The sequence below is a fragment of the Camelus ferus genome, chromosome 4 (genome assembly GCF_009834535.1).
Source record: "Camelus ferus isolate YT-003-E chromosome 4, BCGSAC_Cfer_1.0, whole genome shotgun sequence".
NCBI lineage: Eukaryota > Metazoa > Chordata > Mammalia > Artiodactyla > Camelidae > Camelus > Camelus ferus.
This window is the reverse complement of record NC_045699.1, coordinates 68,642,505-68,762,705: the sequence shown is the minus strand read 5'-3', so window position 1 is coordinate 68,762,705 and position 120,201 is coordinate 68,642,505. Positions and strand designations below refer to the sequence as shown.

At 48.1% G+C, this 120,201-nt stretch overlaps 5 protein-coding genes, 1 long non-coding RNA gene and 2 pseudogenes across 16 annotated transcripts; 2 read left to right on the top strand and 6 right to left on the bottom strand.

The window, feature by feature from the left end:
* Positions 1 to 3,513: 3,513 nt before the first annotated feature.
* GLE1 (GLE1 RNA export mediator) lies at positions 3,514 to 30,748 on the bottom strand. Of its 2 annotated transcripts, XM_006181898.2 has the most exons (16): positions 30,553 to 30,747; positions 26,673 to 26,894; positions 23,081 to 23,191; positions 20,980 to 21,128; positions 20,661 to 20,721; positions 20,169 to 20,423; positions 13,671 to 13,902; positions 12,858 to 12,970; positions 12,629 to 12,698; positions 9,246 to 9,388; positions 8,960 to 9,150; positions 8,331 to 8,460; positions 7,455 to 7,559; positions 6,229 to 6,311; positions 5,466 to 5,529; positions 3,514 to 4,741 (listed from the first exon to the last, which is right to left on the bottom strand). In XM_006181898.2, the coding sequence occupies exons 1-16, from the start codon at positions 30,649 to 30,651 to the stop codon at positions 4,673 to 4,675; spliced, it is 2,097 nt and encodes a 698-aa protein (XP_006181960.1). In that variant the 5' UTR covers positions 30,652 to 30,747; the 3' UTR covers positions 3,514 to 4,672. The 2 variants fall into 2 exon arrangements, with proteins under 2 accessions (XP_006181960.1, XP_032334460.1); XM_032478569.1 differs by lacking the exons at positions 12,629 to 12,698; positions 12,858 to 12,970 and having other exon boundaries at positions 30,553 to 30,748.
* LOC116663281 (cytochrome c-like) lies at positions 16,447 to 16,990 on the top strand. Its single transcript, XM_032478572.1, has one exon. The coding sequence runs from the start codon at positions 16,495 to 16,497 to the stop codon at positions 16,810 to 16,812; it is 318 nt and encodes a 105-aa protein (XP_032334463.1). The 5' UTR covers positions 16,447 to 16,494; the 3' UTR covers positions 16,813 to 16,990.
* A 1,789-nt stretch (positions 30,749 to 32,537) lies between the features above and the next one.
* On the bottom strand, positions 32,538 to 65,005 carry ODF2 (outer dense fiber of sperm tails 2). 9 transcript variants are annotated; one of them, XM_032478563.1, is made up of 22 exons: positions 64,679 to 64,794; positions 63,371 to 63,605; positions 61,943 to 62,033; positions 60,999 to 61,115; positions 60,595 to 60,720; positions 55,762 to 55,932; positions 54,653 to 54,813; positions 53,798 to 53,927; positions 53,107 to 53,238; positions 46,095 to 46,166; positions 44,866 to 44,937; positions 44,630 to 44,746; positions 43,822 to 44,007; positions 43,215 to 43,324; positions 41,423 to 41,558; positions 39,105 to 39,215; positions 38,842 to 38,946; positions 37,635 to 37,793; positions 36,197 to 36,297; positions 34,530 to 34,692; positions 33,979 to 34,104; positions 32,538 to 33,544 (listed from the first exon to the last, which is right to left on the bottom strand). In XM_032478563.1, exons 2-22 carry the CDS (start codon positions 63,400 to 63,402, stop codon positions 33,356 to 33,358), a joined length of 2,607 nt encoding a protein of 868 aa, XP_032334454.1. In that variant the 5' UTR covers positions 63,403 to 63,605; positions 64,679 to 64,794; the 3' UTR covers positions 32,538 to 33,355. The 9 variants fall into 9 exon arrangements, with proteins under 9 accessions (XP_032334454.1, XP_032334458.1, XP_032334452.1 ...); XM_032478567.1 differs by having other exon boundaries at positions 60,652 to 60,720; XM_032478561.1 differs by lacking the exon at positions 63,371 to 63,605 and having other exon boundaries at positions 60,652 to 60,720; positions 64,679 to 64,946.
* A 5,638-nt stretch (positions 65,006 to 70,643) lies between these two features.
* LOC102512284 lies at positions 70,644 to 71,327 on the bottom strand (annotated as a pseudogene).
* A 1,542-nt stretch (positions 71,328 to 72,869) lies between these two features.
* Positions 72,870 to 82,769, bottom strand: CERCAM (cerebral endothelial cell adhesion molecule). The gene is made up of 13 exons (XM_006181897.3): positions 82,567 to 82,769; positions 81,065 to 81,175; positions 80,769 to 80,886; positions 80,088 to 80,222; positions 79,723 to 79,927; positions 77,730 to 77,849; positions 77,332 to 77,408; positions 77,140 to 77,246; positions 76,146 to 76,278; positions 74,765 to 74,892; positions 74,385 to 74,588; positions 73,739 to 73,991; positions 72,870 to 73,371 (listed from the first exon to the last, which is right to left on the bottom strand). The coding sequence occupies exons 1-12, from the start codon at positions 82,761 to 82,763 to the stop codon at positions 73,739 to 73,741; spliced, it is 1,788 nt and encodes a 595-aa protein (XP_006181959.2). The 5' UTR covers positions 82,764 to 82,769; the 3' UTR covers positions 72,870 to 73,371.
* A 7,870-nt stretch (positions 82,770 to 90,639) lies between these two features.
* Positions 90,640 to 90,830, bottom strand: LOC116663413 (annotated as a pseudogene).
* Positions 90,831 to 98,923: 8,093 nt separating this feature from the next.
* LOC116663278 lies at positions 98,924 to 100,317 on the top strand. Its single transcript, XR_004319512.1, has 2 exons — positions 98,924 to 99,174; positions 99,392 to 100,317. It is a non-coding gene; the product is annotated as an uncharacterized LOC116663278 (long non-coding RNA).
* An 844-nt stretch (positions 100,318 to 101,161) lies between these two features.
* Positions 101,162 to 117,485, bottom strand: URM1 (ubiquitin related modifier 1). Of its 2 annotated transcripts, XM_006181889.3 has the most exons (5): positions 117,391 to 117,478; positions 113,254 to 113,324; positions 105,017 to 105,098; positions 102,981 to 103,029; positions 101,162 to 102,620 (listed from the first exon to the last, which is right to left on the bottom strand). In XM_006181889.3, the coding sequence occupies exons 1-5, from the start codon at positions 117,456 to 117,458 to the stop codon at positions 102,552 to 102,554; spliced, it is 339 nt and encodes a 112-aa protein (XP_006181951.2). In that variant the 5' UTR covers positions 117,459 to 117,478; the 3' UTR covers positions 101,162 to 102,551. The 2 variants fall into 2 exon arrangements, with proteins under 2 accessions (XP_006181951.2, XP_032334438.1); XM_032478547.1 differs by lacking the exons at positions 101,162 to 102,620; positions 102,981 to 103,029 and adding an exon at positions 103,037 to 103,189 and having other exon boundaries at positions 117,391 to 117,485.
* Between the last annotated feature and the right edge of the window lie 2,716 nt (positions 117,486 to 120,201).

Genomic DNA, 120,201 nt, shown 5'->3' with positions numbered 1-120,201 from the left:
GAATAGGATGCATTAGTTGTATTTTATAAATGAGAAATTAAGTTTCTTCCCACAATTAATTGATCTTTTCTTATGTACTAGGCACTATGCTAAGCATTTCATGTGTTACTTAAAAAAATCTTTACAATAATTTTATGATTTAGGTATTATTTCTGCACTTTACGAAAGAGCTCCCTGATGTGGAAGCTTGCCCAAGGTCAGGCAGCTAGCAAGGGGAAAAGCTAGGATTCGAATCCTGGCAGTCAGAACCTTCTTTTAAACAGTGTGCTATACTGCCATGCCATAGGAAAGGGAAGCATTGCGATGGTGGATGCTGAGGTGCCAAGAAAGGAAAAATAAGAGGATTTCTGGAATTTCTGTTCCTTACAGTCTTATCAGTTAGGAAACCCTTTTTACCCCCACTCCAGTGACAGTTGGGCTACAGCCATCGAAAGTAACACCCAAATCTTTCCTGTGCAGTCAGGCAGACCAGGAGTTCTGCAGTTTAGGAAGGCCTCAGCCTCCTGGTTACCAAGGACTCTTCCTTTTAAATAAATATAAAGGCCCTGGGCAATGCACCAGAGCTCGGGCCCCGGCCCAGCCCGGAGCCCTGGTCCTCAGGAGTTTTGCTTCTTCCCTGTGCCTGGGATCTGCTGTCTAGTTTCTAAGCTTCCCTGGCTGGAGCCATGATAATGAGGAAAAACTTCCCTTTTCCCTCACTCCATCTGAGAGCAAAGAAAAGAAAAGGAGTGGCCACACCCCAGAAGCAGCTTTACAGAATCTGGAGGAAAAATGTAGGAGCTAAGAGGCATTTCCTGCCATCTTCCATGTAGAGAAAACAGGGCCCGGTAACTCCTCCCTGGGGTGTGCATTTCTGGGAACAGCTAATGGCGTCCACAGCTTCTTCTCCAGCAGGTAGCAGCAAAATGTTTAATCAGATGTTCAGCTCTGGGTACAAGATGGCTAACACAATCATAGCTCTCCAAAATTTCTAAGACCTTCTGCTCTAGCAAAGAAAGAGTCTTAAGGCCGTGGGCAGGAACTGAAAAAAAGGGAGGATTTTTCTTTTAAATCACTCTGGCCTCCTTGTGAAATGGAGGTTTGGCTCCCTTCACCAGATGCAAAACAGATTTTGAGACCTTAGAGAGAGCTTCTGTACTGGCGTAGAAACGAAAATCTTATTTGTTGATCCTTTGTCTGATCTGAGACATGGCCAAAAAATAGTATCTCCAGCCCTCTGCACCACCCACTCATTCACCCACCCCATCTGCTTTTGGCACTGGAAATGAGACATTTAAAAGCCGTTTTCCCCGTGTTCTATTGTCTGCCTACCTCACCTCCCACCAGTTTCACCATATGCCTGACATTCTGCAAGGTGTGGGGAGGGAGGTGATAAAGGAAACACTGGCCGTCCTTGTTTTCTGAGAAACACTCATTTAGAATAAAAACAAAAACAAAACAGGGCAGGACTGTGTAGCAACTCTAACCAGTCCAGTTCAGCTTCTCAGTCCCATCCGTCCTGGCCTCTTGAAAAGCAGGGGTGGGACTGAATTCTAAGCTCCTTTTTCTATTCTAGTGGTTCTCTGAAGGTTTGAGATGTGCCTGCTTATAAGCTTCAGCATTTAGGTAGCCCCAGTACCTTTTCAAGTTGCTCAAGAGGTCAACCACACTAACTGTAATGATGTTCTCACATACTCTGGCCACGGAAAGTTACTTGTCCAAGCTCCCTGGGAGCATGTCTTTCTGATACACATACACAGAGGAAAGTTAACAGGTAAGCGCCAAACACTTTCACTATTTTTCCTCCGAAGAAGGGAGCTGACTGGGAAGTCACGCTGTACTTCTTCCCAGGTGAGATTCTGCAGCGTCAGAGCTGGCAAGGAATAGCAGATACATCAGAACAGTGACTGCAAGAAACTTGAAGACATTATGCTAAGTGGAATCAATCAGGACAAATATTATCTGATTCCACTTACAGAAGGACCCTAGAATAGTCAAATTCAGAGACAGAAAGTAGAACAGGGGTCACCAAGGCCTTCAGGGAGGGGACAGTGGGGAGCGAGTATTTAATGGGTACAGAGTTCCAGTTCTGCAAGTTCTACGAGAGAAAGTTCTGGAGATGGATGGTGGTGATGGCTAATGCAACGTGAGTGGACTTAATGCCATAGAACTGTACACTTAAAAATGGTTAAAATGGTAAATTTTGTGTTGTGTCTATTTTGTTATGATGTAGGACAATGATACGACAAAAAATGTGGGCACTCAGCCTAAGAAATGAGGTCAAGCTTGAAAGGCGGCAAGCAGGCAAGTGAGTACTTGCATTTAATAACAGAATGCAGCCCTTGGTATTAAGCTCTAAGGAATCTGATGCTCCTACCCACAGGAGTTGCATCTACTGGCCAGCAGTCACTATGTCTGAAGGCAACGCTATCAGTGAGTACTGAAAACCTGGCCTCCCTGACGTTCTGCTTTCTTGGTTTACCATCAAGAACCCAGCAGGAATACCAGGCATCAAATGACATGTGCAAGATTGTTAAATGTGCCTAGAGAAAGAACATGCAAATACGGTAAGAAATTTTCTAAGGAGTGGTACAAATTCAAAGTGGAAGAGACCTTAGAGAGAATCTTGTCCAGTGATTTTTCATATTTCATTTTTAGCAGAGGAACTTTCCCACATATAATCTTACATAGAACCCCAATATATACAGCGCATACAGCAAAAAAGGTGTGGCACAGAGAATCCCAGAGTTCCATGAGGGCCCATTAGTTCCATGAAAGGCTGTGCAAAATGTGAGTTTTATAACTCTAGTGGGAGGCACCACTCACCTCCTGGTATCACAGATTTTCAGTTATTAATAGGACAATTTTCCAGCAGATGGCAGTAGTATCTTGAAGGAAAGGATGCCTTCTAAAACTTGGCACAAAGTCTCTATATGCTGACTATACAGCCGAGTCCCATCCACTCAACACCCCGGAGTCAGTGCTTCCCAAGTTATTCTGTCTTTATACATAGGAAATGAAGCCATTTGTAAAGCACAGGCAGAGAGGAAATGCAAATGGCCACTGGTCCCATGGGCCTAAAGAGATCCGTGTGCCACGACACAGCAGCTGGGATGCCCTAAGGCAAGGCTACAGAGCACAACTTGCAAACTACTGATCTCGTGACTGGTACAGTTCTTGTGTTTTGCAGGTGGAGATACTGGGGTTCAGAGAGGATGAATGACCTACTCAAGGCCACAAATCTAAAAGTGAATTGAGCCCAAGTCTCCTGACTCCTTCCCTAGTGTTCATTCCATTGTGTCCACATCAAAAGACCTTCCCAGATGCTAGATGAAACAGGGTCTGTTATTGGTGCATAATTCCAAAAAAGAAATGATAGAAAAAAAGCAGTTTTCCCAAGGTGAAGGTCAAGAAGACAAAAAAGGGAAAAACATACCACTCTACACCTAGAGTCGTGTAGTACCATGCCCCTAATGATTGACACAGCTCCAGGGACAGGAAATTGATCATAATGAACCAACTGGATATTAGCAATGGTTTTTAAAACTCAAGCTTTATTACTTATTTTTTTGGCACCATTGTCAATAATTCATAGAATGGGTCACTTGAAGCCACTCTAGATTACCAGGGAATACCCTCCCTGCACAAACACATCCCCACATACAACACTGAGTACAGAGGAATAGATCCATGGCCGCTGCCTCCACAGTGTAAGAGATGAGTCTTGTCATAAGCAAATCTCAACTCTTTATTTGAATAGCCCAACTGTGGATTTTTGTAGTGGCTTTAGTCAGGCAAATCTATCAACATTTATTACTCAGAACATGTAAAAACATTGTAAGGCAGCTCCCAGTTCTTCTCCAACATTTTTATTAAACCCCCGATTCACTGCTTATGGATGCTCAGTTCATGTGTAATGTTGCAGGCCCCATCTCAGCTCATCTTAATTCAAACTTAAAAACAGAAAGTTTGGTTCATGTACCCCTAGTCTTCCAGGAGCCAAATTCCAAATTAAGAGGACAAACAGTGCTTTCTGGTTCAACAGAACATGCGTGAACAGTCCTAAGCCCAGACGCTCAGCTGTCTCTGACGCAGTCTGGGACTTAGTCCATGTCTACCTCAGGCATTTTCTTCTGAACTTATAAATACTTCACAAGCTAAGGCAAAACCAACACAACCCAGTTTTGCATGTAAAGATTTGGGTCCCAACCATTAAATGATACTTTAAAGGGGAACTGATGAGTCTTTGTTCTTTCTGGGAATTTTTCTGAACAGGGGCAGCATGCGGGGAGGGGTCGAGGTGTGGGGGTGGGGTGAGAGTGGGGGGTCACTTCAGCTCAGAGGAAAACGGTCAAGGTATTGACCTACTTTCTGAAAGATACTGGAGACAAAGGAAATAAAGGATGAGATCAAGTGCCTAAATTCTTCTCAAATTATTATCATTTTTTTGCAAATTTTTTGCTAAAATGAGAAAGGCCAATTCCGTTTACTCTGGTGTGGACCCCTTTAAGGAGTCATTCAATCTATGAAGGGACCTCCTAGATTTGTGGCCCATGAAAATCCCCTCTCCTGGTCACAATGTACAAATATTTAAAAATACATGACATGACTTCTCCCAAATACGGCTGTCTTCAGTTGCTTTATTACTGCCCCTTTGCAGCAGAATGGTGAAGGTGGGCGAGACAGAGTGACATCAGGAACGCCAGAAGGAGGAAGTCAGAAAGCCCTTGGGGACAGGAATCTCCTTGTGCCGCAAACACTTCTGATCAGGGAAAGACAAAGAAAACAAAATGATTTTCTGATAACACTGCTTCCAACACCTGACAGTTGGCAGAAACTTTGAAGGACAGCAAGTTTAAGTCAGTCCTACGAACAGTGGTCAAAAAAAAGGTTGTGACTTCACCTCCTGCATGAATGGCAGCAGAGGAGAAGTGCCACGTTATTACTATGTCTGTCCCTCTCTCATCCCCTGCACCTGGCTTCACCTTTCACTACTGCTATTTCCTCCACTGGGCTCCTGGAAATTGGAAGTCAGTGGGCTTTCTCGGCAGACCTACCACAGAGTTCTAAATTATTGGTCAAAATTAACCTCTTCAAAGTTTTTTGGCACTTGGAAGAAGGAGAGGACCTTAGCTGAAAGTGTGGTCTGTTCTTGCGGAGAAAAGTGACCACGCTTACCAGCTCCGCAGACCTGAGACTGAGAAAAAAACCTTGGCCAACATGCAAAAAATGTATCAGTGAGATAAGATTCATAAATATATTTTATTCATCTCTTATGATAGCTTCCCCATAGGCAACATGGACAACAGCATGTAGGAAGATGATGACATGGTGGCCCTTAAGGTGAAAAGAGAACAATGGACAAAAAAGCAGAGTTTTTTTTGGAGGAAGAGACTGCAGTCAGTCTGGAGGTCCAAGACTTGTCAGACACAGGTGCCCTGGAGGCCGACAACAGTTTGGAACATGTTGGTCTAAGGGCATCTTACCTCCAAGAACTGCTTGAGGCGTATGAAGGAACCCATCTGTCCTGAGCTTGTGATGGCTTCAATCCTACAGGCAGAGAGAAAAGACACCTGAGTCACACCTATGATTCACTCCTATCTTTTGGAGAGGAGTCAGGTACCAGCTGATCTGAAGGAAAGGGTAGATCAAAGGACTCACAGAGGTCTTCTAGAATAAGGATGCTGTCACTCTACTAAATGGTCTCAACATTCAAACAAGGGGATAAAAGAGAAGAAAACACTGTTCTTTTCCAAGGTCTCTGATCAGGTGGGATGGGTGTTGTCAAAGCCTTTGCCTGACTTGAAATGCCATGAGTTGAGAGGAGTGAGAAGGGTACTTGCAGGTGAATGCCACCTCAGAGTCAAGCAAACTGGCTGACAAATCTGTTGCACCAACTGATTTACTGAGTGAGGGGGTTTGACTCCTTGGTTTCATTCATGACTGCATGTAATCATCATCCCAGATTATCTGGGGGATTTTGGAAAAAAAGTTTAAAAAAAGTCAAGTATCTGAATCCAAGATCTTCCTAATTTGTTTTTTTTATTTAGCCCAAAATATTTAAGAGAGATTCTTATTAGAGCTCAAAAGCATTTACTCAAATAACAAAGGATGGGAGCAGAAGATATTTCACTTAACACAGGTGCTTTTAGCTGAGTCAGAAACAGCAGGTAACAGCAGCCAGGGGGATCTGACGTCATGAGTTTTTACCTACCAAATCCCCCGGTGTCTACTCAACACGTCTAATACCTGGGGAAGTAGTCCTCTTTGATGAGAAGTATCATCTTCCAGAACTGGACCTGGTACCGCTTCATGAGAGCATTCCCACACACCTAGAGGGGAAGACAGGCACCGTCAGAGCAGAGAAGGAAATTCACACTCATACGAGAGACCCATGAAGCATAATTAGCCCTTTGCCTTTCATTCCTATCAAGAATTTCAGCCGCAATGCCACTTAGCTAGGTACACAAGGGAACTAACAGAAAAATCCAACTTTCTTCTGAAGCATTTCTCATATATGGCAGTACTTCCATTTAATCAGACTGCCAGGTAGCCAGGTGTTTCAGAAAACGTAAATCAAACTTAACTTACTATTCTTTGATTCTAAAGGTATGGCATACTTTCCAACCATAGTAAGCAGAGGATACACGGTACCACCTGCGTTCTCAATGATTCAGGATCAATGTTCATGTATTGTAACTTCAGGAGCTTAAAGGTGACTAGAAATTAGTGGCATTGGGTCCTTGGATTTGTTATGGTACGTACCCCAAGCCATTATTCTTTAAGAATGGTCTTCTTCCCACAGAAACCCTTACCCTATAGTGGGGCCCTTTAGGCAGACAGGACTATACAGAGCTTTCTAGATGAGAAAGATACCTGACCCAAGCTGGTTAATCATATTTTCTCTCCTGGAAATTAGCAATCACAATGGTGGGACATTAGTCCCACTACACTGGGTGAGCACACTGAGGCTGAGGAATATAGCCCAGGAAGGCCATCCTCTCCACTGTGCACAGAGAACCAGAGAACACTGGCCTGCAGAGCAAGAATGAGGCAACCTGCAGGAAGAGCACATATGAAAGACCATGCCATCCCAGAGGGAGGCTGTCCTGGTACCTGGTGACATTCCAGTTCCTGGCTTCAGGCCTTGATGAGATTCAACTGTACATCCTACCCTTGATTCTGGGAGTCAGTCACTTCTATATCCCTAAAACAAATTCCCCTTTTCACTTGTCCTGGGATGTATAGTTCTCTGTTCCTTACAATGAGAAGACACCCACACAGAGAAGGAAAGTACAGTAGGAAGAAAATCAAAAGCTATGTTTGCCTTAGGGCTTGGGGAAAAATTTATGACACTGGACCCTAATGCTGTTCACCATTACTCTCTAATTCTGTATTACTTCCCGAATCATGTCACACAATGGCCCAAGGCTGCTACAACCACTGCTCTGTCGTGTGATAACTGTATCACATACCTCTAAGAAGTCAAAGAGGAGAGTGGCCGTCACATCTGACAGGGGCTCCATGTTTAAGATCTGTGCCAACCAGCGCCAGCCATGATTTAAGCCATGAGGGTGAACCTAGGAGGAGAGAGGCTTGGTCACAATTTGATCTCATTTTATTCAGAGATCCAAATCCCCAATGTCATCATCCACCATTACCAAGGGGACATGAACCCCCAGATCACCTCACCTAAGCACATGCCACAGGGCAGAAACAACACAAGCCAAACAAATTCTGTTTTAAAATATTCCAGCACATTGGTACCCACATACTCTTCCCAAGCTCCCTTCAACACACAGCTGTCAGCTTCAGTTTCAGTTTCAGGGATTCCACAGTTACTCTTATAGATATTTTATTTATTGTCCTTGGGACCTTTATAACACGGAACCTGGGACATAACAGGTACACATTAAAAACATCTTGGACTCAATCAACTTATATTCCTTTCTCTTTAGGTCTCCAAGTCCATTAATTTATTCATCCCTCTAATCTCTATTCCTTGAAAAAAGAACCAGGCTGGCAGCCCTGAAGCCCTGGCCCCCAGCCGTGGCTCTATTATTGACAAGCGTGTAACACTACAGCTTACTAAGCCTCCACCTGTCCACCTGTGAAGGTGTGTGACCTAGATGGCCTCTGAGGCAGCAGTCAGTCACTGAGCAAATGACCCTGATGACCCAAAAGTTTCCTACTAATCAATATCAACCTCTCTAAAGAATACCTATGAAGCAGTGATATTCTTTAATTTATCATGTAACGAGATCGCCTCTCTGAAAGGTCAATATTGCCTGCAGATGAGATACACTAGTAGGGACTGTGGTCTGACCTCTCATTAGTGATAGTAACACTACCTCTTGTCGGTTCCCATACGGCCACCGGAGCTGGATGATGGCAGCATAGAGACGGATCATCCCAGACATGCGTTTTAGAAAGTTGTCCTGCTGTTCCACTTTGGAATCCTTCACTTGGTAGCCAAGCATCCTGTGTGGCAAGAAAAAAATCCAATGCCTGTATATTATTATACATTATACCTTATATACATATTACAACATTGGTAGAACGTAATTTTGTTTACAAAACACTCACATCCATTACCAAATCTGTGCATCATACAAACCCTGTAACGTAAATTACCAGGAGCTAATGGATGTCACTAACCCCATTTACAAATAATGAAAATGATGTGTAAGGAGGTAACATGATGTCCCCATTTTTGCAAAGCTATTAAAAGACAAAGCAAGGATACAATTCTAAGACCCCCAGATTCTAAGAATCAGTGGATTCTTTCCACTATGCTACGCTGATTACTGATCCTAAATCCACAAATTTCACAAGTCATCCAGTTTGCATGAAAGACACTGTATTCTCTGATAGGACATCGAGGTACGTAAGAGGAGCTGAGAGGAGGGAAAACGAACCCCATCCTGTTTCTATTTCATCAGCCCCCAGGGACAGTGTGTGAGGAGAAAAACAACTTCACCTCTGATAATCCTCCAAAGCCATTCCCTCCTTGAAAGCTGGATAGAAAGGGACAGAGTAAGGACACTTCTTGTGCAGATGAGCGAGAATGAGGTCCCCCACTCTGGGGTGGAGCTCCCAGATCCCGGACGCCACCACCGCAATGGGGAACGCCGCTTCATGATGAGAGGCCACTTCCTCCTCTCCTTGTTTCTGGGAGCACAGAGAGGGGGTGGCTTTACGTTAATACCCGAGAATGCTGTGCACAGGCCTCTTCTTCCCATACCTCTGGCAACTAGGTTTCTCACCACAAATTTCTCTGCCAGCTTGTACTGGACGAAGTCCAGGCCCTGTGGGTTAAGTGTGACAGACACAGAGTGCCCACCAGATTGAACGGGCTTTCCAGAGAGTAAGCTGTGGATCTTGTCAAAGATCTCCTTCAGCTTTGAGCCTGGGTATGACAGAGAGAAAGTTAGTTAAAAGATACAGCTACAGTCAGTCTATTTTTCATCACTGTAATAACAAAGCCTCTATATAAACCCAGCTGCGCAGCCCTACAGAAATTCAGAGCCTAAAGCCAAAATACTGATACAGGAAAATATATGACAATCAAATATATGTTGTGGTGGATGCAAAAGCACATAAGGCAGGGTACTATTTCAAAGGAATTTCTTATTTGTGGAATGCGCTAGTTCTGAAACTGACACATCAAACAGAGAAATGAACAGTATAGAAACAGGTGAACTGTTACAGATGCCACGGGTGTGGCTGATGGCCCTAAAAGAGTCATCTGCATCTCTACAGAAAACCTACCAAAGGATCTTTCCAGCTCACAAAGATTACGCCCCCTTCTCTCAGACCTGCCTTCCTCCATCCTCAGAGACAGAGAAGCTACATTTCTATCACAGATCCTGTGAGCTCCATCCTCCATACTGGCTTAGTTAGATTAGGACTAGTCAAGCTGAGCCAATCAGCCAGCTGAGAGTCCACTCCCTATAGTGGCTGGTCCTGTGACACATGCGAGCAGTGGGGCTTTGCCCCTGTCGTGTGGACCAAAGAAGAGCGGTCTACAAAATTAGAACACAGGAGAAGAGGGAAGCCAAAAGGAGAGAGAAAACGGTTCTAAAATTTCTGGCTCCTGAGATCCAACCCCATCCCTACCATTAGTTTCTGTGAAACGGCTTTATCTTTAGGTGCAAGTTCCCCCTGCACACACCTTTTTCTTTTTTCTTTTTTTGCTTAACCAGATCTGAATTAATTTCCATTACTTAAAATCAAAGTTTGAATGAATACAGCATCTCTAGTTTAGAAATACCCTGCCAAGTTTCTAATCACTTTTAAGAAATGTTAAAAAATCTCAGAAATATTCTCCCCAAACCATGGATTCAGTTCCATTAAAAGGGGGGAGGGCAGCCACATTTCTTAGGAAGGAAGAGAAGCAGGAAGAAACCAAGAATTAAATGAGATATCATAGAAACCTCAAGGCATTAGCCCAGAAAAACAGAAACAGCAACTCAAATCTTACTGAAATATTAAAATATATCCGTTTCCATACAAATTTACTCAGTTCACAGTCCTGCTAAGTCACACTCTATTACTACTTTACTGGAGGTTTCAAAGGGTGCCACTTGGCTGAGTTCCCATCCAGCCCATCTCCACGCCTCTCCAGGAAAGTCAGCCCCCAACCCTATGTCTGACATGGCCCCCTTCCCACTTCCCACATGCCACACCAGCACCATATCTTTATTTAAACTCTGCTCCGATCTAATTACTCATGGACATCCCCCGTTAAAGAGGCAGGATTTTAGGTCATCTCTTTCTTAGTCAGTCAACATTTACTGAGTATTAACTCTAGACAATATCTGGGCCTGGCTAGACTGAAAGCTCTTAAAGGGTATGGTAATGATGGCGACAAAGGGACATAGTTACAAAATACATAGAAAAACAAAGAACGGCAAAACTAGAGCCTGATCAGTTACAGAGAATGAAATGCAGGAAGCAGTCGTGGGGATGACCCCCAGGTTTCCAGCTAAGGTGACTGAGTAGATAAGGTGCCCTGGATTACCTAGAGCAAACAGACAAGAGGTGAGCATGAGGAAGATGACGAGTTCATGTCCAAACACACTGAACATGAGGAATCTGAGAGACATTCAGGCAGTGCTGTCCCATGGGACAGCTGGAGCGAGGGAACCTGAAACTTAGAGGAGAAGAATGACCCAGAGACAGAGCTGGGTATCATCTGCACAGCTGGGGGACTGTGTAGATGAACAGAATGAAAGGCAAGAGTGCATCCTTAGGACACACCTACAACTGAGGACCATACAAAGGAGAAAGAGATGGAGGAGGGGAACCTGGTAATTAACGTTGCCATGGAAGCCCAAGGAGTAGAGTTGACAGAGAAGGGACTGATCCACAGTGCCAAAAGGAAACATGAAGATTAGAAAATACTGAGAAGACACAGAATCAAAAGACACATATTTTAGAATGTGAATGACAAGCACATTTAAAGGGAAACAAGCCTGCAAAAGGGAGTAATTTTGCAGAAAACAGGAGAGATCTCTCTTGAAGGAGATGGGAGGGGATGAGAACAAGGTTCCTGAGGCTGTTCAAGGTCGAGGCAGAAGGGTGAGCCTGGGCCAGAAGGATACCCCATCCTTTGAAACAGGAGACTAAGAGGTAAATACAGCTGTGTATCAGTGGGAGGGCAGGCCTCTGAGGATCTCACACCTGACGTCTCAGTTTTCCTGATGAAGGAGGCGGCAAGGCTGTCTGTGGTCAACTGAGGTTTTATTTATTTATTTATTTATTTATTATTTATAAACATTTTTTTTTAATTGAGTTATAGTCATTTTACAATGTTGTGGTGGCTTTTTAAAGCCTGAGGACAAGCCTGAGAAGAGCAGTGATGGTGTGGAACGGCTGTCTGGTCAACCGCTCCCCTGCTGCCACTGCCATCAAGGAAAAGGCACTTTCAATTCCAGAAAGTGATACGTGTTTATTTATGTAGACCTTGCCCTGTTTCAGAAGGAATTCCAGGCAGCAAAGTGATATGTAAGTTCTGTAGGAACTGCAACCTTCTATGCTTTTGGGTAACAAGTTAACCAAGGGAAGCAGGACCACGGCTAAGGCAGTGCAGCCTGCCAGCCGTATGTGCTCCCCAGCCACTTGGAGGCACAGCCTGTACTCTGGAGGCTTCCACATCTAGAGCTCTGTGAAAATGAACCTCTGCTTCTAAGAAGAGGAAGAAGGGCCCCTCCCCTGCCTGATTCTCCCTCTCTAAATCTCCGCCCCTGGAGAGAAAAGGATCTCAACTACTAACAAGCAGGCTTCAACTTTGGAAAAGCTAATGTTATAGGACAAAAGAAAAGAATGCAAGTCACACGCTAGGTTCCTTTAGGGCTGCTTTCAGCAGTCTCTTCCAACTTCAAGTTAGAGTCATCCTAAGGAATTTACTATCAATATACAGCTTATTCCCTAAAAAATGAGTCAACAAACACATAATGATTATCTTCAATGCATTGAGAGGAAACAAAGCAGTAAAAAGGATGCATATAACTTATATACTTGATCCGGCTGTCAACATTTGTTTGAACTAATTCTATTTATAGGAACCTTACAGATAAGCATGTTTGGAGTCTCAACAAATATCACAATGAAGTGAAGGGCCATGTTCTTAACTCCTCTGACCAACCTGCAATGGTGGAGATTTGGCTCACAGGGATGGTGGCAGCCTTCTGGAGGTCCATCTTTATCTTTTTGGCCTGCCAGAAGAAAGCAGTGAAAAGGCAGATTGTGTTTGGAAGAGCCGAGGGGATGCCATCAGGATTAGGGACTGTGACACACTAGCCACATTCCTTTGGACACGGGGCTGTAGGGGACACTGTCAGGCCCTGAGAATTTCCAACTCACAGCCCTCCTACCTGACTGTCTTTGCTGTTGGTCAGTCCCTCAAAGGCCAACACACACTGACTGGAAGCATCCTGCAGCTGCTGGTACCACTGCATTGTACTGTCCTGTACCTTCACCTGGAGGTCTGAGCAATGAAAGAGAGGCTTTCATAATAGCAGAATTTACTGAACACTTAGTATCAGCCAGGTACTCTTCTAATCACCTAATATATGTATTAACTGCTTTCACTGTCACAATAATCCTATGAGGTAGACACTATTACTATCTTCGTTTTATAGATAAGGTAACAGGTACAGGAAGGTTAGTAATTTGCCTAAGTCACATTGCTTGGAAGTAGAAAAATCAGACTCTCACTGATCTAGCTCCAAGCCAGTGTTCTCAAACCATTATGCTACAATGATTCTCTTATGTATTCAACAAACATATATATATGTATGTATGCAATATAAATGGAGGCAATGGGGATTGAATCCAGGACCTCGTGCATCTAAGCATGCACTCTACCACTGAGCTATGCCCCACTTTAACAAAACATACATTTTTTACATATTTATTTAAAATACTCAGTAGCAACAACACTTAGAATACATCTACTAGAATTACACAGAATTTCAAGTCCTCATGGCAAGAGTCGGAATCTGATGTCAGGCTCCCCATCAACTAAATCTGAATGTCATTTCATTAAAAGTACTGAATTTTACATTATGTAGAAGTTCTGGTAAACTGTCCTGTAGCTTAATACAATATGCAAAACACATTCTTATTTCTTTTCACAGTCTGAAACTTACGTCAAGTTAAAGGACCGTTTCCACACGCAGACCCACCTTTATTCTGTTTCACTCCCGGGCCCTGGCTGGGAGCTGGGGACTCTTTGTGGACCTCTGGCCCCTGCTGCATCTGTGACTCTTGCCGCTTCATCTGGGCCTCCTCTTCATCCTGCCGCCTTTTGTCCTCACAGGCCCTGGTGATCTCCTGCTGCAAGTTCACAAGGAGGTCCCGCATTTCCTGCAGCGCTCTCTCAGCCACAGCCTGGTCCTCTGCCGTGGGAAAGACGCTCTGTCACAGTGACAGAGGCAGAGCCTAGTGGTTATTTCCTAGGTAGCTGTGGTGCTGAAACACACCTCACGCAAGTCCATAAACTTCTAGAACTGGCATTGTTGTGCCAGTGGAGCACCCACATTCAACACGCTCACACCTGCTGCTTTCCTGCTCTTAAAGGGAAGACCGCTTTACCATCACATCCACAGTATTGAAGCAGAGTTTTTTCAGGCTCTCACCAACACTGGCTGGAATAACTTTTTAAAAGCTTGTGACAACAGTCTAGACGGAAATAATACTGTTTTAATTGGCATTTCATATATTAATGATGATTTTGAACTTATTTTCAAATTTACCAGACAATTGTATTTCTGCTTTTATAAGCTGCCTGTCCTGTCCTTTGCTCATTTTCCCTTTACTGAGATGGAGGTATTTAGGGAGCGATTTATTCATCTTTTTTCCATAAATTGCAAGAGTTCTCTTTTTGTATCAAGGACACTGAATTTTGGTCTGCTGTATAAGTTATAAATATATTTCCTAACTTGTGATGCACCTTTGACTTTTAGGCACTCATCATTGGTCTTTTCCATTATTACTTTTGCTTTTACTGCTATGCTTATACAAGGCATCATTACCTTAATATAATGCAAATATTCACCTAGATTTTTTTCCCACTGAACATGATGTCTTCCTTTTTGTCTATCTCTTTGTTTTAAAATCTAAACATCCAAGAAATATGGAATTAATAAGATAAAACAATGGTACAAATTTAATCTTTGGTTTTATGGTTCTAAATAATCCATCTTTTCCCACTGACTTGAAATGACATCTTTATAATATTTTAATTATCTACAAAAACTTTCCTTCCAGGGTTGCTACCCTGTTCCTCTAATTTTGCTGTCTGTACCTACGCAAGAAGAAACTGCTTTGATAGCAATGTTAGAAAATATTTTTATATTTGATTAGGAAATCCCCCTTTACTAGGTTTCTTTTTGAAATAGTTCAAAATGTTTTATTAGAATCTCACTAAATTTATTGATTTGGGCAAATCTGATTGCTTAATGAGGCTTCAGAAACATGGTAAATTCTTCCATTTACTCAAGCCTTGTTTTGTAAATTCAATAAAAGTTTTTGCCTTTTTATGTAAATCACATCCATTTCATGCTAGATGTTTGTAGGTATTTTATATTCCATCATATTTTTAATGCTTTTTTGCCAGGATATTTTACATTCTGGCTACTAGTAAAGTCTTATTAAAAAAGTCTAATAGTTCCCAGATTTTTACTCTGGGCTTTTTAGCCAGACACTTATAGTCATCAAATTACATTACTTGATTTAAATATTTATACTTTGTTTTTAATTGCCTTGTATTGGCTAAAACTTCTATAAAAACATCAAACAATAACAATGGTATATTTTTATTTCTTTCCTAAGTTTAATGACCTCTCTGAAATGTAGCCTTTGATGAATACATCCTCTTCATCATGTTAATGAGGATCACACTTTTATTCTTAGCAGGCACTTTTACAGTATCTGATGAAATTAATGATACTGTTTCCTTAGCCTATTAGTGAAACGAATTCTAAATAGATTATATAACAACTAAACCAGCTTTACATTATTCTTAGAATGATAATTCTTTGGTTATACTGAATTATTCCTTTGAGGCACTGACAAATTTGAGTTATCTTTTATTTAGAACATCTGCTTATAAATCAGATCACGTTAAGCCAGACTGATGTGGACACGTCCTTTAGAGTGCTCTTCTGTCAGAATTTGACTATTAGGATTTTAAAATGAATTGAGAAGCTCTGCATCATTTTCTCTGTTCTGTCCTATAAACATGTTTCATAGTTTTGCCTGTTAAATCAATAAGGCCTCTATTGTATTATATACCTGAAAGGTACTAAGAGAGTAAATCTTGAAAGTTCTTGTCACAAGAAGAATAAAATTTTTTGCGACTCTGTATGGTGACAGATGGTAACTAGATTTACTGTGATCATTTTGCAGTGCAAATATTGAATCACTATGTTGTACACCTGAAACTGTTATTGGTGGATTACACCTTATGAAGAAAAGCAACAGAAATAATGAAATGCTAAGATATTTGCAATACACTTAAAACACCAAGATGTCTTATTTTACTTTTTATTTAAAAAAATTTTACTGAAGTATAATTAACATAATATTATATTAATTTCAGGTGTATAAAATAGTGATTCAACATTTATATATATTATGAATTGAAGTCCTCTTATTTTAAACCAACTTGCCTCACATAGAAAACAGCAGCAACAAAAAAATTTTACAGGAAATTCATGGTAAGTTTTGGCTTTTAGGTATTAAAATGTATTATAAAGCTATATCAATTAAAATAGGGTGATCCTGGTATAAGAATAAAAACACATGGTCAAGGAAACAGAAAAGAAATACTGAGAAAGAGCTCTTAGGACAGTATTCGGTGTGATAAGAGACATTTACCAATCAGGACAGAAAGTTGTTATAAAATAGTATGAATATTCTACAACATAAAAATCTTTAGAGAAAGCGGGACGTCCGGCTTGCGGGCGGAAATTCCTCAGTTCCGCGCGGTGAAAGAACGATTTAAAAATGGGTGATGTTGAGAAGGGCAAGAAGATTTTTGTTCAGAAGTGTGCCCAGTGCCATACGGTGGAAAAGGGAGGCAAGCACAAGACTGGGCCAAATCTCCATGGTCTGTTTGGGCGAAAGACAGGTCAGGCCGTTGGATTCTCTTACACAGATGCCAACAAGAACAAAGGCATCACCTGGGGAGAGGAGACACTGATGGAGTACTTGGAGAATCCCAAGAAGTACATCCCTGGAACAAAAATGATCTTCGCTGGCATTAAGAAGAAGGGAGAAAGGGCAGACTTGACAGCTTATCTCAAAAAAGCTACTAATGAGTAATAGTTGGCCACTGCCTTATTTATTACAAAACAGAAATGTCTCATGACTTTTTTATGTGTACCATATTTAAATCAGTCTTATACACTAGAATTCAGATCATGAATGGCTGATGGAATATTTCTGTTGGACAGACCTGATTTAAATAAGATTGGCTTGTGAGTAAATGAATATGGTCAGCTTTTTGAGTTTTGATAGTAATGTCAGTTAAGCAAGTGTTATCACTTCTTTCCCCTTCTAAAGAGATGCTTGAACTTGGTTAGGGATGTTTTCAGGGAGAAGGTAAATGCCTTCTCAGAACCTATAGGAGATTGGTTTTATATTTAGATTTCTATAACTGGTTATATTAATATATTTAAATATGGATAAGATCCTTTCACTGTGTCATAGAACAGAGCAAGAGTCACCTGTGGTTCAAGTTGTCTTCATTACCCTGTTAAGGCAAATGCTGAAGATAAACTGACAATGTCCACTTTATCTTTTTGGTCTTAATTATGCCAATTTAATTAAAATTCTCTATCTAAAATATTGCCTTTTACTTAATGGAAAGCATTTTACTGTGGTTTATGTATAACATCAAATAAAGAATATTTAGCACTTGTCACATCTTATAGATCACCTTTAAAATCAGATGCTTTTAAAATTCAGTGTGACAAGATATGTTAGCCAACTTTGTGAATTCTTTACAAAGTCAGACTAAGTTATGATTCAGGATTGTTTTTTAAACAGGTATTCAGAAACACAACTGTAGAACTACTGAGTATGTGTGATTGGTAATGGTGCTTTAGCTAACTCATTAGAAGGGTTAAAGTGGAGAAGATACACCATCAGCACAAATTTGTAAACTATCTAATCATAAGGCTTAAGAATTAAAATCACAGATCATGGAAAAAAAAAAATCTTTATCTTCACCAATCATCAAATACATTTCAGGTGGTTAAGTAAGGGGAAAAGCCCAAAACATCCTTATATCAAAAATGTCATAAACTATGGCTGCACTCAATACCAACACAGCAGAGTTCTATGCAGTTATACAAAGACATGAAGAAAACTCCACATGCTGCAAAGCAGTGATCACCACAATAAATTGAGTGCAAAAAAGCAAGGTCCAGAATGGTGAATATAGAAGTTATCTTTTATCTGGGAAGGGGCAGAGATATATATACATATATTTATTTACAAATACATATTTGTGTACATATATATGTACATGTATGTGTATATATGTACATGTATTTGCTCTTGTTTTTAAAGAATGGACACAAGATCCAAAAGCTAACAGAAACGGTCACGAGCAGAGGGGACAAGAACAGGGTGGAAGCAAAAAAGAAGGAAGTAAGGCTTCTTCAAATACAGCTTGCTTTGTAGTTCTGATTTGGGAACCATGTAAATGTTTTAAATAAGTATAAAATTAAATCCAGTTAAAAAAAATTCTTAAAAAGCAAAAGCAAAAATGAATCCAAGTGTTTACCAAGTTGGTGGCTTAACAATAAGGAAAATTATTTCAAGTGCAATTAAATAGTAATTTAACTGTACATCCCTTAGTGGTCTACAGCTGTAGGCAAAATGGCAAAAGAAATCTTAAGCTGTTATCAGCAATCATATTGTTAGTATTGGTATTATTATTTTGAAATTATGTGCTATGAAATTACATATATATTACATATATACACACCTACATTTTATCACACATAGTAGGATAAGGTAAGTAAGTAATGTTCTTTTTGTTCTTTTTTTTGGGGGGGAAGGGAAGGTAATTAGTTTAGTTATTTACCTTTTGGAGGAAGTACTGGGGATTGAAACCAGGACCTTGTGCATGCTAAGCATGCACTCTACCACTTGAGCTATATCTTCCCAAGTAGGTAATGTTCTTAATTTACAAACTGAGATTTTCAACATGGGGTAAAAATGATATACACATAAAAAGTAAAATAGCTAAATAAATGCTGTAACCCTATACTCAAATGGAAAAGTTCAGCATGAATTAGTGATGCATTTTCACCTAAAAAAATACATATTTTCCTACTTCTATCCATTGAAAAGACCTAAAAAAAAAAAAAAAAAAGACAAATCCTAGTAACAAGACTGTGTTTTCTAATCCCCCTTTTCCACTAACAGGTAATAAGGCTTCTTGAAGAAACACCTGATTCTAGGTCTGGAGAAGAAACCGTTCAAGGTGAGGCAGAAACAGCTTGCTTGCTTTCTGCTGCAACAAACACTACTGGGGCCACGTCCAAAGGACAAAGGAGCCAACATGGAGGTTTGAACAACAACAACAAAACTATACTAGATTAAAATATATTACACATGAAGTATATAAAATTCATGTGTTCTTCACAACATTGTAAACTGACTATAACTCAATAAAAAAAATTCACGTGTTCTTAATAATAGTTTAAAAAAAAAGGAAAAAACCTCTCAAGTCACTGTAGGAGAATGCTAGAAAGGCAACTCACTTCTGTGTAGGTATGACACTTTACAAAGAGAAAGGTAAAACAAAAGCCATAAAGAGAATTGAAAGGTAACAATAAACTACCAGCTTTGCCTTAAATGTGATAAATGCTTCAAGTTCTTAACTTTTAGAACTCATTTAAGTTGATTTTTTAAAAGACAAACTCTAGTGGAGATACGAACTAGGGACAAAGAATATACAATTCATAAAAGTGAGAATTGGTACAACTTTTGGATGTGAATTAAGAACCTTAAAATTCTTTGACCAAGTAATTTCATTTCTAGGAATTTACCTCAAAGAAATAATCAGAAATACAGATAAGACATACATAAAATGATCACTGCAGTGTTAGTCATGACAGTGAAAATCCAGAAACTTAAATGTTCAACAACAGACATGTTTTTTCAATCAATTGGTTACACGCTGGAAGTATCCGATTTCATCTGTTCATCAAATATTTATTGAATACCTATTATACGTCAAAGCAATACTTGCAGTTTTTAACACTGCCTTAAAAACACCAAAATATTTGTAATGATTAGAGTAATTATGTGTTTAAAACAAAATGTTACCTGAAAAAAAGCAATATACATTTCTGTAAGGTTTTAATTTTTACCATAACCACAGCAGGCGTTCAGTATATATTTATGAATGAACTAAAGTATTCTGCAATTAGAAGAAACAAATAATTTTTAACATAATATAAGAAACTTTGTATCTCTATTAGCCCAATTTAGAGTGGGGATAACACACATACACACAATATAAAATGCTAACGTGGTTATCTCTGGGTAAGGTGATGGTAAGTGATAATAAGGAGGCATTATTTTTAAATCAGAAAACAGTTTTGCTTTTAAGGGTCTTCACTTCAAAGACAGAAGACAAGAGTCTGCCTGAGCCCCCTTACCTCAGAAGTGGCCCGGATGATCCCTGAGATGAGGCCGCACAGCTGGTTGCCTCGGGTCTGGAAGGCAGACAGGTCAGCCTTCAGCAGGTCTCGGTGCTGGTCAGCGGAGTCCAGCTGCTGGCTGAGGTGCAGCACCTCCTCCTGCAGGGCATAGAGGCTCCGCAGGCGAACCAGGCCTTCTTCCTTCCTGAGTCGCTCCTGCTCCGCTTGCCTCAGGCGCTGTTGCTCTGCCTCCCGCAGCTTCAGGTTGAGAATCTACAGAAAAAGGTGTCAAATTAAGGGGCTCCTGGGCCTTCTCTTTCTACATCCCTCAAGTCCTACATGGGCTACATATTTTCACAGCTGGGCCCAGAGCAGAAAAAGGACTGCTCAAAGGCAGTCACACCGGGGCAGGATACAGGCCAGGGCCCCTGTAACTGCTAGAACCTGACTCTCCAGGCAGGTCACATACAGGCAGGCACTGAAACACCCACAGATTCTCCAAGCTCTGACCTTTGCTCTGTGACGATGCTCAGCTTTTAGCTTCTCCTGCTGCCCCAGGGCTTCTCTGGAGCTGAAACGAAAATGGCAGGAATAGTCAGGAATGCTTCCTAAAACTGTATCACCTCTCCTAAAAGCCTCGCTTTCTTTTTGTCACAGCGGTTACCTTTCCAAGGTTGGTCACTTTTCTAGGTTATAAGCTCCTCTGGCTATTTTATTTTGATATTTAAGGACTCACAAGTTGTTCAACTCCTTCCCCTTGGGTTTTATATAGGGGAAGAGTTGCAGTTGATCGCGCTGACATTCCTAATTGTAATCCAGGGAGACTCACCTCTTCTCCATCACTTCCCGTAAGTCCTGGAATTCTTTATGAAGCTTCAGTTCCTTCCGTTCATCAAACCGCTTTAGTTGTTCAGATGCCATCTCAGAGAGGGCTCGCACCTTCCTCTCCTGCTCCTCTTGCCACTGCCTCAAGCCTTCCTGAAAAGGATCAGCATGTGCTCTCTGGAGCTCCATTACACCCTGCTCATTCACTTCCTGGGGGATGCCCTCCCATCAGTCCTTAACTGCATCAAAGATACTCCAGGGCATGAAATCACCTGCCTACTTCTCAAAGCCTTAGCTTGAGTCACCTCTCTCCTGCGGGTTGATCCTTAAACTTGGCTGTTTTGGAAAGCTTTTTCAATTTGCTCTATATGGTTTATGTCACTCCAGTGTAAGCTAAGAATAGATGGGTATTTACCGACATAGTATCAAATAGCCCTGTACTTAAGCTTCCATCTGTGTATTCTCATGAGGGTTTCAAAGTAACCTAAAGAAATCCTTATTCTAATCCCATAAACATGCTATGCACATTCCTGTCTCACTCCTTTCCTCATGTTATCTCTGCCTAGATTCTTCTCCCATACCTTCCCTTAGGAAGTCCCTTCCCTTTATACTCAAGGGTGTCAGGTAGTACACTCATTATTCACGAGAGTACTCTAACTTGGTTCTTAAGGGCAATCTGACACCTTAACTATCAAAATTTGAAGTGTATATTTCCTTCAACACTAATTCCATTTTAGGAATTTGTCCTGAGGAAATACTTGCGCATGTGTGTGCAAAGATACATGTACAAGGATGCTCACTGCAGCCCTGCTGATAATGGCAATGTGGGGGAGGGTAGAGCTCAGTGGCAGAGTGCGTGCTTAGCATGCATGAGGTTCAATCCCCAGTACCTTCATTTAAAAAAATAATTAAAGAAATAAACCTAATTACCCCCCCCAAAGCAAACAAACAAACAAAAAGATAATGGCAATAAACTTGAAACAATTTAAATAAGCAGATGAATAATTAAATATACTACAGCTGGTCATACCAGAGGATACTCTGCAGCCTTTAAAGAGGATGACATGCTATACATAGTGTCATGGAGATACATCAGTACATATAAAGATATTATGCTATTCTATTTTTAAAGTTATTTAAAAATGTCCAGTGCAAGAAGGCAAATTGAATACAAGCTTATTTATCCTTTCCTGTGAGACTATTTAAATAAAAGTGGGGAAGAAAAAAGACTCAACAACAGAGAGCACACGAGGGAGATCATCGGCAGGGAAAAACCTTCCATTTATGTCTGGAAGACAAACCCCAGGAGGAATGATGAGTGGCAGGGCAGAGCTGAGAAAACACAAGGACAGGGACACAGCACACACACCTCTGTCTCTCTCACCATTTCTCACCATCTCCATTGCTACCCTCCCCCGAGTCTAAGCAACAATCATCTTTTTTTATCCAGTGTCACAGCGAATGCTTCAATGAATGTTGCTATCTCTCATTCAGATTATATTAGTCTTCTAACTATATTTTACTTATTTCTCTTGGATACTTCTGTCTCCTCCCCCAGCATATAGGTTCTACGAGGACTTGGATGTGTGTCTATTTTGTTTACTGTTTTATGTAGACCTAGAACAGAATCTAGCACATAAATCCTCAATAAATATTTGACTCCATGAATAAATGAACAAGGGCAGATGCCAGAAGACTTTCACTTGATAAACTCATATACTCTTTAAAATAAAAGTCAAATAAATTAATTAAAATAGTGCTATTCTTTTTTTAAGAGGCTGTTATGGTCCATCTTCTCAGTACCTTATCTGACAACCCCAGATCATCTTCAAATTTTGGAGCAGTAAATGGATGCCAGGAAAGCCCAAGCAATTTTCCCAAAGTCACAAGTAAAATAGAAGAGCTAGGATTTGAAACCAGACTTGACTTCACAGAGCTCACTCTTGACTGCTGCATTATACTATCTCCCCAGCCGAATCGGAGCTACTAGCAGGTGGGGCTCCATGATTAGCATACGGTGAAGGGGAATGTTCATAATCCCTGAGGAACTGCATTTAAATGTGGCTCCCTAGGCTCAAGCCTGCCTTACTTCACGGGTTACTTACTGCTCCTTTCATCCTGTGCACCAGCTCATACATTCGGATGCAGCCTTCCACTTTGATCCCCCGGGAGGACTGAAGCACCATAGGTCCTGTATGCTGAGACTCATGTTTGCTCTGTGTAGACAGAAGATGGAAAAATTACCCTTTTAAGATGGTAAAGTTGGTGTTATTCCGTCTAAACAAAAAACACATTCCTATTTATGAACAACAACCAATGAAAATGACAAAACAATTTAGTTTAGAATCAGTGTGCTTTTCATGATATTGACTTTGTTCTGTTTCCCTTTATAAATTAATGGATGTTTTTGCTTTGGACAGTTGTTTGTGTTATTTTAATTTATTTTCTTACATACTGCTTGTATTGATGTGCCCTACAAATTTCCTCCCTTTCTTCTAATAAGTATCCACTTTTGCTAGGGTGGTTTGGATGGAGCAACCTTAACCCAGATCGCCAATTCTTCCACTGCCCCTCCCCCCACAGCTTCAGGGGTCATTAAGCAGGTGACCAGCCTGGCAGTCAATGTCCTCTATCACCCTGGGCCCAGTATCTGCTTCAGGAATGAGGCTTATGACCTAAACTAAGCCAGAGTCAATCTCTGCACTTCTCTGATGTAGCTGCTTGGGAGAGCTTTCTCTTCTTCTTGGGATGCTAACCTAAGAAGATATGTGTCTAGGCCACCAACAGACGTCTTACCACATACAGTCTATTTGAAAGATGAAGCCAAGAAGAGTTAGACAAAATTGTGAGATGGAGAAGCAAAGCCTTGTCTTTGAGTCACTGGATCAAGCCAGAAATAATATCAAGCAGAGACAAGCAGCAAACAGATCCTCTAGATCTAACTGATTCTAAATGTACTCCTAGACTTCCTGGCTATATGAGCTAATGAATTCCTTCCCCAATCCCCTTGTTTTGCTTAAGCAAATTTAAACCAGGTTTCTGTTACTTAAACACCAAAAATTCCTAAATGATACTTACTTAAACCTTAAGAACTATGGAATTTTATACCTGGAGAGGACCTCAGCAATTTAGCCCAGTACCAGACTTACAGATGCAGAAACTGAGGCCTAAAGACAGAAAAATGCCTGCCTGAGGGCTTGCCACAATATAGGCAGGATCAGAATTGGAACCTGCTGCCTCTGAGAAGCTGCTCACAGAAACTTCAATTTTAAAAAATACTTTTGAAATAATTATAATTCACAGTAAGTTGTAAAAATATGTACAAGGAGTTTCATGTACTCTTCACCCAGTTTCCCCAATATGAGACAGATTTCACATCCACTAGGATGGCTGTTATTTAAAAACAACACCATCACCAAAAGAAACAGTAAATAACAAATGTTAGCAAAGATGCAGAGAAACTGAAATGCTTCTGCATTGCCAGTAGAAACGTAAAATGGTACAGTTGCTGTGGAAAACAGTATGATGGCTCCTCAAAAATTTAAACAGAATTACCATATGATCCATCAATGCAACTTCTGGGTATATACCTGAAGGAACTGAAAATAGGTATTCAAGCTAATACATGCACATGCATGTTCATAGCAGCACTAGTCACCAGTAGCCAAAACATGGAAGCAATCCAAGTGTCCAGTGACAGATGAATGGATAAACAAAATGTGGTATACACATACTGTGGAATATTATTCAGCCTTAAAAAGAAGGAAATTCTGACACATGCTACAATATGGCTGAACTGTGGAGACATTATGGTAAGTGAAATAAGCCAGTCACAAAAGGACAAATATATGATTCCACTTATATGCAGTACCTAGAATGGTCAAATTTATAGAAACAGAAAGTAGAATGGTAGTTGCCATGGACTGGGAATAGGGGAAAATAAAGAGTTACTGATTAATGAGTGTAGTAGGGTTTTTAGTTTGGGATGATGAAAAAGTTCTGGAGATGGAGCATGGTGATGGTTACACAATACTATGAACGGTCTTAATGTCACTGGATTGTACTCTTAAAAAAATGGTTAAATGGTAAATTTTACGTCATGAATATTTTACAATTTAAAAAATGTTTGCATCCTTTTATCTTTGACATCAGTCATCTGGGCATTTAAGATATTAGCTACAAGATTATTTTAAGATTAAAAAGGGAAAAAATCTCTCTCCAGAAACTTTCTCAGTGTAACATTTTTAAAAGTAATGGACTGGAAAAATCTAAATGCCTAATAATAAAGAAACAGTTTAATAAAATACAGGATATTACATATCCTCTAAGTATGATATTTACAAAGGTAGAAATAGCATGAACAAATAATTCAAACAGTTCATGAACAAACTAAATTTAGAAGGAAAAATGCACATACAATTTAATTATGCCAAGATACAGTATGCAGGCATATGAGACTGGAAAGGAGTAAACTGTTGACTGAAATGATGAAATCATAGGGAGATTTCATTTTTTTCTTTTGATGCAATGATCATATATTTTCAGTAAACAAAAATTTGCAGTAAGTATGAACAAAAAGAACAAAGAGCTTTGTCTTTTGGAAGCTAAACATGAAAATGTTATCTCCACTTTTCTAAAAAGTTGCCTAGTCTTATTTTGCTGGCACAAAAATCTAAAATTTGAAAAAGCATAGAATGCTTAGAAGTTTAGAAGGCTTTTGTTCCATTAACTCTTAACATTCTAGGCCAAATACTACTTTTTATATTTTACTTTGATCCAGAAAGGGTTTAATGCAGCTTACAAAGGAAGATAAAATATAACACAAATTAAAAGTCAGAAAATGTATTAAAAAGAATGAGGCAGAAAACAGAGATAGATACAGAGACAGAAAAGGAAAGATCTCCAAAATAAATTGGCAAGTGAAAAAAACAAAAACAAATGAAAACAAAGATACTCAACAGTATACTATCAAATTTGTTTAAAAAGGAAGAAAAAGGGGAGTGGGTATAGCTCAGGGGTAGAGCATATGCTTAGCATGCACAAGGTCCTGGGTTCAATCCCCAGTACCTCCATTAAAATGAATAAATAAATAAACCTAATTACCACCCCCAAAGAAATTAACACAACATTGTAAACCAACTATACTTCAATTAAAAAAAGGAGAACACTCATTTTAAAAGAAGGAAGAAAAAGAAGTGCATATGTTCCTACCTCTTTGTTTTTACACAAACTACCCCTGGAAATACAAAAAGAGGATACCACCACTAACAATCTAATTGTTTTCACATGAGAGAAACAAAGGCAGGAGCAAAATAGAGCTAAAAAGAGGATAAAAACTCGTACAGAACCACTGATAAAGTATGTAAACTTTAAGAGCAAGTATAAAATTTACTTTAAGCCTCCAGCAGCCAACACAAAAAGGGAGACCTTGTGAGTTAACACATGCAATGTTCATAAGAAAAATGAATCCAATTGCTCATGAAATTAATTACTATTCTTAGTACTAAGAATAGAGATGAATTTCTCTTTCTGGGTCTTCATAAAAGAACACTGGGTGATGTGGTAAACGCTGTCCCTACAAACAGCCACAAGAAGTAGCAACCATTATTTTCCCCAGGGTAAGGTCACTGTCGTATGACAATGTTAAACACTAGAACTTTGCACTGTCTTTTGTTTTAAGCTGATTAAAAGCCTTACCTTGGTTCCATCTGGTGTTGCTGAGGAGGCTGGAGAGAAGGCAGGGTTTCCAACGGGAGATTCGGGAACAAATGAAGCTTGATCGAGGGCTGAAGTAGATGTAGGGGATGTTGAAGTCTCAGGGGGAGGTGGGTTCTCTTGCATATGGGGTAGGACATGATCTAACACCCATCCAGAGTAAGAAGACAGCTTAGGAAGAGACATACATTCTTCTAAAACATCCTAGAGGGAAGAAGAGGGTTAAGCCCAACTTGCGTATCAACTGATCTAAGCAATCAAAAATAATTTTGTCCTTATAATTCACTACATGCTCTACTGAAAATCTAACAAAGCCTAATAAATGTATACATACCAAAGACCCAAAGTAACTGTATTAACAATCAGAGATGAATAGAAAGTACAGTAGTTTCTTGATAATGACCTCGACTACTATCCTTTCAGAGCATCAGACTAAATAACCCTAACAACAGAAAAAAGGAACAATGCATAAAGACTGTCATTAAAGCAGATTTGAAAGCAATCTAAAACATTGGAACAGAAAAGAACACAAGAGAAATTTTGAAGTAAACTGTGGTATACACACTCAGTGGAATATTAATCATTTAAAAAGACCAACTGTGAACCCTAGGTAAGATTCAATTATTTCAGTTTCATTGAAAAATAATTGACATACTTCACTGTAAAAGTTTAAGGTGTATAGCATGATAGCTTGATGTATATACTGAGAAATGATTACAACAGGTTCAGCTAACAACATCCATCTCTCATATAAGGAAAAGGAAAAAAAAAGGAAAAAAAATTCTTGAGATGAGAACTCTTAGCATTTACCCTAACTTTCTTATAGACGGTACAGCTGTGTTAGCTATAGTCCTCATGTTGTTTATTACATCCCTTGTACTTACTTACAACTGTAAGTTTGTATCTTTTGACTATCTTCCAGTTCCTCTTCCCCCAAGATTCAATTTTAAGTGAAAAAAATAGGAATATAAATAAATATGTCTACAATGATATAAATACAAATAAATACCCTAACAAACTTGAAAGAAATATACCAGAAGTTATGCTTGGGTGATGAGTGACATCTTTCTCTTGGTTCTAATTTTCTGTATTTAATTTTTAAAGGAACACGTTATTTTTTTTTTAATTGAAGTATAGTCGATTTACAATGTGTTAGTTTCTAGTGTACAGTATAGTGATTTGATTATACACATACGTATTCTTTTTCATTACAGATTACAAGCTATTGGATCTAGTTCCCTGTGCTATGATTAGGATCTTATTTTTCACCTATTCTGTATATAGTAGTTTCTATCTGTTAATCTCAAACTCCCAATTTATCCCTCCCCTCCTTCCCCTTTGTTAACCGTAAGTTTGTGTTCTATGTCTGTGACATGTTATACTTTTTTAAATGAAAATAAGGCATATAATAAATAGGCACAGAAGAGTGTCTACTGATGTAAAAGCCGTTGGCTTAAATAAAACGGGATTTACAATACAAAGACCATAAAAAGTCCCAGACATTTTCCAATATGTGTGTGAACAACTATTATCTCTATATGTTTGGTATGCAGTGCTTTAAACCAAAGAAATGTATTACTTCTAAAATGGAATAAGAGGACTCATCTCAAAAGGTTTGGGGAGGATGAAATGAGTAACAGGTATAAAAGATTCAGAACAGTACCTGGCACACAATCAGTACCTCCAAATGGCAAGCTGTTACATTATCTAGACCAGTGGTTCTCCAGCAGGGATGCTGCTAAACATCCTACAATGCACAGGACAGCCACAGCAGCCCCTACAACCAAGGATTATCTGGCCCAAAATGTCAGTAAGGCTGTTAAGAAATACTGATCTAGCTAAATTAAAAAAAAAAGGAAAATACTGAGCTAGACCACAGGTACACTTCCTACGTACAATAAACAGATATTCAACCCATGGGAAACCTGGACATAGAAGCAAACAGGCTGTATGCACACTTTACACAGTGACAATTAAAGATATACTAGAAATAATGTTGAGACAACTCTTTACTCATTTTTTACACCCAAATAAATTCCAGGAGCAAAGTTTCAAATGTAAAAAAATAAAACTATACATACAAAAAAGGCCATAGAGAAAAAAATTTCAACTGACAAAGTGAAAAAAAAAAATGCAGTATCTATCACTGATAAAGGAACAGTATTATCCTTAATACATATAGAACTTGTAAAATTCGAAGGGAAAATGAAAAAACCCCAACAGAAAAATGAGTAAAAGAGATAAACTAGCAAATAGAAATATAAAATTGGATCTTGAATATACAGAAAATGTTCAATCTCAATCAAAACAGAAATATACTATAAAACTACACCAACATCTCATTCTTACCTACTAGGTAAGCAAAAACTGAAAGTATAATAAAACAGTCTGTTGATAGGGCTGTGGACAAACAGGCATGATCATGTACTGCTGATTGGAAGGCAAATCAACACATCCACTATGGAGAGAATTTGGCAACATACAACAAAACTACATTTATGTTTATCTTTTAACCCAGCAATCTCACTTCTGGAAGTTTATCCTGAAGATACACTTCTCACAGAATGAAAACACACACACACAAGGTTACAAGTAATGGAATACAACTCACTAAATAAAACAGGAATCCATGAGGATACTGATATAAATAATTAAACAGGGGAGAAAAGAAAGCTCTTCCTTAACAGTAAAATGCCAGCTAACAAATGTAGGAATGGTAGATATAAAGAAACACCATTTGGCTACATCACAGAGGTGACTGATTAAGGAAGAAATCATCCATAAATGCCAAGGGTGGAGGTGATGAGAAGAAAAAATATTGGTGTAACCTTGGAATGCTTCCCCACAAAATATTTATCAATTACAAGGGGGAAAATTATGCATTTTAAGTGGAAATATCTGATAGAGACCAATGTGATCAGGTGATCAAGGTTAACATCACCGGTATTGGGATAGGTTGAAGCATCTGTACTTACTGATGACTTACTGTATTTACTGAGAACACAGATCATTTCTGTGGTATTCCTGCCAAGAATGTACACTCAGAGTCTACACCAGACTCATACTGGGATTCATCCTACAGAATGTAAGATATGTATTCTTTAAAACTGTCAAAGACATAAAGACAGGGAAATGCTTTAGAAGTATTTCACAGTTAAGCCTGAAGAGACAGGATTGGGGTGGATACAGCTCAGTGGTAGAGTGCGCGCTTAGCATTCAGGAGGTCTGGGTTCAATCTCCAGTACCTCCGTTAAAATAATAAATCTAATTACCTACCCCCCCCAATAAACCCCAAAATTAAAAAAAAGAAAGAGAGAGACAGGACAACATCGTATCTGTAGCTAAATTACCAGCAACCTGGAAATATCCCCCACCTCCGCGGTCTAGTACAGGGCTTTGCAAAACCTGGATGCAGTGACCAGGGCCCCATCAAACTTTCCAGGTCCGCCTCATGTCATCTAAAAACCTAGTCTTTTCACTGGCAGCAACAGGTCAGGTCATGCTAACGGTTCACCGCTAAATCTGAATCTCCCAACACATGGGACACGCAGTAAATTAATTGAACCTGAGAAGCGGGTTGCTTTGACAACATAGGCAGAGGCGCCTAACTCTGGCTGCTAGTAGCAGTGAAGCCTTCTGAGAAGAGCACCTCTGAAGGGGAGCTCCCCGAAAGACGAGAATAGGCAGGAGAGGGCAGAAACCCTAGGACAGGAGGATGCACACACAGGAGTCAAGAAGCAGACGCCACATTACAAAGAACGCACGGGTTCCCTGGCGCAGATAGTGCCAAGGGCTAGGGAAGAGCAGGGTCCCGTGACGAGGGGCCGGAGGGACCACCGCCCTCTCTGGGGCCACCGCTCACCTCGCCCCGCAGCAACCAGTCGCGGTGGTAGCAGAGGCGACCTTTGTCGGAACTGCGCAGCGCCTGCAGGGTCTCCCAGCAGCGACCCTCGGACGGCATGGCCCCTCCTGCCACAGCTCTTCTAAGGCGCGGCCTGCGACAAAACAAGTCCTCGAATCGGCCGCCCGGAAACGGGGGCTCGCTTCCGCTTCCGGGGCGCGCACGCAGTAACCCAACGCAATCCCGTCCCTAACGGCTTCCTGGCCCCCGCCTCCGGCGCCAAGCCAGCCACCAGCACGCCTGCGCATAGAATTTGGCTCCTGAGGCTCGATCCCCTTCAGGAAACTCAAAGCTGGGGTCTTCTGAAGACTGGACCAGCCCGGTTGCAGGAAACTGAATAGGTATTGATGAGAATGTCGAGATATTGGAACCCTCATACACTGCTGGTGGAAGTCTAAAATGGGGCAACTCCGGTGGAAGACAGTCTGGCAGTTGGTCAAAACATTACATTTGCCATTGACCCAGCAATTCTAGGTGTCTGCGCAAGAGGAAACAAATGTGTCCGCAAAAAAACTTGTAGAATATTGGTAGCGGCATTTCTCATAATAGCCAAAAATGTAAACCCAAGTGCCTATCAACTGATGAGTCAATAAAATATGGTGTATCCACACAACAGAATATTACTGGGCCATAATAATGAAGTAGAAATAGATGCTACGACATGCACCTTGCAAGTATTAAGGAAGCGTCACAATGTTATATGATTTCATTTATGTGAAATGTCCAGTGACAAAGCTGGAGATAGAGACTTTATTAGTGGTTGCAGGGGCTGGTGGGAGGGGGATGGGGAGTGGCTACTAATGGATATGTTTCATTTGGGGGTGATGAAAATGTTCAAGAATGAGATAATGGTGGCTGGTGCACAACTTTGACTATACTGAAAAAAACACTGAATTACACAGTTTAAAAGGGTGAATTTTATGGTATGTGAATTATACCTCAATAAATCGAAGATTCACCATTGCCTGGGATCAGCTTTAACTAGGACCCTTTAACTTTCTACCCTTTTTTGCCTATTTCATGAGATCTCAGTTTGAAGCCAAAGGAAAACTCTGGAGTTTGAATCAGTATAAACATTTTTCATTTTTCACAAACTCTCTGGACTTTTTGTAATACAATATTTTACAAAGAAAAATAGAATGTTGTTGGAAGAATCCAAGCAATGGACCCGGAGAGGTGTTTCCTATACCAGCATTATAAATAGCAGTGCTCTGCACTGAGGAGGTATTTGTTAGTTTGACAGAAGTGAGAGTAATGAGTTATACAGCAAAGTATGCACATTGGTGTAAGTTTGCCAACTGTCTTTCTTAGGAAGATCTTTCATACACTGTATGAAAGTTCAAGTTCATTTACGTTAAGGGTGTGAAAACAGGCTTGGTTTTGTGGCAATGGTAGCTGGTAGTAGTTGTTATTTCAGTGACCTTCCCTGGCCAAATTGAAAGCTGGAAACTACAAGTGTCTCCACAATTGGGGCAGGGGGAGGGCGGTTCTGGTAGTGAAATCCAGGTGCCTGGGTGGGGACCCACTGCTTTTGAGGACTCAGGAGAATTCTCTAGAGTTCTGAACTTGGGTTAGAGTGGCCGAGGGAAGACTGGATTGGATGGCCACCCAGAAGGCCAATACCAGCTAGAATGAAAAGGTTGGGGTTCAGCACAGTACCAAATTTGTTCTCTTCTCTCTGAAGAATTTGTTGTTCTTTCTTTTAAATACAGGAAAATGTGAAGAGAACAAAAATAGCTCATAATCTTATCATTTAGAAACCAATTAACGTTTAAAAAATAGTAATACATACACATCCCATCTTCCTCCTAACAGCTAAAGTAGTTGGCCCTCAAACACTGAGCAGTGCCTTACAGTGTCTCCTCCAGGCCTTTCATGGGATTATAAGTGAAAGCACACAAGGGAGAAAGAGCCAACTGGGCCAAAATAAAATGAAAAGTCTTATGTTCCATTCACCAAGTCCTTTAAAAATGTTTACTGGCTCTCCTGCAGCACTTTACTGAATCATTCTTAGAAGAGGGGTGGTGGTGGGTAAAGAAGTCATCCAATGGAGCCTTAAATAAGATTATAAAAACTTTTTGTAAAACAACACACATTTTCCAAGAATAAATGCATTCCATAGATAGAAACCTGGCAAAGAGAAACAAAAATAAATGAGATTGGGAATCGACTTTTACGAGGGCAAGTGGACATAAGCCCTCAAGTGTCTACTGTGAGCCCAAGTGGCCTCATGGACACTTGGCCATGAGAGGTTTCCACTGGGCTTGGGAGGGGAGCACCTTGGGGAAGACACCGTACCTGTGAAATAAGGGAAACAGCAAGTGAATGTGCTCAGGAGGTGCGGTGACTGTCTCTGGCTAACAGCTCCTGCTCATTCAGGTCAGAGAAAACTCAAGAGAGGGTCCTCAAAAGAGGGGCGCTGTAAGGGGACTGGAGGGAAAGTCCAATCCGAACATTCTCTCGGGAGGAATGAGCAAAGTCATGGTGAGTTAAATTCTGATCCTAATGGTAGTAGATTTAAGGCCTGTCAGGGTAATTAAAAAACTTCCATCAGGCAACTCTGTCAGAGAGGAGAGAATTAAGTATGTCCTGCTTCATTCCCCGCTACTTTCGGCACTTTTCTGGAGCTAGTAGCTAAGACAAGATCCCGAACATACTTCATCACTGGAAGAGAGAGGAAAACCAACAGGCTTTCCAGGTATGGCTTAGCCACGCCCTAGTTCCCACGGCATCCATCTGAGCTCCTAGCCCAAGAGTGGTGGCCTTAGGCAGGAGGAGATCGGGAGCGGATGGGAGAGCTGGTCAGGTAGGTAGTGTAGGCACCGTCCCCAAACACATTGGCGTAGGATGACTTGAGGAACTGGACATAGTTCTGCATGCTGCGATTGGTGCTCTCCGACTGCTCCAGGCGGTCTTTCAGGTCTTGCAGCCGGCTCTGGTAGCGGCGGTCAGCCTAGGGGGAGGAACAGAGCCAGGGCCGAGAGTGTGTAATGTCCAGTACAGACAAACGCATAGCAACAGAGACTTTACGAGTGGTTGCCAGGGGTTCAGGGCAGGGCAATGGGAGTGACTGCTAACGGGTAATTTTCTTCCTGAAAATATTCTAAACCTAGATTGTCATGATAACTGCACAACTCTGAATATATTAAAAACCACTGTTATTGTACAATTTAAGTGAGTGAATTTTATGGTACATGCTGTCTTAAAAGCTGTGAATAAACAAGGGGGATCGGCCTGGGATAGTCTGAAGGGGCGGGAAAGTGATGAGAGAAAAATAAAACTATGTCATATTCATAAAAACAAAACACTTTGCCCTGCAGGCCCCAGGAAGCTAAAATCTCCACCCACTCCCTTCTTGTCTGCTCCCCTATCTCCAGCCTGACTCACATCATCCCGGCTCCGCCGAAGCTGGCTGAGTTCAGTTTTGGTCCTGCTCAGCTGGGTCTCAAGGTCCAGGATTTTGTTCTGGGCTGCTCGCTCCTTGGAGGCTGCATGCTCCTTGGTTTGTTCCACCTGCCCAAAAGGGACAGAGGTGGGGCTGGCTCACCCGACAAGGGGAACGCCTGGTAAAGAGCAGGCTGGGCTGCTCCCACTAACTGGTCTTGCAGATGACACTTGCATGTCGCCGTGGAAAGTTCTCTGGAGCCTCAGGGTGGGAGCTAACCATGGGGACAACTTGTACAATGCAGCTTTATCTGCCCTTTGCCAATGCTCCATGAGTCATCACCTAGGATGTGGTAAACCTGTCTGAGGCCCACGCAGGCAGTAATTAAAAGAACAATTGTAATTCTTTATAATAATTGCTTATTTAATCCTTATGATTCATGAGGCAGGTACTACTATGATGTACCCATTTTTCAGATGGGGAGATAGGCTCAGAGAGGCTGGGCAACTTGCCCAAAGACATAAAGCTAGTTAGTAATAAATTCAAAACTGACCTGCCGCCTGGCATCTTCAATGGCGCTCTCCAACTGCCTTGCCAGGGACCCACATTCCCGTGTTTTCTCCTCCAGTCGCAGCTGGGACTGGTGGATTGCCTCCTCCCTCTTGGCAATCACCTGTAGGAACTCGATATTCTGGGCACTGGTCGCCTCCAGTTTCCTAGGTGAAAGCATTCAATTAGATCCTGCTCATCCCCCTACCTGTCCTGTTCCACACGGTCAGGGAGCTGCCAGCCACACTGGACAGGGGTTCTCATCACACCAAGGAACTCTCCAAGGAAAAACAGGAATAAACCAAAGGAATCTGCTGATCAGCAAGGCAGCAAGGAAATGTCAGCAGGAGCAGGTGGTCAGAGAACTGTATGAAGAGTGGGAGAAGCGAGCACAGACTGACTGTGCACTGTGCTAAATGTGCATGTCATCACATGTAATACGGCAACCTGCAGCTCAGGAAGGTGGGCTCCATCATTCTCCCCACTTCACAGGTGAAGAAACCGAGCCACAGAGATGTGAAGCCATTGGCTCAAGGTCAGCACAGCCGGCAGGTCTGTCACCACAACTCATGCCCACACAGCTTCTTCTGTCCACTGCTGCCTCCCTCAGCAAAGAGACTTCAGCTGGACCACTCAACATCACCATGGGGCAGCAGCGACCATCCTGTGTGCACACGTGGTCCCCCGCTGCAATTCCAGAACACCTTCCAATTAAAGGAACTCTGCAAGTCCTGCTGAATCCAGCTGCATCTTCAAGGCCAGCAGAGCAGAGGTGGAGCCCAGGGGAGACCACCTGCTTCAAGCCCCTGCCAGCAGGCTGCATGAGCCACCTGGGCCAGTTGCAGCCTCCCATCTCTGAAACTAAGGCTCCAGCCTTCAATATACAGATGCTAAAAGCTCTGGAGGAAAAAAGTCTAAATCACAGCTTTGCCAAGTACCAGCTGTGTGACCTTGGGCAAGTCACTTAACCTCCCCCCAAGTTCAGTTTCCTCATATCTAAAATTGGGATAACACCAACTCATATATACTAACATATAATGCACATTTTTGTACTGCCAGGCAATGTGCTTAAACCCTTTGAGGATTATCTCACTGAAGACTCACAATAACCCCGTGAGCTGGATTGTTACCCCTACCTTGATCCCTTTCTTAAGATGAGGAAACAGGTTTGAAAGAGTGAAATGATTTGCTCAAGGTCACAATGTAGGTTACATGGCCAAGTTGGGACCCAAGGCCAGGGCTTTGGATTCCAAAAGGTGTACTCTTCATCTGACTGACTCCAACAGTCTCCGTAAGTAACAGATAAGAGATCAGAAAGGTCTTGGGATGATCGGGAACAAAGAGCAGAATTGGGGGAACGCCCCCCCATTGCAGCATCCTAGCTCTGCTGGTTTGCTTGGATGAAGCATGCCTTTCTGATAGGTGGTGCCCATGAGTGGTCTGACCTCTATCACACTGTTACAGAGCATCCAATCCTGGCCAGAGACCACCTTCCTCTCTCCCACAATGCTTACCACTGCAATGGAAGCAGCTTTTCCTCTGAGGTCTGCCTAGTACCTTCCAGGGCCTTGAGTCCCTCAAACACTTCAGCACACTAAGCCCAAAGCAGCTAAGTGGCTGAAAGGCTCAGGTCCTAGGAAGAGGACAGAGATGCTACCAAGTGCCTCTAACCTCTCCAGTTCATCCACCTTCAGACTCAGCTGTTTATTTTCCTTCTGGGAGGCCTGATGTTTCTCTCTCGCCATCTCCAGCTTGTCCCCCTGATGTTCGATCTAAAATGACAGGAACACAGACTGGTTTATGAAGAACTTCCCAGTACAGCCCTCCCTTCACCCTAGGACCTGTCATCCACACCCAGGAGAGAGGCACGCTGCCCTCAGCAGGCATCCAAGTCTCAACGCACAACCTGGAGGAGAGAGGAGAGCAGGGACAGGTTAGGCCCAGCCCCCAGGACTGATTCCCCACAACGAGAGAGGCCAGCTTCGATCCTGAAGAGCCACAGTGACTCTCTTGAACAGGAGAGGTCACTCAGTGGGATCTGGGCAGACATGAGAAGGCAGAAGCAGACGGCAGGCCTAGCTGGCCCATGTGACACACCACGGAGCTTTACCAAGGATGTTGGTGGGACTGCCGATTTCATTCATCTTAACTGGGGACGAATGCAGGCAAGGCCACAGGAAATCTATTGAGTCTTTCAGGCTGGCAAGTTTGAGAAGTTATCCAGGTTGCTTTCTGCAGAAGCCTCAGATATCTGGGCCTGAAAGGCCCTGAGAATGCTCAGGTTCAAGAGAGGGCATATGATTTCAGAGTACTGAGAACATGGGCTCAGGAACCAGACAGAGCTGACTGGGTTCCAAGCCCTGTTTACAAATATTAGCTCTGTGACCTCAGGAAATTACTCCCCCCCTCTCTGCCCTGGGCTGCTTTCTTTAAATGGGGAGAATGAGACCCCTCACAAAGTTCCTGGGAGAACTGAGAGAATGCTAGAGCACAGAACATGTGATCAAAAAAGGTAACTACTTGTATTGTTACTACAGGGAAGCAGGTCAAGAGAGGGGAAGGGTCTTGCCCAAGGGCACAGTGCAAATGAGAGGCATGTAATTTCTTAGACACCGTAGGCTTGGTGCCAGTAACCCAGAGGCAGATGGCTTCTGGGAGAAAGGAAGCCCTTTTTCAGGACGGAAGCTCAGGCAACGGATCAGTTAAGACTAGGGAAAGGCAGCTAAAACAAGAAAAAGATGGAAAAAGAAAGCCTATGGCTTGGTGTCTGCTGGCGTCTCCCGTCTGTGGCTGCAGGGAGGAGGACAGCAGCGGAGCGTGAAGGGCAGAGGCCGGCGGAGACGTGGAGCTCTCGGGGAGGGGCGAGGGCAGGAGGGCCCGGGAGCTACAAGCGAGTGGCGGCTCCTATTGACTACAATCACTTTGTGCAAACACAAGGCATTTGGCACACCAGACTTTTATTTCACAGCACTGATGATAGCTCACTCCTTTCAGAAAGCGGCAGCCAAGGAAAAGGAAGTGGTCCTCCCTTGGGGGGGCGTGCAGCTCATCTTGGTAAGCGGGCCCCTGCTCGGGCCAGTTCGTGGGACCCTTTCTGCCAGTCCCTTACCCGGCTGCGCAGGTCTGATATGATGGCTGTGAGGTCGATGTTCTTCCTCTCGTAGCCCTGCAGCTGGTCTTGGCACTCTGCCAGCTTAGCCTCCGTGATCTTGAGGATGTCAGGCAGCTGCTGCAGGTCAGCCAGCTGGGACTGGAACTGCCTCCGTGCCTGGGGTGGGAGAGAAGAGTCCACAGCTGGGACAGGCCTGGCTGCTGGAGGGCCAGGCAGAGTCCTTTGGAGTTAGGGCAGGGCTATGCTGGGTCCCCAGAAGACGATCCTACAAGATCCTTGGGCAGAAGTGTGGCCTCCCTGCAGGCCACTGAGGGTGTCTAGCTGTTCTCTTGGGGATGCACTTGGCCCTGACTTGCCACTTGAGCCTGCTGCTCCTTTAGTCATTGAATAACAATGGCAACCACGTAGCAAACAGCAGGACCCAAGCATTGTGCTATGGGCTCTCTGAATAACTCACTGAATTCATGTAACAACCTATAAAATAGGTGCTGTTGTCCCCATATAAGGACACTAAGGATCAAAGGATCATGGGCCCAAGGTCCCTCAGCTAGAAACTGCTAGAGCCAGGATTCAAGTCTAGTCTAACTCCAAAGCCCATTGGAAGGCCATCACAATGCTCGAGGTCAGAGGAAAAGCAATCAGCTATCTGGTCTTAGTCCTTCCTCATATTAACATGGAGCCTGAGGACTAGCGTGGGGCAGTGAGTTGCCCAAGGCTGTGCAACAGGTTAATGGCTGAGCCTGGACTCAGTCCATCTCCAAGGTCACTATTAAGAGGATCCCTTTGCTTCTAGTGAGCCAAGCCATCTCTAGAAGAATAAGGCTCTTGGGGAAGGGGACAGGAGGCATATTTTTTGGCTGGCACAAAATAAAGACACCACATAGAATGAAATAGGCACACCTCAGATCTGACAGATCTGTGGATCTGAATCCATTTGGATGCTCCAAGCAGGGGAGAGGGTTTTTTTTTTAAAAAAGGAAAATGAAGAAGGGAGGAAACCAGGAGAAAGAGAAAGAGGAAGCACGAGAGAAGAGATGCAATAAGGAAGGAGAGGGTGCGTATACAGTAGAGTGGACGGGCCCAGCGGTAAGAAAATTCATGAATCTTTGTTGTCCACATCATAGAGGGTCCATGACAAACAAGAGGGACAGACTGACAGACACGGAACTGGGCAGGGAAAGGAGGCGAGGCAGGGGGGCAGTACCGCTTCAATCTCTTTGTTCATCTCATCTTTAAGGATCTTGTTCTCTTTGTCACAGCGCTCTAGCTGGGCAGCCACTTCATCAGCCTCCAATCTGGTCTTCATCACCTAGGGACCAACAAAGCATCAGGCCATCTTGGGCAGAGCCAAGTTTTGGCGAAAAACATCTTCCTCACCCAACCCTTCCCGGGGGGAGGACTGTGGTTAATCTCCCAGCCCACAGGGAGGCGCTTCCCTGGCAGGGCCATGGCACCTGAGAGGCCTACCTGACTCTTATAGTTGTCAATCATCCCCTCATAGTTCTTAACCGATGCCTTCAGCTGCTGAACTTCGATGTGCGCCTGGTTGAGTTTGTCCTCCATGGGGGCGAAGCTGGCCTGGAAGGGGCGGCTCGTGGGTAACCAGCAGGAAGGGCCTGGAGCAGGTGGCCACCCCAACTCCAGCTCCTACTCCAAGGGGCCAGCAAAGGGAAGCCCCACCTACTCAAACCCACGCCAGCAGTTTTCCTCAGAGAGGCACCAAGGCAAGACTCCTGATGTTACCAACCCAAGTGAATGTAGATGCACATAAGAGATTCCTGTGGGTTTTTGTTCTTATTACAAAAGCAATACCTAATCATTAAAGAAAATGGAGATAAAACCAAGAAAAATGAATCCTGATGCATGATGCCCTAGTATACGGCTCTCCGTGGATAGCTGTGTAGACAGTTTTTCCGACAGGAATGGGATTATATTGTACTTACTGCTCTGCAATGTACTTTTTCAATTAACAAGTATGTTGCGAACTACTTCTCCCATCACTAAATGTTCTCCTTCAACCCAAATGCTCACTTTAGCAGATGGGACAAAATAAATCATGGTACCTCAATAAAATAGAACACAATGACTTAACAGAAAGACATATAGCCAAAAAAAGAAAAATAGACCTAAAAAGATACACATGAAATGTGGCTCAATGAAAAAAGCTAGCTGTGGAATAATGGATGGATGCATGGATGTGCATATGTTTGAACATATATGTTGATATCAGGGGAAGAAACTGGAAAAATACACACCTAAGGTTAATAGAAACCTTCACTTCTGTTTACATTTCTGTAACGTTTTCAACTTTTACTATGAGCATGTTTTACCTTTATAATATCTAGGAAAATACACTTCCACAAACATCATTTTCAATAACCACAATGTATTTCACCACACAGATATTCCATACTGCAACCAATCCCCCAGCTAACTGTCAGAGGCGGAGACTGTCTTTCACTTATCCAACAACTGGACTACGACAAATGAGACACTACCACGCTCCGGCCAGAGTGGCTAAAAGTAAAAAGACGGACAATACCAAGTGTTGGTGAGGAGACATGGAGCAGATCTGTCCCATAGCCCTGGGTGGGAGTGGAAACCTGTACAACTACTTTACTGTTTGGTGACGCCTGCCAAAGCTGAATTTATGTATACCACCTGGTGACCTGGCATTTCTACTTCAAGATACAGAACTTGTGAAAAAATACACCAGATACGTGCACCAAAAGAGGTACAAAGATGTTCTACAACCCAAATGTCCATCAACAGTAAGACGGATAAACACTTCGGGGTATATTCGTACAGTTTGTAATGATAAACTGCCACACACGACGTGGATAACTTTCATAAACATAATATGGAGTAAAAGCCATAAAAGCCAGGCACAAAGTTCAAAACCAGGCAAACTAATCTGTGGCGTCAGAAGTCAGGATAATGGTCCCCTTGGTAGGGGAGCATTTGCAACTAGGCGAGGTCATGGGGCTACTGAGGTTTAATCAGGGTGATTGATGGACAAAGTATGTTCATTTGTGAACATTTCTGTGGTACACTTCCTTAAAATTAATCTTACTTAAACAAACTAAAATCAATTTAAAAACAACAACAACAACAAACCTAGATGTTACTACCCAGATCAGTTAAAAACCAAGCTCAACCCTGGCTCTGCTATGTCAACCTCTGTTTGGGGGCCTCATGCCCCTGGCATGTTGGGAGGGTGCGGAGCAAGTGGTTAAGAGCTAGTGATTACAGCCCCAGCGTCGGACTCAGGCTCAAATCCCAACTCCCAAGGGCCAAATCTTGGCAAGCAACTTCACTTCCCTCCCCTCCAAGTCTCAGTGTCCTTATTTTATAAAGTAGAGATGGTAATTGCATTATTGGGAGACTAAAGTGAGAATTAATGAATGTAATAGAAGGGGCCTAGGCGGCCCCAGGAGAGTCAATGTTAAACTCAAAGTCAGGCCTATCTCATGTGCACAGGCTGAGTGTCACGTTAAGCATTTCACATGCATTATTACCACATTCTTACAAGGACCTCATTTCCTCCCACTAAGGAAATGGCAGCAACAAAGGAGGAGACACCTTGTTCAGGCCCTGCAGCTTTAAGAAGCAGAGTCAGGACTTGAATCTGGGTCTTTTTAACTCCAGAGCACCCCTTCATAATCACGTTGCTGCTGTCAGGCCCTCTGAAGAACTCGTGGTCATTTCTGGGGCCCAGGCAGGAGTGCCCAGCCGTCAACCTCACTGCTCCACCCAACTGCCCGGTCCCGGCCCTCATGACAGACCTTCAGCCTCTCATTCTCCAGTTTAAATGCAGAATACTCGGCAGTCTGCCGGTGTAGTCTCTCCACCAGGCTGTCCCGGTCTTCCCGCATCTTCTCCTCCAAGGTTTGTTGTTGGTTTACAAGATCTGTCACCCGGCTGGAAAGTCACAAAATGAAGCAGACAGCATCACTTACACAGATCGTGGGTAGCCTGGGTCTTTGTGTGCACTGGGGCCATGGGTCCTTACCCAGGTCGTGCCCCTCCTGCAGGCACCCTACCTGCTCCCCAGTCTTCACCCTGAGAAGCAGCTGTTCTGCCATGGCCACTTGGGGCATTCCCAGGTGTCCCACTTCGTCTAACAGCCTTTAAAATTTGTCTCCTATACCACCCCTTCCAAGAAGGCTTCTCTGTTCTGATTGTCCCACGAGGCTGAGACACTCCCTGAAGACAAGGACCAGAGACGCAGTCCCTTGCCAGCTCCCCATTGCACGCCCTGGCTGTCTCAGCCCATCAGGAATTGAAGTTAGGACAGAACTCCCAGGCTCCGTGGTCAGGGATGCCCCAGGCATCCATCTCCCCCAGACACATATCACACTGGGGTTCCATCTGCCCCAAGGGAGACACATGCCTCCCCTGCCCTCGCTCCCTTCCCCCACCCTCAGGCCCTCGGCAGGGCTATAATCCAAGAACAGAGACTGCGGCTTCAGAGAAGCATTGGGCTCTTGACTGCAGATCCACCACAGGTCCTGTGCACAGTAAGTGCTCTCAATATTGATAAGTTACAGTCCACCGTTCAGCATATATGTACTGAGCACTGACCAGGCCCAAGCAAATACGTCATACTGTTTTGCCGGCAAACTCCTATTCACCTTAAAAAACCCAATTCAGATATCCCTCCTCAGGGCATGACTTCCCGGCTCCCTCTCATCTGTACCACATATCCTTCTGCCTTAATTATCTGTTGTCTCCAACTAGACAGAGAACCCCCTGAGGGTAGCTCCGGGTACAGGGCCCAGCGTATAACAAGTTCTCAGGATATGTTTGCCAACTGAGGCAAATACAGCAAAAGGCATTCCTCAGACAAGACGTTCCTGACCTGGACACTAAGTTAGCTCTTCTGCAACCTGTCCTTAGCCCAGGGAGTCCAGGTCTCTGTAGCTGTCTCTTCCACTAGAATTCAGGGTTAACCCCATGGGGGCAAGGGACGCATTTGTCTTTTTACTGCTGTTAACCCTCAAGGCCAATGTAGAGCCACAGATGCTCAATAAATATGTTTGAATTTATTCAAAATGAATGAACACATGAATATAGCTGACACTGAGAATGTCCGAATGGTCACTGTTGACAGTTCACCAGTGGGAAGAAGGATGCAAGTTCAGCCACCTACAACTGGAGGCCATTTTTGCCCCCTGCTCCCAGGCCATGCTTCTGACCTACTGACTGGTGGGAAAACAACTAAGAGAAGACACAGGGACCACCAGCTGCCACACCCTCTAAGAACAGGAATGGGGATCCCAGCATCCCTGTTCCCATTTCCCATGCTGGGCAGGCTGGGGCCCAGTTCAGGCCCAGATGCTAGAGTCAGGCCCAGGTGTGAGCAGAGAAGCCTGGCCCCTGCACAGTGCCTGCCAGGAGGGTAGGCCCCTAGGCTGGTGGCTGGAGCCAGGACCCCGGGTCTAATCAGAAAGCCCATGTCAGGGCCGCCCAAGCTCAGTCCAATGCAGCTCTGACCAGAGGAGACCAAATGGCAGCCGTGTGAGTGACACCCCCTTCCCCAGTCGGCCCACACGCCCTCTTCTAACACAGACGTACTCGTTCAGGACAATGATTTCCAGCTCAAGGTCCCCCTTGTCTTTCACAACTTGGTTGTAGCGGCTCCTCCATGATTCCAGAGTAGATAAAGCTTCAGCGACATAAAGATCCTGGGAACAAGGGACAACAGGCCGCGTCAGCCTGGTGCCAGCGCTGAGGCCCAGGGAGCTGGGGGCTGGGTCACCCCGGCACCCCTCGCCCTGATAACTTAAACTGCACTCCTGCGTTCCTTTCTAGACGCACTGGGAGCGAAGCAGGAGCCCAGATGTTGCTTTTCAACTTCCAGCATCACATGCACCCAGACTGCAAACCTTTCCTTAACCATTGTCCCTCCCACAATATCGATGCAGTTAATTGTCCCCCAAGCCAGCCCTCCAACCATCTCCAGCCGGCCGCCCACCCCCGTCACTATCCTTTTACCATTTACCACCCCCACCTCTCCTCCATCCAGCCATCCATCCTACAGCTCACCCACCCTTTTTCCACTGCCGTCTTTCCCTCCATTTGCCCAGCCACCTCTGCTCAGCTTTCACCTCCACTCACCCAGACCACCTATCCGCTGCCCACCTACCAACCGCCCCGCCTCCACTGCCAGCCCTCCTGCTACCTTGTCGGCAAGTTGTACGTGCAGCTGTTCCGCGTATTCCTCACTCTTCTCCGCTCGTTCCTTCTGGGCTCGGATGGCCTTCTTCAACGACTCTTTGTCCCGTTCTCCCTTCTGCTTCAGTTCCTTCAGCTGCTCCATGATGGCCTCCACTTCCGCCTTGTGCTGGTTTCCACTGCGCTCCAGGTTCTGGGCGAGGACGGCCAGGGAGCAGGTGGAGGAAGGGACAAGGGTGAGGGAGAAAAGGAGGGCCAGGGGTAGGCCAGGCAGACAGGAGAGGGGAAAAGGGGGCCAGCAAAAAGAAGGAATGAGAGAGAGAAAACAGGTTAATTGTGTGGGGGCTTAGGGTTCCGCCAGTGCAGCCCAGAGCTGAGGGCCCTTCCAGGTCCCCATAGCACCTCTCCGATTACTGAACCCATTGGCTCTTAGTGTTAGGACAGAACTCTTCTGGAATCCTTCCTTGAACTCCCAGCATGGTGGTCAGAGATATTCCTCAGTTTCTCAACAGAGTTACGACTTCAGAAGTCCCTGGCTTACATGCTGCATCCGAGCTCCCCCCTCCCCATGGTAGTCAGGAGAACTGAAGACCTAAGAGATTAAGTGATTGGCTCAGGGGTATGGCACCGAACTGGTCACTGCTGGGAAGGGCACTCAAGACCCCCAGGACCCACTGCTCTTGCCACTGGCCCAGAGACTCTCTGAGGCACGAGTGCTTTGGCAGCAGCGGCCCCATAAAGCTTTGGGGCAAAACCTGCCCTTGGACTACCAGGCCCCGCCCCCTCCCTTCCCCACCTGTGGGGCCAGCAGGTACCTTGATCTGCATGCACAGGCGACTGTTCTCTGCCTCTTTGCACCGAAGCTGCGCCTGCAAATGCCCACGCATGGACTCCATGGACTTTGAAAGCTCAGATGCTGTCTTCGCTTGAGCCTTTGGAGAGATGGAGAAAGTGAGAGAGCTAGAATTTGAACCCAGCTCCAATTCCAGAGCGCATTCTTCCCACGAAACTCTATTGGCTCATAAGGAGAAGCAACTGTCAGGGATGGTACCTTCTCACATTGTATTTCCTGGAGGAGCTCTTCCACCTCCTTGTCCTTGTCTTGCAGCAGTAATAGCAGGCGCTGGAGAGAACACACACTGCCATGAGCTCCCTGGAAGGGCGAGGGGGTCCAGGCCAGGGAGGACAAACACTCCCGTGAGTGCCTGGCCACCGGGGCTCAAGCCCCAAGTACATCGGCCCTTGTCACAGAGACCCTGGCAGGAAGCACCTAACATCTCTATCACAGCTTTTAAAAATAATTTACAATAAAGTCATGTTAATTATGTGAAACACTGACACACACACACACACAGAATGCTAAGAAATCCCCATAATCCTCCACGCAGAGAAAACCACTGTTAACACACGTTACGAAGTCACATACATATTTTGTTCTATAACCTATAATCCCACGTTTACCATAGTGTGATTAAATTTTCTACAGCTCTTGAAACAGCACCTTACTGTTTCAATTTGATGATGTATCATAATTTGACAAAGCTCTCAAGCTGGGAATGTGGATTTAGGCATTATCACCATGGATGCTGAATTTCCCACGGTGATGTTCGGCCAGGCACCGAGGGCCAAGTGTCAAACCTTGGGAACCATGGTCTCTGTTTCCTTCTCTCTCTTGGAGACTCAGGCATTAACACATCAAAAGCTCCAACAGGTCTGTTGAACTTGTTCAGGCTGGGCAATAGTTTCTCAAATTTATTTGGTCATAGGTCAATCCCTCCTTTTGTTTCTTTCTATTTAAAAAATTTTTTTTGTATATGTATATTTTTATTGACGTATAGTCAGTTTACAATGTTGTGTCAATTTCTGGTCCTCCTTTTGTTTCTTGTACCCATTAACATCTTGAGGAACTTAGGGTTCCATGGAACAGACTTTGGAACATGCTGCTTTGGGAGAGATTCCTGGGGAGAACTGGAATTGTTGCAGCATAAAACAAATACGGAAATTCAGGTAAAAGACTCTGATGATTTATAAATCTATCATCATCAGCAGCATCCGTCAGGCTGGTGTCCAGCTTGGTGGTTCAGGCTCTCAAATGATCAGCTAGACAAGCCCAGCAGAACAGGAGGGACAGGGGACATCCGTTTCATGATTTTACAGATCATGAAACTAAGATTCAAAGAGATGTCAGAGTTCCAGGGCTCCGGCCCGCCCGCCGCCACGCAGCACCTCTGTGCTGTCACCTATAACGCCATGGAGCAGGCAGGGGGCGCTGTGTGTTACCGCTTTTTCAGAGTCTGCCTCCGCCAGCCGTTTCAGTAGTGCTCCTTGTTGCTCCATCAGCTTTTCAGAATCCTTCAAGAGAAGGCAGGGAGACCCAACTCATTAAGCAATAAACCGAGATGTGTACATCCTCTAGATCCTGTTCCTTTTCCAAAAGTTGTATTTCTAACTATAGAAGTGACAAGTGACATTATCATTATAAATTTTAAACACCAGTAAAGCTAAAGCCTCCCTTATTCCCAACCTCCAAACCCCATCCTACTGTTAGGAGTTTGGTGACTGTTCTGCCCACCCTTACTCTATGCCTGTAAACACAGCTACACCTAGAGAAGGATCTTTTGTGGGATGAGGGGTGGGAAGGGATTAATGTATAATTTTACTAAAATGGTATCATACTGTATTTTTGTGCTATAACTGGATTTTTCTAAACAGATTTACTGAGATATAAATTCTGATAAAATGTACAATTCAATGTTTTTTGGTATATTACATTATTTTTTTTAATTGTGGTAAAATATTTATAACATAAGCCTTGCCATTTTAACCATTTTTCAGTGTAAAATTCAGTGGCATATGGTACATTTGCCTATTATCCATCCCTACTATCTAGTTCCAGAATTTTTTCATCGCTCTAAAAGGAAACCCTGCACCTGTCAAGGAGTCCCAGTCTCTGTTTGCGCCTCCCCCCAACCACCCGCAACAACTCATCCGCTTTCTGTCTCTAAAATGTCACTGCATTTTCAACCTCTCCCCATAACCTCTGGGCATTAAGGCTGTTCCCACGTCTTGCAGCTGTAAACAATGCAGCAATGGACATTGCTGGGCATGCATTAAGTGTCTCTCTAGGGTTGATATTAAGAGGAAGAATGGCTGGACAGAAGGTTTTTGATCTGTGGCAGCTGAAATGCCCTGCAAAATGCCTGCACCGACTCACAGGGCCACAAGCAGGACGTGAGCACACAGGGCAGAAGCCAACCTCTGCCTGTTGCCAGTCTTTGCCAGAATGACTCCTGCTGTTTTAATTTGCATTTCTCTAATTACTCATATGTTTATTAGCCATTTGAGTTTCCTCTCGCCTGGACTGCCTGTCACACCCTTGCCACTTTCACACGGGGCTGTGTCTTTGTGAGCCATTTCTGTTATTCTTCCTGGGGCCCTGGACAAAGTGTCCCTAGAAGGAGGCTCACCCCCTCCTTTCCCTTTTAATCCCACAGGTCCCCTTCATAGGCCAAGAGAAAAGGGCTCCCTGGTCCCAAAGTTTCCTAGGGACCTAGGAACTAAAAGAAGACAGCATTGTGGTTTCTCCAGCAACAAGAGGAGATGAACACAAGACAAAAGCCTAGGCCAGGGACCCAGAGTCTGAAGCTACTCTGTCTGACAGGCCATGCCCTCTGACCCTCCAGGGGACTCAGAGGTAAGTGCTTACAAATGGTAACTTGAAATTTAGAGTCATACTAAATTAATTTGGGGGCAGGGTACAGCTCAAGTGGTAATGCTTAGTGTGCATAAGGTCCTGGGTTCAATCCCCAGTACCTCCTTCAAAAATAAATAAATAAACCTAATTACCTCCCTCCCACCAAAAAAAAAAAAAAAAAAAAAAAAAGTGAGCTGATACAAGACTGGATTTAGGTTTTCTCTCTCTCTGTTAAGAGGACAAAGTTTTCTTGAAATGTTAATCTGCTTTTGCTAACAGATTATAGTTTCTTTGCCTCATGGGTGATCTACGTTTGCCTTTAAAATCTTTTATTCTTATTTTGGTTTGGGAAATAAGTATTGTTTCACAGTGACCTATGATCTTATCTGACCAAATGTTTTGAAACTTTTTGACAAGCTTCCCAAATATCAAATTCTAATTGAAGTTCTTTTGACCTCCAGCTAACTTTTGGGATGCTTCAAAGGGCCCCTGAGGCATCCCAAAGAGAGTTTTTAAACTAATTAGGTTCATTGAGTATGTTAATTACATGGGAAGTATTGTCAAATATATAATAAATCTTCTTAGGTCATATTGTATGGAAAAATGTTATTAATATAGACACTATAAAAAGTTGTATGGAATTCCTAAAGACCTGGTATGTCTTGATAAAATACTATTAGTCATAATTCTAGTTATTGTCTTAAAATGTTGTATGTCACAGGAGTAACCAAGTTTCTTGTCAGTTACATTGTTAATCAGGTTTTTAACTGTGCCTTAAGTCTTTTGTCATTCATAGAGTTATGGTTTTACTCTGATGCCTTTGCAAAATGCCTCATCAAAAAAAAAAAAATTCATAGCAAGGATTTGTTGACACTTACAAGTTTTCTGGTAACTTTTAGACCATTACGCTGAACTGTGTAAGAAATTAAAATAAAATTCTAATGGAAAACCTGATGGTTTCATGAAACTGTTAACAGAGAATTAATTACATGGGATTAAGTAAACTAATACACGTGGTTATAATTTTTTGGTTTTGTCTGAAATAGTACTAGCTTTTAATCTGTGTTTTTCCAAGATATAAGGAAACTTTCCCCCTTAAGCTAATTATGACTTACAGCAATTTAGTACGTTATACCTTTTAAGCAAAATTGAAACGTTCATCTTTTCTCTGTACCTGATCCCTCTAGAAATTAAAAACTCTTAGATTCTCAGTGGCTTTATCAGGCAAATTAGGAAGGCTACCTTCTAACAAATGCAAAAATCTCAAGGTATTTTGGGGGCCCCAAAAAAAGGGAAAATTCACCTAAATCTGTAAGGCTAAATCTATGATAAGCCCTTGATGTGGCTTTCCTAACCCTGGGAGGCCTTTTAAAATTTCACTCTAAGGGTCCTTATGAAAAGTTCCAGTACAGCCAATTTAAAAGAGCCTATATGATCAATTAATCAGACTTAATCTGGATACAAATTAATCTTGATTGGACTATATTTGATAAAATAAAGGTAATTATAGAAATAAAAAGATTATGTTTCAATGGATATTAAATTCTAGTTTTGTTAATTGAGGCCTGTACTTACTGAGACTCACTTTCCAGATAGTTCCTTGCTGTTATGTTACATTATTGCAAAGTTTAATTGAATTATTAAAAGGACACTCTAAGTTTGTTTCTGAAGCTCAGTAATCTATTGTTGGATGAAGATCAGATGCCCTGGCCTACAATCATGAGATGATACACACTGGAACAGACAATTTAAGGACTATCTCCAAGCTAGATGGAAGGACCCTTATCAGGTATTCTTGACTAGCTCATGCGCAATGAAACTGAAGGAAATTGACTCTTAGATTAATATTTCCACTTACAAAGGGCGTCTACACTGGACTGGCCTACAGAGAGGATTGCTGACCTCGAAGTCACCTTGAAACGATGCTCGAGCAGAGGAGAAACTCCCAGACCAGAATAAAAAGAAGACTACATCTGATGCAGACAGCTGATCCAAGACACCGGACCAGGGCTGTATACCAATTACTTTGATAATTGCTCACACCTTTGCTTATGAACTAAATGTATCTCACAATCTTATGCAGAGTTAAAGTTAATCCAGTTGTTAGGTTTATGGTCAATTACCTATATGCAGTACTTCTGGGTTACTTTGATGGATTTCTCCACTCCAAGGCTCTAATTAGATGGCCCTTAAAAAATTTACTCTAAAAGAAAGAAATTATAGTTCTGTTCAGGCCACTGTTGATATTAGTAGGTGGGATCCCCTCACCTGGCCAATTAATACTATCTGCTCTGACCCTGGACATAAATATGAATTTTCTTCTAAAGTGACTCAAGCTCAATCAGAGCAATAAACACAATTTCAGCCAAAGAATATAGACTCCCACAATTATGGGATAAATTTATATGATTAACACCAGGCTATGGTTATTTAAATTTAAAGGCTCCCTTTATATTGGGAGCAATCAGACAATACTAAGGATAAGTAGCCTAATAACATTAGAAAATTGGGCTGGGTGCCTTACGGACAATGCCAGTATGTCATTTCCCTTAACGATTAAGATTGGTACAAAACAGACTAAGTCAGATGACCTGGGAATATACTGAGCTGCACCTAATGAAAGATCTTAAATTTTACTTATGGCCTTACTATACTGCTAGTTATATTATTTGCATATTGCTTGTTTTACAAGATTGCTATTTCTCACATTACCAAATATGTGACTGAGCCTCTGATAAAATGATAACTAGGCAACCTGAAGCAGTTAACCAGACATACAGTTCTATATGAGATATATGATTATGCTTGTGTGACTCTAGAAATGTGACGATATAAGAGGGACTATTTTCCTGGACCACAACAGACTAGTAAGACAGGTGGCCCGGAGACTTTTTCTAACTGTATAAGTAAGGCATCATCCATAACAGCACATGGAGTGGCCTATCAACAAAATGCTCGCCTGACCTGGGAACGAGCATTCCCAGTACCATGGGATGAAATGGTCATGAAATGCCTCCCAAACCATGGTCGAATTTATGATTGTGAAGGATCCTGCCAATTAAAAATCAGCACTTGCCATTTGCCTCTACAAGGGTTCAGTTGCTAATTTTCAATTCAGCACACTCTGAAAGGAATTCAAGGTGAAGAGCAGGAATAAGGCATTTGGTGCTCTGGGAATTAACTACCAGATCAGGCCTTCAGTAGTTAGATATTTTCAGGAGACGATTTTATGAGCCCAAATTCTTGCTTCTCCTTATATCTAGAAAAGCACTAAAATCATTAGTGATGACATCTGCTTTGGCCATTAAGGAGAGAAAATACATTTGAAAGTCAGAATAGAGTAAGTGTAGTTCAGACATCTAAGGTAAAACTAGGTGGCCCTTGTAGATGTGAATTCAGACAAGCTTCAGTCTAGCTGAGAACATACATTTTCTGAACTGTATCCAACTCTAGGATACCTTGAGCTACTATCAAAACAGCTGCAACCTTGTGGCTGCAAGGACTCCTTAGCTCTCCTCACTGCAAACCAACCTATGCCTACCTAAGGGAATAACGCTGCTTCTGTTACAACCAATCAGGCCAGATACAAGGAGAGATCCAAGGTGTGAGAGCAGGCAGAAAGCATCAAAAACCAGGGTGAAGAACTCGATGGCAAATGTCCAGTGTCTTGCTTTGGCTATTGCCCTTCTTAGGCCCTGCCGCAATTATCCTGTTAGCCTTGCTTTTTGGACCATTCTTAATTTAAGTGCTTTCCTGCTTTATTTCAAATGTCTCCAGCAATTTCAGAATAAGAGTCTTCTGCTGCACAGGCTGGAAGCCTATCCCTGGGTCAGACTACCTAGATTTAGGCAAGAGAGAAAGACTTCTACTCTGGTAGGCAGGCCTACACCCCTGTACAGAAGGAAGAAGCTACAGAAGATGGAGACCTCCATCCATTTCCCCAAGAAGATTCTCAAGTATGAAGTCTCTCAGTGGGGAACTGAGAGAGGTGATCAGACAGGCTTACTGATCCTGACAGGCTTCCAACAAGGGGAAGAAAGTGCCAGGCTGATGAAAGGCAGGGCATTTTGCTCATCCCACAGCCGGCTCCTTAATTACAAGGACATGGTCCTACAACAGGATGATTTATATCGCACAACTGCTGCATTTAATTCCAAGGATCTCTTTTTCTTTGTTCTCTTTCTCCCATCGAAGTTTCTGTTTTAGGGCTGAGCTCCATGGGAGCAAAGAGCCAACAGTAGAAGACACTGGCACCACTGGAATGAGGATAACATTGGCAGAGCCTGCCAATAAAAGACCTCAAGGCCCAATCGGGGGCTGGAGCTGTCTCGACTGGCTACCTGGCTGACGGCTGCCCTCTGGGGTGTTTTCTTTTTCCTTCTTTCTCTGAGCAATAAGGCAATTCTTTTTTCCACTTCGTCCCTCTCCCTCGATTGAGAATTCTTTCTCAATTTCGAGCAAGGACCCACACGTTTTGGGGGGGGGGGGTCTTGCCTACTCATTTGGTGGGTTTTCCAATTTGGGGATCCCTCTATCCACTAACATAACTAGTAAAGTTCATAGGAATATATTCGAGAAACTCTAAAGTATACCAGGATAATACACAGGAACGCTCAAAATAATACTGCTTCTAAGAGCCAACAACTGTAAATTGTCTCCAGCAACAGAGGAGTGGGTAGAGAAGTTGTGGTATTGTCATAAAATGGAACAGAACGGTGAAAATGAAGTATCTTAGGCCTCAAGGATAAAAATGGATGGATCTCATAGAAATATTGAGTAAAAAAAGCAAACTCAGAAGACTACATATGGAGCAATATCATTTATATAAAGTTTGAAAACATGCTAAACAATTCTATCCATGGTTTAGGGTTACACAGGTAAGTCAAAAACGATCAGATTCCAGATAAAGTTTCCCTCTGACAGGCAGGAGAGGTTGTCACCAAAGGAGACACAAGGGATTTAACTATGTGGGCAAGGTTTTGTTTGGAAAGTTGGATAGTGGGTACACTATTACTAGTTTTAAATATTAATTTTTAAAATAAAAACAAATTGACATTTAAAAAAAAAAAGTCAAACTAAGAAAAATATTTCATCAGTACGGGCATTTTGAGACTCTAGGTTTCCCCTTGGTTTGAACCTAACAGGAAGAGAGCCATTTATATATACTGTCAGTCTTTTCAGAATCATTTGCTAACGTAAAATATATTTCAGAGATCATCTTTTAAGGAAACAAAGTGATACCATACAGTTTGTGTCCAGTAGCCATTAGTCATCTTTTTACTGCACCGAAACTCAGGCCTAGTCCTCTCCTTGCTTTGCCGCAAGACCCCTGGGATGGGCTGAACCCCTCCCTGACTCCTCACTACCCTTCTCCTGACTTCCGAGGTCCTTCCTATGCCACCAGGTCAGCTTCAACAATGAAGACAGCTCCCAGCATTTTATGTGAATGATTTCGGCAATCTATAGCCATGTCAGGTCAGGTACCAGTCGTGTTTTCTTTTTACAGATGAGGAGTCTGAGGCTCAGAGAGGATGGGCCTGCGGTGCTAGAGGGCTGGGACTCTGCAGGGGTGCCCGGGGGGCCAGGCCCGCAGCTCACCTCTTTGCAGTGCTGTTCCCTCAACAGGTCTCGGAGGGTGCGGTTGGTCTCCTCAAATGTGCTCAGCTTCTGGAGGAGAAGTTCTTTCTGCCTCGTCAGGGTGTTGATGTCCGAGCAGGTCATTTGTTTCTCCTGGAAGACAGCAGGCAGTCTTACATGGCACAGGGGGAGAACGGACGAGCTGGCACAGGGAGTCTCCATGGGGAACTTAAGAGGTGCTGGTACCAGGAAGCCCAGGCCAGAAGAGCTGGGCAAAGGCAGGCTTCCTAGAGGGGGTAGATGTGGTAGGACAGGCAGGAGCTGAGCCTGCTGAGAGCACCAAGTGGGAAAAAGGGCTGGAGAGCTCAGTGTGGGTGAGTATAGTTAGGGCAGGCTTCCTGGAGGAGGCACGCTTCCTGGACGACGACACTTGGTGGCTGACACTTGCAGGAATCAGACGTGTGCCTCAACTCACTGTGACCCCAGGAGACCCATGATGATGTCTCCTTAGAGGCCCTGGCCACTAAAGGTCATCCTCAAGGGTCAGGCCCTGGAAGTGAGCGGGGAGTAGGGGGCTGAGGAGTTAAGTGTGCCCTGCCCTGGCCTGAAGATGTCATAGTCAGCATGATGACTGTGTAAAGACCCCACCACAGTTTGCAGCTGCCCTCTCTGGGCCCAGCCCCAGGGCTGGGTGCTTCTGCTGGCCACCTACTGTCTTCAGTTTCCCGATGGTGTCCTTCAGGGCCATGACTTGTTTGGCAGCGGCAGCCCCATCCATTTCAGCCTCCACCAGCTTGGACATGAGGCACTCCTTCTCCTGCTGGAGGTGTTTCTTCTGAAGCCTGGGGCCAGAGAGAATAGGGCTCTGTGAGCCCTCTCAGGCCTCTGCCCGCCCAGAGCTCCGAGGCTCGCCTCACAATGCCCTGCGAGGTTTATCTATCTCCTGGTCAGGGAAAGGTGGGGGAGGGGGCAGGGATGGCCCTTCTGGCCTAAGCGGCCTTCTAGAAGGCCACCTGGGCCCCAGATCAGGGCCTCCATCCCAGGCGACATTATATCACCTGCTGTCTCTCAGACAGAAACTAGCATCACCTCTGTCCCCAGCCACTGCCATGGGCGTCTAACCATCGTCTTCAGGACCATTTTCGAGCCCTCCCCTCCCTCCCCGCACTGGAAACCCCTCAAAGTGCCACCAAGAGCCCGCTCCTGCCAACCTCTGTGGCACCTTTCGCCCTCTGCCCACCCTCTCTCCTCGCCCTGGCCTGCTTTCCATCTCTCAGCCCCAAACTCCTCCCACCTTGGGGCCTTCCCACTAGAGGTTCCCACCCCCTAGAATGTCTTCTTCCCAGCACCGACGGCCAAGCTCCGAACCCTCCTGCAGCACTGGGCTGTTTTTCCCAGAAAGGCTTCTCTCACTGGGAGTCCTGAGAGTATCGGGGACTGTGTTGAGCCCTACAACCTGGGAACGGGGCCTGGGCCGCCACCTCCCCTGCCTTCCATCCGCAGGGCTCAGGCAGCCCGACAGGAGGCAGCCCGACAGGAGGGAGCCCGCCCGTCAGGGCCGCCTTACATGGTGAAGTCCTTCTCCTCCTTGATGCGCTCGATGTTGTGCCTCAGCACCGTGTTCTCGTGTTCCGTCTCGGCCAGCTCCTGGGCCACCTCCTCCAGCTCCTCCTTGCGTTCCTCCAGGAACCTTTTGGCCATCTGGCGCTCTCCCTTCTGCATCTTGACCTGTGCAGGGGCACGCAGGCAGGGGCCACTGAGGGGAGGTGGCTCCTCTCTGCCAAGTCTCTAGGCCTGCTGCTTTGGACCAAGCGGAGGGCACCTCTGATTGCACGCTACGTGGTACTGAGGGCCTCAGGGACACAATCTCAGTCCCTATCATCACAAAGACTCTGGGAAGACACTGTTCCTCTCAATTCCTCATTACTGAGGGATGGGGGCACAGAGAGCCTGAGTGACTCTCTGGTTAAGGACAGAGCCAGGATACAAACCGTGGTTCAGCTGGCACACCACAGGAGGAGAGGTCACAGAAAGGCCCTGTCCCTTGGGCTGTGGAGAAAGGCGGGCCTGTTGCCAGGCAGTCAGCGCCAGGTTCTCCAGGAGGGCCCACGGGGTCCAGGCGAAGGGATGGATTAAAAACACAGGCCATGTTAACAACCAAGACCTGGATTCCATGGCAGCTCTACCAACTTCCTAGTTGGGGACCTTGGGCTTCCAGGTTGTTTCCAATTAGATTGCCACGTCCATCCAAAGGCACAGCCCAGCAACTGAGGACAAGCCTCCTTCGCCTCTTTGGGGTTTTGTTTCCTGTTTTTTTGTTTTGGGTTTTTTTTTTTTTTTTTTTGGTTTTTTAAAATTTTGTAGAAAATGGAAGACAGAAGCCCCAGTGTCCCAGCCACTTTATCTCCAAAATAGAGACAATAATACCACTGGCTTCATTTACTTTTGCAAAAAACCAAACCAGGGCATCCATACAGAGCACCAGACAAGGTCAGGGCCAGAACCGGGCTAAGTTCTTGATGGAGAGGGGCCCCAGGTTGCCCCAGCTACCTCCCCAGAGGCATCTGAAGCCCTGAGAGGCCTGCAGAGGCAGCCAGGAGGTGTCCACCAAGAACCCACCTGGGGAGTCCCGCACGTCCTCGGGACACTAGCTGTCCCAGCCCCCCACTCCCTCACCTCAGACTTGAGACAACCAACCGCATTCATGAGACTGTCAATCTTCTTATCATAACGGTTCATTTTACAATGACCCGAGTCATCATCTTCTGTAGAGAGGTCACTTAACCGCATCACTGAGACTAGCTTTTCTGAAGACGGTGGCGTGATCTCCAGGCAATGGGGTGGATTCTGATGTAGAGGAGGGAGAGACACATGATCTCGTAAGACAGAACTGCAACCATTGGTTCCACCACACCTGGCTGTCCACAAGAGGCAGGAAGAGCTAAAACTGCCAACAGGCAACCACAGGGACCCCAGGAGGAAGAATACTCATTACCTACCCCTTGTTTAAATGATGTTTTTGAAGATATTCTAACATACAAATAAAAAGCCTGTGTTACAACGCCAACTTTAAAACGAAGGGTATAACAAATTGGCAAAAACTGTAATTCCCAAAGTTGGCAAAAGTTTGGGGCAATAGATATTTTCATATACCTAGGGTAGACGTAAGATATGTCTTTTAAAGACTTTTTAAAAAAGTCTTTTAAATGAACGTGAATACATGATAGTGGATAGCCACAAAGGCACACAAATCTTTGAAAGGTATTTTAAGGACAAGTGGGGAAACCTGAATATTGAATATTATATGATATTAAGAAATGAAGTTTAAAAAAAGAAATGAAATTTTCAGGACTAATCACCGTTATTTTGGTTATGGAGAAAACATTATTACAAATGCATATTGAATAATTTATGGTTAGAATGGTATGTCTGGGAAATATACTTAAATACATCAGCATAACAAAAAAAATTTAACATATGTGCCCCTCAGAAGAATTTATATAAAGCCTTATAACACTTTACTTTTAAGACTTCAAAAAGATATTCTAATCTAGGGACCAATGTTTCCATGGGGTTTTGTTCTACTGAACTTCATTCTCACTCTATAAATTTATTCCAGTACATTAAGTAATTGTTATTTCTCATTATTTGCACAGTTCTTTGCTCCTCTTAAGCTGAGGTAGCTAAACTTCTCTGCCAATTTCCAGGGAAAGATGATAGCTATCAGGAATAAAAGAAAAATGGCCAGTGCGGGTGGAACTGTTATCTCAAACAAGTAAGACTCATAGGGTGCAATTTAAAAAACGTATGTGCCCTTTGTCCCAGCAATTCTATTTCCAGGGATTTATCAAGAATATCTAAGAATATGAATCAATATTTAAATTCAAGGCTAGGATACAGTTAAGTATATATAACAAGATAGTATTGGTTAAATACTTAACAGTTCACAAATGTACACACAATGGAATAATGCCTTAAAAATAATATGCAATGTATAGTCAAAATATGTGGGAAAAAGAATATTATACAACAGTGAGTAAATATAATCCAACTGTTAACAAAAATCAAAAGAAAGAGGCTATTCACAAGGAAGGATCAGGAAAGTTTGCACCTAGAAGTTACATGAGTCTTCTCATGGTGGTGGGATTCCAGGTGCTTTTTACTTTCTTCCTAGTGCTCGTTTAGACTTTCTAATTTTTCAACAATGACTATTCATTGCTTTTATAAGAAAAAAAAGTTATTTTTAATGTTTAAAAGGAGGACAAGAGAAAAATATACAGACAGTATGATCACAATTTAAAAAAAAAACTGCATAGGAAAAAGTGATAGTAAAGGTACCAAAATATTAATAGTTTCAGGAGAGAAGTTATCCTTGGGGATGGCAGTGACAGGAGCAGGACCAGAGAGGAGCTTCTGGGCAAGCTAGTGATGTTGCGTCTGGAGCTGGGTGGTAGTTATACAAGTATGTTCTGTTTGTAAAAATTCACCAAGGGGGAGGGTGTAGCTCAAGTGGTAGAGCGCATGCTTAGCATGAATGAGGTCCTGGGTTCAATTCCCAGAACCTCCTCTAAACATTAACAAATAAACCTAATTATCCCCCACCAAAAAAAGGAAAAAAAATAATTCACCAAGCGACACACTTCCAATGCATGTACTATCCTACAGTTTCTAGCAAAATGTTTTTAAAACTTAATAGCAGCCAGATTAGAGGAGTAGAATTACAGGTGATTGTCTATTTTTCTGTATTTTCAACTTTCTGTCATAAAAAGAGATTATTTATTTATTAATGGAGGGGAGGAAAAACCCAGACCTGCTTTCTCCCAGAGATCAGCTTATGTAACAAAAGGGGTTTTAAAAATTGACAAGAGTCCCTATGTGCACCTAGCAACTTCTAGGGCCCATGTCCAGCTCCACCACAAACTTTCTCCTCCTCCGATTTTTTCTCTCGCCCGTAATGGAAGGGCCAGGCTGGGGCCTCCGGGGAACAGGGAGGGCCACTGAAAAGTGGAAAGGGACTGGCCACAGAGGACAGCATGAAAGACAGCTATTGCTTGAGAGCCGGCAAGTCACATCTCTGGGCCCCTCCATTTCTAGGGTTCTGTGGCCCCAGGACTGGAAGAGGCATTGAGCTTTCCAGAGGGAACCACCACAGCTCCAAGCGACCCATGTCAACAGGAAGTCCATTTTCATAACACCATAACTTATATGTACCTTTTGAAAACTACCAAGTCTTTTCCTTTTTAAAAAAGCATTTTAAGTGATAAAATATAGCAAATTTGTTATAAAGAAATTCAAGCAGCACAGGGAACTATATTCAATATCCTGTAGTAACTTATGGTGAAAAAGAATATGAAAATGAATATATGTATGTTCATGTACGACTGAAGCACTGTGCTGTACACCAGAAACTGACACAACACTGTAAACTGTCTATACGTCAGTAAATATACATATACCAAAAAAATTTTTTTTAAATTAAAAAAAAAGAAATTCAAGCAGACCATAAAAACATGAAGCATTAAAGCCTCCCACACACAGAGGTAATCACGGTTACCACTTCTTGCAGATCATCCCAGAAAATGTTTGCACATACAAACATACCCATATGCACATGGACACACAGACACCATTTTCTGCGCAAATAGAACCAAACTCTCTGTGCTGCGCCTCTCTGTGCTTCGTTATCACGTAGAACTGTCTAGCTCGATCTTGTCGTGGTTGCATGATATTCCATCGTACGGATGTGTCATGATTTAACCAATACCCTCCTGACAGACATTTAGGTTGCTTTTAATTTTTCTCTATTGCAAACAGTGCTGTAGCAAACATTCTTATACCCAGGTCCCTGTATTTTCCAGTGAATTTTTTAGAATCAGTTCCCAAGTGTAAAACTAGAGAATCCATGTTTAAGCAGTCACCACCAAACTGCCTCCAGAAACACTGAGTCGGTTTCACAATCCTCTCAAAACTGTCTGAAGAGATTCATTCATACCCCATACACTTGTCAACACGAGATTTTGGTAACCTTTTCAACTTTTTTTCCATTCAATAAAAATGCTAGTTTGTTGTTTTTTTCTAAAATACAGTTGTTTTTAATGTACATTTCACTGATTATTAGTGAGGTACACATAGTAAAAAATTTAAGAAAGCATTTTAATTCCAACCTTCCTTGTACGTTAATATAGAGAGATATGCAGACACTTTCCATTTCCCTAGAATACCCATACTTCCTTTGTCTTTTAGGGATAAAATGGTACATCAGGGAGTCAAGAGCATGGAGTATGACTATAAACTTCAGAGTAATTACTGTTATTTCTAATTTTAAAAGTAATAAGCTATCAGAAAAATAATGAACCTTTCAAAATAGATCAGGCATCAACATCTTAAGGTACAGCTGTCCCTCGGTATCCACAAGGATTGGTTCCAGGACCCTCACAGATACCAAAATCCGAGGATGCTCAAAGCCCTTATACAAAACGGTGTAGTGTTTTCACACATAACCTATGCACATCCTCCTGTATACTTTAAATTATCTCTACATTATTTACAATACCTAGTGCAATATAAATGCTATGTAAACAGTTGCCAGCACATATTCAAGTTTTGCTTTTTGAAACTTTCTGGATTTTGTGTGTGTGTGTGAGTGTGTGGATGTTTTTCAATCTGCCATTGGTTGCGTCCGCAGATGTGGAACCTGCGGATTTGGAGGGCTGACAGTAGTCTCAAGCCCTCTAGTAGTCCCAACAATGAGATCTTTGTCTAAAACACAGCCAAAAGGCCTTGTCTTATCATTGGGTTTTTTTTCACTGCAATTGACTAGAATGTAAGCATAAGGAGGGAATGTCTGCCAGTTTGCAGCTATAACTCCAAAGCCCAGCAGCGTCTCAAGAAATGCACAGATTTTTTTGTAAGAAATTACTGCACAGATGGATGGATGGACAAGCAAAACTTATTGAGGTATGGCTAAAACAAGACAACAGTTCCCTTGGCACCTTGACAACTAATACTGAAGGCAATTATTCCTCAGGAGGTTGTGCCAGTAGTTTTGATGATATCTATGGAGTTCGTGCATGGTCTCTTATGGGCGACCACAAAAGAGGCAATGCTTTCTTGGATATGTACGTTTTGGTATTTATTTTTAAATTATGCCTCAGACGTCATGGTTACGTGGGGCAAGACGTGTAGCTCCTCATGTACAAATCAGAGAAGCTACAAGAACAGCCTCTGGAATGAGACACCCCTGAGTCCTAACTCCAGCTCTGTGACTCTCTGTGAGACTTAACCTCTCTGAGCCTTGGTTTCCTCATCTGCACACTGGGACCTACCACATCGCAGTGTTGGAAGGACTCAAGAAGATTCCCGTACTTTCAGGGTTTAGCAAGGCGCTCAGTAAGCAGGACCCGCTGGGATGTCTCTGAGAGCTACGGCCGACCCTGAACCATATCGAGTGTAAGGCTTGCTAGAACCTGACCAATCCGAGAAGAAAAGCCTGAACAAGAATGAGCCTACCTCCCACTTGCATCCCACATGCCGGGTGGATGATTTTCCAGGGGGCATCCAAGGTACCTTGGTTTTCACCCGGACACTCCGCCGTACATTCACGGTGTCCCCTTTCATTCCGCGCTTATGAGATTTCTGTGGAAAGGGACAAACCCAGGGTCACTTCCCCACCCAGTTGGCCGTGGCGTCACTCTGGTGGCATCCGCTTCCAACTCTGCAGGGGAGCCTCTTCTGACTAAGGCTACTGCTGCCATTTCTGGATGACAGTCCTGCCTACCTTCCAACCAGGTGACTGACCTCAGACAGCGAGCACTTGTCTTGCAAACCTCTGGAGTTAGAGGCGCGAGGAAGCTAAGCTGGGAGCTATCACCCTGCTCCACAGCCTCCACCTCGCCCCCCTGGCATGCTCCTACCTGGCTGTTGGTCGCTGATGGTTTCGGGAGTTTTTTAATGTGGACGTGGACAGGGGTGTTCTCATCCACGTGAACATGTAAGGGGGGAGTTGAAGAGCGGTCCTTCATGGTTCGCTTCTGGCAGGCAGGGGAGGACAACACAAAAAAGGTTGATCTGTGGATGAGTAAACTGGGCATGAAAAACAGCTCACAGCCTCTGGGGGCCACTGAAAGCCTAGCCACCAAGCGAGCAGGACAGCGACCAGGACTACTGGCATGCAGGCAGGAAGCAAGGCGGGAGCCACTCAGCAGGCTCGTGCAGAGATCCCAGCTGAAGACCACCAGGGAGGTGCTAGTCTGCTCAAGAGAAGGGACTGCAAGACCCGCAAGTTCTACCAAGGAGCCCAAACCCAGGCGACTGGGTGTTCAGAGCTGAGTCTCCTCCCAAGCCTCCTGAGATTTAGCACAGCACAGCAGGGAAACAGGTGACTCCTTCTACACTGGAATCTGAACTGGCGTGCAGATTAGCATGGGAAACACATAAAACAGTTAGGGTGCAAAAGAAATCGAGCAACAGGAAGGTAAAAGATGATGAAGACGATGAAGACAGAAAGCTGGAGGAAATGCCGAGATGAGAAGGTTGTGTACTCTGAAGACAACATAAGCAGGGCAGAACACAGACCCCCTCACCCACCACCACCAGCTAGCAATCTCCCCTCATTTTTTTTTACTTTTTTTTTTTTTTTGATAGTCTATTTTGAGATTTTCGAAATTTGTCTGGAAGAATTAGGGTAAGACAACCTCCTCACACCCGGCAGCCTGACCAAAGGCAAAACCAAAATCTAATCAATCAGCAGGCTATGCATGAAGGCATCTAACAAAGCGCCAAGACACAGTGATGCCCGCGGAAGCGGTTTTTGGCGGGGCCGCAGACTGGAGGGCTGCTCCAGGCGCACATCACCTACCGTCACAGTCACACTGGGTGCGCCACAAGGTGTCCTCAAGACCTTTTTCTGCGTGAGACTCGTTACTCCGTTCTTCCCACACGATGGAAACCTGTACCCAGGCACAAGAACCAGATTATAAGCAGAAAACTAGGGCTCTTCTATTTCTTAGATCTCCCGAAGTTATGTACTACATATGGTGGCTAACACGTCCGCAGCTAGGAGAACCAGTCTGGAATTACTTGGCTCCCTTTACACGAGCACCAAACACTCATGGTGTGCCCAGCAGGGGGATGGAAACGGGGTGATGGGCACTCGCAGGGCTAGTCTTTTAACCTGCCATCGCATCACACGTATTGTGACCTTTTGCTGAAAAGCCCAGCTGTCACCCTGTCTGTCAGAGGACAAAAAGCAGGCAGCATGTGAGCAACAGCCAACATCCTAGTCTGGCCAAGTGTGAAAGAGCCCAGGGCAGTGCCTGGAGCAATGCTCAGCGAATGACGACATGAAAAGACAGAGCAATAGGCTCAGGAACAAAGTCTCTGTGGCTCATATTCATACAATTATTCAATTGAGAGGATGAAAAATGACTATTTCCCCAAGTATTCCACTTGCTATCCTTTAAGCACCTATGAAGTGGAGTTATTTTTGTTTAATTTTTTTAATACCACTTGTAATCCATCTTGCTTATACATAAACAGCCCCATCACCAAATTTGCAAATAAAGCAAAAGTTTAATCTCCAAAATTTGGCCGCAGCACCTCCCAGAATTCCAGGATGGGAAGGGACTTGGAAAGTATATTTGATCCATCCCACTGCCTGATGGCCCCAAAATATGGCCTTGCCCTTGCCCTCCATTATTTTAGGAAAAACATAATACAACATAAAAATCTTTAAATACTTTAGCATACATTTTGCTGTATGTATATTGCACCTTGATAAAAAAATTATTGAACGCTACTAATTATTTAGCCAAGGACTGCCAAATCTGAGCAGACAGGGTTTTTTTTTCCCCTCAAGTAAAACATTTCTGTTCGCTTAAAGCTGATAGATTTGGGAAAGCTCTCACCCTCAGCAGGCTTTCCATCAAACCACCTGGATTCCATCAACATCTGACTAATTGCCACATCTACCTCAGACATTATTGTTGTTATTTATACCTAGCCTCCTTTCAAAAAAGTTCTGACTATTCCAATGACAATGATGGTGATCTTATTTGCTACCAAGAACTGGGGCAACGGAGGAGGGAGGACCAGAGGGAGGCAGAGCTGGGATTATGTGCATGTATTTTCCACCTCCTCTTAAAAATTATTTTTAAATGTTTTGGTCCAGATTTTCAGTACACAGAACAAGGAAACTGAAAAGAGAAGCCTCCAGCGAGCCTGGCCTGGGAGCCCCTGCCCACTTTTCCCTGCCATACAGTGGAGGTGCCCCCAAAACTAGCAGTACCTGGGGGAGCCGCCTGAGGATGAGGCAGACATGGCTAGGCATCAAAGCCGCAAAGGTGGGCAATTGGGTCGGCAGGCTCTGCTCAGGGGGACCCAGAGGGGCTTGACAATGAGAATCTCAGGGGCCCGGCATCAAACGTCCTCTCTGAGGGGAGGAGGGTGGAAGCTTTGGGGGTGGCAGTTGGATGAAAACTTGGGAGGCGCTCCTCTACTGTCCAAGTCGCACAGCAACTGTCCTGCCGAAGTGTTGGGAGATAGGAGAGGCTGAGCGACCTGCGAGGAGGCGGGTGGGCGGGGCGGTAGGAGCTCCCCTCCACAGGGAGGGACGGGGGGGGCGGAACTTCGACGGAAAAGACCACCACTCCCAGGCCCCACAAAGGGAGGGAAGGTGGGTGGCCACCAGAGGGGAAACCTGAGTTGCTGGTTGGCATGCGAGGAGGGCGGGAGAGAACCGCTAGGCCCCAATTGGGCCCCAGAGGGCCGGAACAGGCACACAGAGCTGGAGGGATATTCGGGGCGGGGCCCGGGCAACTGTCTCCTAGGAGAAGGGGCGTTCCCGGCAGAATAGATACCCAAGAGGACCAATAGTATTTGAAGGAGGGAGGAGCGGAGGCTGCAGGGGGAAAGGGAAGCTAGGCAGCGAGTGGGTGCCCTGACCGCTGAGGGAAAATCCTCCCAGGCGCAGCAGCGGCCGCTGGGATTTACTATCCGAGTTAGAGCAGGTTAGACGCCGGGTAGTGCAGAGAGAAGGGCGGGACGCCCAGGAGGCCTGCTGGCCCGGTGAGCCTAGTCGGGTCGGGCGGCCCGGAGGCGGTCCCCGGGGACAGCGCTGCCTACGAGGAGCGGGCAAATAACTGCCGGGCTGAGGCCCGCAGGGAGGGCGAGGGGGACGGGGCGACGCCCACCGGCGGGCAAGAGGGCGCGGGGCCAGTCTCCGTCGGCAGAGAGGCGGGACGACCACCCACCAGCGGGCAGGAGGGGCCCAGTTTCTGCCCATAGAGAGAAGGGCGAAGCCCTGCCGGAGGGCAGCAGAGGAGGGAGCAGAGCCCTGCCGGTGGCCAGGTGAGGAGAGAGGCGGCCGGCCCGCCCGTTAGGGGGAGGAGAAGGCCCGCGCCGGTGGGCGGGGCAGGGGGCCAGATTCTGACGGGAGCCGGACGAGCGCGCCGGAGGGTGCAGGTGGGGGTGGCCCAGGGGGACAGCGGGACCCGGCGATCTCGGCGGAGGCCATCCCGCCCGTGGGGACCAGGCCTGGCGGCGGCCGCGGGACGCCCGAGAGCGTCCTGGATCCCGCCTGCCGGTAGCCTCTCACCAGGAGCGACACGGCTGCGCCCAGAAACGCCTCCTTATGAAGTCGTTGAAGTCGGAGGCCAGGGTCGTGCCATGGAGACGCCGCGGCGGATGCAGTCCAGCCCCGGCTGCGACTCCTCCCCGCTTCCGCCTCCTTTTCCGACACCCGATCGGCAGCTCGCCCATTGGCCGGTTCAAACCCCCCGGGGAGCCTCTCGGGTTTCGCCATTTAGGCCCAGCCCCTGGCGTCACAGAGATGCCCCACCCCGCCAAAGGTACCGCCCACTTCCGGGCCACGAGTCGTGTCGCCATGGAGACGCACGACGCCACTGACGGACTTGGCCCGGGCTTGCCTCGCTGTTCAAGGCCTGGCTTTCCCCCTTCGCCATTTTTACTCTTCCTTTGGTCGTCCTCGGTTCCCGTAACTCAAAGGAGCCCCCAAAATCTAATCCGCTCCCTCTGATACGTATTAGGACACTGGGCTCAGAGAAGAGTCACAGAACAAGATAGTGTCCGGAGCTGAGCGCTGCTTCTGAAAATCCAGCCCCTTCTCTCCTCCCCTGTTGGTGCAGACATGGAGCCCGCTTCTTTACACCACTCAAGACTCTCCCTGTCCTATATCCCTCTGTCTTTGTCCAGGTGGGAGGAAGGGTCCGCGTCCCCTCCTCACTGGCCTGCACGCTGTATGTCGCTATATATACACAGACCTACTCTGATGAGGTTCTTGCTGAGTCGCCATCTTCTCAACTATGCTTCACTGTCAGCCAATCGTGGGGCGCTGTCACGTGGCTCACAGAGCCGCCATGGATTCTGGGAGACTTTAACATCCTCAGAGTCAGCCCAGACTCAGTTCCTTGACATCCTCATCTCCGTGACCTTCCCCGCACCTCGGCCATGTACCCCCAGGTCCACCTGAAATCTTAAATTCCAGCTCCCCCCTCTCCAAGCAGAACTCATTCTTCTGCCTTCCTGCTCACCGTCAAATGCTTACAGTATTCATTCCTCAGTGTGAGGGAGCCCTCCATTCCTCTGACTAGCTCATTTTTTCCCCTGTTGACTAAATGATTGATCCCCAATCCCTATTGTAACCGAACCACCTGAGTCTCTGCAAAGATCAAATCCACAAATCATTGCTTCCACCCTTAGCTTAGCCCTCAATATTGCTCAGCAATTGTTTTCTCTGTCCCTGGACCCCTCCCCCACCCCACAGTGGTTTTTTCAGGTTTTTGCCTCTTCTCCATCCCATATTCCAACTCTCCTTTTTCGTAGAAAAAAATAAAGCCATCCAGTGGAATTCCTTTCACCTTCTCCCTACTCTCCCTCATCTTTAACTTCCCCCACCTTGTGCCTCTCCTTCAGAGGAAGTGATGTTTTTCTTGCTGCCCAAGATAACCTTGTTTCCAGGCTTAAGTCAAACATCTCTGTAAAATGTCTCTTTCCACCCCCAATGCAAAGAGGGGAGGTGGGTATAGCTCAAGTGGTAGAGCGCATGCTTAGCAAGCAGAAGGTCCTAGGTTCTATCCCTGGTACCTCCTCTAAGAATAAATAAACTTAAGTATCTACCCCCAAAATAAAAAAAAAGTCATTAAATAAAAGTGCACACTTCCAATGCAGAGTTTTGATCATTTCTCAGTGCTCCTACATACAATGAAACAACATTTATTAAGTCCCTACTGTGTGTTAAGCCCAGTGTGATGGACACCAGACCAACACATCCCACTAAGTCTTCAAGGCACCCACAGCCAATCACTTTTTTTTCCAACAAAAGTTCTCACAGACTTATTACTGAGCCAAAGCACTCGAGCAGAAACACTGACACAAAGAGAAAAGTCATTTTCCCCATAAAATTCGTCCAGCCGTTCAGATAGTAGTGAGGTTTTCAGAGTGATATGGTAAGATGCAAATGACCCTGACACAGCATAAATACATATGCCACCTCATGTACAGGGCTCCTTATAGACCCAGCTTGGTTCTTCTCCAATGCCTTCTCTTGGACACAGTCAACCACCCTTAATGTGACCAGATGAGATGATTAAAGCTTTCCCCTCCCCACCCACTGAAGGATTTTGCCTCTGTGGTTTTGTTCCCTACTCACCATCTGAGGAGGGTCCTTCCCTGCCAGTGCAGTTCTCTGGGGCTTTTGTGAAGGAGAATCCAAGAACGGGCAGGACTGAGAGATCATACCCCCTCAACACATACACATATATACACTCGTGCACATACTAGAGGCCAGTGATGAGGAGGAGGAGGAAAATCTCAGAAGAGGGGGAACAGAGAGGTATTGGGGGAAGGCTCCTAGCTTTTGGTAGTTCCTTGGTAGCAGAATTCCAGTCCACAAATGGTTTCCTCCATTTGTGTCTGTCTCCAAATTTCCCCCGTTTATAAGGACATAAGTTACAGTGGATTTGGGGCCCATTCTACTCCAGTATGACTTCATCCTAACGAATTACATTTACAACAACCCTGTTTCCAAATAAAGTCACATTCTGAGATAATGGAGGTTAGGGCTTCAACATACTAACTTTTGGGGGACACAATTCAACCCAAACAAAATACATACGTTCCATTTAAAGATGTATGATAAACACTGATGGAGCCACCATCCAGTTTAAGGAAGATTTTTTAAAATTTTTAACCAGAAGACACAATCTTAAAACATTAACACTGGTGATTTTATTTTCCTCATTCTGTTTCTCTGAATTCAGTGATGAACATGGGCCTTTCTTGTTAGTTAGGAATAACCACAGGTGAAGGAGGAGCTGTCAGCTCCATCGCTGGGCCCTATCCCTGCGTGAAACTCAAAGCAGAAGGACACCCGGGTCCTCAGACTCAGGAACAGCCTCTCCATTTGCTCAAGGGCCTAATTACCAGTTGTTTCCATCCTGGAGCACTTCCTCCAGGGCCCTGATGCAACACCACAAGACTTCCCCTGGGAGGAGGAATCTGTGCCCCAAACTGGTCTGGCTTTTTCTTTCAGGTGACTTGAGAGATTTCAAGTCCTGGGTGCAGCAGGGAGAGAAAATTCCCCCAGGCCCTCTCAAGGCTTGGCTCCTCTTGGACCTTTGGCCAGCCCCTTACTGGCCCTGGGCCTCTGAGGTTGGATGGATGCAGGGCTCAACTGAGAAGAGAGTCCTGGTTTCCATAGTAGCCCAAAGCAGCGGTTCTCAAAGTGGGGTCCCTGCAGCAGCACTAGGGAAATTGTTAGAAATGCACATTCTTGGTGCAGCCACGATGGAGGACAGCATGGAGGTTCCTTAAAAAATTAAAAATAGACTTACCATGTGATCTAGCAATCCCACTCCTGAGCATATACCTGGAGAAAAATAAAATTCCAAAAAGATACATGCACCCTGATGTTCATAGCAGCGCTGTTTGCAGTAGCCAAGACATGGAAACAATCCAAATGTCCATCAACAGATGACTGGATAAATAAGATGTGATATATGGAATACTACTCAGCCATAAAAAAAGAATAAAATAATGCCACTTGCAGCAACATGGATGGACCTGGAGATCGTCATTCTAAGTGAAGTAAATCAGACAGAAAGAAAAATGCCACATGATATTACTTATATGTGGAATCTAAAAAAAAAAGGACACAAAATGAACTATTTATTATTTATAACTTAGATGATTGATTTCTTGAATATGTGTAAGCACATCTGACTGTCCTTTATGATTGGATTACTGCATTCTGTTGATTCTTATTTTGTGGTTGGCTTTATTCCTTTAACAACTATGTAAGTTTAAAAAGCTAAAGCTATAATCTGTTCTTGAGAACAATGATCAGTACATATATGTAAACAAAAAAATGTGCAGTATATTGTACATATGTATTTACATGCACTATAATGTATATGTGCAGTCAAGCTGTAATAATTCTACCTAATAAAACTGAAAAAAGAAAAATAAAGGATACCATTTAGAATCAGTAGAAACCTAAAGGTAACACTACAGAAAAATGACAACATAATATGCTACTATCTGCATTAAAAAAAAAAAAAAAGGAATGCACATTCTTTAGGCCTCACCCCAGACTTAATGAGTCAGAAACTGGTGGGGGGGGGGTAGATGGCAATCTGTGTTTTAACAAGCTTTCCAGATGATTCGGATACACTCTAAAGTTTGAGAAGCACCTCCCAGGCCATCAGGGAGGGATCTTAGAGGGCAAATCTAGTCATGCCCCTTCATTTCACTGAGGGGGAAACAGGCATTTTACAGAGAGAAGGACCTCCCCGGAGCCCTGCTCTTTCCTCTGACTCAAGCAGATGTCCCAAATCCATCCTGATTCGCTGTCATTGTCTGGAGGGTCATTGTGATAGCAACGACCATCCATGCAGCATCCAGACAACATGCTCACCTGCATTAGCTCAATGAATCCTCACGACATTCATGGGGGTTGGCTCAAGTGTAACCCCATTTTACAGAACAGAAAACTGAGCCTAGAGAAAGATCAGGACACTTGCCTGAGGTCACAGAGCTAAAAAGGGCTGAGACAACTCAAACCAGTTTTCTCTGCCCCCAAGGCCCATGCCGGGGCTGGCAAGACCACACCGAGGTCTGCGGGCAGGGCTCTTCTCCAGCTTCTAAATTTGGCCAAGAAACTGGAAGAGAGACAAAAAGGCAAAACAGCTCGCAAACAGCCAAAGCTACTACCACTTACTCATAGCAAAGCAACTCATCTCTTGGTTTGCACACATTTATACTGACCTTGATGGGTAGCAGAGGGGTGAGGGTGGGCAGAGCAGATTAGAAGCAGTCCACGGAGAGTGAGGAGGAATAGACATGGTTCTTGCTCCAGACTTTCCCCACTCTTACTTTCCTGTAGTTCCCCAAGCTTCCCATAAGCAGTAGGGGCTAGGGGCAAGGTTTCCCAACCTTTTTTTTTACAGCAGGGCATACAGAGAAAACCAAAATATTTACACAGCATCTGAGCAGTCTGGTAGGTATTGGTGGATGTTTGGAAGTCTTGATGAAAGTTTCATAAATCATTCTTTGTAGCATGTATTAAGATTAGAGACTAGTATGGAGTATTAGGGGAGATTTTAAAGCTCAATTTTGAGTAAAACTTCCGAATAAAACATTATGCTGGATTAAAGAAGACAGACATAAAAGGCCACAAACTGTGTGATTCCATTGATATGACAGTTTAGAAAAGGCAAAACCACAGGGACAGCAAACAGAGCAGTGCTCTCCAGTGCTTTCTGGGTGGCACAGGGGAACTTTTGGGGAGGTGTATATATTCCATATCTTCATTGTTGTGGTGGTGACATGACTGTTTACACTTGTGAAAAATCATCAAAGTCAATTTTACTAAACGTCAATTAGCAGCAGTTCCCAAACCTGTCAGCTCCTCAGAATCATCTGAGGTGGTTTTGTTCAGAAACAATCAGTCCTCACCCACAGCTTACTGAATCAGAACCCTGGGCGGGGGTGTTGGGGGCGGGCAGAAATCTGCATTTTTGACTAGCCTGTGCAGGTAACTGGTGGTGGAATGTGTGATTTGGGGCCAGGACTTCTGGGTCTGGACAGGGGATGCCAAGCTTCGATCTCCAGCCCAGACGGGACCTCTGAATCCCAGGCTCGTGTATTCAACTCCTACTTGATACCTGTACCTAGATCTCAAATGCAGCATGTCTAAAACTGATCTCCTGACCTGCCCCCAAGAAAGCTCCCCCAACCCCGAAGTCTTCTCTATTTTGGATGATGACATTTCCATTCTTCCAGTAATTTGGGCTCAAAACTTTGACATCATCCTCAATTGCTCTGTCTCTGTCTCTCTCCTTTGTTGTTTAGCTTTTATTTCATAATCATGAACAAATCTGCAATCCAGCTCCACTTGGAGGGAGGAAAGGAAAATATGGAACCCAAGGACTTGCAGGAGCACAAAGATTACAGGATGCCATGAACAGATGAGGGTGAGGGGTGCTGTCCTGAGCTATAGAAGAAATGGGCTGACGTTTAAGATAAAACACAAGTCAGATTTCTTAGAGTTGTCCACAGACAGCAATGGTGAGCTTCTTACTGGTCTTGCCATTCCTGGAACCAAAGTGCTCCAAGGCTGCCTCACGGTTCATGCCCTTTTTCACTTTGCCAAAGACTACATGCTTGCCGTGCAGCTACTCAGTCTTGGCAGCGCTGATGAGAAACAGGCAACTGCTTGTGTTGGGCCCAGCATTTGCCACCGACAAGATGCCAGGACCCGTGCACTTCAGGGTGAAATTCTCATCGAATTTCTCCCCATGGATGGATGCTGCCCATGCCATGATGGTATGTGAAGTCACCACCCTGGCACATAAATCCTGGAATAATTCTGTGAAAGAAGGACACTCATAACCAAATCCTTTCTCCCCAGTGCTCAGATCATGCAAGTTTTCTGCTGTCTTTGGAACTTTGTCTACACACAGCCCGAAGGAGAAGCAGCCCAGGGGCTCACCAACAATGTTGAAGAACACAGTGGGGTTGACCATGGCTAGGCAGTGAGAGGTGGTTCCCAGTGGTGGTAGTGGCCTCTGCAAAGCCTCCTCTCCTCTTGAAATTCTGCTAGCTCTGCCTTCTCACCATCCCTACTGCTAACACCCTGGTCTGAGGCACCATCAGGTCTCACCGGGATCATCACAATGAGCTCCTAACGTGTCTCCCTAGTTCTACCCTGGACCCAGCGACAGACAGTTAATTTCTCAGTACAGAAACCAGGGTGATCACGTTAAAATATGTTAGACCATGTCATTTCTCTGCCTTACACCTTCCAGCGGCTCCTTATCTCAGAGTAAAAGCCAAAATGGCCTCCAAGCCCTCCCTGCTCTGGCCCCAACATTGGCTCCATTACCTCCAGACCTTGGCTCCTCCTTGCTCATTCTGCTCCAGCCACAGTGGCCTCCTTACTGCCTTTTGAACCTGCCAGTCCTCCTCCTGACTCAGGACGTTTGCACACACTGCTCCTTGGCCCAGAATGGTCTTCCTTCTGAAATCCTGATACCTTGTCCCCTCACCTTCAAGTCTTTGTCCAGACGTTAACTTCTCAGATCAAAGTTGATATTTCCCCCCTCATTTTGTTCTATAGGACTTACCACCCTCCAGCATTTACTTCTCTGCTAGAATGTCAGCTCCACGAGGCCAGGGATTTTTTGGTCAGTTTTATTCACCGCTGTATCCCTAGTGCCTTAACATGGCACATAAGAGGTGCTCAATAAATGTTCATTTTAATGAATGAGAGGGATGCCTGAAGCCTAAAGAGGAGAAGAGACTTGCTCAAGGTCACAGCCACTCAGAATCAATGACTTTTGGTCTTGGAATGAACAAAGCACCAATCCTACGGCTCTGGCCCAAAGCTCTTCTCATAACTCTGCCAGGCTCTGGAACCACAGCCGGGCCAGCTGGACCTCATCCCCAGGACGGGACAAAGGAAAGCCCAGTCCCAGGGGGTGCCTGACCGACTCTGCCAGGCCCAGGAGCTTACACGACCAAGTCACGGGGCTGCACGGGGGAGGGGCTCCTCTGAAGAAGGAAACTTGAAGATGGGGGTGCCACAGTGCCGCGCTGGGGGAGGCCACGGCAGCCATAACCAAGGCAAGGAGCCACCTCCCCACCCCTCTGGCTGCCTGAGTGCAGGCACTGGAGACAGCTGCTGGGCCCAGAAGCCTGATCCTGTAAGGGTGGGGAGGGAGGAAGGCCAGCAGTTCCCAAGCAGAAGAGCAGAAGGTAAAGCAGCTGCAGGTAACCCAGGGCACAGGGGCAGGTTCCAAATGCCCCAGGTTCCCTTCCTGTTGTGGGCCCCAGACCAGCAGAGGGCGCCCTGGGACACAAGGTACATGTTCTGCCACCTTGCACTCTCTGGTGGCCACGCTGGTGAGGGCAGGAGAGGAGCCACTTCCAGGGGAGGGGTTCCAACTGCACAGGTGAAGATCCAAAGGCAGGGAGGCCTTGGCAGCCCTGGGTATGGCCTGGGCCCACCTCAGGGTGAGGCTGGTGATGACCACGACAGCCCCAGTGGGTGAGCACTCCCTGTGGGCTGCGGTCCAGGCCCAGATGCTTTTACCTCCCAGCGCCAGTGAACTACTTCTCTCACCTCCACTTTACCAAGAAGTAGACTAAGAAGGTGATGCCTGATCACCTGACTCCTCCTCTAGGCTGCCCTCCCATCTGTGTCTCTCCACAGATAGGGAACGCCTCCCTCTCAGACATCAGGACATGCAAAGAGGCTCAGCCATGAGTTAAAAAAGTATAAAGTGCAATACCAGCCAGCTTTTATTGAGCGCCTGCTGTGTGCTGGGTCCTCCTCCCACCTCCCTGCACTTCCCACTGGCCAGGGAAGAGGGTGGCAGGTGAGATCCAGGCGTCAACCTGGGTGGGGAGCTGAGGTGGAGGTAGAAGGGGCAGAGGGTCCTCAGCAGCTGGGTCTCTGGGGGCGGGGCAGGGCTCCTGAGTCTGCCCAGCTTGAAACTGAAGGCTGGGGAGCCCACCTTCTTCCCTCCACCCCAGGCACTGAATCAGGCCAGGCAAAGTAGGAGGCCCTGCGAGCCCTGCCCTTGTGTTCCGGGACCTTCGGGGAAGGGGACTCATCTCTGAGTGGTTTCTCCCAATGTAAGACGGGTCCAGAGGGCAGAGTGGCCACGCTCAAGGGGGCAGCCAGGTCTCTGCTGGGTCTGTGGTTCCTGGTGGCGGCTCCTGTTCAGCTCCCTGGAGAGCCTGCTCCTCTGGGGTCACCACCTAGGCCTGGTGGGACAAGAGAGGTAAGAGGAGAGAAGTAGGAAGAACTAGAGTTGGACAGCAAGAGGCAGAGACAGAGACAGACACAGAGATAGTCAGCAACAGAGAGAGAGAGTGCGCACAAGCTAGAGTCACAGAATCAGAAACAGAGAGACATCAACCGATACAGAGAGACAGAGACAGGCAGAGAGAATGGGAGCTAGAGGTGGAGAGAGAAATGCAGACACAGCCAAAGCTACAGAGACAGAGAGAGGGAGAGAGAAGACAAGAAAACTGAGAAGGGGAAACTGAGACTCAGACACAGTCAGCCGTTGAAGGGGAGAGAAGACCCAGGCCCATGGAGCCAGGGGCCTCTTCCGGGCTCTGCCCTCACCTAGAGCTCGTCCCGGGGGTGGGGATGGAGGCTGTGCCCACTGCTGCCAGCCAGGTCCAAGCGGGGTCCGCGCAGGGTCTTGTAAGAGCCAGTCCAGCTGATGAGGCGGCCACTGTCGTCATCCCAGGGCGAGGATGTCTCTGTGTCACTGAGCCACTCAGCGTCCCCCGCATAATGGGTGGGTGCAGCGAGCAGAGGCCGGGCTGAGAAGGCTCGCAGGTCCCGTGGCCAGAAGTGTGCCTTGTACTCCTCGCTGGGAGGTGGGAGGATGGCTCAGAGGCACTGAGACAGGCACCTTCACCTAGATCCATGCCAGCCCAGAGCCAGGCACCTCACCCCTGAAGCACCTGACCACCCTCCCCATCTGGTCCTCACAACAAACATGAGGCGGGATTTCTCTCATCCCCATTTTCCAGATGGGGAAGCTGAGGCTCAGAACAGGAAAGTCTCTTGACTGAAAACCACAGGGCATCACAGAATTCACACAGACTGGTCTGACTCCAAGGATAAGCGGGGCTATTCCTTGGTGCCCGAAGGAAAGGACTCACCCCTGCCAGCCTCAGTCTCCCTACCCGCCCAGTGACGGGACTTACTACCTGCTGAGGTGTCCTCACATGACCCTGGCCTGCCCCCATCTGAGGCTCACTTGGGATGCTGGTCAAACATGATGGGCAGGAACTCATCCACAGGGAGCATTCGGTGCAGAGGCTGTGAGGCTAGCAGCTTGCGGGCGCCAGCCAGGCTCAGGACGTATGCCAGTGTCCAGTAGGAGTACCCGGCCACCACCAGGTGCGGCAGCCCCTCCACGGCCGCCTCCTCCTCAGGGTTCACCTGCTTCCGGCCGAGGTAGCTGCAGGTGACACCAAGGGTTCCAGGAGTCACTGTAGGTGTCACAGGACCCTTCCTCCTACCCCATCTACAGGGCCAGTTCAGGGGCAGGGAGGTCTAGCCAGGGCTCCAAGCAGGAGCAGGCAGACCCCCAGAGGCCCAGCCCTCTCCCTTGCCCCGGGGTCACAGGCTGCCTACATCAGGTCCCAAGGAAGTTTCTCTGCCTCCACCTCCTCCATCAGCCGCTCCAGCCGCCCCTTGAAGTTGCTCTCAAAGCGCACGTCATCCTCAAACACCACGACCTGGGCCAGGCCCCGGGCAACCACCTGTGGTACATGGGGGTTGGGGGGTGACTCTTTAGACTCGGGCTGTCCCCTTCCACCTGGTTGACCCTGACAGACTCTCCTGGCCTCAGCTATAGGCCAAGTGGCTGTGTCACTCAGCTGCTCCAAAGCTTGCTGGGGCTCCCACCGCCTGGGGATTGAAATCCCAACACCTTGCTCGAACATGGCATTCAAGGCCCTGCAGGCCCCCAGTCTAGCTCTCCATGCAGATCACGATGGCAGTCAGGATCCCTCTGCCGTCACTGGGCCCTACAACATCCCAGGGGCCACAGGGCCCCTCCATACTGCGGGAAGGAGATGGAGACACAGGGAGGTGAGACCACTTGCTCGACGACACACAGCTAGGAAGCGGCAGAACCGGGATCTGAACATGCACCTGCTGGACCCCAGGGCCCGGTTCCCCACTTCTGCCTCCTGAGCTTCCTAAAGGAAGCTGGGCTGGGTGGGGGCCGGGGAAGACCCTGGCCCCCAACATCCCTAACAAAGGTACTTTTTGTAACTTTTAGAAATGTGAAAAGAAGATGAAATCCACTCAGTGAATGGTAAGATGCAGATATCCTTCCATCTGTTCAGAGACAGCAGAAAAACAGAAATACAAGCTCACCACATATATTTTGGCTACAGTAGAAAATAGAAACAAAGAGTGGGTCTGTGCACTGCATCCTGGAGGGGGCGCCCCTTGGAGGACCAGTCCCAAGTCCTCTCCTGCCATGTCCATGCAGCACTCACGCCCCCAGCCCTGGGCCATTGGAGTCAAGCCCGAGGCCTTTCTCCTTCTCACATCCCAACGCACCCAACTCCTTCCACCCCAGGGCCTTTGCCCCCACCATTTTCCTCTGTTGAGAAGGCTCCTGTCCCTGCCCCTCAAGGAGGAGGCCCACCCTGAACCCATACCAGGCCAGGAGTCCACACTTTCGAACAGCCTGTACATCCCCCCTCCACCACAAGCTGAGATCTTTGTTGACTTCTGGGTGCTGCTCTGATCCTTGAGCCCCAGGAGGGCCAGGGCTGCATTCTCCTTGCTCACCTCTGTATTCTTAGACCTGATCTCCTAGCACACAGTAGGTGCTCAGTGGAGACTGCAGGAGGAATAAGGTAGAGGGCTGGGCACATGGGAAGCTTAAAGCTGCTGTCCGGGTCTTCATTAGCATGTTCAGTCACCCACTGGTCACAGAGCCTGAAGACGGGGCCCCTGCTCTCCCTGAGGGCACCGGCCGAGAGGGTAGGGTCCTCACCTCCTCCCAGATGGAGTAGTGGCTGAGGAAGCAGCCCACCTCACCCTTGGTCAGCGTGCGGCCTGAGTAGGGGTCCTGGTAGCCAGGGAGCAGATCCACGCCGAGGCTCTGCATAACACTGCTGTTGAGCGTCCTGAGTGAAACGGGGTAGTGGGGTCAGGGGTGCCCACCAGGGACCCGTCCAGGAGCACACGGCCTTTGCAAGTTGCAGACAGTCACACTGAAGTCTGGTTTGAAGGAGGCTTCATCCTTGTTACTGCGTTGTGTGGCCTGAAGCCATCTCCTGGGAAACTGTAGCCGCCTTGGGCGTGGGGGATCCTAAGGTGGGGGCAGCAGCCTGAGGGGGATACACCCCAGGATGAATGTGGGGCACACGGCAGATAATTCTTAGGCAGAGGCACAAGCAAAGGACGGACGTCCAGCACTCAAGAGGGCTGGTGCATATGCAGCAAAGAGCAGTGAGGCATGCGGGGCCGTGGGACCCCTGGTTCCCTGGGGAACATGACTGGCCTGCTCCTCCCACCACCCATCAGGGATCTAAGTTCAGGAAGGAAAAGAATAACCCTAATAATAAAAATGAAGATATTATTAACCCTTGGAATACTTACTATGTGTCAGGCCCTGGCTAAGTCTTCACTGAACCCTTACAAACCCCTAAGAAGAAGGCACGGTTACTTGTCATTTACACAGTGGGGCTGAGAGATGGGGTGACTTGCTGGAGGTGACACAGCTGGTAAGTGGCAGAGCTGGAGCCCAAGCCCAGGAGCTCCAGACCCTGGGCCTTCACCACTGCGCTCTCCTCCCTTGGGTGGGCTGTCCTTTTCCCTCTGCCCTGGAACTCCCTGAGACAGATCTGCTCAGGCCCTGTTTGAATACCTCCTGGAACAGGAAACTCCTTCAACTCATCCTCTGCTTTTCCCACCCCCAGGGAGGTCTGATGGACCACCTGTCCCCTCAGCTGCCCAGGGCCCTGTCCCCACCCAGAAAGCCTCACCGGCCATCCACGGCGTCCACCACCCGCCCAGAGATCTCCATCTCCCAGAGCGAACTCAGCATGCGCTCCCGGCGTTCGGGCCGGCGGGCCAGGCTGATGACAAAGACCTGGAGGAGGTAGGGGGGTAGGTGCAGGGGGAGGGGAGAGCCCACCCACCTCCTGGCCCCAATCCTGCAGGCTGGGGGCACATACCTCATCAAACCGCATCTTGCTGGGCTTCTTTGGAGGCCTGGAGACATGCGCTGATGCCCACATGGGGGGCCCATCCACTGCAGAGGAAAGCACGCCCATCATGAGTCCCTACTGGCTCTTGTCAGCAGTGATCCCGGAGTCCTCGCCTCCCCCGCCTCACTCCTGCCCCCTTGGCAGAATGCTCAGCAGGAGATCACAGAATCCACTTGTCTCCATTACAGAGATGGGCAGGCTGAGGCCCAATGGGGAAAGGGACTTGCCCCAGAGCCAGGGAATGAATTGGGGGGGAGGCTAAGACCCCAGCCCACCGCCCAGCCAGGTCTGGGCTGAGGAGAAGGCGCAGGTGGGGAGGCGGGGAGTGGCAGAGGCAGGTGGGCGCACTGGCTTCCAGCCCTCACCCAGCGCTTCCAAGATCAGGTGGACGAAGTTGACTCTCTCATCCTCCAGACCCTGGTGAGATTTCACAGGCACGTTCATGTATCCATAACGGTGCTCGTTGCACACGTGGGCTGAGACCCCTGAGAAGAGAGGCCAAGGGAGTGCTGGAGTGAAGGGTAGGGCATTCAGGACCCAGCTGAGAGGTCCTATGACCCCGCATGTGGGTCCTCTCTGGGACCTGGCATCCCCACCTCTGGGGCTGGAGGGAGAAAGGGCTTGGCTCAAACAATATCTATGGGACCTTTCTGTGGAGGTGGTTTATTCATTCAACAGACATGTCTAGAGCACCAGCTGAACGCTGGGGTGGTGAGCAAGACAGACAGTCCCTGCCCTTCAGGGATCCAGGTGAGAAAGGAGCAGGCAAACTCTCACCTAGCTACAGCCACCTGATGCCACCAGGCGTTGCTCCACCCCTTAAATCTCTCCCACCTCTGCCCATCCCCCCTAGCCCAGATCTGGGCACCATCACGTCTTGCCCAGATCCCTACGCTTAACCCCACACCCTCTCCTGTCCCCGCCATGCTGTCCTCCACCTGGCAACCAAAGTGGCCTTTTTTATTTCTTCAGTGTTTGACATCTTTATTATAATCATTTATTTAGCCTTTATCTTCTATAGGCTGTGAATCCTCAAGGGCAGACACACGGTATCTATTGGAGAGTTAATCCCACACCCCACATTGGGCACAGAGCCTGGCCCAGTGCAGGTGTCAGAAGTGTGAATGATGGAAACAAAACTGCCACTCACTAAATCCCTTCAAACCACTGACCAGTTAACAGTAGCTGATACTCAAAGTAGAAATAGGAATGCAAAAATAAGGAAATACCTTTCCTTCTTCTCATTTTTCTCTCCATGTATTTGTTTCCCTTAACTCACTTTTTGCACTTGATAAGATTTGTTTTTCTTCCTGCATGTCTGCACTACAGATGTCACCAAAACTTTGCACACAAAAAAGATGATGACAACACTTGCTTGCTTGGCCACACTGCTTGCTCGGGGGGCAACACTTCTTGACTAAATTGTCACTTCTAATTCACTCTGACCACCAGCAAAGTTCTCCACCCACCAGTCTTCACATCCTTACCACCCGTCAATCCATGCTGTGAATTACATCCTGTTGCCTTCTCAAGATCCTTACTCTGATATCAGTGTCTCTGTCTTGCTCTCAACTTCAACTCTTCCTCAGAACTGGGTTTATCCCATCCAAACCCAAACACTTTCTAGTAACTTTCATCTTAAAAATAACTACCCACAGCAGAATGATTTTTTTCAGTGTTCAAATCCAGTCACATGATCTGCTGATGGCTGCCTGACACTCACAGGCTAAAGACCAGACTCTTGCCAGTCAGGACCACACAAGCTGGCCCTGACTACCTTTCCTGCCTCAATCTGCACCATAGCCTCCTCACTTACTGTGCACCTGCCACCTGCCTTCTTGTGTTCCCTGCCACCACAGGGCCTTTGCACCTGCTGGTCCCATTGTTTGAAATGCTCTTTCCTGCTCTGCCTACTCGTGCTTTAGATCTCAGCCCCAAAGTTTATAACCTTCAGGAAGCCTTCCTCGACTAGATCAACTCTAGTCTAAGCTCCCAGGACAACTTATAATCATTGTGATTGGACACTGATTTGTGTGACCCTTTGACTGGAAGAGGAGCCAGGAGGACAAGGACTGCCTGATTTTACTCACCACTGCCTCCCCAGTGTCTGGCACCTGGTAGGTGTTCTATAAATATTTGCCTAATGAAGGAATACATGAAGGTGCCATGATGGGGACAGCCAGAAGGACATCTAAACTACTGGGGCAGTGAGCTCAAAAAATGCTATGGCCTGAAGGACAAACAGGAGTTAGTTAACAAGATGCATTGTGGAGTGGGGAAGGGCATGCAAAGCAGGGGGAACAGCATGTGCAAAGGCCTAGAGGCCTCGAAGGAATGCTCAAGGAGAGCTGTCCTCACCAGCAGCCTGACAGGCGTAGGCGAAGACAATGATGTCGTCAAAGGGCCAGGTATAGTTGGGGTGAGGGGGATAGAAGGCGAGCTGGGCTGTCCCCTCAGCCCTCAGGGAGACCAGGAAAGTGGAGTGGACCATGGGGACACGGAAGCAGCCCCGGTGCTGGCGGTTCTTGGTGGGGAAGTACTCAGCTGTGCGGCGGTAGTAGCCCTGGGGAAGGGGTGGCTTTGGCTGTGAGAGGGCGCCCCTTTGTCCCCAGCACACTGCTCCCCAGCCGTGGCCTAGAGACCCCGAGGCCTCTAGGCTGTCTCCCCTCCCCGGGTTTCCTCTCAGACCTCAAGCCTCCTGAGGACCCCATCCCCGCCCTTACCTGGGGAGTGATCCCACACCAGAAATTGGAATAGTAGGTCTGAGAGTCCAGCATAGGGGCCACCACAGGCAGCCCCTGCTCGATCAGAAGCCGCAGGGTCTGGTTGTTGGTCAGAATGTTGTCTGTATCTGCAAACTTTGGGAGGGGACTGTCACAGGTTCCAGCCTTGTGTGGGCTGCAATCCCCCAAGGATTCACTGAATGGGATCTCTCCAGATTTCCAGAGATGTAGAATGTCTCCCAGGATCCAATGGGGTTCTCTTAGAGAGGTCTAACCTACAAACCAGTAGAACCATTTCTAGACCAAGGATCTAGTCTAGGGCACTGGTTCAGGGATTAGATCCACAGATTATACCTGAGTTGCTGATCTAAGAACTTTATCTTAAGTTTTAGGCAGTAAATCCAAAGACCTAGTCTGAGCTCTAGTCCAGTGAAGCAGGCTCAGTTTATACTCTGGGCTCTAGTCCAGGGATCAAGCCTCAGGACATATCCTGGGATCTGCCGCAGGGATCCAGGCTTAGTACTTAGTCTGAGCTCAAGCATAGGGATGTCCGATCTGGGTTCTGACCCAGGTTGCTAGCTGAAGGATCCAGCCTACATGTGGTTAAGTTCTGCCAAGACTTCTGTCAAGGACAGATGCCACTGTCTGTGGGAAGCCCAAACAAAGGTCAGGCTTTCTTACCAAGATATAGTCAGCCCCCCAGTCCCTGGCAAAGGTCAGGGCTTCCTGTTTCAGCTCCATCAGAAACTGGTGCCTCTCTTTGGTCCAGTGCTTAGGGCCTTCTTCGTCTGGGTAGAGCCTGAGCGGGTAAAGGGATGAGATGTTCTCATAGGGTAGGTGCGTGTGTTCCCACTCTCTGCAGGGCAGTGGACAGAGCCCTGGCCTGGAGGCTGTGTGTGGCTCGAGGCTGTCCCTCTTCCTCTCTGGGCTACAGCTGGTGCCCATCTTCCCCAGAACATTTCTCCTCAGATCACTACCTAGGCTCCCCCTCGGGCCTCCAGACCACAGCTGCATAGTCATCGCTGACAGCAGTCAGCCACTCCTGAAGCATCTCTGTGGTGTTGTCCACATTGTGGTCCGTGGCACACCTGGGGACACAGGAGGAAGAAGGGTAAGGGGGCACAGCCACAGAAGGACCAAAGCCCCAGGCAGCCTTGACCCCTGGAGCACCAACATCTGTGAGGCTGGCCTCTCCTGGAAGCAGAGGAGGCAGGTGTGCTACAGAGGAAGACAGGCAGCCAGGTCCCAATCACAGGTCTCTGACCCGCTGTGTGACCTCAGACAAGTTCTCACCCTCTCTGGGCTTCACTTTCTCCCTCTGTAACTATAAGCTGTCCTGGCATGCTCAGGAGCTCAGATGACTGAACTCAAATGTATTTTTAAAGATGAAAAGTACTTCAACTTTGAAGAACACACCTGCCACATTCCCTGGTTACCTTCCTTCCTTGCTGGGTGACCACAGGTCAGCCCCCTCCACTCTGAATCAGGACTGGACCAAAGAGCTGGTGCTTCCCTCCACCTGAAAGTTGTAATAAGGACCAAACCACACTCCGAATGTCCCTGACAATTGCTGATGGGCCTGAGCTCCAGTGCCACCTTCTGAAGGGGCTCTCATGACAGAGGGTGGTGCGAGCAGTTTAGCCAAGGGTCCAGGTTTTAGGTGATACTGCCCCTTTAAGCCAGTTCCCCAGAACTGAAGACTAACTACGTGTCAAGTCTCATAGGGGTGGGAACTAACTAACTCCCAAACTGGTAATTGTGGGCGGCCTCCCCAGGCCACAGCTCCACCCCCAGCCCAACTTTTGGGTGTTGTGGAGGGTAGTTTGGTCATTTCTCTCAGTTTATCCTCGACCTCAGCTTGGGACTCCTCCCTGTTCTGGCTTCCATAGACTGTGGCCTCCGATTCCAGTGCCCTGTGGGGACGCCTAGGGGGAGAGACTGCAAGGAGGGAGCTTTGCCTGTAGCTAGGAGGGGCTCTCCTCTCCTGAGAGAGGCTGGAACCAGTCCAGCGGAAGGAGTGGGTCTGACTCCCCTGCAGAGCAGCGTGGAGCCCAGGGCTGACAGTACCCTCACGGGCTCCCCAGGAACCCCTGGTCCTGCTGATCTCTGCCACATCAGGCCCCAGGAGATGCCAGCTGTTCCTGTCAGCTCCACTCTAAGTCAAGCCAACCACAGGTCCCATGGGTTGAGTTTCAGCTCTGAGGGCAAGAACAAGAAGGGCCAGGCCCAATTTACACCCAGAGAAGGAGCAGGGGCCGGAATGAGGGATAGGTCCCTGTGTCAACCTAAGGCCTGAGTCTGCTGGGCCAGGGGAGAAGGGGTCCTGTCGCGGGACTCGGGTTGTGGAGGGCCTGTCTGCGCTGGGAGGGGCCTGTCTGGGTGGTGTCTGGGCAGGAGCAGATGGGGACATCTGGAGCCCTCATTGCTAGTTGGGTTGGGGGATAGATGCCCAGTGGGTGCCAATGCCCGGGTCTCTCACCAGAGGGCCAGCCTGGTCCGGGGGTAGTCCAGCCGCTCCAGCGCGCCCAGGTAGTGGGGCAGTGAGTGCTCAGCATTGCGGGCCAGGATCACAAGGACCACAGCGGGCAGCGGCGGCTCCGCGACGCCCACGACCTCGAGCCGCGGCCCCAGCAGGAGCAGCAGCTGGAGTAGCGGGGCGGCGAGGGCAGCGCGCATGGCGGGCGCTCGGGCAGCGGCGGCGGCCCCCTGGGCTCCCCGCGGGGCAGAGGGGAGTGGGCGGTGCAGCCCGGCCAGGGCGGGGCCTGGGGCCGGGGCGGGGCCGAGGCGGGCCCGGAGCAGGGTGGGGGGAGCTTACCCCCAAAGAAACCCCAACCCCTCATTCCTATTCGTGGATTCTCAAGTATCCTCTCCTCGGCCAAGGGCACCGGCGGGCCAGGGCCCGGAGACCCGCCCCAGACGGGATCCAGGAGCAGCCACCTCCCGACTCGAGGGTCGGGGGTGATGGCATCCAAGCCACCCCGGCGTCTGAGAACACTCAACTACGAATCCCCGGGCGTACAGTCCCCGGAACCCAGCTTTACGGAGCACGCGATGGCCCTGAACCCGGATTCCCTGGCCATCCATCGGACCCTTGAACCTGAGCCGCAGACCCCGCGGGGTGGGACCCACTCGGCCGCGGCCTTTGCTGGGTTCCCTCGGCTCCCGCTCCCTCCTGTGCCTCCGGGCGCCCTCTGGCGGGCCCAGTCGGAACCTCACAGACCAGCGAGCCGACGCGTGGGCGGAGAGCAAGAGCCGCTTGGGGGCCGGGGGAGGGGATCCCCTGACCTGCGCGCGCCATCCCGCCGCGATCCGAGCCTGGCGTCTCCCGGGCGTCATCGTTCTCGCCTCCGTCGCCAGCACCGGCACTGCTCCGGCCCTTTAGGAGAGCAAAGCCCACTCTTAGACTGAATGTAGAACTAGGGGTCACCATACACCCCCTCCCGATGACCCAGCCCCCCTCCAAAGCAGGATGACTCCTGTGTCTGAGGCAGAGTCGGGGTCCTGAGGCCCCTGCTGAGATGGAAAAGAGTCTCCAGCCTCTTTTTGGAGAGGGCAGGGAAGGGGAGGGGTCTGAAGGCCACCAGTGGTGGGTTCTAGCTCCTGTCTGCCACCGACTTCAGGCCAACTACTTTCCCTGAGCCTCAGGGCCTCCTCAGTAAAATCCGGCTAATAACACCACTTACCTAGTAGGGTTTGCAAGGATTCCCTGAGTGCCTGAATGCACTTGAATTCTACGCGTGGAGCCTGGCACACAGAAAGTTTCTGCGGCTGGAAAACAGGATTGGAGTAGAAGCCAGGCTCTCCTTCCTTCAGCCCCTCACCCATGGGAACCTACTTTCCTTTGGCACCTTTGGGTCTCCCTTCAGCCTCTTCCCAGGGTCAGGGAGAGGGGCTAAGAATGTGCACACTATCTCCACTGCAAGGTGAGGGGTGGGGCCCAGCAAGGAACAGACTTCCCTAGTGATGGGGCAGCATGTGGGGGCATTGCACCCTGGAGTGCGGGTCTCCAGCCCACCCCCAAAGCCTCCACCAGCCTCAGTCAAAGCTTCCAGGTAGGGCTGCTTTGCAGCCAGTGGCCCTGCGATGGAAAGCTTGGGGTCCCCTGGAAGCATCCTGGGGAAATGCAAGAGTCCCTTCCCTTGCATGGTAGCCTTTGCTGGAAGGCACTCCTAGCCTGAGAACCGGGATTCCCTTTCGAAAGCAAAGCAATGTTCCCCACCCCACCCATCCCAGAGCCATCCCAGAGCCTCTTCCCATCCTGTCTATCATGGGGGCTTCTAGATTCTTCCCTTGCCTCAAGTCTTCCTCTTCCTCCCAACGCACTGACCCCTCCCATCTTCACCTCCTTCCCTCCCCAGTCCACCCAGTGATCCAGCCTGTCACTGACAACCTTCTCCAAGGTTCTCCCATCACTCCTGCCTAGAAAAGCCCTATAACTGTCTTGCTTTGGGGCACGTTATGGCTACTGCAAACTCATTATCTCCACTCTCAACTGGACTTTCACCGAGCCCAACAATCCAGTTTCCCTGTGCTCCTGCCCCCTCTCCTCAGTGGCATTTCACACACCCAGTCTTCTGAAGCCTTCGCTCCACTCCCCTCCCCAAGCCAAGATCTCCCTGCCACTCACTTTTTGGAGAAAAGAGAAGCCATCACCTGGGAACTCTTATTTCCAGCCCCCAAATCTTCTATCCTCTGCCCCCAAGCCCACCTGTACCCTCACCACCTGTTACCATGAAAGAGGCACCTTCTGCCTCACAACAGAACCATTCTTGGGCTCCAAAAGCCATCTTCTTGCCCTTCCTGGTTCACCAACCTCCCTCTCTTCTGGATACTTCTTCAACATTCCACAGGACTTAAATCTCCTCCAACTTAAAATACGAATACAGCCAGCTGCCTGTTGGCCCCCAGCTGCAGCGCCATCTTTCTCCCTCTCCAAGCCTCTGGAAAGGGGGACCTGATCTGTGCTTTGCTTTCGGTCTTACTTCCTCACCTTCAGTCACTGCTTGATGCACACCAAGGCTGCTCCAGCCAAACTTCTCCTGCCAAGACTGGCATCCTCCTGGCCACTCCCCCAGTGGACATTCCTCCTCATCCAAGAGGGCTCTCTTCAGCAGCTGACCTTGTGGACCACTCCCCCTTTCTGCAAAACTGACATGTGTCTCAGCTTCCCACCTGGACCCACATTCCATGTCTAAAATGAAACCCCAGTCTTCCCCCAAAACCTGCTCCCCCTCCGGTGGCCTCCCGCAAACTCAAGACCTGAGTGTCCCCGGTGACAAGTGCCTCTCAGCTTACTCCATCTCCTCATCCTGGCCAGACCACCTCAACTTCTGCACATGGCCACCTCTTCCCTTCTTCCCTGCCACTTTCCTGGCTCAGGGCATCAGTACCACCCACCTGGGACACTGCACCTCCCAGCACCCATGCCCCTACAAGGCTTTCTCCCTGGAAACCATTTTGCACTCAGTGGCCCTTTCTAAACTCATGATGTTACATCCTTTGGGGGCTGCCATTGCCCTCAGCATAGAGCTCAAACCCCTCAGGGGACAACGAGGCCCTTCATGGCCTACCTGATGCTTTTCCAACCCCTCTGAGCTCCCCTCCCCCATATCCTGTCCCAGCCAAATTAAACTATGTACAGTTTCCAGAACACTCCATGCTTTAGGACCCTTTTTTTTTTTTTTTTTTTTTTTTAAGTTCCTCTGCTTGAGCTGGTCTTTCTCTTTCAGGCCCCCTCGAAAGCCTTCTCCGATGTCATGTCTAGGAGACATACTCCTACAAGACATCCAATATAATCTCATTTGTTCAGCAAATATTTCTTGAGCACATGCTATGTGCAGGTAGAATTCTCGGAACTGGGGATACAGAGGTGCACGAGACAGTCTCTGCTCCTCAGGTACTCACATTCTGGTGAGGGAAGACAGACAGGAAACAAGCAAACTGATACATTAATAGACCATTTCAAAGAACAGTAAATACTATGAACAAAATAAAACAAGCTAATGAGAACAGAGAGTAGCTGGGGGTGGGAGTCGACATTGAGTAGAGGGGTCAGTGAAGACATTTCAGAGCATGAGAGGAGCCAGCCAAGAGCAGATCTGGGGGCAGAGTGTTCCAGACAGAGGGGACAGGTGGGGCCATGGTCCTGCAGTGGAAACAAGCAAGGAGGCCAGGGTATTTGGAGTAAAGTGAGCAAGCAGAGTGTGGTAAGAGGTGAGGACCACTTAGGGCTATGGCAGGATTTTGGAATTTTTTTTAAAGTGCAATAGAAAGACATTGGAAGGGGTAAACAGAAGCATGACATGATTTGTCTTAAAGATTGCTCTGGCTGCAGCTCAAAGGGTGGACCATGGGGGCAACGACGGAAACCTGGGAGAGTCTCATAGCGGGAGATGATGGTGGGCAGGGTTGAGATGTATCATGGAGGCAGAGCTCACAGCCTTGTAGGGTTAGAGTTGAGAGACAGAGCGAGGAATCAGGATGACTCAAAAGGTACGCAGGTGGGCTGGATGATGGATTAGGTACTGAATGGGGAAGACCTGAAAAGGAGCAGTAGAAGGTGAAATTGGCTTCTGCACTGGATCTTATTTTGAGCTGCCTTTTACATTTCCAGGTGGAAAGATCACAGACCAGACCTGCTTGGCTGTGAGTTCTGAGGCAGGGACCCCTCCGCCTCCTTCAGCATTTAATCCCCAGCCCTAGAGCAAGGTGAGCCGGACATAGGGTGGGCTCTCAGTAGAAATGTGATGAGGTCACTGACTACGGTGAGCTGATCAAGCACCTGAACTCCTACTTACACTCTTTTTTGCCCCAAAATATGATAAGACATACTCTGCAAAGGTACTCTTGGGCCAAACTCAGAGAAATTCTAAAGCAGTAGTTCTCAAAGCATGGTCCCTGGACCAGCCAGCATCAGACTTGAAATTGTTAATAATGCAAATTTCCTCCCCATACCTACTGAATCAGAAACTCTGGGAGTGGAGGTCAGACCAAGTCTTTCAGGCGATTTTGATGCCAGCTAAAGTTTGAAGCTGCTATTCTATGGGGCCTAAGTCCTCATTCCTGGGGTAATGTAGAATATATAGAAAAAAATGATTATTTGGGTCCATCTGGGTGAATAGGAACCAGACCACCCTGGACCAATACCTACAACATCGGTTTCTCCCCCTACAACATCTTCACTCTCATCCCTCAGCCATTGTAGTTCTGGCCATAGCCAGGTGGTGGCGCCAGAGCCTCAGGCTCCACTCTGGCTTCCAGAAACAGAGACCCTGGAAGAATTGTCCCCTTCCCCAGCACCTTCTTCCTGCTGGGAGCTTCAGCTCCATGGCCTGCCTACTGGTAAAGGTTTTGTAGAGTGACCTTCATCAGAGAGAGGGGCACTGAGATTGGCACACCTAAGGTGAGGGCCAACCCCCTCTTCCTGGAGGTTAGGAAGGTGGGCTAAAGGAGCCCCCTAAGTCAGAGAGAAGTCAGGGATGTCTGGCCTGTGGAACCCAGGCAGGTGGCTCTGGCCACACCACCATTAACTCTCTGCCTTCCCCGCCCAGCCTAATGCGAGGTCTCAGGTGCCGCTTCTCTGCCAATGGGTGGGGGAAGCCTAGAGATACCCCAGAACCCAGACAGCACCCCAGGGTTGGGGGTCTTCACAGCTGACAGCCAAGCAGGATGGGAGCAGGGGGCCCATGGCAGAGGGGAGGCATGGATGGAGCTCTTACCAGTCGCTAGCTTCACGTCTCCCGGGTTGGGGGCTCTCTGGGCCCCTGTCCTGCTTTGTGGGTCTTGGCCAGAGGAAGAGCCCACACCTCGCTCCTGGTCCTGGTGGAGCTCGCAGATGGGGGTCAGGAGCCCCAGCAGGCTAACTCCCACTCAGGCTCCAAGCCTGGGCCTGGTTCCAAGAGGACCCAAGGCTGAGCACAGTCTTGCCCCCATCTGCTCCCCTGCCATCTTCCCTATTTGAGGGGAGACTGAGACCCCCAAATCCCACTTGGAGTCACAATTCCACTTAGATCTACCATATCTAGGCCTCTGCTCCAGGAATCTGCCCATGCCCCCCCCATCTCCAAGGGTCCCACCCAATGCCCACCCCACCCCAAAGGACCACCCTCTCCCTCTCGGCCATGCCCTCTTCTCCCAGGAGCCCAGATGTGGAGCTGTCCTCCTCTGAGGCTCTGCCTCTGTCCTTAGGAGGCTGGGGCCCGGCCAGCTGTTTTCCCCAGGCAGCCAGCTGTTTTGCCCATCAGGAAGCAGCCCTGGCTGCTCTGCTAAAATCTCTTGCTGCGTTGCTGCGGCTGGGCTGCAGCGTGGCAGCCCTGCTGGGCCAGGGCCTGGGAGCTGTTAACTCCTCTGGGCCCAGGCAGCCCCTTCCCCTCCCAGCCTCATCCCGTCTGCCTTCCTCCGACCTGCAGGGGTAGCCTGTCACAGGACTTCTAGAGACCCCAAGAAGAACAAGTATTGCTGTCCCCACCCTCCATGCAACAACTGCTAACCCACAGCCCCTCCCCTCAACAGAGCCTTGTCCTCAGGTGACCCCAGGTGAGAGGAAGGTTCAAAGGGATAAATGTTACCACATTCAGAATAATAATAGTAATAGCTATCATTAACTGTCTGCTGCATGCCAGGCATCATGCTAAGCACTTTAAATGGATTCTCTAATTTTCACCATAGTCCTGTGAAGTAGGGAATACCTTCATTTTATAAATGAGAATAGTGAGGCAGGTTAAAGCTAAGTCACTTGCCAAAGCCCACCCAGAATTGGGGTTTGAAACCCAGATTGGGCTGCCTGCCTCTCTCTGGCCAGCCCTGGTAACTCCAAAATCCCTGTGGGTGCTGCTGTTTAAGTTTCCCCAACCTTCTCACCCCAGGTTTGCTTTCTCTGGTCTGGGCCTCAGTAGCGCCATCTGTGAAATGGGAAGCTGGCGGATGGAATTAACACCACCACCCACTCCGTTCTGTAGGCTGAGTCTGGAGTGGTGCCAGGCTCTGTGCTCAGCACCTTCCAAGTATTTATTAGCAGATCATTCCTCTCAGTGGCGGCGGTCAGCCTGGGCTAGGATCCCAGCATTGCTGCTTCCCGGCAGCCTGGCTTTGGGCAAGTGACTTTACCTCTTAAAATCTCAGTATCCAAAGCTGGAAAATGGATATAAGAACAATATCTACCGTGTCCTTGATTTTGTTGTGAAAAGGATGAGATAATTCGGGCAAAGTGGTGAGCCCGGTATCCAACACAGAGGAAGTGGGTGGGAACTGTTACTCCTTACTATTATGACTATTAACCACAATCTGGAAGGACCTGAGTGGCCCACCCACCCCTGTGTGCCCCAGTGCCCAGCACGGAGCTGGGACATAGAAGGGCACTGTCATTTCTTGTAAGTGAATGAACTGTGGTCGGGGACAGCAGGCTGTGAGAGGGGGCACACCCGGCCCAGATCACACAGTTATGGGGGGAGAGCAGTGGGAATCCCGACGCACCCTGCTCTTGACTCTTCCTGAGGTCGGAACCTGGTCTGTCGGGAAGGGGAGGCGAGACGAGGGAACAGGGACAATCCCAGGGCTGAGCAGCCCAGAAGGTGACTGGGCCATGGCTGGGTGGGATCTCAGGGTCTGGGAACGACCCCTTAGGATGCAGTGACCCGTACTCTCCCCCTTTGTCCCCTCCCCCCTGCCCACCATGGGTCAGCTCCCTGGTCCCAGCCTAGACATCTGGAACTGGGGCAGACAAAGGGCTGAGAGGAGGGACAATAACCTTCTGTCCATTTTCAGAAGTCGGGACGGGCCTGGCCAGGGCTGGGGGCCGGAGCCCCGGCAAGGCGGTGCCAGGCCCCCCGCGGGCAGCGGACAATGTTGGCAGTGATGGAGAGGAGCCATTTCAAAGCGTTTTGTTCCTGCTGACCCCCTCCCCCCAACATCTCGCCCCAGCTCGGGGTGAGGCCCCAGCCCCACCCCCAGCCACCCAGGCCCCTGCTCCAGGCGGCTTGGGGACCGGCCACATTCTTGACCTCAGGGGAAAAGTTTAGACTCTTTGCGCCCTGGGCAACAATAACAGTGTCACAGAACTGATTTAGGAGCAGCACTTACCATCACAAAGCAGCAGACAAAGAGCCAGGGCTGAGAACGCCGGGCCTCTGCGCCTACTCCTTCAACCGCTGCTCACTTCTCTCCTGGCCCCTGCCTGGCAGGACTGGGTGCCAGGGCCCAACCCTGGGCACATGGCCCAAGAACTTGAGGTGGGAAGGAGCGAAGGAGAAGAGATGGGGGGCCCAACCAGGATGAGGGGACCTGAGAGCTTTTCTGCTGTGTGACCCCGAGAAAGTCCTGGGCCTCAGTTTCTCTACCTGTAATAAGGAGGCTAAAGTATAAGGCTGAAAGCAGGAGGCTCTGATCCCGCAGGCAGAAGGGTTTCAGTGATGACGCCGATGATGGTGATGGTGAGGATTTACTTCATTTTCAGCACTTCACAGGTTTCACAGGTACCAGGTACTGTGATCACGGACCCCTTTCTGACTTAACCTCCCCATTTTTCTTCTTCTTTTTTTCTTTTTAAATGATGGAGAGCACTCAGGCAGCATCCTCTCCCTCTCACTCTCCCAGAAGAAGAGAAGGACGATTATCAAAGGCAAATGGTAGTTGCAGAAGCAAAACCAAGAGCGAGTTTCACACTCAGAAGGGAACCCCTCATTTCCTCCTTATGGTTTCCAGTAACTTGGAACAAACTATAGAAATGATTCCTGAAAGTAGAGTTTTTCTTCCCCTTTTATCATTTAATCCTCATCAATCTCACAAAGCGGGTATATCATTCATCTTAGTTTACAGTTCATAACTGAGGCTCAGAGAGGCTGAGTCACTTGTCCAGGGTCACACAGCTTGGAGGTGTGGAGTCAAGACCAGAGGGAAGTCTGGTTCTCTTCTAATCATACTGCAGGGGGAAGGAGAGAGGGACAATGAGGCAGCTGGACCCTGGTGAATCCTGGGTGGGAGGGCCCCTCCTCCCAGCCAGAAGGCTATGAATAAATAAATGTCTGATTATCCCCAGAGGGAAATTCCACCCTTGGAGCAGGTGCCTTTAAAAACTAGATTGATTCTTGTCTGTGAGCAGAGGTTGGCCTGGGCAGACACCCAGATGCAGGGGATTGGACACAATGACCACTAGAGGAGGCCTCCTAGGAATTAGGAGAACATTTAAGGGCTCAGGGCTCTGGAACTGTGAGTTCAAATCCTAGCTCTGATTTTCCTGGCAGTACGTCCATGGACAAGTCACTTCAATTCTCTGTGCCTCAGTTTTCCAATCTGTAAAACCGAACCCACCATGTAGGAGTGTGGTGACCATTCAGCGGAGTACATGGAAGGCCTTAGAGTAGCACCTGACTTAGTAAGGGCTGCACGTTTCTATTTGGCAAGGTCCTCCCAGCTTGAGCCCACAGCCAGGACACTTCAAGGTGGGCACTGCGGGGACACTGGCATGCAGTCAGCTGTTGGCCTTGCTTTCCAAGGTGTGGTTGGGCTTTGATTACAGTATGAGGGACTATGGCTAGACACTGAGATCTAAGGGGGTCCTATTCTCTGGGATCTGTAAGACAAAGGCCAACCATGGCTTCTCAGGGACCATCAGAAGAGACTGTGGCCAAGAGTTGCTTGGCCCTAGGCATGGTGCCTAGAGAGAGGATAGAAAGGGACAGAGGCACTGGGTGGTGCTGTCCAGAGCCTGCCCCTCCTCCCATCCCTTAAATCCAGAGGGACCAAACTGTATGTGGAGAGGGAAGAAGAGGTGGCCGAGCCTGGCGTCCACAGCACAAACAGCACTGCCCTCGGCATTGTAAGGGGGACTGGTGGGTTTGAGTTCCAGCTCAACCAACTTGCTGGGTCACCCAGGATGAGTTGCTACCTCTCTCTGAGCTTGTGCCAGAAATCTTTAGAATCCAAAATGTTCAAAGGTGACCACGACAGGAGCCTCTGTGATTCCGCAGGTCTAGTCAGAAAGCTGGCTTGAAATCCAGAAGTCCTGCTCCCCAGACTCCAGCACCTCCTGTCCCCCTCCATCCCCGGACTTCACCTCCAGCTCCTCTACTCATCCCTTTGGCTCCTCTCACCAACCTACCAGTGCCACATACGCCGCAGGGAGTGAGACAGTCCAACAGAAAATGTCACAGATTTCTGGGGATGCATAGGGTGCGTGGGGTTCCCAGGAGCCCAAACAAGGACAGCTTCCCTGATCCCTCACTGCCTGGCTGTGGGGCTAGAGGAGCACTCACCTGGGCAGAGCATTGTGGGGTCTCCTCGGCCTGGGAAGTGGATGGCACTGCTGGGGCCGTCTCTGGTATTAGGTGACTTCCCCACCCAGTTCCTGCTGCTGAGGAGGGCTGGTCAGGCAGGCCCTCAGGTGCCAGACGGCCCTTCCCGGGCACAGATTTTCCTGGCATCTGCTGGGCAGGAAGGGCACTGGCTGGGGGTTGGGCAGTGGGGCAGGGGAAGATTCGGATGAAGGTGTCTCCTAGAGGGCTTGTCCCCAGTCCCTAAACCCACTCCCTTTCTGGACACTGTGGCCAAGGGTCCAGGAAGCCATGGGCCCTCAGGAACCAGGAAAGGGTTGATCAGGGGAGGCTGAGATGAGTCCAGGCCCCTGCCCCATCCTGTCCCCCACTCCCCCCAGCAGGCCAGCACAGCCCAGGCTGAGGTGTTTGCTTTTCCTGTCTCCACACTGACTCCATTCAGAGCGGTCTTTCTCCACCCCCGGCCAGCAGCCAGCGAGCCAGGGCACCAGGGAGAGAGATCACCGCCCCCACCCTCCCGCCTTTGCAACCCTTTTCTGCCATCTTCACTTCAGGAACATCAGCCTCAAGGGCTTCCTAGTTTTGGGGGGCTGAGGCAGAGGGGGCCCACCCCAGAGGAAAAGAGGGAAAGTGAATGGAGAAGCGGGACATGCAGTGAGGTCAGGAAAGAAGAGAAGAGGACAGGGTTGTAGGGGGCCTGGCAGGAGGGCAGGGCTCCTAATGGAGGAGGCCAGGGCAGAGGAGGGGGGCACAGAACTTGAGCCACAGGGCGGCGGGCTGGCAGGGGAGGCAGGGAATGCCTTTACGGGCTGACCCGGGGCCTCATACCTGGCTCTGTGCAGTCCAGGTGGCCAGGGCCTGAGGCAGACCCTGAGGCTAGGAGCTCCTGACTCCACCGGAAGAGCAGCCTCCTCCTCATCCCTGGGCCAGGGGCCCAGGCGGGCCTGTGACCTGGTCTGGGGACAGGGGAAGGAGGAGGGTGAAAAGTTTCCCCAAGTCAGAAGGCCATGGGGGAGGCATCTCAGGGGGTCCTGCTCTTTGCTCTCTCTGACTGTCACGTTGGTACATAAAGGGGGTAGAAAGGTCAGATGTGGCTTTTCAGGCCCATGGGAAAAACTCTGCCCATTTCCCTAATCCATATTTATTGGTGTGAGACACTGGGGTGGGAGGAAGCCCCCCACCCCTACCCGTCTCCCGGCCAGGCCAGGTTAGCTCTAAGAACAGGCTCCATGTCACCCAAATCCTACTCTTTGTCTCCAGATTGGCTCCAGAGTCCTCCCCCTTCCCTCCTCCCCTTTGCTCCCCCCACCCCCCTTTGGGGTTGCCAAGCAACCATGGAAGGGTAGCCGAGATATTTTCTTTATTACAAGCAAAAGCAAGACGGCATCATGGCCCCAAGAGGGGAGCAGGGTTGGGGTCGGAGAGGGAGTCCTGTGCTCTGGAGGACCTCAGTCTGCTCATGGGCACGGGCAGTGGGGAGCCAGTGCCTTAGAGTCCAAGAGAAGGGCGAAGATGGAAGAGAGTGGTGGTGGTGGTGATGGGGTGAGAGGGCGGGGGCACCAACGTTGATCCAGTCAACATAACGCGAAAATCAGCAGCAGTGCTCAGAGCCCCGGGCTGGAATCCCTTACCTGTCACCCACCAGCTGTGCGTTCTGGGCCAACTCACTTCCTTTCTCTGGGCCTAAGTCTCCTCCTGGATAAAATGGGAATAATAACTGTATTATCTCATTTAATGCTCACATTAACCCCATGAGCCATTTATCTTTCCCATTTTACTGGTTAGGAACCTAAGGCTCGCCAGAGATGTGAAGTGATGCATCTTGCAGGTGAGTGGCAGATTCTTGAGCGCTAACTATTCTCTCAGTAACAGCTTTATTGAGATGTAATTCACATACCATACAATTCGCCCATTTTAAATGTATAATTTAATGGTTTTTCAGTGTAGTCAGACTTGTGCAACCATCGCCACAATCAACTTTCGAACATTTACATCATCCCAAAAAGAAACCCCACACCCATTAGTTTTCACTCCCTACTCCCCTCAACTTCTCCTCTCTCCAGCCCTAGGCAATCACTAATCTGCTTTCTGTCTCTATAGATTTGCCAATTGTGAATATTTCAATATTCAGTATTTCAACATTTCAACTGGAACCAGACAATATGTCTGAGTCCCAACTCTTAACTTCCAATGGCTCCGACATTACCAGGTGCTGGACAAACACTTAGAGGTGTCAGATGGTGGTGTGGGTAAGAACATGGCCTTTGCTGATAGCCAGACTTGGATCTAGAACCTGGGCTCTGTAACTGGGGGAGTTACTTCCTCTCTCTGGGCCTCGGGTTCCTGGTTGTACAATACGGACAGTAATGGCATCCTCACAAAGCCTGTAGTGACCCATGAGAAGGGCTTAGAACTTATTATATGGTCATTTTTAAGTGGATTACAATGATCCGTGCATCTGTCCATCTATTTGTCCCTTTACCCAGGCATTTAATAAAAATTAGCACCTTCTAAGGGTCAGGCATTATTCTAGATGCTGGGAATACAGCAACAAACAGGACACGATCCTTGTCCTCACAGGGCTTACGTGCTAGTGCAGAGACAAATTCAATGGTGGGAAAATAACAGGCTTTCCGAGAGGGATCCGTGTACTGAGGACAACAGCACAGCATGATGGGATGAAGCATCCCAGGTGCCGGGGAGGTGGTTACCTTAGTTTGGAAGGCTTCCCCGCCCTGCTCTCACTCATCTCATGGAGAGGAAGATCTTTTGTAAACTGAAACCTACTATGTAGGGTGGAGGGGTTCTGATGATCCCCTCTGAGTGAGGACAGTGACCTGGCTTTGTCATCTTCTGAGATCGGGGATGTGTCAGGTTGCTAATTCATTTCCAAGGCAGGCCAGTCAGCCAGTCACCACGTAAGAGCACTGACTACTCTTACAGAACTCTGCATGAATGGGGGACTGGCAGCCTGGGGGAGGAGGCAAGGACCTGGCCTAAGGGGGCACGCTGAGTCTTAGCAGGGCTCTTTCCTCTGTCCCAGGCCACAGTGAATCCTAGATTGATGGGAACAGGACTCTAGGGACTGGAAATATCTAGAACAGAGATGCAGCTTGACCAACCCGACCTGTGACCACAGTTGTTCCCTGGGTACCTGCCTGCCAGCTTGGTTCTTGAGCCTACCTCTGAAGCACAGAATCCAGGCTGCAGCAGGAAGGAAGCCCCCCTTTAGTGAGACTCACAGCAACACCTCCAGCTCCACACTGAGAACCCTAGCTGAGTGGCTACACTATGTACCCACAGTCAATTCTTTATTCATTTTAGCCTTCATTCAATCGTCCTATCTGTTTTTTATCCATCTGTCCATCCACCCATTCATTTAATTATTACTCCTATAAAGCATTCATGGATTGATTCATTTGTTCAACAGACGTGTACTGAGCATATCCTTTGTGCTGGGTGCAGCGTTTGGTCTAGTCCTTGATCCAATGCCAGTCCTGGTAGGAAGGGCATGCCTAACTGGCAGTGTGGGTAACTTTGCCACCTTCCTGAGAGCTGGTCTGACTCAATAAGGGAGAAGGGAGAAAACAGGGGCTAGGAGGAGTTGAGCGCATGCCTGAGCCTGAAGATGTATCTGTTTGTGTGTGTGTGTGTTTGTGTGTGTGTGTTGAAAGATAATGATAAAACCTGACTGCAAGCAAATGCAAGGTGTGTTTGGCCCTTCCCAACACCACAACCACCTAACCATCTCTAGGGAGGCAGGGATAATGGCCCCATTTCACAGAGGCAACAACTAAGGTTCAGTCTGTTGGAATCACTTGCCTGGAAGCCCAAGGTAATGTTGCTCTGCCAGCCGCTTTCTTCCCTGTTGGAATGAATCGCTTAGTCTTTTATAATCCCAGAGAATGTTGTTAATATTTCAGTTAAAGTGTTTTCCTGTGGCTCTGCTCCTTTCACTGGGGCTGGCTCTTTTCACTGTGTGTCTGTCTGTCCACTTGTCCACTGGATGGATACTTCTGGACAGGCAACATCAGACTCTGTTCATCTTTCTCTTCTCCTACCCCCAGCCTCCAGCATCCACATACAACACCACAGGTGCTCCCTCAGTGTTACTCACTGCCAAGTGCCTTGTCTGACTGAGGTCACTCGAATGGTCAAGAAAAGAGTTTGGGACTCTGCCATTACCTAAGCCCAGGCCACTGGCAGCTCTCGCCTGCAAACAGGCAGTAGCCTAATTGGTCTCCGTCCTCAACCAGCTCTCCCCTATTCTGCCCCCGCACTGGCCCCCACCCCCATTCTCTACACTCTAGCGCCAGCAAACCTTTAAAAATGTAAATCTGAACTTGTCAGGTCTTTCAGGATCCCCACTGCGTTTAGGATAAAATCACAAATTCTCCCAGTGTCCTACAGGGCCTGGCAGGGTCAAGCTCAGCTCCAACTCCACCTCCCCTTCGTGCTCCAGCCACGCCAGATCTCTTTCTTTCTACGAACTCACCAAGTTCTTTTTCGCTTGTTAGCTTTGGCGGTGCTGTTCCCTCCACCTGGAACAGTGCCCGCCTCAGCGCCCCGCCCGCCTTCACCTCACCCTCTGCTCCTCGCTCCTTGGGTGGGCGGCTCTCCCTCCCTGGTGGTCTGCCTCTGCTGTGCATCCCCTTTGGGCACATCTGCCCATGGCCATCTCCAACTAGCACACAGTAGACATACTATAAATACCTGTTCAGTGACTAGCGGGAGGACCCTTCTAGGCTCCTCAGTTTCCCTGAGGGTGCCCAGGACTGAAGGCTTTAAGTAGCTCCTCCTGACCCGCTGGTGCGGAGACTACTCTTGCCCTCTCCATCGAGGTTGTGTTTCTGCCAGGCTGGGGTGGGACTGGGACTGGATTATAATTTATAAACAGACACAGGGTGCCCCCTGAGTTTCACCGTTTTGGATGTGCATTTATGCCAGTCCCCTCCATATCTGCTAAGTAAAGGCTGGGAATCTATAGTGTGCAGTGGGTTCTAGCTCTGGCTCCCCCACCTGCCAGCTGGGGACTAGGGACTTAACTGCCACCAATCTCAGTTTTTCTTCACCTGTAAAATGGGGCTGACAATAGTGCTTACTTCCCAGGGTTGTTGTGAGGAGTCAAGAGGTTCCTACCTTTAAGGCGCTTAGTGCTTGGTATATAAGGCACTTGTCATGGTTACTATTATTATTATTAGATGGCGCATTACCAGGAGATGGGACCTGATTAGTTAGGCTCTCTCTCTATAAAGCCTCAACTTCAAGTATTGCTCCCCAGAAGCCATATCTTTTCATAACTTTCATAAGAAACTCCAAGAAGTTTACATGGCTCATTTTTAAGTCTCTGATGGATATTCAATGCCTGGTTGTGCGGAGGGCACTATTCTAGGCTCTGGAGGCAGTAAGATCAGTAAGACCCACTTCCTGTCCAAGAGAGGAAAACAGACCAAAAGAATCACAGTTCAGGGGGGGCTTGTGTTGGTAACCCACAGACTGAGGAGAGAAGAGGATTTCAGGACAGGGGCAGGAATGCTTTGGGCGTCTGGGAAACCCTGAGGTAAATGGAGACCAGAATGTATGGGAAGAATGACCACCCAGTTCCTTTCACGGTGTGATTCATTGGGAGATAGGCTGAGTGAGCTCTGCGGGTGAAAACTGGGTATGCATCCCTCAGTGGACTGAGAACCTTCTCTGCACCAGACCTGGCTGGGGTCAGGTGGGGTGGGGACATATCAGACCTAGACAGAGCCTCTGCCTCCTGGACCAGTGGGCTGTCCAGTGGAAGGGACAATGACAAGACAAGAATTAATAGATTCCATGTTCCTCTCACACCCTCCTGCTGCCCCCACCCCCACAACCCTGCTAAAGCTGAGATATCCAGGAGCCTGCAGGAGGTATCCTGGGAATAAGCCCTTGTCCTTGGTCAGGGAGAGGGCAGACTCCAGATCCCCAGTGGGGGTGTGGTCTCTGGAGATGGCATCTTCAGCCTGGGGGTTGGGACTGCATCCCCTCCTCCCTTGTCCTGCAGCATAGCCTTTTAAGGGGGTGACCCTCTGACCTCTAGACTGTTCCCCCTCACCCTCTAGCTAGAAGCCCCTGGGGTAGGAGCTTAAGGCAGGGGGGCTCCAAAGAACTCAGGTTCAAAGACAGATGGGAGGCCAGGGTTGAGTCTTAAAAGACTCTGAAGTCCCCTGGGCACTCTTGGGGAGTTCTGCCAAGGCCAGGGGCCTGAGTTAGGTCCATGGGAGTGCAGGGCCGGGATGCGGGTGCCTGGCCCAGGAAGAGGGAGGGGGCGATGGGCAAAGGGTTCAGGCTAGAGAGCAGGCGGGGCATAGGGAGTCTAGGATGCAGGGTGGGGGTGGGAGGGCGAGGGGTCCGGCCTGTGCAGGGGGGGTGGCCCCCTGGGAGGGGCACGCTATGTCTTTAAGAGCTGCCTGAGCGCAGGTTGCAGCTGCCTGGCCAGCCCGAGAGACAGCGGAGATTCATTACCCGCCGACACAATGACCATTGATGGCCCCGTGGCGTTATTCAAATCCAGTACCAATTGCAGCCGAGCCCCTTTCTCCGCGCCAGGCCCGTATTGTTGGAGCGGCCCACTAAAAGCCCGCCCCGGCCCCAAGCCGCCAGAGGCGCCCGCTCGGGCTCAGCCCTGCGCCTCGCCTCGCCAGCCCGCCGGCTCCCAGCCCGGCTCCCCGGGCGCTGCAGGTGACCCGGCGGCGCATTCCAGCGCTCCCCGCCGTCCCAGCCACCGCCGCCACCGCTACCGCCGGCGCCCCGGCCGCGACTCAGCCACAGAGAAGCAGAGAGCGCCCAAGCCGGTGCGTGCGCGGGGCTGGGCGGGGGCGGGGGACCCACGACTCCAGCAGCCCGGACCCTGGGTTCGGAAATGCGACCCCGCCTTGGGCCCCTGTTTTCCGGAAACCCGGCGAACCTGGGGAGCCCAGGCTGGGGGCGGGGAGAGGGGAGTCAGGGTTCCCCGGGCCTGGCAGAGATTTCCCCGACCTGGGCTGCGCAGACCAACGCGGGCTATTCTAGGGACCCCGGGCCGCGATCGAAGGAGACACACGCCAGGGGCGATGGGGATCCCCACGCAGGGTCGGGATCCGCGTGCTTGCTCGTCCACCTTACCGGGATGGGCCGCGACTGCCGAGCGTCTGCGAGGTACGCGCAGCTCCGGAGATCTGGTCCGCTGCTTTTAAGGAGCGAAGCGGAGCCCCGCAGGATATCGGGGCCCTGAACTCGGGGGCTTCGCCACTGATTGTCCAAACGCAATTCTTGTACGAGTCTGCGGCCAACCGAGAATTGTGGCTGGACATCTGTGGCTGAGCTCTGGGCGCAACAGGGGCGGGAGCCACAGGGACCGAGCTCACCGCGGGCAAGACCCCTTGGGGTGGCTGCTGGCTGGCCCCAGCGCGATGGTCGCGGCCCGGCCGTGCGCGCAAAGGAGGGACACCGGTCCCTGCTACCAGCGCCGCCATCCTCCTCGTCGTCGTCCTCTTCGTTCTCCTCCTCCTCTGCGGGTGACCAGTCCCGGCTGGCGGGGTCCTCCAGTCGATCGCGTCGTTTTTCCGTTTTTCAAATTTCGGCCGGGAACGAAGCTGGCATGCCGCGGCGGGGCTCAAATGTGGTCCGGGTAGCTCGCCCTCGGCCGGAGCCGCAGGAAGTCGGGGGCGAAAGAAGATGCCGGCGGACTACGCTTGCTAACTCGTTTTGAATTTGGTTCTAATCTATCTTTCCCCACCAATACCCCCAAAACAAAAAATGCCTAAACCGATCCCTAAACCCCAAATAGATCGACCCCTCCAGCCAGCCCATCCTGACAGATGGACGGGCTGAGCTCCCCCAACCGCAGCCGGAGTCGGGAAGCGTCGGGAATGATGCGCTCCGGCCGGGCAATCACCTTGGCTTTGGAAACAGAATTTGGACAAACGAATCCTTTTCATTAAAGACAAATCTTCGGAGATAGTGGGGTTTATTTATTCGTTTATTTCCTCAAAAGTGGGTTCAGGAGTTGCTGGGGGGGGGCAGTTGGGGGTTGTTGGGGCTGAGCCTGGATCACCTATCCCTGACCCCTTTTGCACTCAAGCTTAAAATGGCCCAAAATGCTGTGGAGTGTGGCCCTGGCCAATTTCAGCTGTGATGCTGGGATCTCTTGTTGCCGTGGAGAACCTGGTTTCCCCAGGTGTCCTCCTGCCCTACTCCTCAGCATTAATTGTGGAGGAAAGGGTAACCCGTTTCTACCCCTCCTCTCCCCAGTGCAGGCAGGAAAGGATTCCTATCGCCCAGTTTCCAGGACTTGGATCCCAGGTGGGGTAACAGGGCACTATGAAGCTCAGCTGGGCTGGGGGAGGAAGGCACTACCAGGTCACAAGAATCAGGGGACAGACTGATCCTTAAAGTGAGGCTGTCGCTTGCCCTGTTCCTTAACATGGAGAACCTGACCTCAGCACCTAGTGCAGACTGGTCATACAGCCCCTCTAGATAGCACCTGGACCCACACTGGCCTTAATTTGCACCCATAACCTCAACATGGCCACCCCCACCCACACACATACCCCAGAGGCCTCCATCTGCAGTGGGGCTGGAGAGAAGCTCACCAGCCAGGGGGTTACCTGTCTTTGAGAACGATGTGCACACCTCTCCCAACCCCCCCAACACTAGGACAACCATTTGGCACTTTTATCTCCACAGAGTGAGATAAATTCCACCTTGAATTATTGACATTTAATGAAAAGCCACGTTTTGGGCAGGATGATGTTAATGCCCTAATTTTTTTTTTTTTTTGAGGTCTCCCTCAAAAAAAGCTTTTTCTCCGGTAACGGGAAGTGGGGCTCAGCAGCCCTATCCATGCCATCTCCATTCTGGGTTCTGGGGCTGATGGCTGCAGCTGAGGGGACAAAGCCTGGCCTCGGACAGATGAGTATGGAAGTGTCCTGGGACCCAGCCTGGGCAGCAGACACTGGCTCTGCCACCCCCTTCTCCAGATGGCCCTATCACCCCTTTGCAGATAGTCTGGGTTTCAACCCCTGCTCCCTTCTTGGGTGAAGGGCAGTTCTGAAAGCCCTAGGCTGAGGACAGAGAGGTTGGACCAAAGACCATGGTTGGTTGAGGGGGATGTGGGGTGCCACTGGTTTCTAAGGATGAAGTTCCAGGCAAGGCTAGTAAACAACCTAGTCTTTTATTTGCCTAAGGCCAGCTGTTGCAGGCACTGAGGCCCCAAGACTTCCAGAAAGGATGGAAGGGGGAGGGGCAAACCATCCTGCCTACCAGGTGCTGCCTGCCCCCATCCTGCTTCCTGCAGGAGGTGGGAGGAGATAAAGTCTACATTTGTGTCATCAAGTATCTCCCCAGTTTTCAGACACTATAAAAATTCAGTTGTTGTTGAGGAAGAAACTGAGGCACACTGACCCCCCACCCCAGGCCTCTACTTGCCAGTCCGAGGCTTAGCCTACACCCTCCTTCTCTCTACCCCCAGTGGAATGAGCTGCGTGCAGGCAGCCTTTTGCTGGGGGGAGGGTCTCAGGAGCCCATCTGGTGGTCTGTGTTGGGGAAGGCCAGCCAGGGTCAAGGGCTGTGGATGGGGGAGCAGGAGGAGGGGTGTGGTTGGAAGAGCAGCTGCTGGGTGGGGAGGGGGGTCAGCACTGAATAGGGGACCCCAGCTGGGGTTCCATAATGATATCAGTGGGGGACAGGCAGAGCCCTCTGCTGTCCAGATGGGGAAACTGAGGCGGAGACTCCTCCAGTCTTTGAGAAGGGAGGGGCCTGCCTATCAGCTATTCAGGTCCATTCATCTTCCCCAGGAAGGCACTGTGGCCCAGGAGCTGGACTGCCTTGTCAGCGGTCACTCAGTGTTTAGACTGAGACACAGGGAGTGGAAGGCAGCTGGGTCACCTGGCCACAGAGACCCCTCTCCACTCTTGACAAACTAAGGGGCACCCTCCCCCATCTCAGCTACTGGGAGAGGGTGTGCCAGGCTCAGGCGCCTGCCTGCCTTCCTGCCTTCCCCTGCTCACGTGCCTGAGAAAGGCTCATTTTTAGCACCTGGCCTCTTTTCCCTGCCTGGAGGGAGCTCAGCGGACAGAGTAGGGAAGAAAGCAGCCAAGGGGGACAGGGAGATCTGGAAGCAGGGCCCAAGGGGGTGTCTGATTGTTCTGTTCTCCCCACCCCAAGGGGGCCCAGGCACAGAGAGGGGCCCTTAGCCGCCGTGCAGCGTGGATATGAAGAGGATGCTGTCCTGGTCCTGAAGCTGATAGTCCAGCTCACCCTGGTCCAGGAGAGAAATGAGAAGACCGTCAAGGGCACTTTTCCAGTTTCTCCCCAGGTGTTGGGAGGGGAAGGGGAGGCCTGGCTGCTCCGGGCGAGAAAGATAGAATTTACCAGAGAAAAAAAGAAGGGGTACCCCAAACATTAACTTGCAAATCTCCAGGATGGAGGAGAGCTCACCACTTCCCCAAGCTACCCATTCCTTCCTCACATGGGGGTAGGGTGTGGCCTCAGTCTGGAGGCCAGACTGGGATAGAGGATTAACCAACCGCCCTATTTGGGCATGATGAGAGGCCTAAGGCTTTCTTACTAAAGCAGTGAGGGGAGGGGTTGAGGGAAGGCTGTCCCCTGAGGTACTGACCAGCAGTTCCCAGTCGGCATCATTAATCAGCACCAGAATTCCTGGCCGCCTGTGGGAAAGATGGTGGTGAGTAGCAGGGCATGAAGGGCGGGAGCAGACAGCAGCAAGGGTAGAGGCTTAGACACTGGGGCTGCAGGAGTGTGCTGGGAGCTTTTCATGTGGAGGTCCCCGTTAAAGATCTCTCAGGAAGTGGAGCTGACAGTCCAAATCTAAAGAAAACCAGGTGGATAGTCTATGGGCCAGATAGAAAATGGATGCAAACTCGACTACCACTTACCAGACCTTGGGCAGGTCATTTTGTTTCCCTGAGCATCAGTTCCCTCATCTGAAAACAGAGTAAATGACAGTGCCTCCCTAAAGAGCTCTGTGGGGGGATGAAGCGGGATGAAGTGTGTGAGGTGCTTGCTTGCCAGCGTCTAGCACGGGAACCAAGTAGTGGCCTATTTTTCCAGGGGTCTAACCTCACTGTTATGGTCTCCTGTGTGTCCCTCCTGAAAATGAGGCTATCTTGGCTTCTCTGAATCAAGGAAGGCTGCCAGTGGCCCTGAGCCCCTGAATGCCTGAGATCAGCACTGCTGTCCTTGGGGGTGACCTCCACAACTGTTGAATCACGACCTGAGCAAAGGGTTCTATGGCAGCCCTATCCCCCAGGGCTTGCAGGTGATCTCTGCTTCCAGGCAGAGGGCCCTGCCCTCTTCTTTTACAGATTAGGCTGCCTTGTTGTAGAAGTAAATTGACTTCTTGGCTCATGGAACCTGGATCCTTTCCTAGGAGGCTAAGCTGGGCCTGGGACAGATATAGAAGCTTTAGGCTGGGGTAGGGATGTCCCCAGTGAACACAAATGTGTGTGCGTGTGCACATGTGAGTGTGCACATGCACACTGACTCCCTGTAATCCTAGACCCGCGCTGTCCAACACAGTATCTATTAGCCACATTTAAATTTAAATTACAATTGGAGGATTAAGAGGTACAAACTATCACGTATAAAATAAACTACAATGATGTATTGCACAATATGTGGAATATAGCCAGTATTTTATAGTAACTATAAATGGAGTATAACCTTTAAAAATTTGTGAATCACTATATTGTATAACTGAAATATATAATATTGTACATCAACCATACTTCAATTTAAAAATATATTGTAATAAAGGCATAAATAAAAAATAGCTATAAATAATAAACAAATTTAAATTACAATTAAAACTGAACACTTAGTTCCTCAGTCCACTAGCCACATCTCAAGGGTTCAATATCTTCATGTGTCTAGCAGCTACCATATTGGACAACACAGATATAGAACATTTCTGTCATCACAGAAAGTTCTATGGGAGAGCACTGTCCTAAACTGTCAAGGGATGAAAAAGTCCTTGGGTAGTATCTTTTTCTCAGTACTTTCTGTACGAAGAGAGCAGCTGAGGCCCAGAGAAGTGAAGTAACTTGCCCAAGGTTCTGCAGCAAGTTTGTGACAACCAGAAAGCAGAATCTAATTTTAGAACTCAGAACTCTGACGGGTCCTTCAGACTTTGTCAAGAAATCTTAAATGTCTTTTTCACCAATAGTAAGCCTTAGTGATTTGAGCAAGCAAATTCAGCTTACTCCAATTGTTATTTATAAGCAGTAAATTTATATTGTAATACTTAACTCCTAAGTAAGCTTTAAAGTGAAGCTATGAGATCTCTTGCTTTTGTCTGTTTATAAGTCTTTGTACACATTATAGATTTGAGATATTTCTACTGCTAAAAAAAAAAAAAAAAAAAATCAAAGTCAGAAAGCAGAATCTAAGTTTTTTGATAAATCTACCGATCTCCCGATCTGGGCTTTAAATCCTAACGGTCCAATGTGGTAACAAGACAACTGAACATAAACTTGAGACAGAGCTGGACAGAGGTAGCCCTTTCCTTGGAGGGGTATGGGGAGGACAGAGCGGGAGGACAGGACCCAGAGAAGGCTATAGTTGAACCCAAGGACAGGGTCTCAAAGCTCTTTCCCTATGCCTGCCCTCCTCAGGGAAGGGAAGAAAGGAACTCACACGCTGTCTCCCTGGATGAACAACTCTGGCCGCTCTTTTAGCAAATTCTTCTTGATCCAGACAAGGAGGTTCCGGATGTCCCCTGGAGAGGAAGGCACAGAACAAATTAATGTTAAATCCAAATGATTCCTGGCCCCCAGGGCCTTGCCTAAGCTAGGAGGAAGTGAATATGGGGCTTAGCCCAGGCTGTCACGGCCCCTGAACTTGTGGATTCCCACGGTGAGGAAATGGGTTTGGAAAGGCCAGTGACCTGCCAGAGAGGTCTTCAGAGAAAGTGGCACCTGGCACTGCTAAAGGCTTGAAGAAGAGGCAATGGGGACTCAAGGCAGACAGCAGGAGGAATGGTCACATCTGAAAGGGTGGAGAGACAGACCCCCACCCACTAGTCCTAGAAGATGGTCTAAAATGGCCACAGAGAGGCCTCTGAGAGGGCCCTGAAGATCCCCCTACACCTTTATCTCTCCAGCCAGTACCAGATGGGGAGAATTCGGCTTTGCTCTTGGAAGGGTCTGCATATATTTCCCTTTGTGAGGGAAGAAAAACAATTGCTGAGCTGATAGTATCAGTTAATTTCCTCTGGCAGAGGGAGAGAAGGATCCTTCACCAGCCAGAGACGCTGACAAATCACTGCCCCACTACACCCCCTTCGTAGAGCCCTCCAGGCCAGGGCCGGCCACCCTGAAGAGGCAAGAGGTTCAGGGTCAGGAGGGCCTCTTCTGCTCAGCTGGACACTGAGATTTGCCTCTCTGGTTCTGGGACAGCCACCAAGCACTTTGTACATCATCTGGAGGCTCAGAGCCACCTGTCCCCAGGGCCACCTCTCCTTTTCTGGAAGCAAGGTCCCAGGCCACAGCACACTAAACCTGGCTCTATAAACTCCTCAAAGGCTATGGCTCTCAACTATCCACTCCTCAGACAGAGCATCTCCTGAGGCTGCAGGAGACCCTTTCCTCCCTGAGATGACTTGAGGACTGAAGGCCCTGGGGAGACAGCTAGCCTCTGGGAAGCCAGCAGGAGGCTGGAGGTTAGCTGTCCTCATCCAGAGTCAGTGTCTCAGAGGAGTCTGCTGTCCTGGGCCTGTGCCCGAGACAAAGCTCAGAGGCTAAGGTGGAGAAGGGCCCAAGCAGTGCCTCGGTGCCCCTGCCTAGAGGTAGAGTCCTGGCATGCAGGCGAGGGAAAGGCTGCCAGACAAGGCGAGGCGAGGCTCTCTCCAGTCTAGGCCCAGCATGTGTCACACACAGGACCAGGCTTGGAGAGGGTTTTAAGGCATTCTCATTGGTCTGCCTGCCACCCTCCTGGGAAGCAGACAAGCTGCACCCTGGATGGACTGGTTCACTCTGCTCTGTGCCAACTTCCCTGGGTCGTACGCCAGCAGAGCACAAGGCCATGGCAAAGTGTCCACAGGGTGAGACTGTGCCTTTCAATTTTAATTTCTACTTTTAAACAAAGCAGATCAGAGTCCCCAAGGTTCCTAGGGCGGGCAGGGGATGGGGAGTGTTGCCTCCAACTAGCTGCAGTCCATTTTGACTCCTGGCTGGGTTCCTCCCAGAGGCCTGGGTTTCGAGGTTTCCCCATGGCCTCCATCTTGGCACTGTCTGGTGGGCCGCCAGCCCATATATCTTGCGGCCGCTCGATAGAGCCGCCGGGGTCTGACATCCATCAGCCAGCCCTGGCGGGCGGGGTTGTGCCTGTGTGCGGAGGCGCTGAGAGGGACTGGGCAGTGCCTAGCCTGAGGGCCACCAGCTGCACCTCCACAGCCCTGGCCAGGCTGTTCAGAACCAGGACCCAGTCGGGTAATAGCCCTGGTTCCCTCCAAAAGGGGGCTTCTGCTTTACTCTCGTAGGTTGGGCGGTTGGGGAGGACTAATGGTCATGTCGGGGTCATCCAAGTGATGGCACCATCATGGAGTCCCAGAGGGGTGGGCTGGGGCGGGGGGAGTCGGCTGCGGGTGCTGGCTCATTTATCATGATGCTCCTCTTTGCTGAGGTCATTCCCTCCCTCCTCTGCACCCCCCCAGGCCTGCCCACATTCTTGGTAGCCTGTTACCATGGTGAGGCCACCGCATCACCACCAGTATTGTTCCCCCATGCCTGGATTTGGGGGTGGGGAGAGGTGGAACTCCCTGCTCCCTTCACAGGCTGCAAGGGCCACTAGGCCTAGCCTGAAACACACCCCCAGGGACATCTTGCTAGGCTTGCTGAGGCCCAGACAATATGCAAATAGCCTCTAAGCCAGATGGTCGGCTTCCAAAGGCGCCCAGGGGAGGAGGAAGGGTTAAGCAGAGTCAGGGGCTGGTGGCTTGGGGATGGCTCTGGGGAATCTCAATTTCACCTTCCCCATGGCCTCCTGCCTTCCCACTGCTACCAAGGGTGGTTTCCCACATGGGATTCCATGCGATCACTCAAAAGACAAATATTTACTGGGCAACTACTATGTGCCAGGTGCTAGGGAGATGGCGGTGAGCAAGGCGGACAGAGAGCCTACCTTCATGGAGCTAACAGGACAGCAAGGGAGGCGGGCATTACTTAGTTGTGACAAATGCTATTTCCTTTGTGTGGAATCAGGAAAAGCTTTTCTGAGGATGTTAATGTTGAAGCTGAGGCCTGAAGTAGGAGTAGGGTGGGATGGCAGGGCATTCAAGGCAGAAGGAAGAACATATGGGAAGACCTAAGGCAGGTTGGAATTGGCAAGTTCAAGGTTAATAGAACAGAGAAGGCCAGAAGATCAGCATAAGGTGAGGGCAGAGAGGTAGCTGGGGCTGGACTCTGCGGGGCCTGAGTAGGCCTTGAGAAGGGGCTGCTTGGGAAGAGGCCTCTCCTGTCTTGGGAACCCCAGGGGTACTACCCAGGTGTGTGCCCCAGCATACAGCATGGAACCTCATACACAAAACGCCCTTGAGATGTTTACTGAACATGTGGACAACTGTGGATGGAGGGAGGAGGAGGACAGGTTAAGAACAGGGACTCAGTCTTGGTTCTGAGTTTGACTCCATCACTTCCTAGTTATATGACCTTGGGTAAGGAATTCTCTGCGCTTCCTTCTTTGTAAAATGGGAATGGGAAGAACGCCTCACAGTGTGGTTGTGAGGCTCAAATAAGATGATCCATATAAAGCTCTTGGCACCATGCCCAGCACAGCAACGCTGTAATTCTTCTGAGCCAGACGAAGAGCCTCGATCCTTCAGTCCCTCTTGCTGCCCTGAGCTGCCACTCGCTCTGCCCAGGGACCTAAGGACATGCTCAGGCAGCTCTGAAGGGCTGATAGTGCTGGGATTGGCTGGGGTTTTCTGTGGGATCCACTACCTTTCTATCAGAGCCAGAGAGGGAATGGGGGCACTGGGAGAGTGGTGAGGGGCCCCAACACTAGCCTTCCCACTGAGTTAGATGTTCAAGTCCCTAAGCTGTTCCCTGGCCAACCCAGGTGGAAGGGATCATACTCTGAGGCTGTGGGTGGTGGGAGCCAGACTGCCCCTGGGCAGACAGGACCAGAGGAGGGTGATAAGCACCCAAATATATTTTCTGGTACTGGAAGCCTTGGGACCTGGCCTGTCCACCGGGAGTGGGAGCTGCTGTTCCCAAGGAGGAGTGGGAGCTGCTGTTCCCATGGAGGAGTGGTTAAGAGCTGGGATTCTGGAGCGGGGAGGTGCCAGGCTGTGTGCTAGATGGCCTCAGGTAGGAAGTAACTTCACCTGTCTCAGGGTAATCCTCTGACAAATGGGGATAATAACCCAAACTCCTAATGCCAGCAGCAGGCCCAGTACAGTGTCAAACACACAAGACGAATGTACACTTGCCCACAGTGACTTAGGATTCCTTATCCTGTGGGCAACCAGAACCTTCTCCTAAAGGCTGCTGGGAATCAGGCACCACCCATGCCCCTCCTTAGAAAGGCTTCCACCAAAATCCCTCGCCCCAGTGGATGTGTCCTTGTCTGGGGACAATGACCACCCACTGTGGCAGGGCCCCTAAAGGAATCAATGCTAGCTCTCTGACCCGAAAGAGACCAATCTCCAGGTCTCATCTGAGACTGCATCCCGGCTGCAGCAGACCCTCATCCCCTTCTTGACCGCCTCCAGGGAGAGCTTTCCTCCCAGCCAGAAATCTGTCTTCATGGCCCTCCCACCACCAAGCCTGGTTGGTTCTGGGGACCAGGCCAACAAATGTGGCCTCTCTTCCGCACACGACAGCTTTGGGAGAGCCGGCTCCCCTAAGTCTTCTCTTCCATAGGTTAAGCCGCCCCTGTCCCCACCAAGTCCACCAGGCTTCAAGACGAGGCTCTTCTGGGAGCCCACCCCCAGTTGAAAGGGGAGAAGAAAGAGCTGGGATGGGGGGAGTAAAAGAGAAGAGAGGGTAGAGGGAACATCAGAGGGTCCATTTACAAGTGAATGGGGGTAAGAATGGAGCAGTTTGTGGGCTAAACTGGCCTCAGAAGGAGGTTTACAGATGTGCGAGGGGACGCTCCTCATTGTTTAATTAAGCAGAAAGTGGACCTTTTCAAAAGCAATTTTGCACAGGGACTGGGAGGGGTGAGGGGGAGAGGGTGGTGGGGAGGGGATCAGCAAACAGGCCCCAGAGCGGAGAAAGGAACAGCTGGCCCCAGAGAGGCTGTGAAATGCATGCTAAGCAGTTTAAAGCGCCTGGGAGCTCCCGGGCAGCTCCTGCCTCCCGCACCAGGCACCCTTTAACACAATGCAGGGCAGAGGAAGAGGGGCAGGGAAAGGTGAGGCAGACACGTCTCTTCCTGGGAGCTGAGGCAGGTGATGCTGACGCTGGGACTGTCGAGGTTCGGGGTTTTCTCCAGGCCACTGACCAACCAGGACTGGGAGCTTGAATTGAAGGGATCCTTGATGCACAAAAGCCAGCTCCCAGTGGCCACAATGCCCAAAGCTGGTGGGTGCTTACAAATCCTGGCCAATAAAGGAGATGGCCTATTTCCTGCAGATGGCTGTGAAGGCTCCCTCTAGACACACAACTTCTCATTAGAGCAGTGCACCCTGCTTCCCAGAACTGTATACTTAGATCTGGAAACAACTTTTCCAAACTGCAGATGTCAAATAGATAATCAACTCAATAAAGACTAAATCTAGCCCAACCTCCTGTTTTACAGGTGGGAAAAAAGAGGCCTGCAGGAAATCACTAATTTGCAATCACACATTGCCAGGGCTCCTCTCTTGCAATCCCAGCCCTTTTGGCCTTGCTCATCCTCTTCTCCCAAGTTGGCCGAGTTGGAAGCTCTCCCCTGGCCCTGGACCCAGGGCCCTGGAGTCCCCTGGTTTGTGAGACTTGTCACAATCCATGATCTTATGGCTGCTATTTTTCTCTGCTGGAGTCTCCAAGACCTGCTTGGCCAAGTGGCAGCCCCTGGGCCGGGAAAGCTGCCAGACGGCAGATCTGGGCACAGGCTTGGGGGAAGACTATGGCTCTCCCAGTGGCACCAGGCCCCTGCCCTCCTGTTGGGCTCCGTGTGCCAGGGTAAGGCCTGGCAGCTGCCAACCAGCTCTGCGGCTGTGATGTGACCTATGCCTCTGGGTACAGCAGAGCAAAAACAGGAGCCAGAGGTAGAGATCCACAGCCAAGGGCCCCAAAACTGAGCACAAGGGCCATTTCAGCTGCCTGCCCTGCTTTCTTTCCTTTTATCCCAGAGAGGTGAGGATAGGCCCCCACGCAGCCAAGCAGTAGATGGGAGGATGAGGGATCAAAAACTTGGGTCTTAGCCTTCCTACCTGAGTTAACTTTGGACAGGTCACTCTTTTTCTCTCTCTCTCTGAGGTTTTGTTTCCCTGTCAATAGGGAATCTACTGGGGTTATCATGAAAATTGAAATAAGTAGCGGTTGGAGGCACTGAAAGAAAGTACAAAAATCAGAAAATACATTGCACGTTTGAGGTGTGTGACTCAGGGAACCTCCTGGGATAAATGGTGATGGGTCAGTGGTACCATAAGGACAGTGGAGACCCTGACATCTGGTTCTGAATCCCAGCTCTGCCATTTCAATAACTGTATGATCTGGGGCAAGACCTCTGACATCTCTGAGTCTGGGTTTCCACTTCTTTTTTTAAAAACACTTTAATTGTGGTATGATTCCTGCACAGTAAACTACACATATTTCAGGTGTACAATCTGATGAATTTTGGTAGATGTACACACCAATGAAACCACTACCATAATCAAGATAGCTAACACTTCCATCACTCCCCAAGAGATGCAAATTTCGAATTCCCAATTTATCCCTTCCCACCCTTCTTTACCTCCTGGTAACCATGTTTGTTCTCTATGTCTGTGAGTCTGTTTTGTAGATAAGTTCATTTGTGTCCCCCTTTTTTTGATTCCACATATAAGTAATATCATCCACTTTTTAAAATAGGAATAATAATGGTAGCTACCATCTAAGAATTTGTGACAATTATTTGCACCACCAACTGGGGCTTTGCCTACCATGCCAAACTCAGCCTGTGACCCTTATGACGCTGGCCTTCCTTCCTTCAGTTCCTTGACCACCCCAAGGCCTTTTGCCCCTGGGGGGCCTCTAGCCTCTACTTGGAATAGGCCCCATGCACCTCGGCCCTCTCTCCAGTTTATTTGGCTGGCTTCTTTTCATTCCTCAGGCCTTGGCCTCAAAGTCACCTCTTTAAAGAGGCTTTCTCTTAACACCTGTTATCTCATTCAAAGCACCCTTTTGTCCTCCTCCCACCTGTGATGACCACGTGTACGGTTACACATTTACGTGTTTACCTGTTCACTGTTTGGCTCCACTTCCGTCATGCTGTAAGCTCCATTAGGGCAAGAACCGTATCTGTTTTGCTCACCACAAGTACTCAGCAACTAGTACAGTGCCAGGCACAAAGGAGGCACTCATAAATACGTGTGCCAACTACAGGAAGGAATAAAGTACTTATTTCCACACCTGGCACTCAGTGAGCATTCAGCCACTGAATAAATAAAAAGGACTGGAATTATTAAACTCTGGGACTTTCATGTCAAGCAAAAGCAGGGGGAAATAAATCACAACTTGTGGTATTTTAATAACTTCCAGTTGAATCTGTCAGAGGCTTCTGAGACCCCCTTGTTCCCTCCCAAGGCTGCATGGCCATCTGTCAAACCAAGAAACCACCATCATCATCCCAGGTCTTTCCGTACCAGAGACACAATCCCACGGTTCCGACGTGGGACCCTAGGCTCCTGCCGACAGCCAGCTCCAGAAGGCAGTGCCCTGTTCCTTGGTGAGTGTCCCTGGCCTTTGAATGTGGCACACCGACCCACCCTATGCCATTGCTCTCCAACCCAAGGGAGGCTCAGAGACAGCCTTGGTAGCCATTGAATTTGGGCAACAGCTGTCTGATTCCTGGCAGATGCATGTCCAGTTCCAGAAGGATCAAACCTCACTTGACCATTTTCTGCGGCCCTCTCCAGGAACCTCATTCCCCTGCCTCCTCATACAACTGACTTCCTCTTCTTCCCAGAAACGTCTCAGCCCCAGGTGAGATGGGCTCCCATTCCTGAACACTCTGCTCTCGCTAGGATCCACTACTAGGGCTGCAAAGCACCTCCACAGTTGCAACATCCAGCCCCTGCCTCTAGGCTACACTGATATTTACCCCACTGGATCTCCACCCCCAGACCCCCCGTCTGAAGGCAGGGTCTGTCTCTTCAGTGCCTGGGACATGGGCTGCCACACAGGAGGTGCTCAGTATGTATTTGTTAAAGAAAGAGGAACAGGTATTTGAATGAAAAAATGGAAAAACCCCTTGGTCACCCTGAGTCAATCTCTCTCCTCCAACCTTCTTTTTGGCTGGACACTTTCCTCCTCATCCAAATCGTCTCATCATAATGGAAGCCCATCTACACTGTTCCATTTTTGATGAAGGCTACCAATAATAGAGATGCTTCGTGTCTCTAATAGGTATAGCTGGCATACACCTTCTGGCAACCCTGAGAGATAGGGACTACCACCTCCACTTCACAGATAAAAACACGAAAGCTCAGAAGGGTGAGGTCACTGGCCTAAGGTGCTCAGGGGACTCAAAGTCAAGCCCGAGTTCAGAACCTGGGTTCATAAGGACTAAGCAATGCCATCTCCTTCCTATGAAGCTGGCTGGTCCCAGAGAGGATGGGGGAGAGTACTTGGAGCTCTTCTTTCCTCCTTCCCCTGCCACTGGCCAGGGAAATCCTACCCAATCCCACTTGAACAGGGCTGGGTGACCCTGTGGAGCAGCTCCTGCCCAATGGCGCCCATACTCACAGGGTTCCTCCTGCCCAGGCAAGGTGACCTGATGTTTCTTCACACCGTCAAACAGGAGCTCCGCACCGCCTCTGCAAAGGAGGGCCAGAGAAAGAGCTGGGTGAGCTCCTGCAAACGCCTCGCTGAGATTGAAAACTGAGGAGGGGGCTGGCACCAACGCCCAAGAGATGCAGAGACCAAGGTTCAGAACACCTTGGGTACCAGTGATCATTCTCAAATGTGGCTTCCTGCATGGTAACATAGGACAGAAACAATTTTTACTAATATTTAAGTATCCCAATTTGCAGACCCTTATTTTTCCTACTCTGTTTTCTCAAGAGGTAGCTTAGCATACAGGGGCAGGGGCAGAGCACAGGCTCTGGAGTTCCACCTCGCCTGATGGTGAGACTCTGAGCACATGCCTGTATCTTCTCAAGCCTCAGTCTTTCCATCTGCAAAAATGTTGAGAAGCTACCACATGGCACACTGGACACCCTGTGTATCTAGAGGTTTCCTCTGGCCGAGTGAGGCTTTGAAATGCCCCTGCCTGTGCCCCCTGCTGCTGGCCTGGTGGGCACACCACAGTGCTGGAAGGTAAGAGACCCCACTGGGCTTAGCAATAACCTTGCCATTTACAAGAATGTGCATCATCTTGTTTCATCTTCAAGGAATGCCAGAGAAGGGGGTAGAGAGGCAGACATCATCAATTCTATCAAATGGGGAAGCAGACTGAGGCCAGGAAAGATTAAGTAAGTTGTCCAAGGCCAGACAGGCAGTGGCTGAACTAGGAGTTGAATTCATACTGGTTTCTCACAGAAAAAAAAAAAAAAAAAGACTCCCCAAGGGTCAGAAAGCCCCTTGAGGGCAAAGTCTGGTTCATTTGTGCGCTAGCACCTGGCCGACGGACGGCTGGGACAACAGAGATGCTGGGAGCCAAGTCCAGAAGTCAGGGCTCATGCTGCAGACACTCGGTCTCTTTCAGTGCCCCACACTGCTTCTCCCTCTGGGTCCCCTGACCCCCACCTCAGACTTCACGTGGATCTTAACTGAGAAGGCCTTAACAGACTTTTGACGGATGTGACGCCTCCCACCCCATCACCCTTTCCCAACTTCAGAGAACAGAGATGTCCTGAGACAGTCCACTGGGAGGCAAAGGCAAGGCAAGCATTGTCACGGGGGGAAACATGGGGCGACTGTCATCCAAACAAGGTCACGCTTTGTTGATGCAGAAATGTGGAGGGGGAGAGGAGGCCCATCTGTGGCCGCACGCAGGGCCATTTCAGCTGCAGGCCCGCACAGAGCCTCCATTTATCCCCTTCCAAGAGCCTCGTTCTCTCCTAGGTGGGGGCTGGCATATGCAGCAGCTGGGGTGGGGGAGGGCAACAGGCAAGGGGTGACAGGAGTTGGGGGGTCAGAGGAGTGGGAACTGGAAGCATTGGGATCTAGGCAAACAACCCAGATTGGCCAAACCTGGTGGTGCCAGGCTCAGAGGCCGAGGCTGTTTTTCCCTTCACATGAGGATAAAGAACCAGTCTGGCTCGGAGATTGACCAGCCACTGCTGGGCTCACTAGCCCTGGAGGGAGGGGTTGGCATTTCTGCTGTCAGCACATCTGGAGGGGAGGAAGGTGCATGCCCAGCTTCTGGAGTGATTCAGGGAGGCAGGCAAGGGGCCTGATTTGGTCCCAGAAGAAAACCAAAGCCAGACTCTCTAATGTCCTACAGGATTTGCTATTCAGACTCCACTAAGGGATTACATCTTAAGATACTTCATCTTCCCTCCAATCCCCAGTTCTTGGTGGGAGGTGTTTGTTGGTACCAGTGACTGGTACAGACAGTCCCACAAGGGCCTCCACTTTTTCTAATTATCTTCATCTTTTTATCTTAAATATTTTAATTTTTATTTATTTCCCCTTTACCTGCTGGAATGCAAGTCTGCCTAAAATAGGACCTGGTACATAGTAGGCACTCAAGAAATATTTGCTGAATGAATGGAAATGCCCATTTCCCCCATTTCTTCTCTGACCTCAATGGCATTCCCTTACTTTGCCAAACCTCTCAGACTCAAGAAAGAGGAAAAGGGAAAAGGAAGAGGGAATCTCACATCTGGACTACAGGGACATAAAACACATATGTACTACCCACTCTGAATCCTGTGTGACCTGAGAAAATGCTCTGCTAAGGACAGTTCAGGAGGCAAGACAAGGATGGGGGAACTGGTCACTGACAAGACAGAGAAAGCAGGGAGAGGTCTTCTAGAGAGTCTATGAGAGCTGGTGGGGCTGAAAGGACCACATGTACTCAGGGGAAAGAGGCAAAGTCCTAAACTAGACTCTTCAAGGATGATGGTGGCACTTGGGGACAAAAGGGAGAGAATGATGCGCAGGGCATCTTTGTAAATGTAAATCTGCTTAGGTTCAGAATAAAAGGTGAAGAAAGTGTGCTAAGAGATGTAGGAAATGGAAGAAAGGCCAGGGGCAAAAACATGCATTGAGACAGAGACAAAGAGAAAAGGAATCTGAGCTTGGCATACATATTGGGCATTCTTGCTTCCCGAGAAGCTGCAATTCTCATGGGACATGGCGGTGGTGGGTGGAGGGAACACTGGCTTGCCTTGTCAGGGCTCACTTTTGCTCTTGGTGGTTAGGGAGGCTGAGATGGTCAAGCCAGAAAAGCTAGTCAGTAAGCTCCGGAGGGCAAGGACTACATCTTCCTATGACCTCCCCACTGCTGCCAGCACAGTACCTGGCAGACAGAAGACATTTCTGATGAACAAAAACCATGTCTGACTCAGTGAGAATGAAAGGTAAGCAGGCTATAGGTAAACTTTAACACTGGCAATCTGCAGCTTCTCCCTTTTCAGTTCTGCTGAGGCCTGTCAAAGTAGCAGATATCCTTCTAGAATCCCCAGGGTATGGGGGAGCATAGCTGGGCCAAGAGTCAGTGAAGTAAAATAGTCAGAAGGCTAGACTAGCATAGTTCTAATTGGACCCACAGGGCCAGACAATATCATCAATTAAAATGCAGTTAACAGTCATGAGAATACCCCCTTGTAAGAGACAGAAATGCTGAATACTGGAAGGCATGGACAAAGTTCTATTTATCTTTGTATCCTCTGTGCCTGGCTCACTGCCTGGCACATGGTAGGCACTCAATAAATGACTGGTGAATGGACTACGCAGTGAAGGGAAAACATGAAAGAAACTGGGGGCATCCAATGGAAGGAAAGGCATTTATAGGCAGATATTTCAGATTCCCATCCCAGACTTTTCCTTTCACATAAGCCGTGGTTTATCTTCACATACACACGATTCTAGTCCCAGCTTTTCCCATGTGACTCTAGAAATTATACCATCCATCTCTTAGGGTCTCAGTTTCTTTGCCTTCTCTTTAAGCTCTGCAGTTTCTCTCAGCTCGGAAATCATGTAACAAACCTTCTGTTTGTAGAAGGTAGAAAATAGCGGCTTGAATCGACTTCCTCCCTGGTCTGTGTTTCTTCAGTTATTGGTGCCCCAATCCTGCACTTTTCATCCAGTGCATACTGTACTGTCAGAGTTAGTCTCCTCAATTGTGCTATCTTAGCCTCGTATCTCCACCAGACCCAAGAGCTGCCGAAAGCACTCAGCAAGTATGCTGAATGCACTGAAAGGGGTTCAGTTCTGTTTTAACACCACCAAATCTTGAAAAAGAGAGGAAAGGAGTCCCGTCTTAGCTACACATCCCACGAGAAACAGGACTCCAAGAGCCATGTAAACGGAAATTGCTGCCCGAAGTCAGAAATCAGAGGGTGAAGGGTGGTTCTTCTAAGTCCTAGCAGCTCAGATGCCAGACACACGGGTCTGGTCCGAAATAGGATTGGCAAAGAAGGTAGGGAGGCCTCCCGCTAACCATCAAGGCTTTTGAGTCCGGCAGGGCTCAGGGCACTGAGGAGTGCCCAGAGCGCACCTCCACGCCGAGATGTGCGCCTCTATTCCCGGACATACGGCCTCGTCGCCCAGGGAGACCTAGCCTCTCAGACTCTCCGAGGCGGGTGGCGTAGCTCAGGGAAGTAGCCGGGAGCCTCGGGGATTCGGTCGTGACAGGCCCCAAGGCAGAGGGAGGGGAGTTCCGGGCTCGACGACTTCAATCCATCCCCATGGCGCCCCAGCTCTGTGACTCACCCGAACTCCACCTCCACTGACAAGGGCGCTGCCATGTTGAGGAAGCCAAGCTCACAGGAAACTCCCATCGACTTCCGGCGCCACCGCCCCATTTCCGGTCGCCGCTGACGGAAGAGGCGGTGCCCGGAAGACTCCTCAGCTATTGGAGGAAGGCTCGGAGCTGCGAGCTGAGGCTGGAGGGTTGCGGGCGCTGTTGGGGGATTTCGAGTCGGTCCTCCTGTGCCGTTTAGGGACGGGACTCAGCCAGGGTGGGCAGCGACTTGCACGAGCCACAGCTAGGCGGAGGGGAGCCCCGACATCTTTGCGCCGTGACTGTGAGCCACATTACTGTTTCTCTTGCATTAGTTATAAATTCTCTTCAGTCTGCACACCGCTTGGGCGAGCCTGTCCACGCCTCTTGACTTGTATTAGAGGTGACCCCCAAATCTTTATTTCCAGCCCAGAAACTTCTCTCCTGAGCCATCGACTCGCAATCCAACTGCCCCTTTCACTGTCGACTTGGATTTCACTTATTCAGCGGATATTTATTGCACGTTCTCCGTGTGCCAGGCATTTAGGTTGGTGCTAATGAATGCGGTGGTGAACGGACTAGGCAACGTTCCTGCCTTTAGGGCACTCACAGTCTAGTGGGGGAAATTAATCAAATAAACATACCAGTCCTGCTAATAAATGTAAAATCTCAAACTGAAAGAAATGATATCAAGTTATAAGGACTTAAAGGAAAAAAAAAAAAAAAAGGATTGGACTGGACTTGAGCTGAACTCTAAAGCCTGAGTTGAGTTAACTAAGTGGATGTGAGGAAAGAAAAACCTCTGGGAGCATTTCAGTGAGAACAGAAGGTGCAAAGTCTCCGGGTGGGAGAACACGCTGGAGCACCAAGAGAAGAAGGTGGAAATTGGGGAGCAGAGGGCCTGGGAAGAGATGAGGCTAGAAAGGTGGGCAGGGGCCGAATCATGCCTTGTGAGCCAGGTAAGAATTTCAGTCTCTAATTTAGGAGTAATGATAGGCCTTTAAAGGATTTTGGGGGTGTGTGTGTGCGTGCGTGCATGTGAGTGTGTGAAGAATTTGCGGGGGTGAGCGAGATTATTTTTAAAATATCCTTCCCGGCTGCAGTGTGGAGATTGATTTGGAGGGGAACAGGGAAGAAGATAGGGAGACCACTGGAGCCTGTTGCCAAAGTCCAGGGGAGAAAGGGAGGGAAGTGGATGTCCCAGGGCATCTAAGCCACACTTCCAAAGTTGGTGAAGTATAGTCTGGTGGTTAAGGGTGAATGTAATGACAGAGTCATCACTAAGAGGTGGGAGTTTACATACCAGCTTTATGTCCAGGCCCCACCATTTCCTGTTTTGTGTCTTTGGTTAAGTCCCTTAACATATTTGTGCCTCAGTTTCCTCATCTGTAAAATGAAGGTAATAACAGCCCCCGTAGAGTTGCAGAGAGAACTAAATGAGTTCTTGGCACAGTGCCTCATTCCCTAAAACAGGCTCCCCTGTGTTCCTTATCCCAGGGACACCACTGCCATCCACTGAAACACCCAAGCAAGAAACCTTGACATTGTTCTTAATTCTCTTCTACATCCAGTCACCACATCTGTATTTGTCTCCTTCCAAAGCTGATTTTGCAGCCCTGAATTCTATTGCCACCCCTGTCACCTCTCACCTGCACCTCCTTCTCTGGCTTGCCTGCCTCCTACCTCACTCCGTCTGGCTGCAGCTTCCTTGTACAGCAGCTCCACAGATGGCCCTGAGCCCCTTCAGTGTACCAGGCGTTGTTCCAGGGCATTGGCAAAATAAGGACAAATGAGACACAGCTCTGGTCCTCTAAAAGCACAAAAGAATCCTATGGCAAATGGAAAGACCCCACATTCACCATGCTATGTGGAACTCAGTTTCCCTAATCTGTAAATAAGGCTTTGGGACCAAATGCTCTCTTAAGGTCCTTTCAGCAAAAAGATATTTTCATTGGCTCTTCCAGAGTTGAGCTCTAGAAACCTTGCCTGACTCATCTTAGATCCTTAGCTCGTAGTAAGGAGCTTAACACATTGTAGGGGTTTGGTAAGTGCTTGCTGAATGAGTTAGTTAATGAATGAATGAGTGAATACATATCAGTCCGTTGCTGAAAGTCATTTAATGGCTTCTCTTTGCCAACAAGGTAAGGACCTCTCACCCTCGCCCACCTCTGAGCTGAATATCCTCTAACCCTGGGAATTGCTGCCTCCTGGGGCTGGAACAGGAGAGGTAGGGAGCTTTTGAAAAGGTCCATCCATTTGACAAACAAACATTGAGCACCGGTTAAGTGCCAGGTCCAGTGCTGGTGCTGGGACTCAACGGTGAACAAAACCAAGGGGTCCCTGCCTTCCTGGGGCTGATGTTTCTGGAAGAGACACAGACATAAAAACAGACCACACAGTGCAATCAATGTTATAACGGGGAAACACAGGGGCCCGCAAGAGCTGGAGGAGGACCCCTTCCAGCCCCGGGATCAGGCAAGGCTTCCCAGAGGAAGTCACATCCAAGCCCATGTCCCAAGGAACTGCGGGAGGTGGAGGTGGGCAGGATATGGCGTGTAGGAAGGCCAGAGGCACTCCTTCCCGTCCAGAGGAGTGGGAATCCTTCCCACATTTCAACAGGCAGGGGGGCCTCCAACTTTTCCTTGCATAGCCCAGAGACTGGGAGCTCACTCCTAAGTAAGCCCCTTCTGTGAATGCCTGGCTCTCAGTCTTAGAAACTCTTTTCTTCTGACCCCAGGCCTACCTTACTCATCCTCCTAATTAGTAACAGTAATACTTTAACATGTATTTATTCAAAGAGT

What these genes read in the sequence shown, in the direction of transcription:
- LOC116663281 (XM_032478572.1), top strand. Translation starts at nt 16,495, where the DNA reads ATGGGTGATGTTGAGAAGGGCAAGAAGATTTTTGTTCAGAAGTGTGCC.
- GLE1 (XM_006181898.2), bottom strand. Translation starts at nt 30,651, where the DNA reads ATGCCGTCCGAGGGTCGCTGCTGGGAGACCCTGCAGGCGCTGCGCAGT. An exon ending in TGCACAGGATGAAAGGAGCA is followed by an intron (nt 21,129 to 23,080) that starts GTAAGTAACCCG and finishes GATCCTTTTCAG; the next exon opens with GAAGGCTTGAGGCAGTGGCA. An exon ending in CCAAATCTCCACCATTGCAG is followed by an intron (nt 9,389 to 12,628) that starts GTTGGTCAGAGG and finishes TGTCATACCCAG; the next exon opens with GCTCAAAGCTGAAGGAGATC.
- ODF2 (XM_032478562.1), bottom strand. Translation starts at nt 64,968, where the DNA reads ATGGCGACACGACTCGTGGCCCGGAAGTGGGCGGTACCTTTGGCGGGG. An exon ending in ATGTGGGATGCAAGTGGGAG is followed by an intron (nt 55,933 to 60,594) that starts GTAGGCTCATTC and finishes CCTCTACATCAG; the next exon opens with AATCCACCCCATTGCCTGGA. An exon ending in AGGAAATACAATGTGAGAAG is followed by an intron (nt 44,747 to 44,865) that starts GTACCATCCCTG and finishes ATCTCTCCAAAG; the next exon opens with GCTCAAGCGAAGACAGCATC.
- CERCAM (XM_006181897.3), bottom strand. Translation starts at nt 82,763, where the DNA reads ATGCGCGCTGCCCTCGCCGCCCCGCTACTCCAGCTGCTGCTCCTGCTG. An exon ending in GCAAGATGCGGTTTGATGAG is followed by an intron (nt 77,247 to 77,331) that starts GTATGTGCCCCC and finishes TACCTCCTCCAG; the next exon opens with GTCTTTGTCATCAGCCTGGC. An exon ending in AAACTTCCTTGGGACCTGAT is followed by an intron (nt 74,589 to 74,764) that starts GTAGGCAGCCTG and finishes TGTCACCTGCAG; the next exon opens with CTACCTCGGCCGGAAGCAGG.
- URM1 (XM_006181889.3), bottom strand. Translation starts at nt 117,458, where the DNA reads ATGGGAGTTTCCTGTGAGCTTGGCTTCCTCAACATGGCAGCGCCCTTG. An exon ending in GCCTGGGCAGGAGGAACCCT is followed by an intron (nt 105,099 to 113,253) that starts GTGAGTATGGGC and finishes CTTCCTCTCCAG; the next exon opens with GGGACATCCGGAACCTCCTT. An exon ending in ATGCCGACTGGGAACTGCTG is followed by an intron (nt 102,621 to 102,980) that starts GTCAGTACCTCA and finishes CTCCTGGACCAG; the next exon opens with GGTGAGCTGGACTATCAGCT.